Below are 141,458 nucleotides of genomic sequence, written 5' to 3'. Positions count from 1 at the left end.
GAAACACGTGTCTGCTGCACTAAATGACATCCACGATCTCGTATGCGGCGGGGTCTGGACGTGTTATGCCGTTTGCTTCTCACGCAGTCCCTTCAAACTACATATGGAAATCTCGCGGTCACAGCCAAGGACATTGAGTTCCAGAGAGGACACAGTCAGGCAGAGTCACAGAGCAGGTGACAATGCTGGGATTTTGAACTCACATGACTCGCTGGTATGCCCGATCCCCTCAAGAATCCCCTCTTTGGGGCTTAGCTTTGTGGAAGTTACAAGAGTGCTTAGGTGTTGGAATGTGTTTTTAAATTGTTAAAAAAAAGATATTGTTCATATTTACCCCCAAATTAAGAGGCAGCAGATTGTTAGCGACAGAGTTATCATGTTTCAGCAATTCATTCCTAGGTGTATACTTGAGAAGTGAAGACCTAAGTCCATATAGTGGTATTTATAGGAACATTATTCCTAAGAGCTAAAAATTAGTCACAAAACCATATATCTATTGATTAATGAAAAAACGAAATTCAGTGTAGACACACAATGGAATATTACTTGGCAATAAAAAGAAATACGGTCCTGACCCATGTCATAGCATCAATGGACCTTGAACAGATGATGAGAAGTGAAAGAAGCCAGTCACAAAAGGCCACAGATGGCAGGAGTCCACTTGTATGGAAAATGCAGACAAGTTCAATCAGAGGAAGTAGATTCATGATCGCCTAGAGCTGGCGGTGGGGAGGTAGGGATGGGGAGTGAGTGCTAAGGGATGCAAGGTTTCTTTTGGCATGATGAAAATATGCTAAAATTAGATAGCAGTAATAGTTACACAATTCTGGAGCTATGCTAAAAAGCACTGAATTGCACATTTTAAATGGATGAATTTTATGGCACAGGATTCTATCTCAGTAAAGCTGTTTTTTAAAAAAACTAAAAATTAGTATCTGAACATGAAACATGCTGGACAGGACACCTTCCAGAGGGCTTTCTGCAAGCTTGTTACTGCCCTCACCCCCCACAGCCTGCTTCTTGAGTTGGGCAACATGCCCCTTGCCACCCTGTCCTGCCAAATGTTTTGAGTGCATAACAAAGGGTCATCGGATTGAATTCGGTGCCCGGGCTTTGCTCCCTGTGGTCTCATTTGCAGGAAAAATTCTTGGCCATCGTCCTTGTTGTTTGTCTTTCTAGGCCCCCGAACCATTTTTTTTGGCTTCGTCATTCTTTTGTTTATTCATCAAGCATTTATTGAGCACCTACTGTGTACAAGGTTCTGGGATGGTCATGAGACAGATAAAATCCAGTTCCTGGCCTCTGGGAGTAAACATGCTGTCAGCGAAAGAGACCCAGAAAGAGAAATGGGGGATCCGATATACATCTGGCCATGTATTTGATGACTGTTTATTGAGTACCTACTAGATACTGAACATATGTTATGGGCTGGAGACTTCATGGTGCGAGAGAAGCAGCATGGCCATGACTTGGGTGCCCAGACCCCAGCTGCACTGCCCGGGTTCAAGTTCTGACTCTGCCACTCACCCGTTACATGACCCTCTCTGTAGAGTGGGGATGAAAATAACATCTATGTTTCAAGGATACAGTTAAAACGAAATGACTCCACATATGTTAAGTGCCTGGAAAGTGCCTTGTCCCGACTAAGGACCAGGCACACGCCGGCCATCATCACGACTGTCTTTGTAGTTCTGCTAGATGTGGGCTGTCTGGGGGAAGACTTTCAGGTAATGGTGGACAAAGGATGTCACAAGCAGAGGGGACAGCTTGGCCAGGGGCCTTAGGGAGGGCGATGGCAGGGGCGGGATGCACAGAAGATGTGGTAAGGATGAGAGATGAGATAGATTCTGTGGAGCCTGGGAAACCCCGGTTCTCTCTGTGCCCACCTTGCGTCTACTCTGACCCGGGGCAGGGGGCTCTCCCTCCAGGCCTCTAAGCAACCTCACAGCCTTGAAGCCAGGAAAGGCCTCTGGAGCCAGCCCAGGGGGAAGGGGCCAATGCACGTAGGTAGAGAGAGGCTGGGGACAGAGCTGGAAGCCAGCTGCCAAGGGTCCAAGTGGGCAATGGGCTTCATGGATTCCCTCCATCCATCATCACTATGAAGTGGCCCTATCATTATTCCCGCTTAACAAATGAGAAGTCTGAGGTTTGGGGAAAGAAAGCACCCGGCCAAGTTCACCCAGCCAGGGAGGGGAGGTGATGAGGCTTAAACCCAAATCTATCTCCCTGATCCCCACATCCTTAGCCCCCAAACCGGGGAGGAGGGCGGCGGCTGCCCAGGCTGGAGCCTTGCGTTAGGGTCAGACTTAAGCCTTGCATCAGACTGGGATTAGCCTTCCCATGAGTCCCAGGACGCCCCTGCCTCTCCCTGGGCCTCGGTTTCCTTCTCTGCAAAACGGAAGCAGCAACATTCTCACCTACCAGGTAGCCCAAGGAGCCTATAAAAATGCCAGGTGCCATCAAAGCATCCGGGACAGACACTCTGTCTATGTGACCTCAAACAAAGCCTTCTGCTCTCTGGGCCTTGGGTCACAGATGGGGAAATGTGATTCAGCTGTGAGAGCACTTAAGTTCGTTTCGTTGTTACTGTCTAGAGGGGAAGCATGCAGACTGAGCAGGAGTATGGTTGCCAGATTTAGCAAATAAAAATAAAGGATACCCAATTAAGTTTGAATTTCAGATAAACGTCACATACTTGTTTTGTAGAAGTATGTCCTCATGTAATCGTTGGGCTATACTTATCCTTAAAATATAGAATTGTTTTTCTGAAATTCACATTGAACTGGGCTTCCTGTGTTTGATCCTAAAGCCTTCATGGGGGTAGGTTGAATGTCTGTCCGAAAGACCCACATGTTGGTCTCTCCACACCAGAAAAACATGGCCATGAGAAGCCAGAGGCTTTGCAGTAGAGGGTAGGAAAGTCAGAAAGTCAGTGGGGGAAACAAATCTCCCCCTCCAGCACCCTCCCTTCCTCCGTTGTTGTTGTTCTGAAACTCACCCCTGCTGTTGGCTAAGCATTGGCTCCCTTGCTCCCTCACTCCCTCCGCTGCTGGGGGCCTGAAGAGATGTGATGTAAGACGAGCCTTTATCAGATGGGCAGGCTCAGAATGGCTGCTTGGGTGCTTGGGACCAGGGTACGGGTGGGCGGGGCCAGTAGCCCCAGGGACTTGGAAGGCTCCAGACCCCAAGTAATTCCTGCCACCCCCTCCTGCCTGCCACTCCTCCACTGACTGAAACACAATGAGCACCCTGGGTTCAAGGGTTTGAGGACACCCCGTGCCCTATGATCTGGGCTACAGCTTGGGTGGGGTCTCAGAGCACTCCCTTCTCTCTGAGCCCTGTTTCCCCCACCTGTGAAATAGGGTTTAATTTCTCTGAGCATTCCAGGCAGGGAGGGGTTGGTTTCCTAAGCCCCTCTAGCCTGTGCCTGGTGCACAGTGGTTTGCTCCCTGTCAGTGTCCCTCTGTCCAGCCACACCGCCTGCCCTGAGTTCCTCACACATGCTCTGTTCCTGGGCTGGTTGCATAATTCAGAGGCCCCCTAGTTCCCATTCAAAAGGCAGGAACAAAGTATCATTAAAGGGACTAAGAGAAAAACCTCTTTCGTTCTTCCATAATCTTTCTTTCTCTCTCTTCTTTCTATCCGTCTCTTTCTCATGGGGCTACTTAGTGTCACACCCCCTTGAGTGCAGAAACGCTCATGGGGAACCCACACCTGCACCTGGTGTTGCCCCACAACCCAGCATTCACATGCCCACAGACTTCCAGCTTGCCCTTCCCCCTGTGCCTGAACCCAGACAGGGGCGGCAGACCAAACCAGACATCTCACCTTCCTGGGCCTGCCACCGCAACCCACTGTGACAGGCAACCCACAGGGTACTGTACCTTCCCTGTTGGGGCAGTATCCTTCTGCACTAGGTACCCACCATGTGCCTTCTGCTGTTGTCAGCCTGGGGCCAGAAGACCTATTGCTCTGCCCTTCACTGAGATGCCGTGGGTGTGGGACCCTCACTCTCCCTCTGCCAGTACCCAAGCCCCTGGCAGAAGACACATCAGTGGGATGGGGTCTGGGGAGCCAGGGGGTGGGGTCCTGGCAGGACCTTGAGTGTCCTAGAGGGGTGGCAGGAGGCGGGACCACATGCCCGTGTGCCCGCCGAGCCTCCAAGTCCCCCAGTACACACTCCATGTTGCACTTCAGCAACACAGATTCAAAGATAAAAAATTGTGATGAATCTCAAGGCAGCAACTGGGAGCTTTAAACTCCAAGTATGGGGCTCTTCCGAGCAACTGCACTGGGCAGGTACCCATCGTGGCGGCCTGTGCTGCTCCCTCCTGCTTCCTGGCCTCTGCAGGGGCTGCTCTCTCTCTGCCTGGAATGCTCTTCCCTCCCTTCCTTCCCCAATTCACTCATACACACTCAGTGCTGGTTGAGGTAACCCCGCCCCTGCGGGGTCCTGCATCCATCCTCCTCCCAGATGGAGGCTTAGGAGAGCAGGAGACAGGTTTGAGCTGTTTGTCCCCAGAGTCCATAGCGCCTATCATCCAGAAGGCGCTCAGTAGTATGAAATGAGTGACCAGCTGATTGAGTGGCCAGGGGGAGGTGGAATGGGAGGTGTGTACCCCAGGCCCTGGAGACCCGCGAGGTGGCTGCCTGGGAGCCTGAGGAGCCTGGTGTGTCTGGGAGAATGTTACACCCTGGGTCAGAAGGCAGGTGAAGAAGGGCTGGTGGGAAAAGATGCGCAATGTCAAGTTGGGGTCAAACTGTCAAGAGCCTTGAAGGTTAGGCTAAGGATTCAGGCTGTGTCCTGGAGAGGGCAGAGTCCTCCCAGGGGAATCTAGCAGGGGCCTGCTAGGGTCACAGCTGTGCCGAGGGCAGGCTGATTGGAGAGGGTTAAGCCTGGGGGCAGGGAGCCTGGTGGAGGCTGGTACGATTGTCCAGACCCGAGGGACGTGAAGGAGGAGGGAGAGCAGAGCCCTTCAGCAGCTGCCCCAGGGCTGGGTCCCACACAGCCTAATCTGTTTCTCTGGCACATGTTAGAATGAGGTGCTTAAATGTCATGTGGCAGCCGAGCCCCATGCTATGGGATTATGGTACGCTGATGGATGACTCGGGCCCCAAGGAGCGTGCAGCCCCCTCTGAATCTCATGGCGGCCACGGAGCTTTTCTCATCCGATCTAGGGTCCAGATTTAGCTCTGAGTTTGAAAGCCCACTCCTAGAATGAGAACCCTGGAGATCTGGCTGGCCATCGGAAGAGGGAGCGTGGAGAGAGATGGGCAGAGGAGAGTAATGATCATTCCAGGAGCCTGGCAGGGGCAGAGTCTAATCTCAGTTTGAAGGGTTTGCCCTCTGAACAGAGTGGCACCCTAGACAGGCAGAGATGCTGGGGTTGGGGGAGCGAGTCAATAGAAGGGGTATGAACACCAGGCGAGGGCAGTAGGTGGGGAATCCAAGATCTCTGAGTTTACTGGGTCCCATTCAGTTCTGAGTGACGTCCCGGTTTGGGGAAAGACTGTGGGCTAGCCCGTCCCCATGTCCATGCCAGGACACAGCTGACTGGCACCCAAAAGGAAGTGGGGAGCGACTTGCCAGATCCTGGTGGAAGTGCGAGGTAGTCAGTATATCAAGAGTATAACGGAGAACTTCTTAAATGAGTTAATTGACTAAATGGTGTTTCAGAACTGCCCAGCACCATGGTAAGGCCCTGGGAAGAACAAGACAATCAGATGCTGCTTCTGCCCTCAAGGAGCTTCTGGTACCTTCAAGACAAAAGAGGCCATTGACTTTATCACTGGGATGCTGGAGGAGGGAAGCTTGAAGCTAGAAGATGCTTTGCCTTGAGCAAGGGGACAACTGGGGCCTCAGTGTCCTCTCTCACCCTGGACAGAAGCAGGGGTTCTTAGCCCCGCTGGAGCCTAGGATCTCGGGGGGCTTGTGACCCACCCCCAGAGCATCTGATTCTGTAGGTCTGAGGAGGGGCCAGGAAGGGGCATTTCTAACAGGTTCCAGAAGCTGCTGCTGGTGGTCCTGGGACCCCGCCTTGAGAACCAGCATACTCGAGGAAGGGTTTTCCGACATTGCTTCAACCCCATAACCTGTCTTCATGAAACCCTACTCCTACAAGCAGCTCTAAAAGAGAGGTGCAGGGGTGTGGGGGAGAGCGTGGACACCTTCCCCCATTTGGGTGACAGTGAACCGCTGTTGTGTGTTCTCAGCAGCCCGGAGGGAGGGCCCCAGGGGCATCACAGGCTTCAGACAAGGTCAGCTGCCGACAAGATGACCTTGGGTAAAGAGCCTGTACCCTCCCTGGCCCTCCATTTCCCCCTCTGTGGAATGGGTCGCGGAGGGGAGCGCGAGAGCCATGGAGCTGTGGGGCGTCCTGTCGGCAGTTGGGCTGTCGGCTTTCTCCCTCCATCCTTGGGCGGCTGCGTTGGCTTCTGGGGCTCATGGCCAAGAATCCAGCTGGATTCGGCCCCCAACACCCCAAACCACAGGCATGTGCCGCCCCCACCGGGGAGGAGCAGACCCCTGGCTGCTGGCTTTGGGACAGGGTGGATATTTCCAGTTACAGAACCTCCCAGAGCAGCGGCTGTCTGGGGTATGCTTATCCGTCTGCCCACCCCTTGCAAAGCCCCTCAGGCAGAGGCTGTCACGGGGGTGTTGTTTGGTGTTTTGTTACCGAATTCTTGTTCTTGAAGAAAGGACCCACTGTGTCAGGCGGCAGCGCCTGGAGGCTGGCGGGGCAAGAGGGTCAGCCTCCTCCCCCCTCCTTCCAGGGCATGTTGCTGAGGCTAGAGAGAGTTCCAGGCGCTCAGTTTGCCTCTCCCAAGCTCTCCTTCCTCTAAGGGGCATTTTCCAAAAAGTCACAATACTTCCCGATGCCCTTGTCTTGTGCTTGGCATTCGAGGTCCCTAGAACCCAATCCCTCCTCTTTCTTCCCACTCCTCTCTGCTCCCCAGACCCAGAAGGGCTTCCACAAGCCAAGTAGCCAGATCTGCCACTCACACACTTTCATTCCCACCTTCCAGCCTTTGCTGGGGCTGGGCCTCCCACCTGCTTTGCTCTCCCTTCACTTGAGAGGGACCAACAGGCCCAAGGAGTCCAGGGCTAAGGTTTCCAGTATTCATGGCTTCCAGGGTTCGGGCTGGGACTGTCCCCGACAAATGGGATGAGTTAGTTACCCTACTTCTCTCTACCTGTACCACAGCAAGACCCTACTCACCCATAGCAGGACGGGGGCCCAGACCCAGAATGGAACGCAATTGAGAGTCCAGTGATCCAAGTAGACCCTGGTCCAGGTGATGCAGCATCCTCCCAGGTACAAGGCTCTGCCCATCCTCTCCCACCCCACGCTTTGCTTCCTGGGGTCTGGGATTTGTTTTACAGAGAGAGAAGCAGATGTTAGGGAAGTCATGGGGGGCAGAGACAGAGCCAGGAGGGGAAGCCAAGGGTGTGGACTTAGACGTGGATTTGAAGTCTCCATCCGTTGATGCTGCTGTGTGGAGTTGGGCAGGCCACTTCCCTTTCTGAGCCCAGTTTCCCCAACTGGAAAATCAGCCTTTGATACTATACCTGTAGGGGCATTAATAAATAGCAGATCATATTATAATGAAGTTTAACCAGTAGCCCACAGCAGAGAGAGGATCTGGAATCCTGTAGGCCAATGACGTATGTTCCCTGCATATTTAGGACGTGAAACTCTGGGCCCAATAGAAGAGACGTCCCCTCCCAGGCCCTGATACCACTCAGGTGATAAATGCACAGCAAGACTGGGCTGACCTCATGCCTCCTGGGATGCTCAGGAAAGGCCTCTTTGAGAAAGTGACATTTAGGCTGAGACTGAAAGAAAGGGAGTAACAAAAATCTGGGGGAAGGACATTCCAGGTAGAAGAAACAGCCCGTGCAAAGGCCCTGAGGTTAGAACTAGCTGGATGTGGCTGAGGTCAATGGGGTCAGAGTGGGAGACAAGATCAGGAAGCTCAGGGTGGGTCAGGTCACGCAAATGAATGAGTGCAACAGATGTGAGCCTAGAGAAATCCTGGGACCCACCTGGGGTCACACACATCCAGCTCAGGAGTACGAGGCTGAGGTGGGAGTCATGCAAGATTGGGGATGGGCCCTCAGAGCCTCCCTCAGAGCCCGGCTAGCCTGGGCCCAGCAGAGGATGATGCTTTTCTAATGCTCATGTGCCAAAGAATGCCAGGGTACAAGGTGTTATCCCCCAACACTCCACTCGGCTAGGGTAGGGCACCTAGATCTGACTCAGATACAGCCTCAGGATGGTGGCCTAAGCAAGGAGCAGATCCCAGATCCCCTGGAGATACAGGACAGAAGGCAGAGAAGGGCCAGCCACACTTTTTGGTCCAGGAGACTGGATTCCAGGTGTTTCCGGATAGCATGTGATATGTCAGCAAGATATGAGAGTGAGGGTACTCGCCTACTCATTCCTTCATTCATTCATTTATCCTTTTACTCACTTGATTCACTCACTCACTCATTCATTCACTCAAAAAACTTTAATGAAGTGCCAGGCTCTGAATCAGAACTTTATTTTTAGCCACAGTGCCTCAGCTCCCAATAAGACTCTTCCAAAAAAAAAAAAAAAAAAAAAAAAAAATCCTAAGATGGACTTATCCCTGCGAAAGGATCCCCAGAGGTGAGGACATGTGCACAAAGGCTGCAGGCGGTACTGGGCTTCAGGTACAGACTGCAAGGGCACAGTGAACTGTCAAAGCCTCTAGTGGCTGGGAACAGGACGGCCCAGGCATGATTGCATCACAGGGTACAGGGAATTGTGGGAGAGTAGGAGGGGACAAGGAGGTGTGAACAAGACTGGGGGACTTGATGTCATGGATGCTGGGGAGCCACCAAGGGAACGCTACTACTGGCTCCACAACTCCAGGCCGCGTCTGAGCTGAGCCCAGGACCCCGGCACCCTGGCTCCCTTTGACGCTCAACCACTTCTGCTTCTCCCTTCCTCCAAACCTGGGCTCACACTTATCTTTTTCCCCCCAACGGCCAGTCCCAATAAATCAAACCTGCTCATCCCTGAGTTATTTTTTTCACTGTGGAGACATAACCTTGCACATGCTTGGCCTAGAGCCACCCATTTGCTGGAAGGAGATATCAAGGCTCATGTTGCTCAAAGCTCTACTGGCCTCTCCTGCCCCAGCAAAGCTGGGAAGGGCAACTAAGCTGAGAACATTCCTATACCTTAGTCATTAAACATGTACAGAACAAGGGGCAGGCCCATTGAGGGGCTCAGTGCCCACTGGTGGCGTCAAGAGAACAAGATGAGGCTCATTCTCCACCCCAATATACAATCAAGTGAGGTAAGGAAGGTCCTCAGAGGACCTCCCTCATTTACATAGAGGTGGAGCCTTTAACGTCTTCACATTTCCGTCTTAAGCCCCCCACTTTCCTTTCTCAGTTCAGCAGGGTCTTGTCCTGGTTGAAGTAACAAGGGTATTAATGTCCACTAAAGCATTAGCCGAACAAGAGGATGGTAGGTGATAAGCAAAGTGTTAACTGAGAGGTAAGGTGTTTTGCTGAAAGCAAAGACGTAAGTTTGCTAATTAAGACATTAGCTACAAAACAAGAAGTTAGCTCATCCCTAAGGTGTGAGCCCATGTTTTAAGATCTTGGCTGAAAGTCAGGGCTGGTGAATAACTTGAGTGTTAGTTGATAACCAAGATGTTGGCTGAAACACTGAGCTGTCAACCATAACTAAGGTTGAAGCTCAGATGTTAATGAAAAAGACAGGTTTTTGGGGAGCCTGGGTGGCGCAGTTGGTTAAGGGACAGCCTTCAGCTTGGGTCATTTCCCAGGATGGAGTCCCGCATCGGGCTCCCTGCTCAGCGGGGAGTCTGCTTCTCCCTCTGCCCCTCCCCCTTCTCGCACTTGCTCTCTATCACTCTCTCTCTCTCAAATAAATAAATAAAAACTTGAAAAAAAAAAAAAAGGTCAGGTTTTCATAACTCAGTCATGAATGACTGCCCAATTATTGAGGCAGAAACTCTAAGAGATAGTTGTACACCAATATTCATCTCAGCATGATTCACAAGAGTTAAAACCCGACATCGATGGATGCCTGGCGAAACACAATGTGGTCTAGCCGTCCCATGGAGTATTCTTCAACCATAGGAAGGAAGGGAATTGTGACCCTGCTACAACATGTAACCTCAAGGACATTGCGCTCAGTGAAATAAGCCAGTCACAAAAGGACAAACACTAAGGTAGTCAAATTCATATGCACAGAAAGTAGGATGGTGGCTGCCAGGGGTTGGAGGAGGGGAATGGGCGGTTAGCGTTCAGTAGGGACAGAGTTTCAGTTTGGGAAGACGAAAATGTTCTGGAGACAGATAGTGGGGATTGCTGCACAACACTGGGGATGTACTTAATGACCCTGAACGAAACACCTAAAATGGCAAATTTTATGTTACTTCTCTTTTCCACAGTGAAAAAAAAAAGACAACCCACTTGGCAAAAGGAAAGAAATATGGTAGCCAATAAGCACATGGAAAAGATGCTCAACGTTACTAGGCAATGGGGAAATGTGAGTTGAGCCACAATGCCATCCCAGCACACATAGCCTTTGGAGCTAGAGTCAGAAAGACTGGCCACATCAAGGGTTGATGCGGAGATGGAGCCCTCCGAACTCTCATGCACAGCTGGTGGGGTTGTGAAATGGCACAATCACTGTGGAGAACATTTGAAGGGTAAACATCTGCTCACCATTCAACCCAGTGATCCAGCCCCTTGGTAGGGATACCTAAGAGAAATGGAAACAGGTGGCCACACAAAGACCTAGGCCCAAATGTTTCTAGAACTTTTATCTTATTAACCCCCAACCTGGAAACCACCTAAACGTCCCTCACAAGGATCACTACTGACAACAAAAGGGAACAAACGGCTCATGGGCACAACACGGAAGAACCCTGAAATCATTTTGTTGAGCGGGGGAGGCTAGACCCCAAATAGTACACACTGAGTTATTCCATTTATGTGGAAGTCTAGAAAGGACTAATCGAATTGATAGTGACATGAGGGGTAGAGGTAGGAATGGTCCACAAAGAGACATGAGGGTAATGTTTTTGGAGTGATGACTTGCATCTTGATTGTGCCATTTGCTCCTCTGGTGTATACCTTTGTCAAAACTCAGCAGAGCGTAGATGTGAAAGGGTTATGTACTATGTCTCCACCCGACTGAATTCATATGTTGCAGTCCTAAACCTCAGCCCCTTAGAATGTGACTCTGTCTGGAGGTAGGGACTTTAAAGAAGTGATTAAGAGATGCCTGGGTGGTTCAGTCCATTAAGCATCTGACTTTGGCTCAGGTCATGATCCTAAGGTCCTGGGTTCAAGTCCTACATTGGGCTACTTGCTCAGCAGGGAGCCTGCTTCTCCCTCTGCCTGATGCTCCCCCTGCTTGTACTCTCTCTTTCTCTCTGACAAGTAAATAAAATATTAAAAAGAAGGGGAAAAAAGGTGATTAAGTTAAAATGAGTTCTGTATCGACATTCTTCCAAAGAAGACATACAGATGGCCCACGGGGACATGATAAGTTGCTCATCTTCCCTACTCATCAGGGAAAAGCAAATTACTACCACAATGGGATATTACCTCACACCTGTTAGAATGGCTAGTATCAAAAACAAAACAAAACAAACAAACAAACAAACAAAGAAACAAGTTTTGGCAAGGATGTATAGAAAAGGGAACCATTGTGCACCATAGGTGGGAATACAGATTGGTGCAGCCACTATGGAAAATGGTATGGCAGTCCCTCAAAAAGTTAAAAATAGAATTATCATATGAGCCAGCAACCCCACTTCTGGGTATATATCCAAAGGAAATGAAATCACTATCTCCAAGAGACATCTGCGTCCTAGGGCTCACTGCAGCATTATTCACAATAGCACAAAAACAGTCAAAGTTTCCTTAGATTTGAGGCACAAAACAATCTACGTTTCCTTCAGTGGATGAATGGACCAAAAAATGTCCACTGTGCATAAATACAGTGGAATATTATTGAGCCATAAAAAAGGAAATCCTGCCCTTTGCCATACTGTGGATGGACCTGGAGGGCATGATGTTAAGTGAAATAAATCAGAGAAAGGCAAATACCATATGATCTCACTTACCTGTGCTGTTTTAAGAAGTCAGACTCACAGCACTGGAGAGTCGAAGAGGGGTTGTGGGGGGCCAGAAGGTCAGGGAAAGGGGAAATGTTAGTCGAGGTCACAAACTTTCCATCGTAACATGAGTCCGGCTGAGGATCCAACGTAGAGCGTGGTGACTATAATTAACAATCCTGTATCGTGTACCTGAAATTTGCTGAGACGGTAGATCTTAAATGTTCTCACCACAAAAAAGAGGTAAGTATGCGAGGTGATGGATGTGTTGACTGATTTTATTGTGGTGATCATTGCACAACATATACATATATCAAATCATTATGTTGTATACCTTCAACTTCTACAGTTTTATTCGTCAGTTATAACTCAATAAAGCCGCAGAGGGAGAGAAGTTAAAATGAGGTCGAGTGGGTGTGCCCTGATCTAACAGGACTGCGTCTTTATGAAAAGAGGAGATTGGGACCCAGAGGCATGGATGGGAGGGATGGATGACCACAGGAGGACACAAGGAGAAGGACATAGGCCTGAGAAGAAACCAACCCTGCAAACACCTTGGTCTTTGAACTTGCCAGCCTCCAGAACAGTGAGAAAATAAATTTCAGAAGCTGAAGCCCCCCTAATCTATGGTATTTGTTATGGCAGCTCTAGTAAGCTAATCCAGGGTTATATACATTTTAATGTATATAAGTTACAGCTCTATAAAATAAAATTGAAGGAAAAGAAAAAGAAGAGCAAGGTTGGGAGATAGCTGGATTGATTATATGGTAACTCTTCAGGGCTGGGACACCCTGGCACTCAGCTCCATTCCTAGCAAGCCTTCCGTAAATGCAAAAAATGCTAACTTCAAGTCCCCAAGGTGCCTGAAGTATTAAGTGATCATGGAGGTGCTCCCTTCCCTTCTCCAAAAGATTCTGGGATTTTTAAAAATCCTCCCCAGTAGGAACAGGAAGCAGAATTGTGGTTGGCGGGGGTGGGGGGTGGTGTTGGAGGGGCTGGAGGGGCGGGGGAGTAAGGACTTGGCATCTAGGGGGTGCGGAGTTTCAGTTTGGCAAGAGGGAAAGAATTATGGAGACGGATGGTGGGGACGGCTGCAAACAACATGATGAATGTGTTTAATACCACCAAACTGTACCCTTAAAAATGGCTAAGACGGCACCTTATATGTTATGTGTATTTTACCGTGATCTTCAATATTGAAGGAAAAAAAGCTTCTCCAGTCCAGAGCAATACTTATTACATGCCAGATTAATGTGCAATAATGGTCAAAGGACACAGTGGTTTGCAAACCCCATGAGGCAGTTGTTTTCTTTATTTGAAGATTTTATTTATTTATTTATTTATTTATTTATTTATTTGAGAAAGAGCATGAGTGGGGGGTGCAGATGGGGAGGAAGAGGTTTAGTAACTGGAAGCCCAGGGGATGCATCCTGGTTGTTGTGGGGGAGGGTGGTCACAGCCCTGAGACCCATGGAGACGTGGCCGCCCGGGAGAAGGCTGTGACCTTGGGCATTCCTCTCAGGCCTCCTTTTCCTTACTTCATGTCATGTCTTCTGGGCAGCTGGCCCTGACCCCAGCAGGTCGGAGGGGGTCCCCCTGGGCTGCTTATGGGCTGCTCACCACTGAACCTCCTGCTTTCAACTATGTGTAGACCTTTCTTGTCCCCGCAGACCGTGAGCTCTGAGCCAGCTCCGGCCTTCCCAGGGAGCGCCCCCATGACAGCCACAGTTACAGGGAGGCTGGACAGGGAGGGGGACAAACACAAGAGCTAGAGTCAGACCTGTCATCAGCTCTCAGCTCACGTACCTACTCACCGTGGGACCCCAACAAGTCACCACATCGCTTGGAGGCCTCAGTTTCCACTTCTGTCAAATGGGGCCACCCAGGATGGTCCTGCCTCTCTGACTGCAGATGACTGGACGTGGATTACAGAGGCCCCGTGGATGGAGATGGTGGACCAGGAAGGCCTGGGGACTCTCTCCAGCAGAGTCTCAGTGGGCTTCAGGGAGGAGGACACTCCCTGAGCAGGTCTTTGAAGACCACCACTGGGAGGAGTCGTACTAAGAATCATCCTAATGATCATAATGGCAGGCATTTCTTGAGGCCACGCTCTGTGCAAGGAACTGTTCTAAGTGCTTTTCACAGATGCACTTATTTGAAACTCAAAATACCCTTGAATTTCGTCCCTCTCATGAGCCCAATTTACAGGAAGGCCAAAGCCCAAAGAAGCTACATAATTTGCCTAAGTAGGAGTTCACCAAAGTAGGGCTTTGCAAGCTAAGGGGACAGCCTAGAGGAAGGTGCAGAGATAAGACACAGACCAGTGCATGGAGTGCTGGTGGTAGGTTGACATAGCATTGTTTCCCCACAGATCACACCTTCCTGTATTTTTGCCCTGGTATAGCCCCCTCCCCCACAGACTCCCGGCTCAGCCTGGTGACTTGCCTTGGTCAGTGGAACATCAGCAAATGGGATGTCCACACATGTTTGGAAAGAGGGATGCCCAAGGCCCATGAAGACTTGCGCTGGGAAATGCCGGATCCAATGGAGAAGCTCAGGTTAGCCTGTTGGAGACGTGTGACTCAGCCGCCAGTCCCACCGCCAGACCTAAGGGATGACATCTTTTACCCTCTGGCCCCAAGGTGTCTACAGCTGCCTGAGTGAGCCCAAACAAAGCCGCAGAAGTGTCCAGCTGCACCCAGATCAGATGGCGGGGCTAGTAAGTGGTTGCTATTTTAAGTTACTAAGTTTAGGGACAGTTTTAATGCATCCATAGATCATTAAGACAAACTTCTAAGTGTTTGGTGTTTCAATGGCAAGAGACAGGCAATGTGGTACAAGGTGACATAGCAGATGACTATAAGGTGTCCTGTCCTGGGGAGCATCATGGGAAGAAAAGGCTTAACTGGGGAATTCTGGGGCTCTGGTTCGCTGACATCTGTAGCCCCCTAAGGAGGTATCAAGGATTTGCCCCCTCCTCCAAACTCCGGACCGCAAAAAGAAGCCTAGCCTCCCGCATCACTATTTCCAAAGTACCTTGGTATCCTCAAAGGCTGTTGGCTCCCCTATTTATCTAGCACCCAGCATGAGTCCAGGCATATAGTAGTTGCTCTAGAAATAGTCAAATGATAGAGGATGCGCAGGTCCTCATGTCCCCATTCTGTTCTCTGAGTCACTGTGGTAACACTACATTTCTGCTGCCTTGGGATTCAGGGTGTGTCCTCCCCAAGAATGTATGGATTTGTTTGTCTCTCTCATTAGACCAAATCGGGGGTCTCTTCTGGCCCCCCTCCCAGAGGCCCCCCCTCTGATCCCCCTTGGATCTTCCTGGGGAATGAATGGGGGTGTCTGTATCCATCCCCCAGAATGGATAAGGTAATCTGCCTTCCTCCTTAGATGTTATGGAATGTCTACCTAGTCCCTTACACTGGGCAGGATTAGCCAACCTCCCCTTTGGGACTGGGAGATCCTTGAGGGCAGGGTGCCCACTTCATCCAGCCCTGTGGCGCCACACACAGCACAGGACGTGGCCCTGAGGCTCTGCACCGTTATTTTATTTGTGATATTAGTGACTGCACACTCCCAACAACACAGCAGTCAAGGAAGGGACAGCATTTATTAAGTGCCAACTGTATACTTATCCTCATTTGCAGCAGTGGGATGGAGAGGGTTCGTTTTTATTTTGTAGTATGGTTGACATACAACATTATATTAATTTCAGGTGCACAGCATAGCAAGTCAACAATTCTATATGTTACACAAAACTCACCACCTTGTGTCACCATCTGTCACCATTCATTATTGCAATATTATTGATAATACTCCCAACGTTGTATTTTTCATCTCTGTGACTTATTTGTTTTAAACTGGAAGTTCGTACTTCTTTTTTTTTTTTTTTAAGATTTTATTTATTTATTTGACACAGACAGAGCACAAGTAGGCAGAGAGGCAGGCAGAAAGAGAGGGGGAAGCAGGCCCCCCACTGAGCAGAAAGCCCGCTGCGGGGCTCCATCCCAGGACCCTGAGACCATGACCCGAGCTGAAGGCAGAGGCTTAACCCACTGAATCACCCAGGCGCCCCAAGTTTGTACTTCTTAATACCCTTCACCTATTTCCCCCAGCCCTGGCAACCACCAGTTTGTTCTCTGTATTTATGAGTCTGTTTCCATTTTCTTGCTTGTTTATTGTTCTTCTAGATTCCACATATAAATGAAATCACATGGTATTTGTCTTTCTCTTATTTCACTTAGCATAATACCCTCTGGGTCCATATATGTTGTTGTAAATGGCAAGAGCTCATTCTTTTTTATGGCTGAGTAATATTCCTATGTGTATATTTAGAAATTATATATATATATATATAAACAAGATATGAGATATATATATACATATTATATATATAACATATATATGTTCTATAACATATAACATATGTATATGTATATCTCACATCATGTTTATCCATTCATCTATCTGCAGACACTTGGGCTTCTTCCATACCTTGACTGTTATAAATGATGCTGCAATGAACTTTGGGGTGCATATGTCTTTTTCAATTAGAGTCTTCATTTTCTTTGGGTAAATACCCAGTAGTGGAATTACTGGATTGTAGGGCATTTCTATTTTTAAAATTTGAGGCACCTCCATACTGTTTCCCACAGTGACTTCACCAATTTTTCTTCCCACCAGCAGTGCACAAGCGTTCCTTTCTCTCTACATCCCCACCAACGCTTATTTCTTGTCTTTTTGATACTAGCCATTCTGACTGGTATATAGGTAAGTTCTCAACAGTCATCTCCTTCACTCTGCACAAGTGCCCATCTGGCAGAAGGGGAAATTGAGCTCTGAGAGGGAAAGTGACTTGCCACCTCTGCCTGACTCTAAGATTCATTTCCCAATGCCATAAGAACTCACAAGAGGAGTGGTGGTGGGAGGAAGGGGGGGGGGCAGTCTATAACCTGGATGGGTGGATGGATGGGTGGGTGGGTGTGTGGGTGGGTGGATGATTGTCAAGAGGATTCGTTAAAGGCTCCTAGCTTCTGACCTTAGACAGGAGGCCTGGAGCAGTCTGCTTCCCTGCCCCCAGCACCATGTGTTCTCTCTTTCCCTTCTTATTTCTCTGGCAGAGCCACCTGCCCACCTCTGTTTCTGCTTTGGCAGTTATTGTTTCTGCCTCCCTCTGTCCCTTGCCTCTCAAAGCTAGTTCCATGATCCATTCCTTCAAGGACATTTCTTGACTGAGGAAGGAGCATAGATGGGCTATCTTGGTTCCTTTCTAGAGGGTAGGTTCACACTTCAAAGGGGGCAGTCTTGAGACACCTGAATCTGAGGACTTGGTGTATGGTCTGGCAGCATCCAGGATTGGGGCTCAGTCTGGGGCTGGGCTTAAAGCTCATTGTGTAACCAGGGAAAAGGCTCAGCTGAATCTAGAATAATGTGTCATCCAGGGATGAAGTTAGTGCTCAGTCTTTAACCAGGAACAAGGCTCAGTTTTTTACCAGAGTTGGGGCTCATTTAGGAGCTGAGATTAGAGGTCATCTAGGGATCATGATCAGAGCTGAAGATAGTCTATAACCTGCATTAGGCTTCAGCTGGGTTAATGTTTGGGATCAGATGAGGAAAAAGATCAGGTTTGAGTATACAGTTGTGATCAGGGCTCAGTTCATTCCATGAACCATGATTAAGGATTAGTCTAAAGTTAACATCAGAGCTCTGTGTAAGACCAAGGTCAGGCCTAATTCTATGGCCAGAACTAGGGCTCAGTCTGCGACCTCAAACCCAAGTCCTTCTATGACCAAAGTCAAGGCCCAGGTTATGATCAGAAACAGGGCTCATCCCTAAAGGTCAGGACACAGTCTATTTTTAGGGTGAGGGCCCAGGCCATGACTAGGGTCAGGCTTCAGTCTGTGATGAGGATCAATGGCAAAACTATGAACAAAATAGGCCTTATCGGAGGGAAAAATTCAGGCCTTAGGCCTATTATAGCTAGGACTGGGGTTCAGTGTGGAACCAGGGCCAGAGCCAGAGCTCAATCTGTGACCAGGATCAAGGCCCAAGTTATATCCGGATCAGGGCTCAGTTTGTATCTGAGGCTATGTTTATAACCAAGCTATGATTGGCACAACAAGTCTGTCTGAAACCGTGATCAGGACTCAGCCTACATCAGTGTTTAGAAAGAAGCTCCTCGATGGATTTCTAATGACATCAAAGAGTGAATGCAGCTTCCAGAACAACTTAGCTCTCTCCCAAAATGTGGACCCCTCAGGAGCCAACTGAAAGTTTCTTCTATTCCTTAGAAACCTAGCTTCTTTCTAGCAGGCACTGTCCTGGTACTCCCCATGCCACGAGGGGAGCTGTCTCAATGTCCCCGCCCAGACCCTGTCTCCCCCATCCCTGCCAGGGAGCCTCCTGGCTCCAGGGTTATTAAGGAAGGAATCTGTGGGAAGAAGAGGGTAAACAAAATCCGTCACGCGGGGCTGGGGCAGGCGCCCGTTCTTCCTGTGGCTCCACCAGCTGACTCCGAGGGAAAGCAGCAGCCCTGAGCTGGTCATGTTGACAGGAGACTTAAAGAAATCCAGAGGGAGGGGCCCTGGCAGGGCCCACCTGGAAGGAAGCCCAAGATGGCAATTAAATTAATTCTGGTATATGTCCCAACAAGCGCAGAAGCAAGGGCCGGGGCCAGGGTCCATTCGCCGAAGGCTCCAGGAGTTTGTCATAATTATAGGGAAAAATAAGTTTCAGAACTTACGTAACCCCACTGCTTGGGCCCCAAGGGTGAGGCCCAAATTGTTTTTCTTTTCCAGGAAATGCACACACTGCAAAGCTGCACCTGCACACCAGGGTCAGCTCTGTGGTCACAGGACGCGAAAGAGCACAGAGCAAGAACTTAGTTCTTCTCCCCATTTCTCAGATGAGGCAAAATGAGGCTCAGGGAGCAAAAGCTCTTTTCAGAGTTATGTGATGGGGACCATCAAGCCCCAGAACTCTGTTGTGTTGCCTTAAAGCCTCTCCACTGTGGAACTTGGGCAACCAGGGGAAGGGGAGACTCATTCCAAGGAGCGGAGCTCTGGAAGGCTTCCTTTAAAGTGGAGTTACAGCTGGTCAGGCTTAGAAGAGGAGTGGCATACCAGGCAGAGGAAACAGCAAATGCAAAGGCATGGTGGCTGGAAAGAACACGTCATGATGAGAGGAAGGGGTCATCCCATCAGACTGGTGCTTGCTCAAGGGCAGGGCTGGAGGAGGAAGCCAAGGCGGGGTGGCAAAGAGCCGCACACACAGCCACAGAAAGTTCTCTTATTTAATCTCACCACAGCCCCATGAGCTACATGCTTTCATTGGTCCCATCTGACAGATGAGTAAACTGAAGCTCAAGTGATTTGAGACATTTGTACAAAGCAACACAGCCAGAAAGTGGTGTAGTTGGGATTTGAACCCACATCTATTGAATGCGTTCAAAATTGCTTCCTTAAACACGTTTATTTCCTGCTTTCCTGCACCCCTCCTCCTCCAGCACTTTCCCAAGCTTCCCAATTCTGCTCAGCCTGGGTGCCAAGGCACAAGATGCCTTTGGCCCTGGGTGGAAAGCCATCAGGATAGCCAGGAAAAGAGGAGGAACAATGGGACCAACAGCGCAGGAGCAGGGTAGTAGCAGGGAGCTGGTTGTGGAACCCAAGCCTCTGCAGGGCTGTCTGCAGGGTGAGGAAGCAGAGAAGTCTGGGGGCACAAGACCCAGGGCGGTGGGTGCGGGGTGGGGGTGGGGCAGTCCAGTTCAACTATGGGCTCCTCAGCCAGGAAGTCAGCATCCCACCCAAGAAGCTATCTAGGCCAGGCATGGACAGAGAAGCAGGAGAAGGCACTTCTGGGTGGGTCCCTCTGCATCTGCATATCAGGTTCTCAGGAGCCCCTGCTTCTCGTGGGGAAAGCCATCCCTGGTGTTCGGCAATTGAAGGATGTCATCAAACGAAGCTCTTGGAAGGAGCAAGGCCTGCCCGAGGGATCTGTTGGCTTTCAGAGGGTTTCCCTCCTTGAAAACAGCACCCGAGTAGAACCTGAAAAAAAAAAGTCCTTAGCTTATGGAGCCCTCTCTGTGGGTTCAGTCTCCTCGCTGAGCTGGAGGCACTCAGTAGCACAGAGAAGGGCAGCGACTGACCAGGCATCTCGTAGCACAGTCCAGGTGGGTCTCCTGGAGAAGGGGTGTGTCCGGGCTCAACCCCCCAGTCCAGGCCCTTTCATGTGGGTCAGAGGATCCTTGATGTTGCCCTTAATCAGGAATGAGAGTGTTTGTTTTCAGCTAAATATTTCCCCCAACCACAGACAAGATGGGACTGCACATTCCAGATTCCTGGCAGCTTGGGAAACTGTACTGTGGGTCCTGCCTGGTCACTTCTCCTCCTCCTGGTGGCCTCATGCCCACCCCCAGGGCCCTGGGGTTTGGCTGCCAGCTCGGATGGGGTTTGGCTACTTGGGGCAAAAGGTGCTGGCAATTTCCAACTGCCTGTCCTTTACCTGTCCTTCCAGATGCCACTATTCCCTCCCCTCAGATCTCATCTCCATAGATGCTAACTTCGGTCATTGGAGTTTCACCAGACACAGTGAGAATAAGCATTCCAGGCAGGGGAACAGCATGTGCTGCAGCCCAGAGGTGTGACGAGGCTGCAAGGGTGCAGCCTCCTTGGAGAAGGCACGTGAGCTCTGTAGCTAAAGTAAGAGGCTCCTGGCCAGCGAGGAGGTGTGGGTGATGAGACCGGGCAGGCGTGGGCTGGCTTGCTGAAGGCCCAGAGCACTGAGGACCTGTGTTTTATCTTACAGCGTCAGGGAGCCATAGAAGTTAAGCAGGGAGTGCCAAGGTCAGAAATGTGTCCCTGAGAGCACCCTTGGGCGGGGGGCCACGGGGGTGGATTACACAGGTGGGAGTGCAGCATCCAGGAAATCAGGGAGGAAAGTCGAGTGAGGGCCCAAACCAAGCCAGGTGAGGGCCCCTCCAAAAGATGAGATCGGCAGCATGGTGCCATCAGCTGGTCATGAGACTGGCAGACATGTGTATTAGGGCCCTGGTTTTACAGAACAGAACACGGAGGCTTAGAAAAAAGAGACTTGCCCAAGGTCACTTGTCCAGGGAGTGATGGAGCACTGTAGACTCCAAGTCCAGCATGGTTTGTCTCTCAAGCAGCCTCCTTTACCACCTGTGCCTGGGATTTCGGAGGTGATTCACATCTCCAGCCAGGGCCCTGGTCAGAGGGGGCACATCTGTACCCCCGTTCCCTCCCAAGGCCCTGGCTCCCACCACCCCTGAAGTGAGCCCCATTCTCCTGCATGGTCTGTTTCTCCGCTTCTACTCTTTGGTGGGGTCCATTTTGAGAAGTTCAGGGGTCAGCCTCCTTGCTTTCAACCAACTTAAATTTGCCCTTCCCTCTCCAGCCCCGTCCTAATTTAGGCCCCCATCATTACTCACCTGAACAACAGAGCAACTTTCTCCCAAGCAATGCACCATTGACTCCCCTGCACTCTACCACCTTAGTGACACCAAACTGTTGCCCAACAGCATGAAGAGCATGCACTTCAATATGGCCATGACTTTGTACTTGCTGTTCTCTCTCGCTAGTTCATGTTTCCTGGTGAACTCCTATTCATCCCTTGATACCCAGCTAAAAACCACCTCCTCCGTCTGCCTTCTCACACTGCTACAGACAGAATCCTCTCTCTCTGGTCCAGATCCTAGGGAGGTTGCTTGTTCATCTGCCCCACCACCAGGAAGGCCTTAGGGACCTGTCTCATCTCTGCCTCCTTAGCATCCAGAACAAGACCAGGTATAGAGCAAGTACTCAATAAATGCCTACTGTGGCTGATTAGAGAGAGATGAATGAAGGCACGAGTAAGTAGATGAAGGAATGTCTCAGTGCTTACACTCCAAAAGCACAGATGGTCAAATACAGGTTTTGAAGCCAGATCCCCACTCTGCCTTTGGCCCTCTGAGCCTTAGTTTCCCCTCCCATACATTGAGGGCAATCAACCTCACTGTGCAGCCTAAAGAACACATTAAGTCACACACCAGCACAGCCGGGCCCTGGAAAGCATGCTCCATGATGTCAGCCGCCCTATTTGCCTCCGCCACTTACCAGCTGTGTGAGCTTGAACAAATTACTTGACTGCCTCGGTTTCCCCTACCGGAGAATAACAGTGCTGACCTCCTAGGGTTATCTGGAGGATCAAAAGAGGAAATGCATGTAACATGCTTACAACAGAATGAGGCCAGTGTTGAGAGCCAGGCACACACTTGTTTCCTAAGCTTGTCCGTGAAGCACCTGACACAGGCTGTGGGCTTGACACGGGTGAGTGTGCTGGCTCTCTCACCCCCCACCTCTTCCCTGTGCTGCAGGGGAGAGGGGCTTCTCATGAATCGTCATAGCCTCATAGCTACAGCCCCAGCCTACAGAAACATCAGGGAGCTAAACGCAGAGGGATCTGCTGTTTTTCCAAACAGAGATCACACGCAGACATGGAGCAAGCCCCCCATAGCAACAGTAATGGTGCTCGGTTCCCAGGTTTCCGCGGAGAAGGGAGGTACAGGTCATGCTCAGAGGGAACTCCGGCTTAATGGGTTTCTGCCTTAATGGGTTTGAGCTCCGAAAGCTCTCTTCAATGTGCTCCTTTTGAATTCCAGATCCAAGTGCTCCCTTCTACTCTGCAAGGCTGATACTGCTGCAAGCACGACGGCTTTGTTGTGTGCTGTTGTTTGTGCTCTAAATACCGGATCATTTGCTCCAATTATGACTTAATCCCTTTAGTCCATGACAAGAGTATCATTCCCAGTGGGCACAGGAGGAGATCGAGGCTCAGAAAGGTTGCCCAGCTAGCGCAGTGGTAGGAATTGAACCTGAGAGTGAGTGTCTGACTCCGAAGGCAGTGCTTTCAGCACTGGTTCTCAGCACTGGCTACACACTGGCATCAGCTGGGGAGCTTTGCAAATGCTGGCTGTGGGGTACGGCCTGGACAGCTGGTTTTAGAAAGCTCTCCAGGAGATCCACCAGGTAGCCAGGCTGGCAGGAGAGGTCCAGGGGACAGAGGAGCATGGCCAGGGGAAACGCATCCAACACAAGATGCAAAATCTACAGGGCACATGAGTGGTTCAGTCAGTTAAGTGTCTGCCTTCGGCTCGGGTCATGATCCCAGAGTCCTGGGATCGAGTCCCACATCAGGATCCCTGCTCAGTGGGGAGCCTGCTTCTCCGTCTCCCTGTTTCCCCCACTTGCGTTCTCCTCCCTCTCTCTCAAATAAACAAATAAAATCTTTAAAAAGGTGGGGGGAGAAGATACACAATCCACGCGGCTCTAATCCCTCCCCCAGCAAAGATGGGATGACCCCCCTGTGCCTTGGTGAGACAGCTCGACCCAGCCTGCCAGTGACAATTTCATCATTAAAGACCAGACCCCATCCAGACACAGGTCTAGAACTTCCAGAAAGCTGCAACTCTGCAAAGAGTCAGCAAGAAGGAAGCATGTCTTGGGGCAGAATTTGTTCTAGGAGCCCCTACTGACCCCCCACTCTCCCCTGGGCTGGAGGCTTAGCGTGTGGTCCCCTGATCTGGCCTGGGCATCTGTCCACTCTCATGGTTCAGCTTGGGCACAGCTTTATCACCTTTTAGTCCTTTATTAGCATGGGATCATCGCTTCAAAGGAAATCTCAGCAATTTGGTTTCTCCAGACTTTGACTGGAGCCCATTCATTTTGACGTTCCAATGAAATGCAGTCCACAGCCCCTCGAAGAATTTAAGTTCTAATCCTGGTTCTGCCACTTTTGAACTGAGTGGCCATGGGCTGGTTGCTTAACTTCTCTGCATCTCAGTTTCATCATCTGTAAAATGGGCACTTACCTCATACTCAGACAAAGATGACCAGGATTCAATGAGATAGTAATGTAACGTTCTTAGCCAGTGGCCGGCATGCAGGAAGCGCTCAATAAAGACAACTGTTACTAGCTTGATTGTAATAAGAGAGGGATAGCAAACCCCGAGTCCCACAGGTCTGCAATGGTCCTGGGGATTCCTAGCCTATGTGGCCCACAGCTGTGAGGCTGTGTCATTGTCCTGCTGCTGGAGATGGATCCCTGGTGGTCATTGTCTGGGTCAGAGGCTGGCCGGCTCCTCCGGATACACTGCCCACCTTCTCTCTGCACTGGCTATAATAATGAATAGAATGAACCTGAGTCCTGAGAAACCCACCAGGAGCCACCAGCCCTCACAAGACTGCTATGGCTTTCTTGTTCCATTCCCCACTGCCACTACCCTAGTTCTTATTCCCACCCTGCCTCGAGCCTCAGGCCCACGAGTGCTTTCTCGACCCAGCTGAAGCCACATAAATCATTTTAAAACCCTGTGATCATCTGGTTACAATTTTCCATGGTTCCCCAGTCCTTCCATCTCAGCCAGCCTCTAGAGGCTTCTTGTGACCCGACCTCTCCATGGTCCCTGGCCTCTGCTATGTGTTCCGTGCATCCCACACCTCTTGGAGCTGCCCAAATGTGTCAAGCTTTCTCTTGCCCCTGAGCCTTTGTATATGCTGTTTCTTCTGTCTCCTGGAATCCCTGTTCCCTCTCTCCTCCGCTGACCAACTCCTGCCCATCCTTCAGCTCAGAAGGCTGGGGCCTCAAATCTTTCCTTTATGGGCCTCCACAGATCACCTGGGCTTCCTCACAGCATAGTGGTTGAATTCCAAGTGCGAGTCCCCCCAGCAAACCAGAGAGAGGATATACTGCCCTTATGGCCTTGAAGTCACATGGCATCACTGTCTTTATCACAGGCCCACCCAGACTTAAGGGGAGAGAATATGTGGCCCTCACCTGTCCAAGTGAGGAGGGTCAATAAGTCCCATCACAAGACGAGACTGTGCAATGGGGAGCTGGTGGTGGCCATTTTTGGAAAATACAAAATGGCACAGGGGGGAAGGTAAATGTCACAACCGCATAAGCACAGCAACTGGGGACCCTCCGTGTGGGGACAAATGTCTGGGACCCTCACTATCTTACAACTAATGCCTTGGTGGATGGTGTGGCCTGGCTCTGTTGGGGAAACTTGGCTGTTAGGCTTGTCTGCAAAATGGAGGACGTGTGGGGGAACATTTGCAATGTAGCAGGTTTTGAGTTGGAAAACATTAGTGATCTTAAAAGCTCCCCTGTGGTGCTGACAGCGGGACGTGGGCCACAAGTGACTGCAAAGAGGCAGGAAAGATGGGAAACTTTGCAATTATGCCGCAACTACACCAGGCCATCTAAGGATTGCGTCCTCTGAGGTTATCAGGAGAAAAGGGTCCGCCTGGCATCTACCCTTCGGAACACGGAAGGGGCCTGGGTTCTGGGGCTGCTGCTCCAGTGGGTTTGGGTGTGCACACATTCCATGCAGAGCTTACAGAAGGGAATTACAGGCTTGGCAGGGTAGGGTGCCGGCAGGGGCGGGACGAGCCCAGATGTCCTATCTTCTTTCTCACCATGGGCCTCGCCTCTTTTTTCCTCCTCCGGGTTGAGCCCAAAGCATCCAGATTTCCAGACTGTGAGGAATTCTTCAGGACCCCATGGTTTGGTCCCTGACACAGATTGTGGCTGTTTTCTATGGAGAACCCCCACTCACCCTCAGGCGTTTGGTTGCCCATGTGGGTCTCCTAGGCCTCCAGCATTGATCTGTTGTCTCCTTGCCCAGGAAAGGCAAAGCTATGTTACTCAGAGCATGTCCTCTCACCTCTCGGAACCACTCCTTAACAGCAGCCCCTGAGCCGCTAGTCTTACCAGGCAGTTAGGGACTAACAACACAAAAGTGCTTCGCATCGGAACCGGAACCAGCTGTGTGGTCAGTGCTCAGTGTCAGTAATGCAGCCCCAGTGCCAAGACCAGAGCAGGAGTGTGGAAAAACAAAGGGTTTCAGGATCAGAAAGCATGAGCTCTTCTGCTTCCAAGAGTGAGCAAACCTTTCACTGAGCACTTATCGAGTACCCATGGTATGCTGTGCCCCAGGCAGTAGAGTGGGCACAATGACACACACAATGGGTGCGGCCCCCGCACTTGAGGGCTCACAATCTGGATGGTTCCAGAAACAGGGGGTGTCTAAGTAGACACCTGCAAGATGAAGAATTAGCCAGAGAATGGGGAGATATGGTCTTCCATGTAGAGGGAACAGAATGCACGAGGGCCCTGGAATCAGGGATACAGAGATTTCTGGAGCACAGAGCTTGAGCCCAGAGGCAGAGCTAGACAGGGAATAAATAATAACAAAAACAAAGAAAATATGCAAAAATGTTAAGAAGTGGTAATTGTTGAAAAGAAAACTAAAGCAGGAAAGGGACTGAGTGTGTTGGGGTAGGGATGAGCACTGCTATCTTAAATAGGGGAAAGGCTGTACTAACAAGAGGACATTTGAGTACAGGCCAAAGAAGTGAGATGGATTCATGTGTATTTGGGGAAGAGTATTCCAGGCCAGGGGAAGTAAGTGCAAAGGTCCTGAGGCAGGGGTTCCTATACCTGGGAGGAATAACCAGGAGGCCAGTGCAGTGGGAGCGCAGAGGAGGGGAGGGAGTCTCCGGCATAATGGGGCACAGACTGTCCATGCTGTGTGGGCCACTGAGAGGACTTCGGCCTTTTCCCCATGGGAATGGTGGGACTGTTGAGCAGAGGAAGGCAAGAGTTGACTAGGTTTGAACTGGATCCCTCTGGTCCTGTGAGAAGAGGCCGAAGGGCAAGAGAGGAAGCAAGAGAGATTCTGGTAGCTCAACCACATGGTACCAGTGGGTATGGTAAGAGGGGATTGGGTTCTGGGTATGCTGGGAAAGTGAAGTCATTAGAAATCGGAGAGAGAGAGAGGGGTGCCTGGGTGGCTCAGTTGGTTAAGCATCTGCCTTTGGCTCAGGTCATGTTCCCAGGGTCCTGGGATCAAGCCCTGCATCAGTCTCCTTGCTCTGCGGGGAACCTGCTTCCCCCTCTCCTTCTACCTACTACTCTGCTTGCTTGTGCTCTCTCTGTCAAATAAATACATAAAAATTCTTAAAAGAAAAAAAAAAAAAGCCAGAGAGAGAGAGAAGACAAGATGGAGAGGAGGGGGGAGGGGAGAGGAGGAGAGAGCGGCAAAGCCATGGTACACATACCTGTTCACTCCTGGATTCCTGACAGGCCTCATTAACTGTAACCTTTTCCCCCTTGATCCCAGACTGATCTTCAGACTCCTCCTCAGCCCAAACCTACAGGCTATCACTCCCACCAATCAGAGTCGAAGACCCAGTGAGGTTGGAAGGCAGTCTCAGCTCACACAGGGATGGAAACCATTATTTGTGGGTATCTCCCACGTGCCCAGCACAGGCTAGTTGCCTTTTCCGAAATTAATTTATTATTATTATTTATTAATATTCAGCTTTACTGAGGTTGTAACTGACATGTGGTAGTTGCTTTTTCAAATTCTCTCATTTTAAGCTCCACATCAGAAACTGGGGTGTTGGTGTTAGTATCCCCATTTCACAGATGAGGAAATGGAGGCTCCAGGAGGTCCAGAGACTGGCCCCAGAACTCTCCTGTTAGGAAGTTTAGCATCAGAACCCAAACACGGCTGTCATTGATCCCCGTGCCAGCCTCAGGTCCCCACCAGAGACACCCTTCCCCACCCCACTCAGGCCTCACTCCCATGCCTGGGCTTCCTAGCCCTGCCAGGACTCTATGTTCCAACAGGTTGGTAGAGGCAGGTGTGGGCAAAGCACACCTGGAGGCTGAGAATGCCTCCTGCCAACCCTCAGGCCAGGCAGGATGGCACGAAGGGGTGCACGCTCCAGTGTCAGGAGCCAGGCGCTGACTGGGGTCTGGCCCAGCCCAGCCCAGGGGCTGAGGGCTAAGTGAGGCCAAGGTCCTTGGTTTCTTCTCCCCTCTGACGCACATACAAGTTCAGAGTCAAAAGTTATTATGTAAAAAGTAGAGCTGAGGACATGGCATCATTGGTGCCTGGCAATGGGGTCGTTCCCTGTCACCTGGGCCACACTCCTTCTGCTGGGGCATCTTCCACATAATTAGAAAGTCGATATGTCTGTCTGTCCCGATGGACAGTGGGGTCTCTAAGAGGCTGTGATGACTTAGGAGGACAAAGAGGCTCAGGATTTCACAGGGGCCTCCAGAGCCTGAACTGGGCTACTGCTCTGTCACTTACCTGCTGTGCAGCCTTGGGCTAGTTACTTTCCCTCTCTGGGACTCTTTCTATGTAAAAAGGAGACAGTAATAGTATCTACCTGATAAGAATTTTGTGAGTGTGGTGAGCGGCCATGCACACGAAACATTAACACATTATTATTATTATTATTATTATTACTATTATTATCATTATCATTATCATTATCATTATTATTATTACTCAATCCTGACTCTTCAAGGTTCATATGGCTCTGGGCAGGCACCCAGTCAGTCTGTGGAGAAAAAGTGCAGCCAGCCTCCCTGAGGTGGTACTCAGCTAGAGGGTCACGAAGAAGAGAAGGGAAGGAGGAGGGAGCTAGGTAAAAAGCCCATGTCAGCAACGGCCTTGCTGTATGACCTTGGGCAAGTCTAGTGCCCCTTCTAGATTCATACATGACAGCCCTCCTGGCTTGGCTACTCTGTGACTAGACTTTTTTTTGGCACCTACTGTAGGCCCAGCCCAGGGCCAGGCACTTGGTAAGGCCTTGATATCAGAGTTAGAGGGAGGCTTGGGATGCCTGCGCCTCCCAGTCTCAGAGGGGTGCTTGTTTTCCAAGGAGGAGGACAGGGTCTCGTCATTGGGTTTCTGCCACCCCATGCATGTGCTTCCTACCTCCCACTGGTCTGTAAGTTCCAAGGCTGAACCATGCTCTCTCTCAGTGCCTGGCAAGGCCCAAGCCTCAGTACCAGGCCTGCTCCTCCTCCACCTTCTAGTCTCAGGTTGGGTTTCTCTTCCTCCAGGAAGCCTTCCTTGACTCAGGCTCAGTTAGCTGCCTTCCTGGGCCTCCTCAGGGCCCATTCTTCTCCCTTCCACAAGCTGGTCAGGTTTGGGGTCCATCTCCCTCACAGACAGCTATCTTGGTAGGTGGGGGCCGTGGCTGGCCCATTGCCACAACCTGGGTCCTCGCAGAGGACTGGCCACAGCAGGGTTGGGGAACCCTTGACGAATGGTGGATGAATGAGCAGAGGCCGCCTAAGGCTCCCACCTCAGAAGGAAGGGATCTTTGACACCACCTTATGGGGTGGGACGGTGCTGAGAAATGGGCCGAAAATGAGGAGGCCCAAGGATCCAGATCGAAACCCTGGCTCTGCCTTGTGCCATCTGGGCAGACTCCCACACTGAGTCTCTGTTTCCTTATCTGCCCAAAGAGGCCAATTCTTACTGCCTCTCACGCAGGCCCACGCCAAAGTCTGGTCCCCCGCGGTCCTGGAGACAGCGTGGGTGTGGTACTGAAGGCTCTGTGCTGAGTGAGTTTCCATGTGCTCCCCCTCAGTCATGGGCTCCCCCCAACCCACGCTGCCTCACGGGCTAAGCTTCCTGTTGTCAGGCTAGCTCCGCACCTGTCCAGCCTCCTGTGCTAAGCGAGGGTTAAGAGCCCTGCAGTGGCCTGTGGAACCAGCGGGTTCCAGTGAAGTGTCTGCAAGAGTCCGAGCAGAAATCCAGGCAGGCTGGGTAGCCCCTGCCTCTCCCACCCTGGCTGGGCAACCGCAGCAAGTGACCAACACCTCAGAGCCTCCGTTCTGTCACCTGTTACAAGGGGACGCTCAGCATCATCTCAGGGATGGACAGAGTTACAGAGAGCCTTGCACGGCTCTAAGGAGAGGGAGCTCTTCCCTTTGCTAATGTCTTTGGTCCCCTGGAACTCGGAGCAGGGCTGGGTGTCCTGGATGCCTCTCAGCCACTTGGTACTCTGTCCTGTAGCAGACCAGAGGCAAGTCTCTGGCCTGGAAATCTCCCAACGTATCAGCATCTAGAGAAAAGGATAAAATCACAGTCTGTCTTGTATCGTAGTTGTCTTTCTGGTACCTTCTGTTTATAGCAGCCATTTCTCACATGTGACAGAGTTTTTTCTTTTTAAATCTGCTGACCTAAGCAATGGTGTCAAGTAGCAGCTGGGAGTTCAAGCCCAGGGAGTGTGGGGCCAGGGGGTCCCGGTTCAAATCCCAGCTCTGCGTGTTCATTGCCACATGCTCCCAGACAGTTCTCGCCTCTGCCCCCTCGCCTGTACAGCACAAGGACAGCCCTGGGACCCCTGTCTGGCCTGAGGGCTGTTCTGAGGGTTGATGCGTGCAAAGTGCTTATTAGAGCTGGGCCCGGGGCAGTCAGGTTACCTTCTGCCACAGAAAACACTTTACCAAGGGAGTTGACACAGAACGAATGTGTTGGGTAAAGCTGGTGACTTGCAGAAATCACGGCCTGGGAAGCACTGGCCCAGGCCACCCGCTCTGCTTGCTCTGCCTGCTGTTACCTGCCTCCCTGGTAAGCCCCCTGGCAGCAGCGTCACCTTTAATCCCTAGGCTGGTAAACATGCGATCAGATTTCCCAGGCTTTGTCCTGTTACTTGGAGCGCTTCTCAGGCCCTGCGCCCTCCTCCCAACGGTCCTCCCCACCAGCCTGACTCCAAAAGCCCCAGATTCCCTCAGCCACGGACCTCTGCCTCAGTTTTCTCATCTGTGAAATGGGCAGTGAGACCTACCTCTCACCCACTCAATGGGCACAACACTGCTCCGACCTTGTAAGCGGTGATGAGAGATGGAGCTGCCATTCTCTCATGCGTTGTTGCCGTGCTTTGGCTGCCTTAGACACCCGCTGCGGGGCCCCATGCCCTGTGCCCTCTACTGCACATACTCACCTCTCAGCCTGTTCCTGAGCTGGGACCCTCACCCAGAAGGCTCTTCCCATTCTTCGTCCGCTCAGCTTCCCCAGCACTGTGAACATACCATGGTGTGGGGACCAAGGGCACGACCTGCCCCCTGACAGGTGGGCTGCGCAGAGACCAGTCAGACCCTGTTACCGACTGCCGGGGGGCTGGGGAAGGGCACTCCACACCTGCACCGACCACATGGGTAACCATCGCCTCCTCGTGAGGTTATCCGGGTAACCTCATTTGCCATGTGCCTGGCAGACACACTCAGCCTCTCGCTGTGTTCACTGGTCTCATGCATCTATGTGAGTCCGAAACGGGGAGGAAATCCTGCCTTCTGTGGGGTGGTTTCTGGCACTGTCTTTGCTCTTAGCACACACGGAAAAATTGACCCTACCACATCGTCTCCGCACACAGCTCCCTTGGCAGGGTGGCTGGTGCTCCTCACCCAACCATCTCCACGGCCCCCACCTGTCCCCATAGCTTCCGGACCCTACATCTGACCTGCTCCCCCCACCCCGCTCCTGCCCTCTCACTGCACCTCACTGTCCTCACCTCTCCCGGCCACTCACCCGCTGCCCCCACCGGAGCCAGGGCCAGGCCCCATGACGTCTGATTCCCCACATATGCCTCGTGCTTTCCCAGCTGGGCCTCCGGCCCAGAAGCCTCTTGGGCCAGCCCTGTCCTGTCACCTGCTGAATTCTTACTTATACTTCAAGGCCTTGGGCTCGCCACCTTCCTGGACAGAGCTAGGGGCCCCAGGTCAGCCAGGCCTGCCCCTGAATCATGGTTTCCACCTCTGATGTGCTGCCTGATCTTGGCTAAGTCACCTTTCTTCCTAGAGCCTCAGTTTCTCCAGCTGGAGATTAAGGATAACACAATTTATCAAGTGGTTCTGATGCTCCAGGCACCCAGCCAAACATTTCACCAGCATGATTTCATTTTCTCTTTCCAGCTGCACCCTGACGTGGGTGACGACTGTCATTTAAGAGCAATGACTCTGTGTCAAGCCCTGGTCCAAGCGTTTCATATCTATTCATTCATGTAATCTGTAAAACAAAGCCAGAGTCTCTCTCTCTCTCTCTCTCTCTCTCTCTCCATTTTACATAGCAGAAATTAAGTCATGGGATGGTGAAGTGACCAGCCCAAGGTCACATCCCAACAAATAACAGAATGGGGCAGTCTGGTACATCTGGTTAGATGTACTAACCACTTAGTGATGTGATATCTACATATACCCATTTCAAATAAGGAAACTGAGACCCAGAGAGGGAAAGTGATTTGTCCAAGTCCAATGGCTAGGGCATAACAGAACTGAGTCCCAGGCTGGATTGTTCCAAAACGCACACCCACTGCCTTATTCTGTGCCTGGCACAAGGCCAGCCAGGTACTTAGCAGAGCCTCTGCAGGGAGGGTTGAATGGGGCTGCCACTGACTAAGGGAAGATCGCTCTCCCTAGGAATCTATGGGCTCCACTTTGGGACCTCTAAGCCTTTCTGCCTAAGCAGGAAATGAGGTAACTCTCCTAACCTACATGGAGTCTCCTCGATGAAAGGGGCTTTGCTTCATTCATCCATCCACCTACCCACCCATCCATCCTTCTACCCATCGGCACACCCCCCCCTCATCCATCCATACCCACCCACCCCTCCATCCATTCACACACCCCCACCCACCCATCCACCCATCTCCACCCAAATATCCATCCACCTAGCCATCACTCTACTTTCTATCCATATGCCCATCTATCCATGCACTCATCTACTCTCCCTTCCTTCCCCTACCCTTCTTACTTTCCTACCTTTCTTCAATCCTGCATCCATCCATCCATCCATCCATCCGTCCACCTTTCCATCTATCCAGTCAGCCAGCATCTTTCCCATGCTAGGCTCTGTGCTGGACTGTGCTGAAGACTCAGTTCAATTGTCCCCCATCCCTAATGTCTAGAACTTATTCCCCAGTAAGGGAGACCAACTTATAATTTAGTGGGACATGATGTGACAAATGCTATGTAACTGAGGCAGCGTGAAGGGCTGTAATAGACCAGAGAAAGTGGAGGACTCCACCTAGGAGTCAAAGAAGGAGGTGCCCTTTGAAGGACATCAGTACTGGTCAGGGCTCTCCAGAGAAGCAGAACCAATAGAAAGTACATATAAAAGAGATTTAGTTTAAGGAATTGTCTCTTGTGATTATGGAAGCTGGCAAGTCCAAAATCTGCAGAGTGGGCCAGCAGCCTGGAGACCCAGGGTCTGGATCCTGCTGATGAAGAGCTGATGCTGTGGTTCAAGTCTGAAAAGCATCTGCTTTGGGAGGTCACTTTTTTGTTCTATTCAGGCCTTCAACTGATTAAATAAGACCCACCCCCATTTGGGGGACAATCTACTCAAAGTCCACCTTTTCAAATGTTAATCTCATCCCAAAACCCTCTCACAGAAACATCTAGAATAATATCTGGCCATATACTGGGGCACTGTGACCCAGCCAAGCTGACACATAAAATTAACCGTGATGGCAGCTTATGTGAGAAGAGGAACAGGGGTTCAGACCTTTCTAGGCAGTGGAAACATTCCTTGCCTTGGTCCAGGGGTGGGACGTGGCTGTGGGACAGTGAGCAGTCCACCAAGGACAGAGAATGTGGACAGGAAGAGGGGCCGGCAAGAGCCGTGAGTGGGTGACTCTGTCTGACACACAGCAGGGGCATATGCTGAATTCTCACTTCTCAGACAGATTTGGGGGAAATGGGCTGGTTCACAGCTGACATTGCCTATCCCTTCCCCTTCCCCCTCTTTGGGGGCCCTGCCAGGCCCAAGCCGGATGTGGTGGGCAGGGAAGAGGGCCTGGCAGGCCCAGGCCGCTTCAGCTGCTGCCTCCAGCTGCCCCAGGGTTAGGGACCTTGTCCCAGCTATCAGGGAGGGGCAGGCTGGGCTGGCTTCCCTTGTGCTCCCCACCCCCTCACTCTGATTCTTCTCACCCCACCCCCATGTCTCTGTTTGCCTTCTCTGTTCTCTGCCCTTCTGTCTCCGGCTGTAGCTGCTTCTCCCCCTGCCCCCCACAACACCTCTCTCTTTTTTGTTCTCTCTCTCTGCCTTTGTGGTACCAGTTCTCCATGTGGGTCACTCTCTCTCTCTTTTCATCTCCCAGATAAATGAGGCACACATCAATGGCTTTTTGCCACCCAGACATTCAAGTATCCCAAACACAAAGACCATCCAGCTGGAAACATCTCAGAAACCACCTTGTCCAACAGCCGGGATCACTGAGGCCTTTGAGTTTTTCTTTTTAAAAAGGTTTTATTTATTTATTTATTTAATTTGTCAGAGAGACAGAGAGAGAGCGAGAGCGAGAGCACAAGTAGGGGGAGCAGCAGGCAGAGGGAGAAGCAGACTCCCTGCCAAGCAGGGAGCCCGATGCGGGACTTGAACCCAGGAGCTTGGGATCATGACCTGAGCGGAAGGCAGACACTTCACTAACTGAGCCACCCAGGCGCCCTGAGGCCCTTGAGTCTTGCCCAAGATGGCTCAGCAGGTGGAAGGGGGTAAGGAGTGCTGTCCACCTCCACGGACTCCGTGCAGGCCATCCCTGGAGCTCCCAGTGTCCAGGACCCTACTTTCTCTGCAGCTCCCACAACTAAACCCTCAGAATAGCAGCAGAAGCTTGAAGCCGCAGTAAAACCCTAGGCTCGCAGGAGGGGCCCGTGGCTGAGGGCCGAGAACACTACTTGGTGAAGAATGAGCTCCTTGGAAGTTTCAGGGCAACTGAATGTCATGGGGCATCCAGGATGAGGTGGCTGGGGGGGGGGGGCAGATGGCACCTGCGTGCCTCAGTTTCTCCACCTCTGTCTCTGCCTCAGTGATGCCTTCAGTCCTCGGAGGCTGGGGCCTGGTTCCGGGATTTCACCCCTGGCTTTAGCCTCTTGTTTCTCTGACTGATTCTGTTGCATTCACTCCGGAGAAAGAGCTTAAGAAGTTCTGACCAGCTGATGTTGTGATCTTGCTAACAATGCCATCCAGAGGATGGGAGGTCTAGACCCTCACCCACCATTGCTGGGGGATCCCAGGCAAGTCCCTGACTTTCCCTGTGCCTCGGTTTCCCTAGGAAAATAATTTCCCTGGGAAATTATTTTACCCCAGAGCCCTTCCAGCTCTGACATGATTCAAATGTGGGAAATTTTGGCAAAAATCTCAGCCTAGCTATCTAAGTGCAAAATGCCCTCCCTTACCCCCACCAGTGGAGACAAAGAGAAAAGGAAAAGCAGCCTGAGCTCTTGGGGACGAATTAGTGGGCCCAGATGCCAGAGCCCTCCTGAAGTGGCCTGCTTGCTGACACTGAGGGACACCAGCTGATGGGACTCCTCACCTCTGTATTCTTGGTTGGAGCAACCTCTCACTGGCCCTCTCCAGGCGCCCAAGTCTAACTCTTTTGCAGGCACCCTCCAGGCTCAGCTCAAATGCCTCTTCTTCCAGAAGACTTCTCCTTCCAGGAAGGTTCCTCACCCAAAGGCTGTCATCCTTTCTCCTTGTCCCTCCCTCCTCCTTCTCTCTCTCTCTGGTTCTCTGGCTGATTCCTTCTTTCTCATTCCTTGTCTGTCTGTCTGTCTCTCTCTGTCTCTCTCTCCTCTCTCTTTGTTCCCATACCTCTCTGGCTCCCTGTCTTTGCAGCTCCCTCAAGCACTTACCAGCCAGACCAAACTCAGCACACAATCCCCCTGGCTCTCTCTTCTCTGGCTTTCAGCATTTGCCTTGAAGTCATGGGTGTGAGCCCCCCGGCAATGGGCTAGGACTCACTCACCTCCTCTTTCCAGACCTCAGCGCCAGCCCCTCTACAAGCCTTGCTCCTCCGCACCACCCTCCCACCAATTGAATCCCACATCAGGGCTCTGACAGGGCACACGGCCTGCCTGGGGGTCACACAGCCTGAGAGTGGCAGTGCCAAGATCAGACCCAGGCCGTCTGACCCACCTTCCCAGCTCCTGAATCATCCCACCATATCTCCATATAGAGTGGGACCCTTGTTCGGCCAGAATCCACTCATATCGGGTCTCTCCAAAGGCAGTGGGGGCCATGGGAGGCAGAGAAAGATGAAGACTGAGACAGAGAAACCATTGGGGGTAGGGAAGGGAGGGACCAACAGGGCCCTTGGTACTTGGCAACACCGAGATAAGATTTCCCTGCGGGGCCTGCCCTGAGCTCTCTCTGAGGGTGACCTGAATTGGCTCTTCCTACAGGGTTCACAGCTGTGTCAAGCCAGTGCCTCGTGCCTGAGTGAAGACGTGCCTGGGGGAAGGAGCCGCCCCTGGCAGGATGGGCGGGGGCCTGTGCCAGTGCCCAGGGCCGAGGATCCCTGGTGGGTAGGCAGGCAGGGGTGGTGTGGAAACTCTGAGGGAAGCAGCTGCCTCTCGCCCGGGAAGGGGAGGGAGGAGGTGAGAAGAGAAGGGTGGAGGAGACGGGGGAGGGGAGGGGATGGCTTCCTCAAGCCCTTGTCCTTGGGGAGGACGCGCCTGCCTGTCTGGGGCACGATCTGACCCACTGATTGCGTCCACACCCACATCCCAAAGCCTACCCAGCCCCTGCTCAGGGCTCCAGGATGCTCCCTAGTGGCCCTGGGTCAGCTGGCCTCCGTCTGGGGGTTGTGCTCTGCTCTGACCAGGGAGGGAAGACACGACTTACCTCCCTGTAGCCAAGTGAGATTCCCAGCACCTCACAAAGCCCAATTCCCATCGGTCATTAGACCTCACCTGCCACAGCTGCCGCCACGCCCTCTGTTTCACCCCGATTCTTCATTCTTCATCACTGTGGGATCCTTAGGGCCCCATTCAGACCTTGGCATGGCATGTATCCAGCACGTGCTTGCCAAATGAATGAATGAATGAATGAATCCAAACAAAACCAGAATTAAATCTCAGATGCTCTGGAACAGTAGTCAATCCTGCCTCTGAGCAGGTATAATGGTTACCTCCGAATTCCAGATAAGAAAACTGAAGTCTAGAGACGAGTCTGGCCCTCTTATTCAGCATTGCTTGTCTCACGGCCAGGAGCTGCCTCACGGAACCACAGTCTGCCCTGTGACTTGTGCGTGGTGTTTCCACGCTACCCATGCAGTGGAGAGAGGCCACCGATGGATTTGGGGCTGGAGTGGTTTGTCCCCACTGGACCACCTTCCCACTCAGTGTCATTTCAGGGTCCCTCTCTGGGCCACCCGTGAGAGCTGAGACAGCCCGGGGGGCTAGCCCAGCTGCATGGTCTCTTTCCTTCTCTGCTCACACCAGAGATAAAGGAGCTCGGGAGCCACCGCCTTCAGTGCTCAATAGGGGTTTTTTTGTTTTTTGTTGGTTTTTTTTTGCCACTTAGGAGGTGTCTAATCCCACATGAGCTCTTTAACCTCTGGGAGTCTGTCCATCTGTCTTCCATCTGTAGTATGGGAACCCAAATCACACCCACCTGCACCGGTGGAAGTAGTATTAGCAACGTAAGTTTGAGCTGGAGCCTTTTCTGGGAGTACTGTATAGCAGGGAAACATGAGTGAGCAGGAGCTACTCATACCAGCTTGGTGAACCTCAGAAACCCACTTCAGAGGGAGGAAAGCCAAGTTCTAAGAGGAAGTATTCAGCGTTGAACTTATCCAGGGTACAGTTGTGTTAAGGTGTCATGTTTCTGCTCATCGTATGTCCCATCTGTGCCTTGTCTGTGAGGGTGATCAAGGTGGACAAGACCCATACGGTGGCCCAGGAGGCGCAGATCTGACTTGAAGGGGTATTTTCATAGTCTTGCCCTGGGGTTGCATCTGCCTTTGGGCAACTGACTTGATCTCACTGAACTCAGTTGCCTCATCTGCGAAATGGGGAACCCGTCTGTTATACAGGGCTATGAGGACTCGGGGCGCTAATGTCCACGAAGTGCTCAGCACATGCCTGGCTCACTCAGGTTCTCCTCCAGAGATAAAGGGCCTTGACCACTAATGTGAGGGGGGGCACAAAAGAGGGGAGAAGCTGTGTGGGGGCTCTGGGGCTCAAGGCCCCTAAGCTAGGGCACCCCTAACCCCATACTAGTGCATCAGCAGTTCGGGGCCTCTGCAGCTCCCTCCAGGCAGGAGGTCAGGCCCAGAGACGCTTCGCTCCCCAGCAATCCCTGAAAATCCCTCCCCATGTAACTCACGGGCCTCACTAATCGGTCATATGGTTGAATTTGAGCATAGAGACTGAGACACACAACTCAGTACCGACCTCCTCTTACTGTCATAAAGCCCTAGGCTGGAAGGGGGGTCTCCTCCCAGTGGGAAAGACTCCAGAAGTCCAGAGCATTCTAGAGAGCCACGTTGAAGGCTGGTGCATTGTGTCTGTCTGGTCTCCCAGCACCCACTTACAAGGCCTGGGATTAGGTTTGGCTCTGTGACCATGGCCAGTGCTTCCAGCTGTGAGCCTTGGTTTTCTCGTCTGTCAAATGGGGACACAATGGTGCCCACTGTAATCAGATGTCACATGGACATTGTTTGGCTGGGATGGAGGTAACTTTGCCCTTAGTATCAATCAAAAAGGTCATCTCTAGACCCTCCTTGAAACAGGACCATAGTTTTAAGCACCATAAGGTCTATTTCATCCACCGCTGAATCCCATGGCCAGCATAGGCTGTGGCACACAATATAGTGTGTGATCAATTGCTTTGTGTCAAGTAAATGTGGAAGGATTATCTCAGGAGGTCTCTGTCATGGGCCTGAGTCCCATATCGGAACTAATCTTGGGTGGATACTATCCCCCACCTTCTTCTTCTCTTGGCCATCAAAACCGGCTCAAATGCCACCTCCTTATGGCCCTCCGTGATTGCTTCCAGGCCAAGGAACTATTTTTCTCCTTCTAGGAACTGTTGTCCTCCACCTCAGTGCCCCTGGCATGTTTGGCCATGTATCATTTGAGGCTCTGGGTGATGTGTGATACCCTTGCTAAGGAGGCTCCCCCAGGGTTCAGTGACAGGGCTTTGGAGCTCCCCAAACGACCTATTGCATGGATGGAGTTCTTTCTCTGCTTACCTGCGACGGTGCCTGCTTACTGCCCCCACCCCACCCCCGGCCCCCCTCCCCGCCGCACAGCCGAGGTCAGGCATCCTATGTCCCATAAGGACTAGCATGTGGGCAAGTAACCCCCAGGTCGGTGGTATTCTTCCCTGTTCACTGCCTGTGTGCCTCCAAATGGGCCCCGGTGATTCTCTTTCCCGGTAAGCACACACTTGCATAGTCCCCCTAACTCATGCCAAACAGGGCTGACCTGTGTAACCGATAGGATATTGCAGAAACGATGGCGTGTGACTTCCGAGGTTAAGTCATACAGTATTACAGCTTCCACCCTGCTCTGGGACCACTTCCTCTGAGGGAAGCCCGCCACCACGGAGGCAGCAGCCTGTACAGAAGGACCATGGTTTCCCACCAACAGCCAGCACTGACTAGCCAGCCTTGCGAGGGGGCCACCTCGAAAACCAAGCATCTGCCCCGGGCCAGACTCCTGATGAGAAGCACCCAGCAAAGCCTCTCTGGGATTCCAGAGTCACAGAAAACATGAGATGTAACCAACATCTATTGTTCTTTGGGGTGATTTGTTACACAGTGATGGATAACGATACAGATAGCCAAGGCCCCCACCACATTCCTTGGAGTAAGTGGAATTTCAGGGGGGAGCTGCCTCTGGGTTGCTGCCAGACAGCTTGCAGCAGGTGCAGGGGCCTGACCCTCACCCCCAGACCCAAGCCTTGGGGAGGAAGAGAGACCTCACTGACCTAGGCTCCAGGCTGGTAACTTTCTGTCCTTTGGAGGCAGATCTTGCTGTTCTCAACATGGTCGCTCTGGGGCAATGTGAATGGTGCTCCCCAAAAGCAGAAGGGCTTCCCTGGTGATTCACAGTGTTCGCGGAGGAAGGTTGAGTGAGCGTGTGATTAATCAGAAGCTGCCGCAGGGACTGCTGGGAAACCAGATCAGACTGTTGTTCTGTTTTTTGTTTTTGTTGCAGCATCAAACCCCAAAAGTCTGAGCCTCTCTGAGTTCAGGCACGCCCAGGTATGACTGGGACACTCTCTCTGCCAGGTCCCAGGCCGGGCACTCAGAAGTGAACCAGCCATGCTTTCTGGTTTCTCGAAGCTCAGCGTAGGCAACTAACCTTGATCAAGTGCCTCCACCTATAGGTGCTAAGGCCAGTACGATTCTCCTCAGAACCCACTTCTCGCCACCTCCACCACTCACCTGGACCACTTCAAGGGCCCCCTCCCTGGCTGCCCCAATGCTGCCCTTGACCCCCTGTGGGCTGTTCTCGGATAGAACTCAACGTGGTCTTGACAAACAGTAAATCCCATCATCTGTCACTTTCCTGCTCAAAACCCTGCACGGACCCCGCCATAAAAACTGAAACTTACTTTAATAATGGAAGGATCTGGGGTCACCACGTGACCACTCCAAAATCATGGACAGTGAGACTACCCGAAATTTGGGCCTTTGGAGCTTCACAGCTCCGCCTGTGAAGTCTTGCCTCGACTTCTCCAAGGTGTTTGAGTTCACGTCCTATCAGGGGAGAGAAGTACGGGTTAGCCATACCACACAAACCAGCAGTCACCACAACGGTCCCAGAGTCTTCACGCAAGCCCATATCTTGTCCACTGTAGCCAATATACCCCAAACACCCCTCAAAGGGACAGCTGAATGTGCGGTTCATCCACAGCAACGCAGGGACTCTCTCAGACGTCAAGCAGGTGACAGAAGGCTTACCTGAAAGAATGGCCTCTAGGGTTCCATCTACAGCAAGTTCTAAGACCGCCTTAACCGATCTGCAGTGATGGCAGCTAGAACTGTTCTTGCCTCAGGCAGGGACAGGGGTCCCCTGGAAAGAGCTGGAAATATTCTGTATATTCTGAGTGTGATTATATATGCTCATATTCACCAAGCTGCAGACTTAAGACTTGTTCACTGTGGGCGTGAAATGCCTCCATTTAATAAACTAATCAAATGATTAAACTTTTTAAAAAGTCAGTGTCAGGGGAGGGCCGCCTGGGTGGCTTAGCAGGTTAAGCGTCTGCCTTCCACTCAGGTCGTGATCTCAGGACTCTAGGATCTAGTCCTGTGTAGTGCTTCCTGCTCACCAGGGGAATCTGCTTCTCCCTTTCCTTCTGCTCCTCCTCCCCCTGCTCATGCTCTCTTTCTCAAATAAATAAATAAAATTTGGGGCATCTGGGTGGCTCAGTGGGTTAAGCATCTGCCTTTCGCTCAGGTCATGATCCCAGGGTCCTGGGATGGAGCCCCGTGTCAGGCTCCCTGCTCAGTGGGAAATCTACCTCTCCTTCTGCCCTCTGCTCCTCCCCCTGCCACCATTCTTCTATTTCTCTCTCACTTTCAAAAAATAAAAATCTTTAATAAATAAACAGAAAAAATCTTAAGAAAGAGAAGAAGGCAAATATGCCAAAATATGCACAGAGGCTGAACTGGGATGGACTGTATTCTTCTAATTGTTCTATGTTCTAGGACATTTTTATAATAGAAAGTTGGGGGTACAGTGAATAAAATCTAGAGTTCTGGGAGATGAATTCTTGCCATTTGCGTCAATGTGGATGGAATTAGAGTGCATTATGCTAAACGAAATAAGTCAGTCAGAGAAACACAAATACCATATGATTTCACTCATCTGTGGAATTTCAGAAACGAAACAGAGGAACATAGGGGAAGGGGAGGGAAAATAAAGTAAGATAAAAACAGAGAGGAAGGCAAACCATAAGAGGCTCTTAACTACAGGACACAAACTGAGGGTTGGTGGAGGGGAGGGGGATGGGGGGCTGGGGTCACTGGGTGATGGGCATTAAGGTGAGCACGTGATGGAATGAGCACTGGGTGTTCTATGCAGCTGATGAATCACTAATTTCTATCCCTGAAACTAATCATACACTCTCTGTTAACTAACTAGAATTTAAATAAAAAATTAAATTTAAAAAACAGACGCAAGACAAAAATAAAAAATAAAGTTCTGTGAGGTTCTATGTCACCCAGACCCTGCCACCCCGATCTTATCTTCTGCACACTCCCCCCTTCCTACAAGCATATGTGCTCACACACGCACGCACGCGCGCACACACACACACACACAGCTTCCTCCCTTGGGACCTGAGCACACCAAGCTCCCTCCTGCCTGCAGTCATTGCCCTCACTAGTCCCTCTGCCTGGAGCACCCTTTCCCTAGACTGCCACACGGCTGGCTCTTGCCACTCAGCTCTCAGTTCTGCTCCCAGGGGACTCAGGAGCACAGTGCCATCCCGGGAAACCACAGCACTTTGTGACTTTCTGCAAGGCCGTCCTCAGCGTGTCAGTGATACCTTCCCTCGGGGACCCGGATGGTGGACATGCTATCCAGCGCCCAGAGCTGGGAGAACGAGCCAACAGCTGCCTCGCTGAACAACGGCGTGTCCCTTTCTTTTCTCCAGAAGGAAAACCTTCTCATAAAGCCCCTAGTAGCCTTTCTCCTATGCCTCATTGACCAGAACCTGGTTCCATGGCCACTCCAGGCCTGTCACAGGGTATGCATAATGGGATGGCTGGGGTTGCGTATTCCACTACATTTTGTCCCCTGGGGGGGGGGGGTAGGAGCATGTTATTCCGTCCCCCAAAAGCAGAGTTCTCTCAGCCAGGGGGAAGGCCAATGCCCATTGGGGAGACAATGCCAGAGAAGGTCCTTTGCCTGTTTCTGGAACTTGGAGATGAGAAGGCTCGTTATCTGTGCCTTCTTTTAGTGGGCAAATGCTGGATTAGAGAGGCAGGACGTACCCAGCCCTGGCTGGTCCAACACCAAATCCTAAGTGGAGAGGCTACAAGGGCAGCATGGGCAAAATGTCATAGAGCTCCAGGAAGGGAGCAGTTCCATCATACCGGGAAGTACAGCAAGGCTTCAAGGAGAGTGAAGCCCTCGGTGGTGTCCGGAGAGTGCAGGGGATTTCCACCAAGGCTGGACAGAGCGTCAAGAGTGAGGGAAAATGTGTGAGCATAGGGCCAGGAGGGGTGGGGTATACGATACACTTGGGCCGTGAGAATGGAGGAGAGCAATGCAAAGAGAGGCTGTCCAGATTTCAAGGTCACCTAGAAGGTCAAAGGAGGGCCTGTTCTTTGACCTACAAGCAGGTGGGAGCCACTGAAGGTTCTAGGGGGCAGGAGCATTGCAGAATGAACTGAGAAAGATCTGGAGAGGCAAGGAAATCACATCCCACCTGTTCATAAGGGCTCCCCTTCCCTCCTGCCTTTTGGGGTACTGCCATTTACTGCCTGTGTCAGAACACTCCCTGGGTAGTGGCCTCATGCTGAGAACCACACTTACTTCACATCATACCAAATTCCCGCAGCCCCCTGGGAGGATGGCATTTTTGAAGAGCCTTGTCCACGACAAACAGCTAGGGAAGGCTCTGGCCACAGTGTCCTGGAAATCGAGGGCCTGGGCCCCAGCCGCCCTATGTCTTCCTGACCTAAAGCCTCACATGTCAGGCCAGCCTGGCTCAAGGGCTCCCGGGACCCACAGTGGCCTACCTCAGATGACTCCATCTCATGTCCGGCCTATTCCCAAGGCACCGCCTACATTCCCCGTCCCTGCCTTGGCCCCAGCACTGGCTCTATCCCTCGGACCCCCACCTCCCTCAGATTCCCACTTTCCTCTGACGGTGCCGCAGGCTGGGCAGAGGGAGCAGAGCCTCAGAGAGGCCAAGAGAACAGGCCCAACACCAGGCACCTCCAGCCACGCCCAGGGCACAGCCGAGATGTGGGCACAGTTTTGGTCTCCAGGAACCCTCACACTAGGAAGAAGCACTCAGAGTCCTCCTGAGGAGCCCCAGGGAGGTCTGTGGTAAGCAGAGGTTCTCCTCTACTGTGGACGGAAGTGATTCTGGGCATCACTGGGATGGACACAGGGAGGCAGCTCGCAATAGCAGAATGGACAACAACTCTGGGCATGCTGGGTTTCAAAAGCCTCCCAGCTGATGTCTTCTGGGCTATTCTCCGTGTGGGAGAGGGAAGACTCACTGCCTCTCAAATTTGTTCAGATGTGGAGGCCTAAGGGGCCTAGATCTTGAGTCTCCACTGCCTGATGTCCCCCCATTAGGACATGGGGCTTCCTCCGACTTTCATCTGCTGTCACTTCTTGGACTGAGGGTTCCTCCTGCCTTGGGATGCTCCCCTTAAGGCTGGGGAGGTGGTAGGAGGCTTGGGTACAGAGAGGGCTAGCCCCTGGTTCAAGGAGCTCAGGAGTAATCACACAAAACCCATGGTGTCCAGATGGTTTAAAGAGCTCTGCTCCCTAGGTAAGGAGGAGCCGTTAGCTCTGCCTGGGGGACAGGAATGTGGCCCCCCAGAAGGACTATTTACACAGACACACAGTGGGAAAATCCAAAGGGAAAAGTCTCCTTACCTATGGCCAGTCAGATGAATTTACGGGAGGTGGAAGGGAGCCGAGCTGGAAAGAAAGCATTAGGAGCCTCTGAAGGCTGGGCTGAGGGGCTTGATTGCTTGGAAGACAATAGGGAGCCACCAAAGATTCTTTAGCAGGAGTGACATGTGAATTGGCTTTTCCCCAGGGACTCAAGTGGTGGCAGAGGAGGGTTCTGTCAGGGGTGGGGCAGAGGGGCAGAGCCCAAGTCAGGGACAGGGCCTTGGGCTCCCCTTTTTAGGTGAGAGTCTCCTTGAGTACCCTGGACCTTCTGGCAGTGACTGACTTACGGCTGACCAGGTGGGATATTTAAGCCCCAGTGAAGGGCAGGAAGAAGCAGGAGAGAGCAGCTTCTGGGTGAACCAAGAGAGCAGGACTCAGCCCTTTTCTGTGCAGATGGGGCAACTAAGGCCCAAAGAGGAAAGACCCACACACAAGTCTGTGGCGGTGCTGGGCCCCAACCCAAGGCTGGGGGCTCCTGACCTTGGGCTCTGTCTACCTGGATGGACACCCCCTTCCCAGCCCGCTCTGGAGTCAGGCTGCCAGGATTAGGATTCCAATCTTGCTTCTTCTCCCCAGGTTCTGTCACAAGTAGGGAGATCACTCCATTTCTCTGTTGGCAAAGTGAGGATGAGCAGAGCTTCATTGAGCTGCCGTGAAGATCCAGTGAATTGATGGGGTAAAAGAGCAAAGGGTCGGGGCTGGCACACAGCAAGTGTTCAGGGACATTCCAGCCACTGTCATCCTACCTCTTCCCCCCTCCCCTTCTCTTCCTTCCTACCCTCACTCCCACATGCAACCCTTTCCCCAATTGTGGTTTTCCCTTCCGTAAAAAAATAGGTGTCCACCTAGTCAGGTGTGTTTTATGAAAACAGAAAAGATGAAACTCACAGCTCCCTGGGAGATCTGCCAGCTGAGGGGAGCCTCTCACACCCCCACTGCTGTCCACCAAGGTCCCTCTCCACAGGATCTCGCTGCTCTTTCTCACTGAACAGCCAGGTGTGAAGGCAGCTATCAGAGCTCCATGGTCCAGGTGAAGATCCCAAAGCCCAGAGAGATGAGGTTACTTGCCCAAGGTCACACAGCTTGCATTAAGAGTGCTGGGGGTGTCCTACACAGAGCCTTTGTGCTGGCTCCCAGTGCTGTGCTGAGGGGCATTTACAAGGCATTATCTCCATGGCAGCCACTGTCCAGAGTGTAATCTTATTTACTCACCAGCCCAGAGATGGTTGCAGCGGAAGGTGTTAGTTAGCCTCAGCTGTATAACAAACATCCCCAAACTAAGGGGCTTAAACAATCATGACATATTTGGCTCACAGTTCTGTGGGTTGGAGATTTGGACTTCCCTCACCAAGAGGTTCTTCTCCTGGCTCGGCAGGGCTCCCTCATGAGTCCTTATGGTGTCTTGTCCCCCGGTGGGCCACCTGACTTTTGCACATGACAACAAAAACAAAACCTGCAAGGCCTCTTCAGGCCCAGGCTTATAGCTCGCACAGGGTCACTTCCGCCATATTTGATTAGCCCAAGCAAGTCCCCGGGCCGGCCTCAAAGCAAGGGCAGCGGGAACAGACTCCACCTCTTGTAAGGATTGCTGTAAAGTGTCATGGCCATTTTCCCAAGCTATCACATGGACGATGTCTGTTTTACAAAGGGGATGGCTGGACTGCAGGTCCAGCGTCCCCTCCTACCAGTCCAGGCCTGTGCACCTCGGAGCACAGAGAGGGGGGCCTCACCAAAGAGGCTGCTTTGAGGGGTCCCAGGCTGGCCGGTGACAAGCAGGGGCTTGACTCAAGAGGAGGATTAAGGACACTAAATCCATCCCTCAGGCTTGAAGCCTGGCCAAAGTAGCAGGGCACTGTTCCAAGGGCAGGCCTCTGAGGGAGATGAACCCAGGCGCCCCCACCACCCGCCACCAGGCTGCCTGGCTCTAGCTTCACCAGCCTGTCCTGCGGGGACACCCGGCCCACCCGGGGCTCTGATGGCTGACCACAGTCCTTGCCCAAGCTGTCAGGACACAGGGGTACCACACACTCACACCCTCAATAATGTTTTCCGTGGTTGTCATAGGGCTGGGGCTCCTGAGCCCGCCTGGACGGAAAGCCATCCTTCCCATGTGCCAGGTTGGTTTTGAGACCTTGGGTAGGTTACTGCACTCCCTTGCTGAGCCTCAGTTTCCTCCTCTGTAAAACAGGATTGAAGAGTATGCTTTCCTCACGGGGACGTGATGCGGATTGGAGAAAACAAGCATGTAAAGGACTTCTCTCCAGACCGGATAAATGTGACATTGTCTGGAGAGGGCAGCCATCCTCAATTATGGTCTCGGGTCTGTGGTCCTGTCCACAAATCCTGGAGTGCAAATGTGATGGGGGCTACGAGAACAACACAGCACCTAATCCACATAGTACCTATCAGCCCGGACTCACGGGGAGCCGCCGCTCTAGCCCACCCAATTGCCAATTCTACTGGGAAGCCTATGCCTGTGAGGGGTATACGGGCGAAACAAAGTTACCAGGTAGCTTTGTGGAGGCTCTAGTTTTGCCACCAAATTCATTTTCTGATTTTTGTTTTTCAAAAAATTGCTGGCTATGGGAATTAAGGATTATTTGGATCGTTATAATTATTAGTTGCGATTCTCAACCACAGCCACATATTACAATGAGCTGGTTAAAATGCAGGTTCTTGGCCTCACGCCAGACCAAAGGAATCAGAAGCACCGGAGGTAGGCTCCAGGGAACGGGCATATATATTTTTTTTAATTTTTTTTTTTAAGTAATATCTACACCCATTGTGGGGATCATATACACAATCCTAAGATCCTGAGTTGCATGCTCCAACAACTGAGCCAGCCAGGTGCGCCAGAATGGGTACCTTTTCTTTTCTTTTTTTCTTTTTCTTTTTTTTTTTTTAAAGATGTATTTATTTATCTTGGGGGAAGGAGGGGCAGAGGGAAAGGGAGAAAGAATTTTAGGCAGACTCTGCGATGAGCTTGGATCCCAATGCAGGGCTTGATCTCACAACCCTGACATCACAACCTGAGCAGAAACCAAGAGTTGGACGCTCAGCCCACGACCAGGCGCCCCCAGAATGAGTATTTTTTTTAAAAGTTGCCAAGGTGAGTCTGATGCCGAGCCAGGGATGAAATGTATCCTAGAGATTGTAAAACAGCATGGTGGGGAGAGTGGGGCTTTACTGGTTTAGGAAGATCAGGGGAGACTCCCCTAAGGGTGGGACCAAGCTTGAGCAGAGTAGACAGACGAAAGGGAGGAAGAACTTCCCCAGCAGAGGGACTAGCGTGCACAGATGTCCCTGCCTCCAACCCATGACAGGGTGACCCTTAGCAACCAATCAAACCATGGGAACTGCAAGGTGCCTAAGGCGGCTGGAGCCTGTGAGGGAAGGTCCCCAAGGCTGAGCTGTCTCCCCCGCTTCCTTTCTGGTGGGGTTCTGAGGGGAGCTTCCAGACCAGGGTCTTTCCTGAGGCTGAAATCTGAGCATATGGACGCTCTATTCCCAGAGGAAAGCGAGCAGCAACTGTTCTTCCCTTCTCAGCCCAGGGAGGGGATAAAGTTAAAATCAGAGTGGGTGCAAGGAGCTGCTCAGACCCATCAACACAGCGGTTTTCAAATGTTTTTATTTTGTAAGTTATTTCGGTACCTTTTTGTCAAACAAAATATTTTCCCACTGTCCCAGTAATGGATGGAGCAAAGAGCTGGTAATACTGGGAGGTCTGGAGTCCTGTCCTCCCTCAACCTTCCCCAAGTCTCTCCACATTCCCTTGGGACTCTGTGGGACCCAGCTCAAAAACTCCAGGGAATCAAGGCTCCGAGAGGGGGACAGCAAGGTAGCCCAGGGAGTTCCCGTCATGAGGGCAAGGCTGGGGCAGGATCCCAATCCCCGACTCTCTTTTCTGTGCTCTTCTGGCCTGGATGGAGTTCCCCAAAACTTTGTCCCTTAGATCTCCCTGTACAAGTGTTTCTTTGGCCACATCTCACCTGTTAGGTATGGGTTGAACTGCACCCCCCGTTCCCCACCAAAGGGATACGATTCAAGTCCCACCTCCCAGAACCTGTGAATGTGACTTTATTTAGAAATAGGGTCTGTGCAGATGTAACCAAGTCAAGATGAGGTCATTAGGGTGGCCCTAATCCAATATGACTGGTATTTTTAAAAAAGAGGGAATTTAGGTTCTTGGTGACTGGTCCCCGAGGACATGGGGTCCCGCAGAGTGAAGATTTAAGTCCTAAGTTTTAAGTTTTGATGGCAAAACATAAGAAGTTTGCGGCCAGGATTGTGATGGTATGGGAGAGAAATGCAGAAGGTGTAACCAGGACCCTAAACAGAGTTCTCCCATGGACGTCTCCCTGAGACATTATGCTACTATATGAAAAGCCTTGCTGTCGCTGACAGGGAACTATGAATGCTCCCAGTGGACCTATAACCGGAGACAGCGCGCAGGGCCAACTTGATGGGAAGGAAGTGGGCAGATCCATGACAGAACTGCTGAGGCCTGTGGACAGCAGTTCCGGTATGAAATCCCTGTGCAGCTATCTCCTTCCTTTCTCCAGCCCCATTTTCTTTTACATCTTATAATAAACCAAGCACAGATATGCAAGCAGGGCTGCATATACAGAAGCAACCTCACAGCTAGCCATGGACCCTCTCTTTTACTACGCGAAAGAGAAACTGAGTCTCAGAGTAGTCTAGGAGTGGAAGGGTGGTTGCCAGAGGCTGGTTGGGAGTGGGGAAGGGGCAATTATTGTTTAATGGGTACAGAGTTCCAGTGGGGGAAGAGAGAGAGAGAGAGAATCCTAAGCAGACCCCATGTGCAGAGCATAGCACTGGGGCCTGATGTGAGGCTCGATCTCACAACCCTGTGATCATGACCTGAGCCAAAATCAAGAATCAGACACTTAACCAACTGAGTCACCCAGGTGCTCCAACTACAATAAATGTTTTTTAAGTAAAAGAAGAAGCCGCAGCAGCGGAAGAAATTTAGGACACAGGGTAATGGCCATGGGAAATCAGGGACACGCAGGGAGAAGGCTTTGTGACAGCAGAGATAGAGATTGGAATGATGCAGACACAAACCCACAATTGGTGGAAACCACCAGAAGCTAGAAAGGGGCAGGGAAGGACAGATACTATCTACCCAGAGCCTCAGAGGGAGCAGGACCCTGCTGACACCTTTATCTTGAACCTCTGGCCTCCAGAACTGTGACAGAGCAGGCTTCTGCTGTTTTAAGCCAGCAGAGTATGGTACTTTGTGAAGGCAACCCTAGGAAACTGAGACGCCCTGTAAGTCATTCCTCGTTTAATTTCTTTCCCTTCGAAAGGGCTCATTTTTAAACAACGTGCATACGTTTTGCTCAAAAGTAAATCTCCCATCACTGCTATAAATGGAAGGCCACAATCCTTTCCATAAATAGAAGGCGCCTTAAAAATAAAGACAATGAAAACCAGGCAATGGGGACTCTGATCTGGGGATGCCTTTGTGGAAAAAGGATATGAGAAAGTGGCAAAGGGTGTTGAAGACACACAGGTGCCTACCTCACTGAGACTTCTTGATTTATCAGAGAGAGAAAAAGGAGAATTGAAAAAAGAAAACCTGCCTGTTACCTGAAAATGTCACATTCTGAGACACCTCTAAGGATAAAGAATTCTGACATCTTCCGTTTATGTTTGCGGCCACAGAGCCCAGGAAGGCTCAGTAACTTGCCTAAGGTCACACAGCATCGGTGGCCAAGTCTGGATTTGTGCTGCATCCCTATGTGCTTTTCTAGGAAATGACTTCTTGTTCCCACCCAGCAACCCCAGGTCGTGTCTGGGTGGCTAAGAGTTGAGCACATGGAGCAGAGTGGGGGCAGGAAACTCTGAAGGCCAAGCACATAGACACAGCCTATGTGTTCTAATCCCATAGAAGTTATAACCAAGTGAAGGGTATGCTTCGAGTGCCTGGACCTGGATAAACATTGGCTCACACCAAGGGTTAACCCAACAGATAAATATAAATCAGATTTTTCTCTTCTTGCGCCATTGGATCACCTATACTGAAAATCAGGGTCCATGCAGGTAGCTGTCCCACATCCTGTCACATATGGTCACATGCTAAGCAACTGAGGTCATGGGGCATATCTCCCAAATCAGGTATCTCCTTCACCATTGTTCTGACCCTGAGATCATTTTCTTCCTTCTCCCTTTGCCTCTCCCTCTTCTCTTAACTAACTTCCATTGCCTGCTCGGGCCTATGAGAAGGAGCAGGGCTCAAAACTTAAGAGTCTGATATGGTCAGATTCGAATCCCAGCTCTGCTGTGTGGCCTGGAGTCAGTGGCTTATCATCTCTGAGCGTCAGTTTCCTCATCTGTGAAATGGGTTCCCTCTGCCCAGGTTACTGGGAAGAGTCAAGAAGACAGTGCTTGTGAGCTTAGGAGCTTAGAAAATGCTCATTCCCTCCCCCTGCCAAGACTGCAAGAGATGAGAGAGGTCTTCTCGGCACTGCTGTGTGCCCTGGGACCAGTCACTCACCCTTTCTGAGCCTCCACTTCCCTGGGGAGCCTCAGAGGGCGCCTAGGGCCACTCAGAGCTGAGGGATTCTGGGATTCCAGGAGTGGAGCTGGGGTGGCCTGTGAGCCGGGGCCCACCCTGGCTGGCTCAGATGACCAGTCCCGAGGGCCCAATCAGGCCAGCCTTGGATCAGGCCATAAGTGGGAACAAAACAGTCAGGGAGCTCGCCTCTCTGGCTTTGTTTATTGTCTGGGAGCTGGGAATATTTTGAATTGTTGTGTTTGGGGAGGGAGGGAAAAATAACCAAATATAAGAAGGCAGCCAGTGAGAGGCCCGGGCAGGAATGCAGAGGAATTAGGCCTGCCTGGGTATGTCTGGGAGATGGTGATGCCCCCAGAGGCCCCCACACCCACTAGGTCAAGGATTCTCATCTCTGATGAACCATTCACAGTGCCTGGAGAACTTAATTTTTTTAAAAGCTTCATGCCCAGTTACATTAGGGTTTCTAAGGATGGGGCTCAGACAGCAGGGTTTTGTAAGCTTTCTGAGTGACCATAACCAGCATCCCCAAGTTTAAGGGCGAGTGCTCCCCACAGCAGCACATCGGAAGCCTCTGAAGGGCTTAAGGACCGTGATTGCTGGGCCTCCAGCCGGGAGTTCCTGAATCAGGACATCTGGGCCTAGCCTAGGACTGTGCCTTTCTCACTAGTTCCCAGGTGCTGCTGCTACTGACCTGCTGGCCCCACTTTGAGACCCTCTCCTCCACACTCTCAAGACTCAAGATGTTGTCAGTGGCCTGGGGGCATCTGCCTGGAGCTAGTCAGACATTCAGGATCTTGGGCCCCACCCCAGCCCGTGCTGTGCTGTGCTGTGGAATCAGTCTGCAGGTGAACGACAGACCCAGGTGACTCCAAGCACTTTGCCGCTGGAGGAGGGCCAGGCAAGGTCAGCTGTGCTGTGGAATCAGTCTGCAGGTGAACGACAGACCCAGGTGACTCCAAGCACTTTGCCGCTGGAGGAGGGCCAGGCAAGGTCACCTCGGCTAACCTTTCCAACTATAGATGGAGAGACTGAGGCACTCAAAAGTGAAGGCCTCTGGGGGGTTGTAGAACCATTAAGGATGTCCTAGGACTTGGATCCAGGTGTCTCCAGGGCAAAAGGGGAGGGAAGGGAGCTCCTGTGGGTGGAACTAAATTCAGTTTCGTGGGCTGGCCCCATTAGCCCCAGCTACACAAACGGTTCGTTTTGCAGGCTGCATGCGTGTGTGTGTGTGTGTGTGTGTGTGTGTGTGTGTGTGTGTGTGTGTGCGTGCGTGCGTAGGAGGGGTTGATCCCTTCTGTGGATGTGTCCAACAACTGTAGATAGCTACAGCTCCATTCATTCGTTCAGCAGACTTTTCTTGGGCACCTACTGCAGGCCAGGCTTCACTCTGGGTCCTGGGAATATGGCAATGGACCTGGCCGACAGCCCTGCCCGTGTGAAGTGGGCAGCCTCGATGTGGAAAAGAGCTAAACAAGCCAACATAGAAATGATCAAGGTACATTCACAGCTTATGATGGAAATAAAACCAGGCCACGGCATCATGCCCGGAGGGAGGCGCCGGTGGCTGTATGAGGCCCAGTGGTCAGGGAAGGTCTTGAGGGAAGAGACACTGACGTTAAGGCCTGAAGAATGGGAAGGAGGCAGCCCTGGGAAGGTTTGAGGGGAAAGTATTCTGGGAGGCGGGGGGCAGGCAAAGCCAAGGCCCAGCAGCAGAAGGAGCTTAGGTTTGAGGAAAAGCCTGGGAAACCAGGGTGGTAAGAGCAGGCAGTGGGGGTGGGGAGGAGTGTGGGGAGTTGGGATGGGCAGGTCTCAGAGGCTGTGAGGAGTGTGGGCTTGGTGTCAGCTTGGTGGGGGTTGTGGAGTGTCGAGTGGTTTGAAGCGGGAAAGAGAAGGGAGTGAGTCTGAGGATCTTTCTTCTGATTTTTTTTACTGAGGTATACACTGCATTGAGTGGAATGCACCTGGCAAAAGGACACAGCTCTGGGGTGTGCGTTCACACCAGGGCTCAGGATAAAGCCATCTGGCCAGCCCCTCCCTCACCCCCAGGGGTAATCCCAGCGCCCTTGTCCAAGACTAGAGACACACTTGGCCTGAGGAGTCATCCATGTGGTCTGTGAAGTTCTCTCACCAGGCCTGGAGTTTTCGAGAACCCCTTATGGTTTTACACATCTCAGGAGTCCTTCATCTGTGTGTCTGTTTTTCCATTCTCCTGTGGGTGTTATGCAACCAAGACTGTTTCCTTTTTGTTGTTGTTGTTAATTATGAATGGTGCTGCCATTCACAATCTTCCCCAAATCTTGGTACAGACGTAAGTTTTCATTTCTCTTCGGTCAATGCCTAGGCATAGAACTGGTGGCTGTAGGCGAAGTGGATTTTAACCTTATAAGAAATCGCTGAACTGTTTTCCCTGGTGGCAGCTGGGCCATTCCACTCCCCCACCAGCCATGGAGGACAGATCCAGCATCCCTCTGGCCCCTGCATGGAGATGGGCCCAGGTCAGGGGCGGCAGGGGGTGGGGGTGGGCAGGAGAGGAAGCCAGGAAGCCAGGAAGGAGGCCCTTGCAGTTCCCAGAGGGGAGACCACGGTAACCTGGCTTGGGGTGGAGCCGAAGCATTGCATTGGTGACTGAATAAACACGCACGTGGGACCCCCTACCCTGAATGGCTGTGCCCTGCCCTCACAAGTCCCTTGTCCCTGGGAACAGATTTGCCTTTCCTGTCAAGGGAGAGGAGGAAGTGAGTCCTTGGAGGCTTGCCACCTACAGGCCACATCTGGCAAGCATTTCCTGGGATCTTCCGTGCTCTAGGCCCTGTGCTCGGTGCTGCTGGGGATGCCTGGCTTATTATGGGTGCTACCGGTTCAGGGCTCCAAGTGTGGCTGAAGCCCGGCGTGCAGGAGGGCAACGAGCAAAGGGCTCTGGGGAAGGGAACAGCGTGGAGGAAGGCTGGAAGGTGGGAATGCTCGGAGCACACGCGGGGGGGAAAGTCTGTGAGCATTCTGGTTATCCCAGTGTCAGGCACCAGGCTCAGCGGTTCATATGAGTCTTCTCCACTTCATTCTCACAACCCTCTAGGACATAGAGATGAGGGTTAGCCTAGCTTAACAAATTAGGAAACTGAGGCACAGAGAGATTTCCCCACCATGATTCAATCTAGGTCACACAGCCCGTGAGAGATGAAACTGGGGAGTGCAAATGGGCAAGAAGAGGATAGGTAGGGGGAAGCAGATTCCTGAAGGTTTGAATGCTCTGATAAAGCCTCCATGGTACACGGGTCCATATGTATGCATTCAGCAGTGTAGGCAAATGGGTGTGCCTAGAAGGTGCCCAGGAAGGGGACTGCTCAACAGTCCCATCGTGGTCCTTTGTCTCTCTAGGGAATGACATTCTGAAATGCTGAGCGGATGACCCTCGACAGGGCTGGGTGTGGAGGGGCTGCCCTGGGCTGGCCTGACTTGCAGCAAGCATCTGGACAACTCTTGTTGGTCGCCTGATAGATGAAACAAATGATTCTCTGGCAAGGGACTAAAGGTTTTTGTCCAAAGTCCTGGATCGATTTTATTTTATTATTGCCAGTGGCTGAAAAAACAGCATTATCAGGAACTCAAAATCACATTCACTGCCTTTAAGTTAAGGACGGCGGAATGCAGCCTGAAACTTGGCTGTCTTTCCTCACATGCCCTCCGTGATCTCTTCCGGCCATCGATTTTCATTCTTGAAATGGCAGGAGTTAGTCCCAACGGGATTTCAGGCTAGTGTGTGGCTTCTGAAGGAGATCTCTGCCCGGGTTTCCTTGAAGTTCCCTTCTGGCCGCCAGCACTTTCCGCTACTTGGTGCTCACAATCTCTTCCCAGAGCTGCCAGCTACAGGGGCAGGACCAGCGCACGAAGTACACCCCGGGTGTGTGGCCTAAATGAAAGAACGATCCAGGTGGGGACTCTGGCACCCTGGGGGTCTCATATCCCCATGTGAGGGCCGGGCTGATGTCCCTCAGCTCCAAGGGACGGTGGACAGGTAGATAAAGGGCCCAAGGGGGCTCCATCTTGCCATTATCTAAATGGGGAATCTCCCAGCCAGACCTTCAGATTTCTTTTGAAGATTTTATTTATTTATTTGACAGACAGAGATCACAAGCAGGCAGAGAGGCAGGCAGAGAGAGAGAGAGGAGGAAGCAGGCTCCCTGCTGAGCAGAGAGTCTGATGTGGGGCTTGATCCCAGAACCCCGGGATCACGACTAGAGCTAAAGGCGGAGGCTCTAACTCACTGAGCCACCCAGGCGCCCCCAGACCTTCAGATTTCTAAATCGTGAAAGCTTCCAAGGTTTTCTTCATGAATATTAAAATGTTTAAAAAATATTTTAAAGCCAAAAAAAGCACATCTGGGTTCAGTGAAGGGCCCCGAAGTTTGAGACCATTCCTCACGATGGCTTAGCAAAGCAAGACTCACTGTCGCATGTCGGTTATAGGGAAGCTGACCCCCAGAGAGTGGACACACAGGCCCAAGTCACACAACTGGGCAGCAGCAGAGGGGGAAATGCAGACTGGGGGGGGGTCTCTGACCTCCACGGGCAGCTCTCTCCATTCCACCCTATACTGCCCCAGGTCCCCCCATCCCCCAGCCCTTCTCCACCTCTTGGACCAGCCAGCTTTCCTTGGGGTTGAGGTTGGAGCCCTTCCTGGCTTCTCTTCCCCTTCCCCTCTTCCTTCCCCTTTCCCCTGCTTGTTCTCCTTCTTGGCTTGGGTTTAAATTCTAGCTCTATGACTCACCCGCTGAAGGACTTTGGACAAGTTATTTAATTTCTCTGTGGCTCAGTTTTCCCTTCTGTAAATGGGGGAGATTAATAGTACAACCCTCCTAGGGTTGCTGTAAGGAGTCAGTGAGTTGAAATACACAAGGGCCTTGGGCCATGCCTGGCATGCAACTAAGTTCTCTCTCTCTAGGGGTCTGCTAAATAGAATAAGTGTGATAAACATTTCTTGAGTGTCTACTGTGTTCCAGGCCCTCTGATGAAACCCAAGACTCAATGGGGCACCAAGGACAAGGCCCCACCCCTCACAGAACTTACACTCTAGAGGAGGAAGACACAGGGCTTGATGAGCCTCATCTGCACATCCCATGCCGGCACAATCTGCAATGGGCCTTTCCAGATTGCTGCCCTGGATGGGCCACTCCCCCTCACTGCTCCTGTGGCGTCTACTGCCTTTGCTCACTCTCTGTGACCCTCAGCTGACCCATATCACCTCTGCCTAGGGCCTAGCCACTCTTGCCAACAAGCTTTGGCACAGTGGCTTCCTCTGCTTTTCCCTCCCTTCCCCTCAACCCCTTGGCTTAGGCAAAGCTGCCTCTCCAGAGTCACTTAACCGCATTACGACCTGCCACTTTGCACTGCGTGCAGTGACACACGCAGGGAGGCTGGGGGAGTTGTTGCTTGCCATCTGCTCCTCCAGCTCATGGAAGAGCCTCAGTCTTATCAGGAAGGAAGGGAGAGAAATGTGAGAACAAGTTTGCTTCTCTCCAGCTTTGCTTTTCTCACCCATAAAAGAGGAGCAGTCACTATGAACTCGAAGGACTGAATTGAGCAGCCTAGAGATGGCTGTCACCTGGGGTGGCTGGGTGCTTCCTAGAGGAAGGGGCAGCAGAGGACAGCGGAGAAGGGCAGGGGGACCCCCTGGAGGAAGGTAAGAGAGGGCATGTACCAAGAGGGGCCGACATCTGGCTCAGCTGCAGCTAGGGGTGAGGGTAGCCTGCTGGAAGGTCAAGATGGAGGTGGACAGCAGGGGGCTTCAATGAGGAAACCAGGCAGAGAATAAGTGTCACCTCTCCACTCCTTAGCATCCCTAGTGCTCCGTCTGGGGCTGTTAGGAATCTCCTTCAGGCAGTGGATCCAGGCTGGGCCAGGTACAATGTGCGGGATGGCTCTCTGTGGAGCCCGTATTTCTTCCTTGACTTTCAGTCTAAACCGTGGAAGGAGGCATGTGTTCTCCACACAGGCTTCCAGGTGCAGAGAGGGAGGGAGTGAGAGGAGAAACTGGAGAGTTTTCAGAGAGGGGACAAGCGTTGCCAGAGGTCACAAGGCACTCTTCCTCCTGCCCAGACAGGGCATGAGTGTGGAAAATGGTTTCAGAGGAGCCGCTCATGCAAATAACAAGAATAATGGCACATTCCCCATTTTCATTTAAAAATAGTCACGCTAGTGACTTGGCTCTTCCTAAGTGCTGGGTGCTGTTCTGAGCTTTTTACACTGTTAACCTGGGATCTTCAGAACAACCAGAGGAGATAGGTTCTATTACATTTATTTCCATTTTACAAATGAGGAAACTGAGGCACAGAGAGCCTGAGTAACCCAGCAGGAGCAAAGCCAAGAATCGGGGGTGGGGGGTGGGGGCTGTTGACCGCTTCACATCACAGTCTCAGGTCACCCTTAGTTCCTCCGGGAAGGCAGCGGGGGCGGGGTTACTGTGCCCATTTTTCAGAGGAGCAAACCGAGCTTCCGGGGAACCTGGATGATCGCCCGAGAGGAAGCGGCGGAGCAGTTTGGCCCTGACCACTCGCGGAGCCGCAGGCCCCTCCCATGAGCCAGGTGGATGGGCGAGTGGTGGGGGCTGGCGGCTGCTGTTAGGGGAGGGGGTGAATCGAGGCCGGGGTCTCCCCTGCTCTTCATCCGGAGTCAGGAGGAGGCTGAGGACCGGCTGTACCACTTGGCACCAGCGTTTGCAGGGAAAGGGTTTCCTCGAAAAGTGCAATCTAATGGGGGAAAAGCAGTGGGCCGAGTGTTGGCCGCGCGGCACGAGGGTGTGTGCGCGCGCGCTCGGCGAGCCCGGGCTCTTTGTCCGAGCCCGTGCGCGCGTGCGTGTGCGGTGTGTGCGAGTGTATGTGTGCGCGCGTGTGTGTATGTGTGTGTCCGCATGGGGGGCGGGGCTGGGCGTCCGGCCCCGCCCCGGCCCCGCCCCCGGCCCGGCCAAGCTGGTATTTTTCCACCCAGCAGGATGGGTGATGCTGAGAGCTGCCTGCTCAGACAACAGACACGCGAGGTCAGGAAGAAGCCGCTTATAAATTACCGCTTCCTCCGCGCCGCCGCCAGCGCCGAGCTCCGGGCCCTGGCCGCAGCCCCGCTCGCCTGCCAGCTCCGAGCCCCGAGGACCGCGAGCCCAGACACGCAGCCACGCGGAGAAGGAGCGAGGAGCGCGGACCCCGCGGGCCGGATTCCGAGCAGGAGGGCAGCCCCCGGCCGGTGGAACCGAGTGCAGCCGAGCGCAGCGCCGCGGCCGCCCCAGGTACCCGAGGGACAGGGAGCTGGGCGCGCGGAGCCCCCTCTCTCTCCCCGCGCTCCAGCCAGCCCCGACCTCCCTGCCGATTGACCCCCACTCCGGCGTCCCTCTCGCCACCGAAGGAGGGACGGAGGGTCGCCCTCTCAGACCCGCTGGCGGGGCTGTTATTGTTTCCCCAGCGAAAGGGCTTGGGCTTTTCGTGCAGGCGGCAGGTGTGTGTGTGTGTGTGTGTGTGTGTGCGCGCGCGCTGGTGCCGATGTCTCTGTCTCACTGGGTGTCTGTATGTATCTCCATGTCCATGTGTGTCTGTGTGTTTCCGAGGGTGGCTGTTCCTTCATTTCTCCAGCAATATGCACTCGTGTGTCCCAGTGTATGCCTGCTGTTCTGTGCCTTCTTGGGTTGTGCGTGTCTGTGTATTCTGGCGTGTCTGTGATACCTGAGTGTGGCTGTGACCGTGTGTCTTAGGATGTCTGTCCCGGTGTGTGTCTGGTGTGAACCTGTTTGTATGTGACTCTGTCACCCAGTACCTGGCTGTGCACGTGTGTGTCCCTGATTGTGGCTGTGTCTCCGGGCCCCTGGTTGCAGGCGCTTGTGTGTCCTCGGCGTACCTGAGGGAGTGTCCCCAGTGCCTAGAGGGCCGAACAGCCAGAGCTGATTCTCCAGGGCCGGCACTGATTCGGGTGAGGTGATAGGGGGGCATGGCTCCAAGGGTGCTGCCCGTGTGTGGCGTGCAGGTGGCAGTGCCAATGTCCAGCCGTCTTGAGTGGCAGGAAGGAGGCCCCGAGGGCCAGCTGGGGGCCAAATGGGCAGCAGGCAGGGACGGCAGGACACATCCTTCTCTGGCTTTTTCTCCTTCCTTCTGAGGGTTCCTCTTTTAAACAAGAGGTTCTCTCGTTCCCCCTCCCATCAGGGAAGCCAAGTAGAGAATCTTAGGAACCTTCTGCGATAGCCCCAAAGCTTTAGCCTAAACTGGAGGGGAGACCTGTGGGCCACCCCCTGCCCCGGCGTTCATAGGGAGGTGTGTGCTGGGCAGGGCCACCAGCCTGGCTATTTTGGTCACTGCGTGGCCCCTGCCAGATCCTGGCGTCCCCTAGGACCAGCCCCACAGCTTGGGAGTCAGCCTGGGCCCCCATTTCCTGCCTGGAGAAATAAATCAGCTCAGTAACTGCCCAGACACTTGAATGGGGGTCTTAGGGCTGAGGTTTAGTGGCTCGTGGCTGGCTTCGCGTGGCTGGCTTCGCGTGGCTCCACGAATTTGGACTTCGGTAAATTGGCCCACGCTTTAGCACTGCTGGCGTTTAAATAAATGTCATGGAGGAGATCTTTTTAAAATTTCTTTTTAATTTTTTCTTGGCTAGAAGGGAGGGGATCTCATCCAGAGTCTCCCAGCCAGAAGGAGTTTATTTTTGTGAGAAAGAGCGGGTGAGTGCTTAGCAACCGCCTGCCTCACTCTCGACCAGGGAGTCATCCTGGGAGTGTGGGGTGGGCATGAGAAGGTGCGGGGGTGGGTGGGGGAAGGAATTGCATCAGGATGGTGTTGGGGAGACTAGAGGGATGCCCGAGGGCCCTGGCTAAGAACCACCATAGGGTGGGATCGGCAGAGTGACTAGAGGTCTTAGGCCTGGCTCAGGCCCTACTTACTTGACCTTGTGCAGCCTTTTTTTTTTTTTTTTTGCCTCAGTTTCCTCATCTATAAAATGGGTGGAGTAGACTGGTTATGGGATAAATAGGCACTGAGAGGCAGGAGCCTCTCAGTCCCCAGGGAGCTCTGTTCAGTTACTGTGCCTCAATTACTGTGCCTTCATCAGTAGGTGACCTTGGGTGATTCTCTTGGCCTCTTTGAACCTCAGCTTGGCTGTCTGGGCAGCAAGGACGCCAGTGCCGGCCTCGCTGTGTCCTTGAGGGGATTGAGGGAGATGAGGATGAATAAGCCTGCGGTAAGCTGTAAAGCCGGCCTCGGCTTCGTAGCTGCCGATTAGAGGGTGTCACGAGGTCTCAGGTCACTGGTATATGGCAGGGCCAAGGTGCACTCTTGAGCTTTTGTCTTTCGGGGATACCCTTGTGCTGGCTCATAGTGCAGTGGCAGTAGACCTCTTCTGCCCAGTTCTTTCCTCTTGTCCTGCAGTGATCGGGTCACATCTGCTTCACAGAGTCAGGAGGCCTGGTGGAAGTGCCCATTTTAGAGATGCACAAACTGAGAGCTGCCCAGGGGGCTGTGCCTTGATCGTACTGTGGATGAAGTGGGCATCAAAGGTCTTTCCTCGGCCGGCTGTGAGTTTTGGCCCCAAGGAGCTTTAATCACTGATGTGCTGAGGAGTTGAACTTGGACAAATGCCGTTGAGACCGGGGGAAAACAAGAGACAAAAGATGCCCCAGTCCTCAGGATTGGAGAGAGAGTGCGTGGGATCCACTCACCTCACCCCGTGATTCTGTCCCTCGGTATTCATTCTCCCTTCTGTGTGCTTTCTGGGGGAGTTCTTCCACTCTTCCTACACAAGTGTCAGTCCACAGGAGGCTTTGGACACTGATGACGGTATTTTCTAACTCCCAGCTTGTTTGCCTATCAACCTGTCAGAGGACTTGGGAGCTGAACTTCTCTGAGAGTCTTTCCAAAGGTCCTGAAATGATAAGACACTTGTGAGTCATTAAACCCATTCGTGTGTATAGGAAAGAGCTGACAAATTAATTACAAGAAGCAGAATGCAGCTTAGAGGGGCAGGAATAGAGGGCTGGCCTTGGAAGTCCGGGGGCACCATGGCAGTGCAGGCTGATCGACTCACTTCTGCAGAAAGTCAGAAGCGAGAGTCAGATTCTTTGGGTCTTCTGTCCTCTGCAATGGTCAGCTTATCTTGGCCCAAGTGTGTGTTTGAATGTATGGGCTCTGGAGAGGAGTTGTGGCTGTGGAAATGCCCAGGGGGACCTTCGAGTGTGAAAGAGAGCTCTTCTTAAATGTCCCTCACTAGCTGTTTAACAAATCTTTTTTTTTTTTTAAGATTTTATTTATTTATTTGACAGATTACAAGTAGGCAGAGAGGCAGTCAGAGAGAATGAAGCAGGCTCTCTGCTCAGCAAGGAGCCTGATGCGGGGCTCCATCCCAGGACCCTGGGCTCATGACCTGAGCTGAAGGCAGAGGCTTTAACCCACTGAGCCACCCAGGTGCCCCGCTGTTTAATAAATCTTGCTAAGGTCAGCTCTGGCCTGGCCCTGGATTTGGGGTAGAATATTGGCTTTCCAGGTGCTCAAAGCCCAGAGGGAGATAGGACAGTGACCATGCCATCCAAGGCATGCTATGAGGACTCAAGTGACCAGGTATGTACTGATGGCAAGGTCATAGGCACGGGGCACTTCAGCCTCTTAAAAGAGGTGATGTCAGAGCTGGCATCTTCTGTGAGTGGATGGGTGGAGGAACAGTATGGGCTGGCGTTTTGGGCAGGAGCCATAGCAGGTGCAAAGGAACAGTGGCATGAAATAGCCAGGTGTTTTTGTAGAATAGGCCTTGCAGGGTTCCTGCCCAAGAAAACGGGGACCCAGGGGTGGAAGGGTCTGAGCATTGGGTAAATGGGCTTGAACTTGATTCTGAGGGCAGCAGGGATAGAATGGCACCAGACTGTGTTTGGGGACAGCCGTGGAAAAGCTAGTTAAACCCAGGAGCCCAGGAGACCCCCTGATGATGAGTGGGGAACTAGGCTAGGGTCCAGGAAACCGAGGGTGGCCAGGCCACCGCTGGTCAGGGCACAAAGCATTTTCCGTGCCAGTGAATCTTGCCCCTGAGCTCTTTTTGTAAACACAGGGTGAAGGCCTGGACATGCTGTTTAATAGGTACACAGGCCATTAACTTACTGGGTTTGACCTCCCTGGGAGCATGAAGCCCAGGAGTCTTTAGGGTGAATTATGTCTGCCCTGGACAGGGCTTTGGGGTTTCCCCTCCCACCTTACCTAGTCAGAGGCTTCATTTGGAAAACCTGAGCTGAGGCGCAGGGGTTATGGGTGGCTGAGAGAAAGAGCAGAGAGAATGGAAATTGCTGTGCTGTTTCTGAAGCTCTGTGAGTCAACCAACTCCCTTGTAAAAATCAATGTACAAACAACAAATCACCCAAAACAATAAAAGGGAAGGGGAGTGTAGGGGGCCAGGCAAAGAATGACTCGAGTTGTTACTATTATTTTTTTTTCCCAAATTAAAATTTCCAGGTCTAGCATGGACACACGGACTCAGTCCCTACGGAGTGGAACCTGGGAATCTGTATTTTTAAATTTTGTCTTTCTTTTTTAATTAAAAGAATTTTTTTTAATTGTGATACAATTTATGTGTCATGAAATGCAAAGATTCTGTTACAGTTTGATGAATTTTGACAAATATATATACACTTGTGTAACTGCCGCCCAGATCAAGATAGAGAATATTTCCAGCTGTGAGGTTAGTTCCCCTCCTGAAGGTGACGAGTTTCTGATTTTTGTCACCCTAAATTAGTTTTGGCAAGCCTAGAACTTCATGTAAATGGACTTGTGTGTGGTGGATAGCTCTTTAGTGTCTGGCTTCTTTTCTGTTTATGTTTTTGAGATCCATCTGTGCTATGGATTTTATCATGGAATTTATCATGAGGTGATTCCTTTTATTGCTAAATAGTATTCCATTGTATGGATTCACCTATTGATGGCTATTGGGGTGGTTCCAGTTTGCAGTGATTATGAATAAACCTGCTCTGAGCATTCCTGTACAAGTCTTTCAGTGAGCTTATATTGTCCATTTTTCTAGGAGTGGGACTGCTGTATCCTAGGGTCCACAGATGTTAACTTCATGAGAGATTGTCAGAGAATTCTTTTAGTTACAAAAATATACACCTCGGGGCACCTGGGTGGCTCAGGTGATTAAGCATCTGCCTTTGGCTCAGATCATGATCCCAGAGTACTGGGATCGAACCCTGCATTGGGCTCCCAGCTTAGGGGGGAGCCTACTTCTCCCTCTCCCTCTCCCTGGCTCATGATTGCTTCCTCTCTCTCTCTCAAATAAATAAATAAAATCTTTTTTTCTTTTTAAAAAGATTTTATATATCTATTTGACAGAGACAGCGAGAGAGGGAATACAAGCAGGGGCAGAGGGAGAGGGAGAAGCCGACTCCCCACCAAGCTAGCAGCCCAATGCAGGGCTCTATCCCTGGACCCTGGGATCATGACCTGAGCTGAAGGCAGATGCTTAATGACTAAGTCCCCCGGGTGCCCCAAAATCTTTAAAAAATAATAATAATAATACACCTCAAGCAATACAAAACTGTTTAAACTAAAAGTGATCCTCAGAGATGATTAAAAAAAAGTGCACTCTAATCTTCATTCTGTCTTTTTCTCTAATAACAGTAAAGGCCCGTAAGATTATACATTTTCCTCTGCATACAGCTTTAACCGTGTACCTCAGCTGCCTACAGGAACATAGATGATCCTTTTTTATTACTTGCTAGATCAGTTTTCATTTCAGTTTTGATTTCCTTGTTGATCTAGGGCTGTTAAAGATGTGTTGAGCAAGCTAGCTGTAGTTTTGTTTTGGTGTTATCAAAAATGGCATCATAGTGTTCTTGCTTTGTCACTCAGTCTTCAAACAACGGGCCATTGTGGAACTGCTGCTTGTCGGAACGTACAAATAAATCTGCTAGGCCACCCTGAATGGCTGGTCTGCATTTGGGAGTCACTGACCCATTCCGGCCCGTGTTAAATCACAGCAAGCGCTGCCAGCCCAGTGAATGCAAAGCACCCCCCCCAACCCCCGCCGCCCCTGCCCTGTGACTTTGAACTTCCCTGAAGGTGGGCAAAGAAACAGGCCAGGGCTGCTGGGCATTCTGAGTTGGGAGGGAAGTGGTGCTCATCGAGCACCATAGATGCCGAATCTCCTTACTGCATTTAAGGCCTGTGCCTGACTTCAGGGTTCTTATGCCCATCTTCTGGATGAGTTCGCCCAGTCTCACAAAAGTGACTTGCTGCTGCTCACATGGCTGGGTTTGAATGGGAAGGGGAACTAGAACCTGTCCTTATCCCCTGGCAGCACAGCAGGGGCACGCTGAGCACCTCCGGGGTGTCAGGCAGGAGGCCAAGGCCAGGAGGGCAAGGATAAGTAAGACAGCCCCCGTGCTCAGGTGGCTCAGTCTCAGGGGAAGGAAGAAGAGCTGTATCAGGAAGAGGTTAGTGAACAATTGCAGGCGTCTTAGCTAAGGGCAGGCAGTGGTCCGGGCAGGGAGAAGTGGGGAAGGTCTGAGGAAGAGTGGTCCTCTGGCCAGGGAGTATGGAGACTTCAGGACCTGCGAGAGAAGGCTCACCGCCATCCACTTTATGGACCTGGAGACTGAGGTCCACGCGAGGCTGATAAGCTATCAAAAGGGCCATTGTTCCCAAACTTGCCTCCAGTCAGAGATTCTGTTAAACCGGTAAATTAGAGGCAGTGTTTTTACTTGTGCCTCAACTCCTGATGACCACGTTCACAATTCACATCCTAATTTTAACACAGCTAATGGGAAGGTGGAGTGGGATTCCTTAGGACTGGACTGCCCGGGAGACACCTGCAGACACTGGGGTGGAGGGGTCTTGGGCAGCTGGACCTCCTGGCTCCTGTGGGCAGCTCTGGCTCGTGGCCATGGTGTGGGATAACACCCAGGCAATTTGTAAGAGGGCTGGAGGGCAGGAGAGTTGAGTTCTTCTGGTTTTGCTCACTTGGGTCCTCCCCATTAAGCAGAAGCTTGGACCACATCTCTGAGGGGTTCCTAGGGTGGACATTTGGAGAGACCTGCCCTTCCCCCACTGCTCTTCTTTGCACACAGTAGAAATGCTAATCACTTGCTGCCAGGTCCCACCATCCCCTTTCCAGCAGAAAGTGTTTAACCCAAGCCAGGTTGCCTGCCTGTTGCCGGGTGCAGGGTGGAGGGGTGAAGTGGATTTCAGCAAAGTCATGCTTGGTGGGTGAAGAGCACCGGAAGTGGGCGGTCCTGAGGGCTCTGCCCTCTTGCCCCATAGCCAATTGGCACCTGGAGGTGATGGCTGCTGAGATCTCAGGGAAGACCCAGGCCACGATTTCAAGGACATTCATGCTTTCACCAGATGGCACTTGGTTTCTCCTCTCTAGGGGTAATATCCCTACAGCTTGAGACAATAGGCTCCTTGCCAGCCTCCATGCCTTCTAGGTCCCTCTCCGTACAGTCCGTGTGCATGCTACTCGAGTGCTCAGAGGTCTTCAGTGGCTCCCTAGTGCTTTGTGAAATCAGATTCACACTCCTTGGCCTGACATGAGAAGCCCTGCGGGATTTGGCCTCTGGCCAGTGTTCATCCTCATCTGCTACCACTTCTCCCCACCTCCTCGTGATTTGGCTGGTTTCTGCTCCAAAACCGAGCCTCGGGCTCCCTTGGTTCTGCCCGTACTCATGCCAGAAGGCCCTTCCTCCTCCTCTTTCTTCTTTTTCTTTTTTTCAATTACTATTATTTTTTTTTAAGTAGGCTCCATGCCACCATGGGGCTCAAACTCAAGACCCTGAGATCAAGAGGCTCATGCTCTACTGACTGAGCCAGCCAGGCACCCCTCTCCCTTCTCTTCTTATTCCCCCTCTTCAGGTCGGCTTGAAGTTACCTGCTTCATGAAGCTTTCCTTCAGCCCCTTAACTGTGCCTAGCACATAGTAAGGACTCAGAAAGGAGCAGATGAGATGAAGTATTATGTCCATCACCCCACCTTGCTCAGAGCCTCTGTAGCACACAGTTAGGTCTTTGTGGTCTTGCCTTTTATTTGTTCACCTGACTGAGTTCACATCAGGAGGGATAGATGCTTCAGTGTCCAGCCTGGCACACAGTAGGTGCTCAGAACGCAAAGGCTCTCTGATCTCCTCTTACCCTGAAATAAGAGCCTGTAGTTTAAACATCCGAATGGGTACGGGCTTGGAAATTACGTTCACCCATCTCCATCCATATGTATTGGTTCTAGGGCCTGGGCATGTGGCACGTGAACCAGACAAGACCAAATCCTGGCCATACCCTCATGGAGCTGATCATAAAATAGTTGAATGAATTATCCCAGCAGCCTGGGGCACCAGGGTTTCAGTGTAGGATCAAGTTCCAGGTTTGAAAAAAGAATACCAGTTGCTGCAAAATGGTCTTCCGGGGCAGTTCTGGACCACAGACATGTTTTGTGTTGCCCACATAGACCAGAGTTCTAGAATTTTCTAATTCAAGCCAGTGTTTTTCAGTGTGGTTTTTCTTTTTCTTTTCTTTCTTTTTTTTTTTTTTTGCATCTGCTTCTGGTCATTGTCTGGTGTTTCTGAACATCTGGACATAACCACCTGGCAGCCCCCCTCGGACTCTCTGGCATGCCCCAGTGCTCCCCACACCAGTCCCCCCACCGGCTGTTTCCTCTGTGGGGCTCCGGAGGCATAAGAAATGTGTTGCCAGTGGCTCCTGGGCAGGTGGAGGCATTCTGCTCCGTTCATTCACCAGGGCTGGCAGCTGGAGGTGTAGCAGAGGGCTCTCTGTTTCTAGCCCTCCAGGGGGGACCCTTATTGCTTTCCTGGGTAAGGGATGGAGTCCCAGGCTGGAGCTGGGGAAGTCCAGGCGGCCCCCACAGTGCTCCATGTAGGTCTCAGTGCACCCCCACATCAGGCTGAGACCCACACCTTCCGGGGCAGCCCCTCCACTGCCAGCCTCTGCTGTGAGTTCTGGGTTGTGGGCTCCGGGCGGAGAGGGTAGTTTGCCCCCTTGAATGCTAAACATCACCAGCCTTGGGCCGAGAAGCTCAGTGGCAGGCATACTCTGCCAGAAAGAAGCCCCAAATCTGAGACCTGGGATGTTTTCAGTGTATCTTGTTTCCTTGGCTGAGCCCGAGAATGAATTCCGGGGATCAGTACCTATTCTCTAAGTCTCACTGCGGGATCTCGGAGGGGTCCTCCGTAGTTGCAGGGCTCAGAGGCACGGGAGAAGCTTTCTGCCCTTTCCCACATTTTATTGCCTCTGACCCCTGCTTGCGGTTCCCCCAGCCTGGGGGTGGTTGCTATACCTTGGCTCAGTGCTGGGGTATGGGGACAATAGCAGTGATAAAGACATGTACCTGTGCTCCTCAGACTTGAAAGCCATAAATATGCTGAGAGAGCTTGTTAAGATGCCCCTTTCTATGTGGGACGACGGAACGGAGCCCGGAGATTCTGTACTTTCCCAGGTAGTTGTCAAGGCTGCTAGTCTGGGGACCACACTTTGAATAAAGGAAGTCCATCCCAGCTCTTGGACGCCTATGGCCCTTCCCTAAACCAGGCCAGGTGCCCGGTCTAGATATTCTCCCCACCCATCCCAAGAGATACCATTATTCCCATGTTGTATGTGAAAAGTTGAAACCCCAGAGACTGCGGGTAACTTGCCTAAGGCCACACACCTGGGAGGCCGCTGAGCCCGGGCCCTCTGGGCCAGTACCACTTTGGAAAGGATGCTGGTGGGGAAGCCGTTTTCTACTGAAAAGTATCCACGGTCCAAAAGCCACAGGAAGCATTTTAGGGCAGCCAAGTCGGATGTAAATCAGGGAGAGTCCAGGGCCAGCCCTGCTGAGCTGACAGCAGGGCAGCCCGAGGCCATGTCAGGATCAGGTCTAAAGTGGGACTTACTGGGTACTGGCATTGCTGCCTGGTGTGGGGAGCCATTGAGGGATGCTCAGAGCTCCTAGAACATAATTGTGGATCTGCTGGAACCCAGGAAGGCTCCTTCTCACTCTTAAACAGAATCCCAGGGCAGAGGGCTGCCTGGAAGCATCGGCAGTGGGATGGGTAGAAGCTGGGACCTGGTACGGGAGTTCTTTAAATGCTGGCACATTCTTGCAGCCCGGATCTCATTGAGGACTGAGGTTGCTGAGATCTTCTGCTTGGCTAGGACTTTGTTTTTACACAGGGCATCTCCACCAAGCAACTGGAAAGAGCAGAACAGATTTAGAGTCTAGGTTCTGGAAATGTGGTCACGGGATGTGAGGTCCGGTAATCACCTAGGAGCTTGTTAGAATGTAGAATCAGGAGCCCCACCCCAGACCTGCTGACTCAGACCCTGGGGGTGGGACTCCGCAAGTTTTAAGAAGCCCTCCAGGCTTATCTTTAAGAAGGGCTGATTTTTACATCTGCTCCCAGGTGCCCAGGGGCCCAGGAGGGTCATTCCTAACCTTTGCTTTAGGCTGAGGGTTCCTGGGCTGCAGGGGGACCTCAGGTGTCATTTCATCTATGCTCCACTTTTCTGGTGGCCTGAATATCAGTTAATGGGGCATGCATGAAGTTAACACAGCATATCTGAGGTAGAGCATAGGTTTGGATTCTTAGAGCTGCAAGTGGTAGAAGTTGGTTCAAACTAAAAAAAGAAGGGAGGGAGAGAGGAAGGAAGGAAGCGGGGAAGGAAGGGAAGGAAGGAAGGAAAGAAAAAAGAAAAAGAACATTTACTGACTCTTAATTGAAAAGCCCCAGGGTCATACTTCAGGCATGGTTGGATACAGGTGCTGAGATATGTCATCAGGACTTTATCTTTCTGTCCATTCCTGGACTCCTGTGTTGGTTTTATTCTCCTCGGGGTACTTTCAGCTGCATAGGATGCATCCCCACCCAGCATAGCCATCTCAGCCTAGAATGAGCGTTCTTTTTTCCCAGTATTCTTAGAATGAGCCCATGTTAATCACTCTCATTGCCCATGCTTGGCCAGGTGCTTGTCCTTGCGCCAATGGTCACAGCCCCTCTGATTGGCTAGGCCAAGCTCGCATGCCCACCCAGAACCCCATGGGCTGAGAGTGGGTGTGAATGGATGTCCAGCTGGATAGGAGGCTGGGAATATGAGGCTCCTCCCAGAAGAAGGAGCATGGGTGCCAGCAGGTCGTACACACGGGGACTTAGTGCCGTTTTTACCCTCCTCTTTGAGCTGGGTCGCCCTCATGCAACTGCTAAGGTCTCGCACCAGATAGAATTACCCTCCTTTTCCTGGGTCCTTCAACATTTTGCTTATAAATGTGCATTAGACACGCTGCCTTCATCTTTTCCCTTTGTCCCTCTTCCCTTGATGTAGTCAGGGATAGCAAGTTACACGGTCCCCTGGCACCCACACCTGTTGTGGACATTACTAATCCACACCTGCCTTCACAGCGCCATGTGTTCCCCCAGAAAACGAAGCCTCTATGACGTCCGTGTTACATGTTGGCCTTTACCATGGGGTTCTGGGCTCCGTGAAAGCAGGGCCCTCAGCTGTCTTGTTCATTGCTGGGTTCCCAGGGCCTAAAACAGTGCCTGGCACATAGAAGGTGCTCAAGAAATTAAAATATATATATATATTTTTTATTTTTAAGTAATCTGTCCCCCCAACATGGGGCTCGGACTTAGAACCGCAAGACCAATAGCTGCCTGCTCTCCTGACAGGCAGCCAGGTGCCCCTTACCGAATTACTGACTGAATATTCCTACCCTACGGTGCCTTGAACGCTGGGCATCGAGGTGAGACCGTTGAATGTGGGGGCGCTGCCATTGCAATGAGGCTGTCTGATTTGGGGGACCAGGAGCTCTGCAGACTGCTAGGGCCATGTTTCTGAGTCTGAGGAAGGGGCTCCAAGGGAGGGCAGGGTCTCATGTACATTAAGGAAAGACTTGTCCACCCTTCAGGCATCTTTCTGCCCTCCCACTGGGGGATAATGGCCTTCCCTGCTCTGCTGATCCATATACCTGTTCATTGAAATGTGTGATCTTAGTTGATAAGAAGCCATTTCCTGGTTTTCTGAATTTTTATATTCTAGGAAACCAGGGGAGCCTTCCAGCACAGCTCTGCTCTTGGAGGTTGAAGCAGCTGGGATCTTCCCCAACTCACATTTTTTTCCCAAACCGAGTGCAAAGAACAGGAGGTGTTCTATTTAAAAAAAAAGAAAAAAAGAAAAAAAAAAGCAACAACAACAACAGGAAAAACAAGGCTTCTGGGGTCATTCACATTTGGGGACTGCTTGGCTCAGCAGAGTTCAACAGATTTCCTTTGGCATGGTGATCTTGGAGCCTTTAACCAGTCAATGAGTTATCATCTTTTCCAAGAATCTGGGGCCCTCAGGTCCTCCATCAGCCCCTCTGTCTGGCTATCGTGTATCCTTGTGCTCACAGGGAATAGTCTTTCACAGTCCTGGGCCCATGGCTAGGCTTCTCTGGGGTTCCCGGGAGTGCACGCTTCTGGGGCAGGACAGGGCGGGGCAGGGGCTTAACGGTTGCTGCCACTAGTTCTTAACTGCTGACAGTTTGAGGAGCTGGGTGTGTGAGTGTGTGTGCGCAGTGTCTGCAGTTGTGCATGTGAGCATGTATGTGTGCAGGGACGCGGGGACACCCCAGTGTTGACTTGGCCCCTCCCGGTGTGCAGTCGCACTTGAAAATGACTCTGGGTCCTGCATACAGTCCCAAGCTGACCAGATCTTGTCTTTCCTCCTTTGCTTCCTCTCGTTGTTTTAGGTCCAGACCAACAGCCCTTGCTGAGGAGCCTCCAAAAGTAAGTGACATTTGACCTCTCCATGGTGTTGGTGTCTCACCGTGTGGGGTCCTCAGGCCCCAGTGTTCCCTCCAGGCTTGAAGAGGAAGCAGAACCCCCAGGGCTCCAGGACCTCATCCACGGGTCACCTCTGGGTGGTGGATTCATGGCCCAAGTTGGCCCCCTCTGCCTGCCTGTGCCAGGGAGACAGCCCTACTGATGCTGAGCACTGATGTCGGAGTCTAGCCCAGACCCTATCCTGGCTCTGCCACTGAACAGTGATGGAGAGAGCCCTTGCACAGGCGCACGCGCGTGCACGAGGGGCGGGACAGGGAGAAAAACTTTAAGCAGACTCCCTGCTGAATGCAGAGCCCCTCCCTGCCGGCTGATCCCACTCCCACCACCCAAGGGATCAGCACCAAGAGTGGGTGACTCAATCAGCTGAGCTACCCAGGCGCTCCTAAACTTTTTCTTTTTAAAAAATTGAAAACCTTTGGAAAAGTAGAAAGGAGGATACAGTGAACTCCTATATAACTTGCACTGAGATTTTCCTTCCCCTTGTTAACATTTGCTACATTTGCTTCATTTCTCTGTGTACGTTATAAAAATACCACATTAAAACTCCTTTTTTTCTGTTGACTCATTGGTGAGTAAATTACAGGCAGTGCCCCTTTACCCTCCTAATCCTTCGTATGTGTTTCGTAAGAGCAAGGCCCTTCATTCTCTTATATAAGCACATGCAGTTATCAACCCCAGAACGTTTAACATTGACACAATTCTGTTACCTAATCTACAGACCTAAATGACGTTTTGCTGATTTGTCTCATATTTACAGAAGCTCCCTGCCCCCTGCCCTCCAGGTTCAGGATCACAGTGTTTTTAAAAGGGGTTTAATGGGGGCGGGAACCTGACTTTTCTGCAGATGACTTCTTCACCTTGATCTAAAACATCCTTACTAGCGGGGTTTTTGGAATTCTTTTCTTTATGACTTTGGTAAGAAATAGATTTTACGACAGGATGCCTGCCACCCATGCTTACCCATACACACATGCTTGAAAGTGAAACCAATCCCACAAAATGATAACTCACATTTTCAGCATCTTTTCTATTCTCTTTTATAAAAATGATAGTTCTGACCCATTGAGTTGATTCCATGACCCACCATAGACTCTGCTCTGGAATGGGAAAACCATAGCTTCTTGGGCAGAAATTTCTCTCAGGAGGGAAGGTAGTGCCCTGACCAAGCTCCTCCTGGTCCAAACTCAAGAGTTCGGTTGATTGGGGGGTCACCTAACAAGCCAGGACTAGGAGAAAGGCCATGAAGACCCTGGCCCATTGCAACCCATGGTGGACCTGACCCCATCCCTAAAATCAAGCATCCCTCCTCTCCAGGCCCCGTGACCCTGTGGGGACCTCCTGTTCTTTATGCTATGACATGAGGCAGGTGTATCAGTGGTGGCTCAGGACACCTCCCCGGCTAGCTGCTAAGGGGACATGGAGTTCTCGTCCATGGCAGGCTCCAGAGGCATTGCCATACTGGTCACAAATGTCACTAAGAATAATCCCAAACACTTAACTAAACTCTCTAGCAGCACCCTCGATTCTCTGTCAGAGAGATTTACTGTGTAGTGGCTCATTTTCGCCCACAACAATCTTAGGATGGGTGCTGGTTCTTCTTGTAAAAACGGCAGGTACATATATTGAGCACCTATTGTGTATCAGGTACTGCTAGGTACTTCACAGACCTATGTCCTCAGAGTAGTCCTAGGAGTTAGACACTGACATTATCTCCATTGTACAGATGGGGAAACTGAGGCACAGAGAGGTGAATTAACTCTCCCCCCCCCACCCCCACCAAAGTCACAGCAAGGAAGGATTTGAACCCGCCCCTGTTCTGACCCTGGTGTGCATACCAGCCAGTACTGCTCTCCCTTCCCCCAGACTGGGAGCAGACTCCTGGGCAGGCCTATTCCCAAGGCCTTGTACTTGTTAATGAGTAGCCTGGGCAGTCCAGGAAGCCAGATGCCGGCTACTGTGAAGCTGGAGTGTAGGTTCTACTTCCAGATAAAGTCTTTTGCAAGGTACCCAGCCCCCATCGGGGTGGGAGCTTTAGAGGCTATGCCCAGATAGAAGCCAGCCACTGTTCCTCTTCTCTGAGGTCTGCTGATCCATCCACACTTCACAGGGGATCCCTGGAGGCTGAGAAGTGGGTTTGCTCTCAGGCCTGTGTGATGCCTCCTCCACATGGCCCTCGTGGCTAACTCTTTCTGAAAGGGCACTGTGGCCATTCGGTATGGCAGGCAGCAGGATTTGGAGGAGGTGGTCTTTAGGGAACCCAAGCTGTCCCCTCTGAAGCTGGAGCACTACCAGGCATGTCGCTGTGTGGCCATCCTCACTGAGGCCTCCAGGTTTCCTATCTGAAAAAAGGGATGGCAGTCAGTCACTCTAGCCCCTCCCAGGGCGTGCATAGCTGGAAGGTAGCTGAGACAAGGCTGTTGCTCGGTTGTTAGCCATCTCTGAGTTACTAAGGAATCAGCCAAAAGACGAATTCCTGGTGGGGACAGCCCATGTTGTGGAAAGTACGTGGAACTGGAGAGTCAGTCCTGGATTCAAATCCTGTCTCCATCCTGTGCCAACTCTGTGACCTGAAGAGGAGAGTCCCTGAACTCCTCCAAGCCTCAGCTTTCCCACCTGTAAGATGGAGCAGTGAGAGCACCCAGGAGTCTTAGACAGCGAGTATGGGATCAGGGGTAATGGTCTCTGTCGCGATGGAGTTTTGAAGCGTTTAACAGGCCTAACAAAATCTGTACCCAGCACCCGAGTACATGTTCTAATTTCACCTCCCTGGCTGGGATCCCCTAGAGCAACCCACCTTACTCACCTCACCTGAAGATCACATCCACCCTTTGGTGTCTGTGGTCCTTTTAGCTGGAGGGGAGCCTCTCTGGGCTTGTTACAAGAATGCCCACGTGGTTTCTAAGCCCCGCCCACTCCTGGACCCAGGGTTGTAAACTCCAGCAGGGGAGGGGGGCGTTCATAGGACAGATCTGTGACCCCTCCAGCGCAAGCATCACCCTCTTTGCTCGCTCCCTGGAGGGGCCAAGGCAGTGAGAAAATGGTATTTACTGTTGGTCTGCCCTGATCATTAAAGTGATGCATTTTAAAAAACTGAGATGTATTTGACCTACAACATTTTGTAAGTTTAAGGTGTTAAAAAAACATTGAGATTTGATACATTTATACCCACATGTGATTGTCACTGTAGCCTTAGCTAACATTTTTGTTGGACCACAGATTCTCATTTCTTGTAGTGTTGGGAAGTAATGTATTTTTAATACAGAAAATTTGGAGAGCACAGAAAAGTCAAAAGAAGAAAATAAAATTCATCTCTGTTCCTGCCATGCAGACATAACCATCTCACAGTGAATTTATAAACACGTGGGTAAATACACATTTCCTTTTAAAGTTGAGGGGCGCTTGCCTGGAGGGGCTCAGGTGGTTAAGTGTCCGCCCTCCGCTCAGGTCAGGATCTCAGGGTCTTGGGACCAAGCCCTGCATCAGGCTCCCTGCTCAGGAGGAAGTCTGCTGCTCTCTCTGCCTCTGTTTCTCCCCTCTGCTTGTTCTCTCTCTCTCTGTCCCTCAAATATATATCCAAAAAACTTCTAAAAAACTAAATAAAAATAAAGTTGAACTCACAGTGTGGCCATGTTGGGGGCCAACTTCCCACGCCACCCCCCAACATGTTTCTTAGTGTTTTTTCTGGGTCTTATGTCTTATAAGTCAGGGTCAGCAGATTCTTTTTTAAAGGCCTGGATAGGATGTATTTTGGGCTTAGGGGCCTATGGTTTTGCCTCCACTGATCTCAGTATCACCTCTACTATTATAGCCAGAATGTGGCCACAGACAAAATGCAAATGAGTGGCTGTCGTTTCATGCCATTAAAAAAACTTCATTTACAAAAACAACCTGCCAGATTTGGTTCAGGGGCCGAAGTTTGCTGAGCCTCCGCCCCCACCCCCCCACCCCCCACTCCCGTTCTTAATTAGTTTTGATTTGTTTGGGTAGACCATCATTTATTTAATTAATCCCTAGTGATGAGAGATTGGCCACTGGTAGTTTCTTTCATGTAAACCACTGTGCTGTGAACATTCTTTTTTCCTTTCTGTTTTTAATTGTGGTAAAATACACATAACACAAAATTAACCATCTCGGCCATTTTTAGGTCTGTAGTATAAGAGTGTTAAGTATATTCACATTGTCATGCAGCCAATCTCCAGAACTTTCTCATGTTGCAAAACCAAATGCAGTGACTATCTTGGGGTATCTTTATGCATCGGTCTGGTTCAGAAAATTGGAATTGCTAGCCTGGAGGGAGTGTGCATTTTGAAGGTGCTGGGCGCCTGTTGCCAAATCACTGACCCTCAGAAATTGCCCTAATTGAAGCCTCTGCTGATCTTCGGTGACAGCCCGTAGGCCACAAGAGGGAGTGGAGCTGGCCACTTCCCTGGGGAGCCCCTGCCTTCAGGGCTTCAGGGAGCAGCAGATTTAAAACAACCCATGCCAGAGAAGCAGTAGCCAGTCTGCCAACCTTCCTCTTTTGGGGAAGAAACTAAAAAGTCAATAAACAAAATGTGTTAGGAATACTGGACCGTTCTTGGAGGTTGATCATCTAGATAGACCCTTTAGAGAGAGGAGAGATGTTGTTAAGACCAACTCAGCTGTCCAATGAGTCTGGGTGTCAGTGGTGTTTGGCCTCTACCTTGCTGTGTGACCCAGGCAGGTGACTTAACCTCTCTGGGCCCTCAAGTTCTCTCTAAAAATAGACATGAGGTAGAATCTCTCCTCTCTGGTTGAGGATCAGGAAATAAGGTCTACAAAATTTCCTCACACAGTGGCCAGCACGTTGCCCGTACCAGTACCCGGTGACTGTGATAGCTGTTCTTACTGCTGCTGTTAGGATTACTTTTAACACCTGTTAGGGTGGTCTGAACATAGAGACAGTACTAGCATGTGCAGCCCTTTGCAGTTCTCAAGAGAGGTTTTCCATCTTAATACTTGCAATATTTTGTAGCATAGTTATTACTGTCCCTGTGTAACAGGTGAGAAATTTGAGGCTCACGAGGTCAGCGGCCAGCTCGAGGTCAGCTATGTGTCAGGACAGGGAGCCCGGGCTTTAGTCCACACCTTTGGCTTATCGTCCGTTCCACACAGCAGCTGCTGGATGCTGGGACTTCTGGACGACCAGGGCTAGTGGGAGCTGCCTCTTCTGGCCTCACCTGTGGTGGGAAAGCTTGGGCCTTCGGTGGAGAGAAGATTTCTTTGGTTTATTTTCCTGTCTTGGTTCTTAGCCCCAACAGTGGGCACATGGGTTTGCTTTTCCCCCCACTCCCCAAGGAGAGAGGTTACAATACTAATGGGTGTCCCCCACCCCACCCCTGACACACACACCACCATGCGTTTGTCCCGGGGTGGGACAATAGCTGGATGTCCTACCTTTTAACTCACTTCTGACACTTTTTGGATCTGCGGGTTAATGATTCAGCCCTCCAAGGCTGACCCCAACTCCCACTACCTGTTGTTAAGTTTCAGATTGCCACGTGTGCTTTTCGGCCCACTGGCTAGAAATCAGAACCTGATTCACACGACTTTCACACGACCTTCTCCTTGGGTTTGATTAATTTCCTAGAGCAGCTCGCAGAACTCAGAGAAACGTTTTATTGACTAGATCAGTGGTCTGTTAGTAAAGGCCTTAACTCAGTACCGCCACAAGAAGAGATATACAGGGCAAGGAATGTGGGGAAGGGGCGTGGGGCTTCTCTGCCCTCTCCAAGTGTTACTCTCTTCAAATCTCCTTGTGTTCCCCAGTCTGGAAGCTCTCCTTTAAATTTTTACGGAGGCTTCATTACTTGAGCACCATTGATGAAATCATTGGCCTTTGGTGATGGAACTCCATCTCCAGCCCCCCTCTTTTCCATGAAGGTCAGGGGGTGGGACTGCACGTTCCAGCCTTCTAATCACAGGGTTGCTTCTCCTAGCAACTAGCCCCTAGCCTTAGGTGCCTTCTAAAAGTCATCGTTAACATAACAAAAGACACCTTTCTCACTCTCACCACTTAGGAATTTTTTTTTTTTTTTTTTTTTTTTTTTTTTAAAGATCACACCGAAGAGTGCAGGCTCTAGCAGGATTTGGGGGAAGGGAGAGGGAGAATAGGGCTCCATCCCAGGACTCCAGGATCGTGACCTGAGCCAAAGGCAGGCGCTTGACCATCTGACCCACCCAGGCGCCCTTCTCATCACCTAGGAAATTTGTAAGAGTTTCAGGAGCTCTGCCAGCAACTGGGACAAAGACCACATACGTAGTTACATTGATTCTAAATCACCATATCGAAGTTTGTTGTTGTTGTTGTTGTTGTTGCTGTTTCCAGAAACCGGCAGGGCATTTCAAAGACGAGAGCTGCCTGCCCAGGTGAAACCTGAGAGGGGTTTCAGGGAAGTCTGTTCTCAGCCAGCAGATAGTATTAAGTCCAGAAACCCACGTTCCCCAAAACAGGAGCCTCCTGGGTCCTAAGGCTAGAGATACCTCTGGGTTTGGAGGGACTGGCTGCCCCAGGGAGGGTGCCCTGGGTCAGTATTCAGACCCAGCTGCCCCCAGCACCACCAGCAGCACTGCCTTTATCTACCCACTTCCCACCAACTTGCTGGGGGACCTTGGATGAGTCATTTCCCTTTTCTGGGCCCTCATTTTCCTCACGCATAGAACAAGGGTCTGGAATCATTTCCCCAGGGGAGTTTCTGGGGTCTCAGCTTTGGACATGAACCTCAGGTCTGCCTACAGTGATGGTCTTCCCTCTCTGGGTTGGGTGTCTCTGTGGGGCTGTATACTTGGACACGTCTTCCCATAATGGAGTCTCACCCCTCAACCTATGGCCTTCATCCCTAGGAGTAGCGGAGGCACTTTCCAGTCACTGGCGCCTCTGACCCTCATCCCCAGCCTGACCCCAATCCCGCGTTGCCTCGCATCCCCAGATTCCCCCATCCTTGTTCCTGTCATCACCCCTGAACTCTTGCTCTGTGGGTCCCATCAAGGTTGCCAGGTTGTGGAGGGTGCATGCCTCCCTCCCTCTGTCCTGCCTCAGTGAGGGGGACATGGTTCTCATTTCTGTTTTCAGGTTGAGTGGTGCTCTGGCCTTCTGTCTGATTGCTTCCCAGCCTTCTCTGGGACTCCTGCCTGCCCCCACTGTGTCCCTGACCTGAGAGCTTTCTCTGACCCATTAAGTTATTAAGTTAGAGGCCTCCCATCTAAGTACTAAACAGGCCCGTCCCTGCTTGGCTTCTGACATTGGACGAGGTCAGGCCCAGAAAGAGACCGACCATGTTTTGATAGGGACTCATGATCTATGGGAAGGATGCCACGATTGATGAGCAGTGTCTGTCAGGGAAGCAGGATGGGTGAAGGCAGCAATCCGGGACGGGAGGAGGTGAGGACTTCAGGACGGCCTTGGGAGTGGACATCTGCTCTGCAAAAATTGGAAACGGAGGAGCTCAGAGGACCTCAAAAGATCTGTGCAGCTACAGGGCAAGCAGCTTAGAGCATGCTTGTGGGAGAGTGTGACCCCAAAGTCCCAGGATCTTTAATTTGTACTCAAGTTGAAGTTTTCAGACCAGGAGGCCAGAGCTACTTGATGCCTCTCATGGCATGGATGTCATACTTTGTGCTGGCTACATACTTAGTCCTTGTGTGTGTATAACAAGCATCCTTCCAGACGCTCTGAATAAGGTTGCTAGGTGAAATACAGAGCATTCCAGTTCAATTAGAATTTCAGATAAACTGAGTCATGTTTTGAGTTTTAAGGATGTCCTTCGCAGGTATGCGTATCTGCGATAAGCTTACCTCCTCCATGTCACTTACCCAGCTGCCTCGGAGGCCGTGCCCGCAGGCCACTTGAGGTTGTGGCGGGTCCCCGTGAACCTGTTGCGGCAGCGCCTTTCCCAGCCCAGGTCCTCCTCGATGGGAGTCCTGGAGGTGTTGTCTCCTTGGGCATCTGTGTTCTCCTCCAGGCAACCAGAAGGGTCAGCCTAGTTGACTTAGTATGAGGTATGATTTTGACCTGGAGATGTCTATTGAGCACCTGTGATGCCCGAGAACTTGAGGGTCCTATCCTCATCTCTGCCGTGTGCTGGGCCTGGGACAAACAAAGTTGTGATGTTCTCTGCCTCATGGTTGAAGAAGCCAGGCTCAGGAAGGTGCCCTGTGACACTGCTGCGGCCACGCAGACCAGGAGACAGATGCGCTTCTAGGCCCAGGCTCCCCACCCTGTCATCCTTCCATGGTGGGGGGGGCTGCTCCGTGGGGCCCTGCTGCTCTTTTTGGATTATTCCCTCCAGACTTCTGTCCTGTGAGGGGCTCACAGCTGAGTGAAATGAGGCATTTACTCAGCATTCAATGTGTCCATTCCCTCAGGTGGTGAGTACTTGCAGAGCGCCTGCGTATAGAGGCCCACTGCTGAGCCGTGGGGATAGAGTGAGGAACGAGGCAGGAAGGGAAAGATGACACAAACCATTATTCGGTTGCAAAATGGAACCAGACCCCCCCCCCCCCCCGACCCACACCCCCAAGTACAATTGATGTGAACAACCAGGAAGTCAGGGCTTGTCTCAGGGTAGAGGAGGGAAGCAGTCTGGGAACATGAGCCGCTTCTCATGAGCCTGTCTGCCTCCACCATGCTGTCATCTCCATCCTTCATCCTGAGGAGCATTCTGAGGCTCAGAGACGTGCATTGACATGCCCAAGGTCACACATCACCTTAAGACACCGTAAGCCTCCACTCCTCCCATAACCTCCCTTTTTGTCCTGTTGCTTACATATTAGGGGTGATTTAGTCACATTAAAAAGTCCAGATATCGAGTAAACTCTTCAGCCTAAAAGAAATTAACTAGAACAGCCCCTGCTCTGGAAGGTTCCCTGGGGGTAGGAGCTGCTTCGAGGCAACCGATTCCTGTCCAAGTCTCTGGCCTTGCCTGGGGTCAGCTGGGTCCCCTGTGGCCAGGCCTCAAAGCTTCGTGGCTGAGGGGGAGAAGGGCCACCCCCACCTTTTTAAAAGAAATTAATTTTATTTTACATTCGTAAACATGATGACAGGTACTGGTGATAGAAAGGACACAGTGTCAATTTTTAAGAATCATACTGCCTAGTGAGGGAGACATAGGTGAACGTACAAGTTATACTACAGTTTAGTGTGAGCCTTTTTTTTTCCTGTCTTAATGAGAAACGATGGTCATACATCACTGTGTGAGCTTAAGGTATGTGGCGTGATGGTTTGTTGTAGTACCTCGTGGAGTGATGACCACAACAGATTGTGTTCACATCTGTCTTCTCATAGACAGACACTCCCACCTCCGTAAGGTCGTGGGGGTGGGGAGGGCAGACCTTTTGTTTTCCCTCTGGCTTTTATGTTTCATTTGAGAATCATCTGTATTTTCAAACCCCTTCCAGCCCTGCTGAGTGGGGGAAGGCCCAGGCAAGAAACTCTGATGCCTGGGGAAGTTTGGGGAAAACCTGTAAGCATCTGAAAACCGAGAATTGAAAGTCTGTTCATTCAGTCAGCAGAGACTTGAGGACTTTTCCTGTGGCCCAGACTCCAGGCCACGCCCTGGGGACCCAGAGTTGAGCCTTTCTCTGTCTGGCCAGTGAGGGGACAGAGTAGCTGTGCATTGGTGAGGTCGCTTGAAGGAGCTTTGGGCACATAGAGTTCACAGAATGTTCTCAGAGGCCTTGAATGACAAAAGTCTGCCAGGCAGACCCAAGCAGGGGAGGGCATTTACGGGTAGAGGGAAGCACCCCGGAAAAGGGAAGGCAGAGAGTGTAGTGCAGCTGGGCTATAGTGTCTCGCTCTGGGGGGAGCAGGGGGAGGAGAGGAGGTAGGTGGGAGGTCTTGGCTGGTGACCCCAAACGCCTTGGTGAGTGCTGGGGTCTTGATTCACTTCGAGGAGCTAGTCTGGAACCCGAAGTCCTGAAGTCCTTAGTGCGTGCTGCAGGTGCCCCCTTAAAGGTAGTGACTGTTGTTTGGTTGTCTTGACAACTGGCTTCTGCTCAGGAGGAGAAACAGCCCAGCCCAGCCCTCACCCCAACAGGCTTGCAGGAGCTTTGCAGGCGCTGCCAGAGGTCCTGGGAGGAAACCCACTCTAATGAGATGTCTAACCTAGTTTTGATGACTCACGTGGTTTGAGGAGCATGTGAAATGCCTTGGGAGGGGGTGGCAGTGCCAGCAGACCGGGCCACTTGTGTGTCACGGAACCCCGGATACAGGAACTGTTCATTTGACATTTCCCTGTGGGACTGAAGAGCCCCGGGTGCTTGTTCTGCCCCCAGTCATTGTTGTCGTTGATTAAGTGCGTGAAATGAAAGGAGGCTGTCCACGGGTGCCCTGTTTCTCCTGAGAGCAGATCCACGCCTGTACTGAGGCACTTCCTTCTACCTTCCCTTGTGTAATTTGGGGTGGCCCATTTTACAGATGATGCAACTGAGGCCCCAAGGGGAAGTGACATTCGTGAGGTCACTGCTTGCCACGGACAAGTGACAGAGTCAGGCTCCAGCTGAAACCTTTTAATGTGACGCAGCAGAGGCAAAAGTGGAACTCAGCAAAGGGGATTTGGGGAACAGTGTCTCACAGGGGGTGTGGAATTCAGACAACAAGGCTGGAGAGGACAGGAGGGCCCCTCCTCTCCACTGATCACGCTGGGGAGGAATTATGTAGAATTCCACCATAGGGGGGTCAGCGGGAACCAACTGACCAAATAAATAGATGAGTCAGTTTAAAAGGACGGATTTCTTGACTATTTATAGTTGTGGCCTGAATCTCAGGTATCCTTGTCCCCAAGGAGTAAAAGGAGACTTTTCTGATCTGCTGGGCTGTCTAGAGGGTGAATAAGCTGATTAAGTCCCCGGGCTGCCCCTGAGGATGGGACAATGCAGGAGGGTCAGTCAGGCTGAGAGGAGCTCAGAGGAGGTCTGGGCGGGGAATGTGCCCAGGGCTCAGTCTCTTCCCCTCACGAATTCGTTATTAGCTTCTTAATTGCTCTAGGTAGCCTGAATTGAAATGGTTAACATTCTTTGTAGCCTGAGAGGCCAGTATTTAGTAATCCCTGCAGGTATACAAAATGAAATAGGAAGGTCCTTGTACAAAGCTGCCTCCCAGAGGTGAATTTTTTTGTCCAGCGGTTGTGAAGTCTAGGCTGGCGTGGGACCTGTGATCTGGGCCTGCTCAAGAGACCTGGATTCCGATCCTATCTGGTTAACATGCAAAATGACACCCTACTGCTGGCCTCAGTTTCCTCCTGTGTTAAGTCAAGTGAAGAGGGGGACTTCCTGGTGTCAAAGGCCAGAGACAAGAGATGCCCCAGAGCCCAGTGGTTGAGGACCCAGGGTTCTGGAACCCTGCTTCTTCCTGGCTGTGGGCTGTGCACCTTCGGTCAAGTCACTCAACCCCTCTGAGCCTCATACAGGGTAAGATTCCTCATCTCACGGGAGAGTTGGTAAGGACTGGGTAAATATTCGGCACCCAAGTGTCAGGCACTGAGCTGGGCACACAGAGTCGCTCAAACCAGGGAGCTCTCCAGAACTGGCTCTGCCATGCTCGCATTTAGAGTGGTTTTTTGTTCTGTGAGAGTCTCTGAAAAATGTCATGAAGTCTCATTACTTTTGGATTGATAATAGGAGAAAAGCAATCAGGTAGAATCAGTGAAAAGTGGTTTAAAATGCAGTAAGAAAAATATTTAGCATGATTAAAAAATTACTACCAGCTAGAATATTATCAAATGCCCAACAGAGTGCCAGGCACATAATGTTAGCTGTAACTATTTTTGTTTCCAGGATGTAAGAACAGTTGGAATTGGAACAGAAGGTTGCTATGACGATGGTACACTAGGGTCCTTCTCATTCGCTGTCTCTAGGGAGGAGGCCCACCCTCTGCCCTGGAGCATTCCCTGGGCGTAGGAGGAAGAAACTAGGACTACAGCTGAGGAATGAGCAACTTGTTCTTTGGGGAGATGGATGGGGGATGGTCAGGGAAGGCTTCCTGGAGGAGGTGTCATTTGAGAATGGAGAGGAGCAAGGATGTGCATTCTGGGGGCCTGAAATGGCCTGTAAGAATGCACCAAGCTGTGAAAGTACAGGGTCTCCCAGGCAATGATGTATAGAGACAGTAAGTTCTATGACCAAAGAACCTCCCCTCGCTTTAGTTCTGCTAAAGGACCCTCCTTATTGCTGGCGTTTTTCTGGAGTACTCCATCTCTGGGCACGTGGGCTGTGTTGGAAGGGACATTGTGACCTCGTGAGCAGATATTCTGAGGCCCATAACCAACGTGCTGGGCATCTTTTATACTCTCTAGGGCTTCCGATGTCCCCAGTTTCCCAGTGCCTGGGGTAAGTCATGTTTGCATGTCCACCTGTGTCCCATCTGCTCACAGAGCCTCCATCCCCTTACAGAACCTTAACTGGGCTGCCTTTCTGTGATTTCAAGCTTGGGAGGTCCCCAACAGCTTCAGTTACCTAGGAAACAGTGTCCAGGGAGTCCACTCAGGAGAGAGGGAGCAGAGGGCAAATGTGAGAGCCCTTCACTGCTCCAATCTGAGTGGTCTAGCTGGAGGCCTGGTGGGAACAAGGTCTTTCCCGAGGGCGTCCAGCTTGGAGTGGGCCATGGCTCCCCTTGCCAAGAACTGTTCACCCAGGCCGCCCACCCCAGACCACCAGTGGGGTCCTCTGTTTACCCACTGCCTCCGACCAAATCCTGGCTTGGTAGAGCCTCTCAGCCCTTGAGCTGACCCGAGGTAGGTTGCCGGGTAAATAGGCAAGGCCATTCCCTTGGGGTCAAAGACCTCTGTGTGGCGTGGGCCTGGGAAGGAGCTCCCCAAATAAATAAGGAGTTGAGCTGGCCCTAGGCATCCAAAACAGTAGGAGCAGGCAGGGGAACTGGAGGCCTAGAACCTGAGTTGAAACACTGGAGACCAAAGCTTTGACACCTAGGCCTCAATTTTCCCACCTGTAAAACGGGCCCATGAGATCCCGATCACGGTGTCTAATTTTCTGAATTCGTACACTTCCACAGAAGAAATTGGGGTTTAATATGGGTCTAGTCCACCCTTGGGCTGGCAGACCTTTTACCATAATTGCTTTTGTCTTGCCTTTCTGCTAGCTGGCAGTTCCCTGAGAGTGGCTCCCTCATGAACCGTGTTTGCCTTCACGCGAGACATCTTAGCATGACCCATCTGTGCGCCTGGCCCAGTACTGGGTGGTTTACATGCATCAGCTTGTGTAATCACCCCTGCGCCCTGAGGGGGTGGTGCCGTTATCAGCCATAGTTTAGGGATGGGGAAACAGGCACAGTAGGCTGCCCAGAGCCCCACAGCAGGGCCCAACTCGGGTCTTCCTGGAAAGCCCCCTCCCTCCTCTTTTCAAGCCTCAGCCTGCTTATCTCTAAATTCTGGGCATTGGGGGTTTGGGGCTGATTTGTCATTCGTTAATGATGGCCAGTTGAGGGGTCTCAGGCACCCAGGGACCTCCAACTAGGACCTTTGTGGTTTTGAGGCTGCTGCGAGTTGAGGGGTCCCAGAATCTGATTTCCGTAGCTGCAGCCAATCTGGGGGATACCACCAGGCTGCTGCTCCTCCCAGAGGTCATTTTCACAGCCATGCAAGGAAGCAGGGAGGCTGCTGGGCCACTCTGCTCCAAGTGGCCTGTCGGCACACCCCCCCATGGGGACGCTCTGCAGCGCACTTCCCAGCAGTGTTTGTGGCATGAACTTGGCACGAACCAGGCCCCAGGCCTTGTAACTTCCGCCTCTCCTGCTTGGCCAGCACCACGGCCACGGTGTATGGACAGGTGGTCTGGGGCTGCAGGCCTTGGTCTAGCTCCCCGACTGGGGGCAGCTGCCTGAGCTCTTCTCCCGACCTCGCGCCGAGGCAAGCCAGGGGAGGAGATAGGAGGGCCCACATCCGTGCCCAGATCCCCCAGGGCGCCACCAGCCCATAGGACCTACATAGTCCCATAGTCAGTAGGTATTCTGGGAGGGTACCCCACCGTGGAAGAGGAGGCTGGATAGAAGGGAAGGGGCAGCTGGGAAGAGGCAGGAGTGTTTGGGGTGGTGGGGGCTGCCCCATGTCTCAGAACCAGCTGACCGGCATTCGAACCGTGGTCGAATGGTTCTGGTTCTAGAGGGGATCTGGAAGGTGCCCAGTAGGGCACCCAAGCTGTCACTGGTCTCAGGGTCCTCATGCTGATAGCTCACACTTTGTTCAGGTACTAAGTAGTCTGTTAGCTCATTCACCCCTCAGCAACCCTAAGAAGTAGGTGCTACTTCTGTCCTCATTCTGTATTTGAGGAAACTAAGTCACAGACAGGTGTATCTGTGGTGTGCGTTTTCTTCTGCTGGAGAGTAGCCTTTGTACAGAGACGTGTGTGCACATGTACACCTATGTGCACGTGTGTGTGGGAGGGATGGTTATGGGATCCTGTAGGTGTGTGCTGCCGGTCAGCTGGTTGAAACCATGGCCCAGGGAAGGCCTGGTGCTGCCTCGGTCAAGCAGTGGTCACTGGCAGAGTTGGGGCCTCACCTGGGCCTCCTGGGTCCTTCCTGCTATTGTCCTTGGGTTTGGGGAGCTGACACTTCAGCGACAGGTACCTGCTTCTCCGTTTCAGAAGGCCCCACCTGTTGCCTCTACTTCAGGGAAAAAAGGACTTCCACTGTGCTGGGGTAACAGCTAGGGGCCCCCAAGTCCAGGCAATTTGCCCAGTACTTCGTGTCTCTTTGGACATGCTGCCCAAGGTCTGCTTTGCTGGGTTTGCCCCCTGGGTGGGGTGGGGAGTCTCTGATGCTTGTCCCCCCAGGATCACATACCCCACTCAGCTCCCTGCCCCAGAAGTCACAGGTCATCCATCTGCCAGCCCCAACCTTGATTTCTCAAATTCTTTTTAATTTCAGCCAGCATAGAGGAAGCATTGCCTTGTCCCTGGGTTCAGATTCTGTCGCTTGCTCACTGGGTGACTTTGGCCAGGTCCTGTTTCCTCTCTGAGCCTCGGTTTTCTTACCTGTAAAATGGGCTACTGTAAAGGTGCAGTGGCGAAAGGGAATAGGGGAGCCTCTGGCGGATTGTCAAGTCTGGGCACATGGTTCTGGGGTCGTCCTGGGACTCAGACTTGGGGCTGGCAGAAATGAACCCCAGCCGGCCCAGCCCCAGCTGTTCCCAGTCCTGGCAGGGGCTACGCAGAAAGTGTGTGCACACAGTCATTGCCTGTTTGCGTGTCTTACCATCAGGCAGTGAGAGTCTCCTTCACTGGTTGGTTTTGTTGTACATGTTACCAATCATCTCCCAGTTCAATAGCACCACTCTCCCAGCCTCACCTGATTCTAGGGCTTAATGAGGGTTTAATGACCTTGAAGATTCAGAGTCAGGAGGTCTGGGGCAGGTCCAGGCATCTGGATTTTCAGCCAGAGTCACGGGCAATGGCGATGTTCAGGCAGCTGGGTTTATCCAGCAGCTCAGCCCAGAGACTTCGGCAAGGAAGTCTTTCACAGGTTATGGGGACCACTTTACAGATGAAGAAACTGAGCTTTCCCAAGGAGAACTTTGACCTTTGTCCATGGTTGAAGTCTGAGCAAGAGCCCAGCCCCCAGTGAATGGTGAGGTGACAAGGCCAGAGGCGGCAAGGGGGAAAAAATGGGACGGGCGGGAATGGTTTCGTGGAGGGGTGACACTTGGGCCAGGTCTTAAAGGTGGGTGGGATCCTCCTAAACATAAGGGAACCCACAAAGAACAGTACTGAATGGGCTAGTGAGAAAAAACAAGGAGGTCCCGAGACTGGGGCAGGACCGGAGGGATAGGTAAGGTGGCAGAGATTGGGGCCAGTGACAGTGTCAAAGGATCACGAGCTTTGGATTCCAGGTGAGGAAATAGATGATTCTCCAAGCAGCTGGGAGCCACCGATAATTCTTGAGGGGAAGGTGACATGGTAGGCAGTGGGATGAGCTAAAAAGAAGCTTGGCTGAGCTAGGGGGCATGCCTCTGGGGAATTCCCAGTGGTTGAGGTGGCCTCATTTTGTGTCGCCGCATGGGTGACTGGCCATAGGGAGGCACCATGCTCATTGCAAACATAATCGGGCCACAGGTGGAATTACAGTGGGAGGTGAAGGAAGTGGAGGCCGTCTGAGGGTTGTCCTGGGAGATGGTCTGCACCATGTAGAAAGTCCTTCCCTTGAGCCCACCCCACCCCCGATACGGATTTTAATGCTGAATTTTCATCTAGCCGGGCAGTAGCTGCTGTTAGGCACTGTCTTGTAGCCTGGGTGTTGCCCCTGCGGCCACACCACTATCCGCCAACCCGACGGGTCCAGCCAGGTTGGGTTTGCCTTCAGCTTTGCCTTCAGTCTCTGGCACCCACTGTGTTCCGCTGGTGGGGGATGCTGGGAGCCTCCCTGCCCTCCCTCATCTCCTTCCAACCTTGCTTTTTCCTCTGAAATGAGTTTTCTTCAGCTCCAATGGCCCAGCTCTGAAAGAGGCTGGTGGCTCTTGTTCATTGGCTATGGGTCTGGGGCCTCGGTTTGCTTATCTGGAAAGTGGGCTTGCATGTGCACCTGCCAGTATCCTAAGGCCTCCATTTTTGCACCTTGCAGTTTTTGTGTGGGATCCACAAGAAGTCTCCAGTGGATCCACAAGGAGCCTGCCAGTAGGATTTGGCAAACCTTTAGGAAACCAAGGAGAATTCACTTCAAAGTCAGTTTGGGAACATGCTTGGGGAACATGTTGTTTCATAAAAAGTGATTTCCTGAAGATTGAGAACTCATCTATCAAAAGAGGGCAAAGCAGGGCGCCTGGGTGGCTCAGTGGGTTAAGCCTCTACCTTCAGCTCAGGTCATGATCTCAGGGTCCTGAGATCGAGTTAGCATCAGGCTCTCTGCTTGGCGGAGAGCCTGCTTCCCCCCCTACACTCTCCCTGCCTGCCTCTCTGCCTACTTGTGATCTCTCTCTCTCTGTGTCAAATAAAAAAAAGAAAGGGCAAAGCTTTGTACAGATTTGACTGTTTCAGGGGAACTGTGCTCAGATGCGGGGGACACATCTCCTCTCTGTCTGGCTCACGCTTAATTCTATTGGCAGCCCTGCCCAGTCCTTAGGCATCACGTGCTGCTGCTGTCCTGTGTGCTCTCCACCGAGCTGAGGAACCTTTGCAGCTCTGAGGTATTACATATTTACTCCTATGTTGAGTGTGCCGAGGTTGTGAGCCCTGAAGGTCTGACAAATACTGATAGTGCTGGGCCTTCTACCAGGTGTCAGGAAGCTGGCCCTGGGTGACAGTAAGCAAACAATTACAAGATGGGCTGGTGAGCCTGGGGACAGAGGTGATGTGAACCACAGAGCCCAAGGAAGGCACGGGGGCATCCTCAGGGCCATTGTCCTGGGAAATCGCTTGAGGATTGCCTATGCATTACTTGGGGAACAGTGTGCCAGGCTAGGGGAACAGAATGAGCCAAGGCATGGAGGCATGAGAAAGCCTGGGGGGGGGGGTGGTTCCCTAGCCCCAGGGGATCTCAGGTGGGCTTTGGGTGGTGGAGGACACTTGAGACTTGACTGCCAGGTAAATGGAGGAAATTCAGGCAACACACCCCTTTGCTCTTAAACGGAGCACTGGCAGCAGACATGACGAGCTGAAGACCACCATTGTTCCACAGGCACCAGACTACCCCTGAGCTAAATTTCTAAGTGGATGTGAGGTATGAGTGCAGCCAGGAAGGAAGAAGGTCCTTCCTCATTGAGTAGAGACATGTTTAAAAGAGGAACCATAATAGGGACCTTGTTTTTTATATACATTTAATGAGCAAGGAGCCTTCACACACTGTAGATGGGAGATTGTGCCCATCTTACAGACGGTAACACTGAGGCTGAGAGAGGTGCCTTCTCTAGGCCGTTTAGCAAAGAGTGCTTTGGCTGTTCCTATGGAGATGTGACTTCCGGCAGAACCCTGGTGACAGAGTTGGAGGTGACTGACTCTGAGTGGGTGTTGGGCCACAGGCGTGCCCTTCTCTGGCCTTGTCACTGAGGGCCTATCTTTCTCCAGTTTCTATAGAGCCAGGGAGGGGCTGCCCTGTTTGCTTTTCACCTCCAGTGAGAGGAGGGCGGCTTTAGGGTTCTTAACAGCTTAAAAGGGGAAGTCTGAGGAAATGGAAACTGAGCTTTTCTTTTCTTTTTTTTTTTTTTTTCTCATGTCTTTTTTTGTGACCTCCAGAAATAATCCTGGGTTCTACAGAGCCTGCCCCAGGACCATGGTAGACCCTACCCCACCCCCACTTCCGGCCAAACCAGGCTGAGGGCTGGGGTGATGGGGACACAGACGGGAGGAGAGTGACAGGCTGTGGCTGGTGAGTCAGTGCCAGGAGACCGTTGCCTGCTGACTCACTGCCCCGTGCACCAACACAGGCCCCTGAGCGCCCCCGTTAGCCATCATGGCGGCCCTGCCCGCTCTCCTTAACTTCCTCTCCTTTTGTGAAGCTTTTGGTGTGGCGGCATAGGCTGGAAATCTACTATGCAGCACTTGGGTCCTGAGCCTGCTCAAACAGAATCCATGAGGCCGGTCTGTTCCTGAACTCCGGCGTCCTCCCGGAGTCCAGATCCAGCCAGGCGGTGAGGCCCAGCCTGGAGAGTGTCAGGGCCCTGCTCCTCAAAGCTCCTCTCCTTCGCCCTTGACCAGATGTATAATTCCTGTTCTCCTCCTGAACTTGTAGAATAATTTCTGTGTTACTTGGACAGAACAAGCCCCTCCCCTCTGTCTCTGGACGTTAGTACCTTGGGGGTGGGAAGGTGACCTCAGATCCCCCTGCGGTGGCCCTGGGCCACCAGGGTAGTAAGTGTGCGGTTACCACGGGATGGTTGGGGCCTTTCCTACCCACTCCCCGAGGTGAGTGAACCCCTGAGATCCTGTAATAGCAGACGCGCTCACCCTGTTGTTCTTTCCAAACCCATGGGCTTCCCCCATGGAGAGATGAGGGGCCCGACTCGGTGCACGAGGGTATTTTTTTCCTTTGTGGCACCGGTGTTGTGGCCCTTAGCCAAGAGGAAGGAGGTCCCGCCACCATCCTTGGCTTTTCCCTCTTGATTCAGCCAGTCCTACAGGTAGTCAGCTCATGACGAGGGAGCTGGGTGGCTCTGGGGTGTTGGGAGTAAGGACTCAGTTTCCCCAGTCCCCCCACTAACGAGTCCCCATGAGCAGCAGCTTACAGGGAAGAGCCAAGCATGGGTCCTTAAATCCCCTTCCAGGGTGGAAGGGAGAAGTTGGCCAGACAGTCAGGAAAAATCAGGGGCTGTAGCCACATGGTGGAGTCCTTACTGAGCACAGAACTCTCCAGGGGCTCCCACTAGCCTCTGGCTAAACCCAGCTTTTAATCCTGGCCTCCAGACCTGGCCTCCTCTCTGCGTCACCCCATGCCCTGTTTCATTTTGCTCTATGTCCGACGCTGGCCACCTCTCCCCGTTCCTTTACCGTGTCCATTGTGGCCCTTTTGGTACACACTATTCCCTGCTCTGGGAACCCAGATGGTTGCCACACAGACCTCAGTTCCAGTGTGGTTGAGAGCACGGGCCCTGAAGCCCCTTGCCTGGGCTCAGATCCCAGCTGTGTGACTTTGGGCAAAGGACTTCCCTTCTCTGGACCTTATTCCTTCATGCAGGCTGCTGAGAAGAATAAATGAATTGCTGCCCCAGGGCCAGGCCTGCCTCCTCCATGAAACCTTACCTCCTCAGAGGGGCCTCACTGACTCCTGGGTCCCTGTCACCTACATCTCATCCTTCGTTGTCTTCTGCATGCTGGTCCTGTCTCGTAAACATTTACCTCCCCTTCTAGAACATCAGCTCCTGGGGGCTCACCTCCATGCCCCCGGTTCCTAGACCGGTTCCTGGCACCTCATCGGGTAAGCTTCTCGGTAAATGTTTATTCAGTAGTCCCTGCTTGCCAGAGCTACCCTTGCTCTGTTTTCGACCCTGGACATCCGACATGCTAAGGGGCAGTACTAGGCCCACGTGACCCAGTGGAACCAGAACTAGGCATACATAGCCTTTTGACCCCTAGTCCATTGCCCTTTCCCCTGACTCAGTGTCCTGCTTGGCCAGTGCCCGGGTCTCCTCTATGGTACGCATGGTGGGTGCCCTGCTCACCTTCACCCCCGGGGGCCACACCCCGCTCTCCTGTCCTCTCTGCTCTGCCCCTTCCCCAGCCCAGCCTGGTGCTTGCTTCCTCCCCACCCCCATGCTATTTGCATGTCCTCTTTTTTTTTGTTTCATCTGTTGACTGCCTGTGGTTCTCTGGGCTTTGGGTCAGTGCCTGCCAGCTCCAAGGAGATAAGAGAAATATTTGGACCCAGTCCCCAAGACCTTTTACCTGTAAATGTTTTTGTGAGAAGAGGATAAAGTGGCAGCACATTGGGCCCACATCCTGCCCGCCACCAGTTTGTCCCAGAGGCCAGTTCTATGCAAAACCTCTTCACTTTCCCCCACCTTTTCCTCTGTAAACCGCAGACTGAGGAGTAGGACTCGTTCTGGTAGGTCCCTGTCCAGAGGTTACATTCCTTCCGGGGACATGGAGGCAGGATCTGGGTGCAAATCCTGACCTATGGCCTCGTGGCTATGTGACCTGGGCCAGACCTTCCCCTTCTATACACTTAAGCATCTTGACCTATGGAAAGGGGGGCTCTGTGAGGCTTGGGGAGAAGTAGACACTTAGACGGGGTTCAGGGCCGATCATGTGACAGGTAAGGTGTTACATGAGAGGTCTCTGAGGATAGACCTGAGTTTTTGTGAGGTGGGGGCTTTGCAGTTAGATGAGGGAAGGGGAAGGCCTTACCCACATATGCTGAACCCCAGGTAGCTCACAAGCTCTGTCCCCAGAGATGACATGCTAAAAACAATTCCCCAAACAGATTTCACTTTCACTAGGACCAGAATGTGGTTGCTCATTGTTTGGCTTTGTTCCGGACAAAACAATGCCAGGCTTCCTGGATGACCTCACTGGGGCGAGCTCTTAGGCCCGTGAGGCTGGGCTGTTCAGCATCTCCAGGCAAGCCTGCCCTGCCCTTTGCTGTGGCCACCTTGGGTGACCTGGGGTGTTGGTGTGACCAAAGAAGGCACACCATTTGTGTCTGGGCCATGCAGTGTGTTAGAAAACTTAGGTAAGGCAATGGGAGCTGAGGAGAGCCACCGGTGGCTGGAACCTAGGCTCCTATTTGCCACAGACCCTACTCTTCCCCAAGGCCTCCCCGCTGTACCTGTCTTTCACCTGCCAAGCCCTTAGGGCCGTTGAGATTTTCAGACATGAGTGATCCCGAGATACAAACAGATAAACAAGACAGAAGGTTACAGACCCCACGATTCAAGCCAGTGATTAAATCTTTTGAAGGTATACCTTTTTATGAAAAAGACAGAAAGCCTTTTTTGGATTCATTTCTACTTTCTCTTCAAAAATAGCTCCCTCGGCACAGGCTAAAATACCGCTCTTACCCATGCCTCGTGTTTTTGGTTGGTTGGTTGAGTTTTTTGGCGCTTACATATTTATTCTTGTATTCAGTTCTAAATGAGCCCTTCCTAGGGCCAGGATAGTACCTAAGGAGCCTTCGGCAGACGTTACTAATTGATCCCAGCCCTCCTACTCACTGAGCCTGTCCCTTGCCTGGAGTCTGTGGTCATAGGACTGGAAGGAGCCCCTTTGGATCTATCAGAGAAGTCTGGAGGCTCTCCTTGTCTGCTGAAGGAAGCCTCTGGTCCAGAGCGCCCTGCGTCCCGGCTATGGATTGATGCCACTTCCTCAGCCTACCCAGTCCATCCCTAAGGCCCCGGGTCCTGTCCCCTCTGTGTCTCATGGCTCCTCACTTCCCTGTCCACCATCACCTTCTTTTCTGATGTGTCCAGTCCAGCAGCTTGAAGCTGAGTTAAAAGCTTCACTCTTAGTGACCAGGCCTGATGTCACTCTGTCAGCTTGCTAAATCCAAACCAGCCGAGTGCTTGAGAACGTGGGATTGAGGCTGAAACAAACCTGGGAGCCATTTGAAACTTCACAGGACTTGCACTTGCTGTGTGATTCTGGCCAAGTGACTTCACCTCTCCAGGCCTTGTCAGCAGTACAGGGATGGTAATGGCCCCCAGAGAGGTGGTTAACTGAGAAAATGCTTGCAAAGCACTTAGCCCAGTGCTAAATAAACGTGCCTGTAGTCGTCGCTTAACCGATAGAGCTTGTCTTTTTCTTCCTTTTCAAAACACTGAGGATATGATGTCTGCCACACAGTATTATAAAATTCCCATGTGGTCAGCTGTTTTCTTCAATAATTGCTAATATTTATTAATCACTTCGTATGTATCGGGCTCTGTGCAGGACGTTTTATAGGCAGCCCCCTGTTTAATCCCTATGAGGTGAGTTTTAACCAGTGAGGCCCAGAGAGGTGGTTACTTGCTCCGGGTCACATGGCTGGGTCGTGGCCTCAGTAAGCCCAGGCCTCTAGCTCTGGAGTGGACAGAGAAACGAGGAAAGGCGAGGATAAAGACCTGCTCTGGAATGCTTGATTGCATAGAGAACCCAACAGGACAGGGCTGTCGGGGCCTGTGGTTTCCCCAGCTGTAAAGTGGCTGGATCCTCCAGATCTCCCCTGGGGATTCTAGGAGCCACTTGCCTAACCCCCAGAGTTTTACGGAGAAATGCTGGCTAGGGAGGCCCAGAGGTGGATCTCAGAGGCTGACTGTGTGCTGGGCACTTAATGGGATGGCAGGTATTCTAAAGAGGAAATAGCAGAGTACCTACCGCCTTCTTTTGAAAACCTTGTAGAAGGTCCTGAGTGGTAAGTCAGTGACCATGAGAGATTGAAATCCTCATTCTTTTCCAGAGAGAGCCTTGTGGGAAGCCGATTGTTTTTACTCAAGAAGGTTTGAGTTCTGCAGGGGAGGGTGAGAAGTTCTCAGCTTCTTGGGCAGCTCCTTCAGGAAAAGAGACGCAAGGGCTTGGCTAACCCCCCCCGCCCCACCACCACCCTGGTCTGGGACTGAGGGGAAGACAGCCACAGCAGGGTCTACAGCTTGGTTCAGAATGCAACTGGCTGTGGTGGTGTGGGCACCTGGGGCCTGAGGGCTTGGGAAGGCGTGGGATGTGGGCAGGGTGCCCAGTCTCTGGCTCTACCCTCCACCTCTGCGTCCTTTTCCCTCTGGCCTTAGCATCCCCACCTGCAAATAGTGCAGAGGGCTCCTCCTTTCTAAACTTTGCTCCCGTGCCCCAGGCATTGGGCATATCATGATGGGAGTTCTGACTTCAGCCTTCCTGGGTCCCTAGCCTCAGGCAGGCCTCCCGCTTCTCTGCCTGAGCGTCAACTTCCTTCATCGGTGAAACAGTACCAAAAAAAATCCTTTCCACAAGAAGGCTGCTTGAGGAGTAAATAGAAGACTATTGACAGCTCCGCACAAAGTCAATAACCAAAAAATCCGGTGGTTGTAGATCGGGGCAGAGCAAAGGAACATCCGATAGATCCACGGTGGTGTTGGCTCACATCGCAGGCACAAGGTGAGATCTGTGCCCAGACGTGCCAGAGCTGATCAGGTGACCTGCAGGTTGGTCCTCAGGCACAGCCAGTTCTGGCCGTGACCCCTGGAGCAGAGAGACAAGGAGAGAATTTCAGCTGGGCAAGGAGGGAGCCTTTATCCTGGAGCCTCTGTGTCAGAGCGGATTCTAATGCCGATTCTAATCGCTTCTCGCTGTAATAACCAAAGAGGAAGCTCTTAAAATGGGGAATTATGTATCACGGTCGCTACAAAATAGCCCTGGGACTGGCGCCAAGGAAAACAGCCCTTGGCGGCGGCCGACAAGGCAGCGGGCTGCTGGAACGCCGTGGGGGAAGGGGGGTCTTGTTCCTAAGCACTTACTGCGTAGTGGGGTGGGGTGACGGGGGATTCGGGGGGCTTCTTCGTCAGTTCATGGAGATGGATGGAATTACTCCAGGGAAGGTGGCGTCTGAGATGGGGACGCGCTGGCAGAGAGGTAGGTGACAGAGCTGCAGGTTCAGGCACATGACCGTTACTGTCACTACCAGCTGTATGACCTCAGGACTGTCGCTGGCCTTCCTGGGCCTTGCTGATCTCACCCTGAGTAGAACTGAGGCCTCATGCACCCCAAGGTCAAGGTGGGCCCCAGTAATTACAGCAATAACAACAGCAATACAGCAGCTACCGTTTTTTAAAAGTTTTTTTTTATAAACATATAATGTATTATAAGCCCCAAGGGTACAGGTCTGTGAATCACCAGGTTTACACACTTCACAGCAACAGCAGCTACCATTTAAGGAGTGCTTGTTGCTTGCCAGATGCTGTTCTAAGTACTTTCCATACATTCCGGGCCCCCACTCAGTCCCATGAGATGGGCATGATTATGCCCAATTTATAGACACTAAGGACCAGAGAGGTTGGGTAACTTGCTTGAGGACACCTAGCCAGGAAGTGGCTGTCAGCTTCTAGCCCAGGGCTCACACTCTTATTTCTACAGGGGTCAGGCTGCCACCAGAGGGCCTGGAGCACTGTGTAGGGAGCCTAAGGTGTGGGATGAACGGAAGCAGTTCTGTGGAGCCGGTGTCCCAAGGAGAAGGGAGAATGGGGAGCTTGGGGGCTAGGTTGCATGGAGGAGTTTGTGTTTCCTTCCAGAGTGGTGGAAGGTTGGGGGTGGGGTGCATTCTGGTCTGATTATGCTCTAGATATTGCCCTCAGCTGCTGTGCTGAGAACAGTGTTGGGGGGGGTGCGCGGGTGGTAACAGTGTAGCAGTGGGGAGACTAGGAGGAGGCTGCTATGGATGCCCAGGCAGGAGCCGTCAGGGACCCCTTGATGGTTCCCCTGGCGACAGAGAGACACAGGTGGATGCTGGGAATGTACAGGAAGCAAGAGACAGAAGCCAAGGGGCTTTCTGCAGTGGGCTTACACCGGCATGAGGCTGGGTAGACAGCCCAGAAAGGCTTGGAGTAAGTTCTCCTTGAGAGGGAGGTGGGATGCCTGCGCCTGGATCTGGCCTCATCAAGGCATGAGTGAGTCTTGGGTAAGGAAGGAGCCAGAGGCAGGGCTGCTGCCAGCTGTGTGTTCCCCGAAGACGTGGGGGGGGGGGTGAATTTATGGCAGAGATGGATGAGACCGGTGATATGACAGAAGGACCCATCCCTGGATGCACACCTGCATGTGACACCCCCATAATGCCAGACATGCGACAGGCCCCAGTTCTGCCCCATTTGAGTCCTGTCCCACATCCCGTCCTGGCTCAGCCACAGACATGGGGAAGATGGGGTCCCGAGTGGAGAGGGGGCTGGAGGTGTCTCCTCATGGGAAACCAGAGCCCAGAGCAGAGGGTCTCAGGGAACTTGCTAGCCCCATTCCCGGGCTTCTGCAGGGTTTTCTGAGCACCAGTCAGGCTGAGGGCTTTCAGGGTAGCCTCAGGGAAGCAGACCCCAGCTCCTCGTGTCCTATCGGGGAAGGATTTTCGCCATTCCCAGCTGCCTGTGTGAGCAGAAGCCGGCCACTTCCCCCCTCCTCCTGGCTGACCTTGTGAAGTGCCTTGTAGCCCCAAGATCCAAGGGGAGCCTGAAAGAGCGGAACCGACCCTCTTGGTGAGGAGGTTCAGGGGTCATTCCCTGAAAAACATCTTCATCAGGAGGGACTTGAGTCCCACATCCTCCAATTATGCTCCCATCCAGCCGGCCCACAATGGGCCGCTCAGATAACCATCGGGGGCTGCACAGATTAATGCTGGAACAATGCTGGCCGCTGGGGCTATTTTTACAGTAGCCCTACGCCTGGCCGAACCCCCACGTCGCCTCGAGGGAGCAGGGCAAAGAAAGGCTATGCGGATGCCGCCGCCAGTCTGAGCTCCAGGAGACAGAGGAAGGGCTCAGCGAGCACCCGGCGGCTCCAGGAAGCCTTTTCTTGGTCTGCTCATGGCCAGATAGCAAAACAATCGGGGTCCCCCACCCCGAGCCACGGAGAGGAAGGAGGCGTGGGGGAAATGGGGATTCTGTTGAGCTTTTGTGCGTCTGCTCCTCCGAGCAAGGCCCCCATGGGCCCGGCTGCTGGGGCCAGGCCAGCCCATCCTCCCTCTGCACACCCCAGGTCCGCAGGCAGCCCCCGCTGCGCCCTGCCCCAGCCGCCACCTCCGCAGGGCAGGGCGCGGAGGCTGGCGCATTGGAGTTTGTGCTTAGCCGCTGCTGCTTGTGGACCCCACGCTGGGCACCATCCGCACCCCCCACATCGGTTTTCCTCCTGTGCCTCAGGTTCTGGGCGCAGCAGTAGATAAGACAGGTCCTTGTCCCACAGAGCCTCTGTTCTTGTCGGGCCTGGGAGACTGTTAGCAAGGAAGCAAGGATTCGAACAAGACATGATTGGGTGGTGCTAAGCCTTTGATAAGGCAGACTCAGATCCCCACTGGAGTTGTCCTGTGAGCTGGGTGGTAAGCTGGCCCGGGTGTGCCTGGGTGATGGGTCCAGCTGATGGTTTCCTGTAAGGAGTGTGAACCTAGGGTGTCCCAATGCCCATCGCATGTTTTGAGACAACCTAGGAATTTCCACTTTGCTCATCAGTGTCGGCCTCTAGTGTGGGTCATGAAGACAAGTGGGACCCCAGGCTGTTTGGCTACGAGTTGGTCACCTTTGTTTGCAGGCTTTTTATTCTGCAGATGAAGAAGCTGAGGCTCAGAGAGAGGTGGGTAGGCCCACTAGCTGTGGCTCCACAGTTCAGCTGTCTCCCATGGCCCTCTGCCATGTGGGGGTAAAGCCCCAAAGGGCAGCCTTTTCCCCAGGGCTGGGACTCACCGTGCTCAGGGGTGGGCTAAGGGCCTGAACAGCTCTTGGGGGCTGAACCCAACAGGGAGTTAGAGGGCAAGGGTGCCTGGATGGTATAGGAGTTAGAGCAAGCTCCAGAGAATGGGTAGAGAGGGATGGACAGACAGACTGACCTGCATTTTCCCATAAATGTGGAGATGTCACTGGTTAATGAATTGCAAATATATTTCAGAAATACCCATTTTCCATACTTTGATGGAAGCCTCCTTTTCAAATATGGTTCCCATTCCAGCCTGAAACCCCATCCCTTACTCGTTTCATGTTTATCCATTCTTTAGAAGCTCAGAACCAACGCCTCCCGTGGCCAGGCACTGTGCTGAGTCTGGAGTGAAATGGGAGCCATCATTTTCTAGGCAAATGTGAGATGCAGAGACAGTATCTGCTCATTGCTAGAAAATTCAGGCAGGCTGTTTTGGGGAAGTTACCTTAGAATTGCCCGGAGTGTGTCATACTTCGTAGAGAAGATGCCAGGGTTCGGGGGGTGGGGGAGGTGTCACACTTCTCTGCCTTCAGGTGTGGAATGAGGTGTGACATTTGGAGATGACCAGCATTGGGTCCCTGTGCTTCTATTGAGCAGGTGCCTGGGGAATGGAACCTGTCAATTCTGACTCTTGAGGTCCCTGGTCACCCAGAGGGGTCTGAATCACGTTGTTGTCAGAGCAGTGGACAGACAGGACCAGGACCCTTGCCACAGGCCTGGGCTGGTCAGAGCCCACCAGCCCGTGGGCGGGTGAAGAGATGCGCCAGAGATGAGCAGGCCGTCCCTTACTGAGTGCACGTTGGTCTCTGTTCTGTCCCCCACAGAAAGCGAGGAGGACATGGCCACCAAGGAGAAGCTGCAGTGTCTGAAAGACTTTCACAAAGACATCCTGAAGCCTTCCCCGGGGAAGAGCCCAGGCACGCGGCCAGAAGATGAGGCTGAGGGGAAGCCGCCTCAGAGGGAGAAGTGGTCCAGCAAGATCGACTTTGTGCTCTCCGTGGCTGGCGGCTTCGTCGGCTTGGGCAACGTCTGGCGTTTCCCGTACCTCTGCTACAAAAATGGTGGAGGTAAGGCTGGACTGGGCAGAGAGTGGCCATCGAGGAGAGGGAGGGGCCAGACCACAGGGGCCTCTCCGTGCCCCGCTTTCCCAGGCCCCCACCTGGACCTCTGCATGCCCACCCTATCCCACACCACCTAAGAGGCCAGACGTGAGCACGATTGAGAATCAGGTGACATTCTCCTCAAGGTCTTACTGTGCAACCTTGGTTTGGTCCCTGATTCTCCCTGACCAGCTGGTTGATCCCCTCGGACAGGAGGCAGAGAGGCCAGAACCATGTTTCCCACAGATTGCCCCAGATCCATGTGCCTTTGCTTGGGCTTTTTCTAACTTAATCTGAAGGTGCTTCAAAAGCAAGCTTTGTTCCCCCAGCCCCCCCACCACCCGGTAAATGGAAAACCAGTATCATTTGCCATGATAGAAAGATACCCAGGGGAAAAAAAAATACAGTCGAGATATTTTTAGTTCTTTTTAATTTAAAATTTTCTCCCCTTGGACTGAGATATAATTGACGTGTAACACACGCTAGTTGAAGGTGTACAGTGTAACGGGTAGATAGACAATGTATATTGCTAAATGATCACCACAGTTATTAGTTACCACCCATCACCTCACATACTTCTGACATTTTTTTCTTGTGATGAGAGCTTGAGGTTTACACCCATAGCAGCTTTCAGACACGTAGTAACAGCACTATGAGCTATGGTCGCCATGCTGTACGTCATGTCCCCAGAACTTACACCTTGAAGTTTGTCTCTTTTTGACCACCTTTGAAGATGATTGTTAAAAAACGTAAGGACTCTGTCTGGGTGTTCAGTGAGTTGGCCAGTTTGGGTTTGGGTTTTGTTTTGTTGCTTTTTACGCGTGCTGAGGGTTGTGATCTAGAATCTTCTTCCTTTTGGAGGCATCAGAGTCCAGCAGCACGTGACTGGGCGAGACCTTCTCCCTGGTGCAGGAGAGGGCTCCAAGAGACCCGGGTAGGGAGGAATGGCTCAGTGCTCATGATGGCCGCAGTCAGAGGGTCGAACGGCCGCAGGTGGCGTGCTGCAGTAGCCCAAGTTAGGAGAACCAGCTTTTGGGAAATTCTGCCTTAGAGCCTGATTTCTTTCTTTCCTTTTTTTAATTTTAAAAGATGTTTTTTATTTATTAGAGACATAGCGAGAGAGGGAACACAAGCAGGGGGAAGGGGAGAGGGAGAGGGAGAAGCTGGCCTCCTGCCAAGCCGGGAGCCCAATACAGGGCTTGATCTGAGACCCTGGGATCATGACCTGAGCCAAAGGCAGACACTTAATGACTCAGGCACCCCATAGAGCCTGATTTCTTAACCTTTCGTAGGTCTCAGTCACCTTTGGGACTCTGATGAGTCCCATAGCTCCCCAGAACAAAGCACATAGCCATAGACCCAAGTTGCCCACAGTTTCAAAGGGTTTATGGACCCGCCAAAGCCATTAGCGGACATTAGGTAGGTGCGCTCACCCCAGTTCTTGGCCCTCACTCCTCCCCCTGGCTCCCACCCTAAGCTGGAGATGCCCCCCTCGTGCTTCTCATCACTGCACCCTTCCTCACTAGTTCTTCTCTTCCTGCCCTGGGCGGGCCTGGGAAGGACAGGTGAAGGCTTCAATGAGGAAGCCGTATTTGAGATGGATGGATGCGGGGAAGGCAGGCAGGTAGTTGGAACAGCATAAGCAAAGGCTCAGAGGCTTAAAAATCACCTGGTGCATCTGAGGGAGGTTGAGAAGACCCACTGGAAGGGTGATGTCAGCTAGACAGATGGGCAAGGCCTGGAGAATTTTCCAGCGGGTCCAAGACTTTGGCCTCCATCCCTCCTGTCCCTCGCTCATTCTCTTGGATCTCATTGGCCAAGAGGGCTTGGGAGTGGCCCCCGTAATAGACACAACCTGACCTTCACCCCACTCTGCTCTCTCTACAGGTGCATTTCTTATACCATATTTTATTTTCCTGTTTGGCGGCGGCTTGCCTGTGTTTTTCCTAGAGGTAATCATAGGCCAGTACACCTCTGAAGGCGGCATCACCTGCTGGGAAAAGATCTGCCCCTTGTTCTCTGGTGAGTATGGGACAGAGGTCACTTGGGGCCTGGTGTTCATCCAGCACATTTTTATTGAGCACCTACTCTTTGGTACATTGGAGCTTCATGCAAGTCCACTTTTTTATTTCCATGATGCAGCTGCCCACAGGAGCTGCTCAGTCTCTCTTGGCTGTTCCCACCTCTCTGTTGGTTTGATGAGCTTGCAGCTGCTCAGCCGTGTAGTGTAGAAGAGAAGGGCTCATAATCAGGAGTCTGGACGGTTTTAAGTCCCACTTAATCCCCTTGTGTGCTTATTACTTCATAGGGTTGCTATGAAGACAAAATGACAGAGCTACGTAAAAGTAGCTTCATACACGCTGTAAGCTCCAAACGAATTGGTAGCTTTATTATTACAACATTTAGTCCTGTGCCTGATATCTAGTATGCACCCATAAAATAATCACTATTATGCTTATAATTGGCAAGGATGGGAGGATGTGTGGTTTGTTCATTCATTCATCTGTATAAATCCATCCATCCATCCAGTACACTTTTTCCCATTAGTCATTAGATAGACCAGCCATCGGTCTTTCCAGCTATACCCATCTACTCATTCATCCATACATTCATCTACCTAACCTTTCAACCAACCAACATCCATACATCCATCAACAAATTAGATATCCATCCATCCATCCAGCATCCATCCATTTGGCTGTCTCTCCAACCAACCAACCAGAAACCATCCATCTACTCATCTGTGCACCTGGCCATCCAGTCATTGAGCTCCTCTTCCTCTATACATCCTTCCACTCACCCCGCTTATCGGACCATCCATTTTTTCACCCATCCATCCATCCATCCATGCATCCATCCATCCATCCATCCGTCCAGTCATCCATTCATCTACCGATACTTGCTCGTCCTTCCGGCCCTCTGGCCCCTTCTAGCCCCAGGCCTAGGGATACTGGGGTTGTCTATGTGGCCACAGTGGGTCTGGCCTCCCTCCTGATGCTCCTTTTTCTTGCCCATACCCACAGGCATCGGCTATGCCTCCATTGTGATCGTGTCCCTCCTGAACATCTACTATGTCATCATCCTGGCCTGGGCCACTTACTACTTGTTCCAGTCCTTCCAGTCGGAGCTGCCCTGGGCACACTGCAACCACAGCTGGAACACACCCCAGTGTATGGAAGACACTATGCGCAAGAACAAGAGCCTGTGGGTCACGCTGAGCGCCAGCAACTTCACCTCGCCTGTCACCGAGTTCTGGGAGTAAGGCCAGCCTCATGGAAGGAAGGGGGGAGGATGTGGGGGGGGGCAGAGAAGACAGCCCACTCCCTCAGCTTCTCCCCAGGAATGTGTTTGTCACTATCTTGGCATGGGTGGTGGGGTGGGGGAAGGAGGGTGCGGATCTGGAGATAAATCCATGCCTTTGGTCTCAGACAGGCCTGGAACCAAATCCCAGTGCCACCATTTTACTGGCTGTTTGACCTTTAGCAAGTCACTGCCCCTTTCTGAGCCTCAGTTTCTTTAACTGTTAGATGAGGGGAATGAATCATTTCTACACCTGTATGCAGGTATATGTACTTCTGTTGCTGCATATGATAGAGTTTTCTTAGTGTATTTTAGAAAAAATACAGTTAACCCATCAAACCTATTGCCCAGAGGAAAAATGGGTATATGAAGCTGACGTAGTTACTTAAGTGAAAAGGTGAGTCAATAGAATGAAAAATACGTATCAGTTAGCTTTTGCTGTGTAACAGTAGCCCCCAAACTTGGCTTTCAACAACGACCATTTATTTGGTTCCTGGTTCTGCTGATTGGCAGTTTAGGCTGAGCTCCACTAAGCAGTTCTTTCCTTCTTTGTGGGGCTCCTGTGTGGGTCGGGCAGCTGTAGGACATCAGGATAGCTCTTCTGGGGATTAGCTGGCTGTTGGCTGGAGGGCCAGGGGCAAACTGGTCCATGGGGCCCATCACCCAGCAGGCTAGCCTGGCTTGTTCACAGGCGGCTCAGCATTCCACACACCACAAATGGGGGAGCCTCTGTGCAGTAAAGATTCTTTTCAAACCTTTGTTAGCATCATTTTCGCTCATGTCTCATCAGCCAAAGAAAGCCACAGACTAACCCAGATTTAGGAGGTTGGGGGGAGAGGCTCTGTCTCTTAGGAGAGGAATGGAGAACTGTAGGTCTTTCTACAGTTGACCATGATGATGTCAGCGTCTGTGGGAGTATAGATGTAGGACAGACATCAGGAAGGCGGAATGTGGAAACGGGATGTTTGGGTAACTCTTAGCTGACATACGGGGGAGTCCATCGAACATAGTGCGTAGAGGCCAATCGAAAAGTATTCGTGCGTTACTTTTCCTTGCTCGTCATGAGCTGAACTTGGGGTTCAGCACCTGGGTATGGCCCCGATGATCCCAGTGATGAGGTCGAGAGCCAGGGACAGGAAACAGTATTAAGGTTGGGAGGGAGTGGTCCCCTCATCGTCATTTGGGTCAGCTTTGCAGCTCCCGAGGTTCTTCCCCACCTCCAAGAACCCGGCCCGGAAATGGACCCACGGAGAGGGGGTGGCCTGCCCCCTGGTCCTAGCCATGCTTGAGGGCCCAGGGCCGGGAAATTGTAGGCAAGCAAGGGTCAGGTGGGGGTTCAATCTAGGGGGTTTCTGTCCCTGTCATTAAGCCTGAGGTCAATGCTCACAAGTCCCTGGGTCTGCTTGAACAGGGGCTTATTCTTGGTGTGTACATATTTTCCACCCGCAGACAAAGAGCACGTACAAGAACATTCATTACCCTCTCCGTGCCACACCCTCTGGAGAGCTGAGTTTACAGACAAAGAAGTGTGGGCACCTCATTCTTCTCACTTGAATGGGTCCTGAAACCACAGCCCTGTCTGTCCTAGGCTGTTCCTGGCACGGCCTGATCACCCTCGGCCCACCCCGCCCAGGACACGGCACCCAGCCAGCCACTTGGGTCCTTCCTGAGGCCTTACTGCCTCGGGCCTGGGTGGGCTTGCCTGGGCTTGAAACCTTGGGCCCTCACTTGTAACTTCACCGGGCGCTGTTGCCCCTCTGGGCCCTGGTGACCTCACCTGTGCTTGGGGAGATCTTCACACTGCCCACCTGGCCTTGTGGTGCTGCCCTACCTGAACGAGACTGAGCATGGCCAACCCCAAGAAGCTGCTTGAGAAATGTGGGCCATTGTTACTGTTAAGTGCCCTCATAGTGGATCCAACTGCCCTCTAGGGACATTTAATTCAGGTCGTCTGACCTTCAGAGAGACTAAGGAGTGGCCCATTGTAAATGCCCTTGCCCACCCGCTCCACCCCCGCCATTGCAAATGGGGCTGTCCTGGCTCATCTCTGGTCTCACAGGCCTGAGGGCTCTAGGGAAGGGGTTCCCATGAACCACGAGATCCTCAGGCGATCCGGTTTTTCTCCCTGCCTTCTCACCTACCTGTCCCCTACATTCAGCCCTCCTGGGGATCCTCCAGCTCCTGCCTTCCAGAATCCCCATTCTGAGCTCCCAGGCTACCATTCCTGGCCTGAATGCCCTGAAGACAGGATTTATCTTTGAAAACATCCTGGGCCTACAGGCAGCTTCCCAGGGCCCACAGGATCCGGATGGGCTTCTCAGCCCACAGAATGCTGGCCGCCTGCCTGCTTCCTACTCCAGCCTTTGGGTCTTAGCCAAGTTTTGTAAGCCCACCTGAACATCCACAAATAACTTGCCATCTTTTTGGAACCCTGAGGAAGACCAGGGTCCACAGAGTAAGAGCCTGGAATGCAGGCTTAGTTGAGGAGACCAGGCGCGTCACCTGCATGAGCAGAGGCTGAGGCCGGCCAGTGAGTGGGCCAGGGTCTTCAATGTGGGGCAGCCCTGGGCCAGGTGCTGCAGGTGAGAAGGGCCTGGTCCCTGGCCTTCCAGAGCCTTCCCTTCTCTTAGACATGAAAAAGGGAGAAGGAAAGAGAACTAACATGGAATAACCAGCTCCCATGAGCGTTGTGCCTGGGACTGATGCTTCTCATTGGCATTTCATCTTTCCAGGGGCCCTTCAAGTAGGGAAGTACATGGGAATCCTCCCAAACTCCTGCCCACCTCAAATCTCACATCCAGTTCCCAGATGCTCTGGGCTCTCCCTTTCAAGTACACCCAAAGTCTGGCTCCTCTCCCCACTTACACTACAGCCCCCCCCCCCCCCCCGCATCACTCCCCCAGGCCCCAGCACTGGACTCCTCTCCCCTGCCTTGCCCTTGCAGCTGAATCCAAACATGGCATTTTTCAGCTCAGAACCCTCTTGTGGCTTTCCCAATACTATGATCTCACTCAGCCAGTGGGGATTCAGTGAGAGTGTTTCAGCACAGTGAGTGCTCACTGGATGCTGATTCTTCTTATGAATTCTGTGTCCACATCCACATGGCTGTGTAGCCTGGTGCAGCAAGTTAACTACCCTCTGTGGCCTACTTTCCTCATCTGCAAATGGAAGGGCCATAGGAGCTGGGCTTGAGGCATTACTAGGAGCTCACTAGGCTGAAAAGGAGAGCAAAAAGACATTGTGGGAGGAAGAACAGCCCACACAGAGGTATGGCATTCTGAACACATGCAAGTGTTTGGGGACCGTAAGGCATGAGTCTGGCCAGAGGATAAGACACATGGGGCCAGGAGAAGGTTTGAGGCCTTGAATGTTAGCCTGGTAAGTTTGAGCTTTGTTCTCCAGAGGGGGAGCCATGGAAGGTAGACAGGAAGGTGAGTGACATGACAATCTGCTTTCTTGCTACTGCTCAAGGAACACACTAGTGGGAGAGAGAATAGGACATACATTAAGCACCAGCAGTATACAGGGCCTCAGAGGGTTCAACCATCAATGGGTCTGGGTTCCCTTTGAGGTGAAACAGCTTACAGGATTTCCACCCAGAGTAGCCACTGACCCTCTAGTGCCTAGCTCTGGGGTTTCCATTAGGAGAGGCTTGCCAGAACATTATTGAGGTGTCATTGACTAGTACCAGGTTAGGCAGCAGAGCAGTGAGGATACTTGCAAAAGGCTGCTCTCTACATCCCTCAAGCCAGAGCCCAGCCCCAGCCATTGTTTCTGTCCACTTCTCACCTGTAGCAGACGTGTAAGTCCTTAAGGTGGACCAATGACCGACGGGTGTTTGGGAACTCCTTGGGAATCAGAATAACAAGGTGCTGTGAAAGCTGAGACTTCCTTATTGCCCCGTGGACAGGGAAGAAATTTGCTGATCATCCCTGCCAGCTGCCCTCCCCCTCTCTCATTTTACTAGCTGAGAGAGAGTATGGGTGATGTCCAGTTCCCTTAGAGCAGGGACACTGCCTCTGTCTGGCCCCCACAAGTCCCCGCTGCATGGCCTCAGGGCAGTCACCTCCTCTCTGAACCTTGAGGTCACAGTCTGGCACAAGTTAAAGAGTGACATGCTAAGGATAGGGCCTCCAGTCATGGCTTATTGGGTATGACGCTGAGGGCCAGAGAGGTTAAGTGACTTGCCCAAGGTTACACAAGCAGCGGCTGCCAGCCTTCATCTCTGACATTGGGGTCTGTGTCCCCACCAGCCACAGGTCCACGGTCACAGGTAACACTGTGCCATGTGTGTGTGACCTACTCTCAGGTCACAGGGGGTCCCCTCTTGGCATGGTCCCCCCCCCACAACACCCACCCCATCTGTAATGCTAAAGCACCATTGTCAGCAGGAGCCAGTGAGATGACCTCTTCCAGAGCCCTGTGAAAGCCACCGGGGCCCCCGGAGATAGTCATTTCACACTGGCTTTATAATTCGACTCAGAGTTGCTCTGATGGAAAACAGAGCTTGTGCCCCTGGTTAACCTCATCCTGCTGGTCCCTCCTCTGGGGTCCTCACTCTATCCTAAGGGTCCTGCTTCACCCCAGCCCTGGAAGGCAGGCGGGGCCAAATCTGGCCCCATGCCCTCCATCAGGCCGGAGCCATTCCTTCCTCCCTGGTTCCTCCCGAGCCCCCCCGGGAGCTCAGCACGTATCATTAGACTTTATTAGAATCAAAGAAATGAGTCATATTTGCAAACAAGCCGTGCTCAGCCAATCTTCCCCTGCAGCTGTCGGAAGGAGGAGGCGGTGGAGAAAGCCTTGTGTGGCCCCATGCTCAGGGCGGACGGGCTCTTTTATAATTGTTGCCTCCGCCAGTCTCCAGGGAAGAGCCAGGGCCAATAAATGGCTGGCCGGCAGTCAAAAGGAAACGATTTGGCCCACTCGGAGGACGTATTTACATCTCTGAGTGCTGGCTGGACGGCAGCGGGGCGGCCGACTCACAACAGACGTCCAGGCGACTCTTTTGGATCCCACCCTGGAATGAATCATTACTATTCTTGGACAAGAATGCAGCTCACCTCTGGGTCTCCTCCCTCTGGATGAGCAGTGTCAGGAAGCCTGGGATGCTGGGGGCCCTCGTGAAGGGCAGCATAGGACCAGGCACACGGGTGGCTGGTCCCCAGGGTGGCATCAGAAAAAGGGATTCAGGCCCAGGGTTGTTGTTTGTTTTTTGTTTTTGTTTTTTTTTAGTCTGGGTCATTTCAGGTGAATTCCTGAACCTCTCTGGCCTCAGTTTCCCCATCAACCAAATGGGTATGATTCATTTACTCCGTTAATGTCTGTTGAACAACTCCTCTGCGCCAGCCACTGTTCTGGATCCAGCAGTGATCAGACACGGGCCCAGCCTCCAAAGGAGATGGCATTCTAGTAAGACCAATGGACATTAAATGGATGGCCCAAATAAAATTGTAATAGAAAAGCAGTGATAAATAATGAAAAGCAAAGCCAGGGCAGGGGAAGGAGAGTGACTATACGATGGCCAGGAAAGGCTGCCCTGGCGAAGTAACATTTGAACAGGGACCTGAAATGACGCAGGGAGGTGGTCGTCATGTCATACAACAAGTGACTGACAAACTTTTCAAAGGTCCTGAGGCAGGAATGTGCTCAGTCTCTTCAGAAGACACTGTGGCTGAAGGGGCCGTATGGGGGATGAGGTTGGAGATGGGACCAGCACCCATGAACTTGTCCCTTTGATAACTTGTGGTCCCAGTGTCATTAATAGGTCTGAATGGTAAGAGTATTTGGTCGCCTTATTCAAGGAGGCCAGAAGGGATAGGGCAGGTTAGGAGGGCCTCTTAGCCAGGTAGGTAGGAGCCATGGGAGGATGTGGAATGGTGGAGTGGTGTCCACCTGACTTGGGTCTGGACAGATTCTCTCTTGATGAGAACAGACCTGGGGGGAGGGTGACCGTGGAGGCAGGAAGACAAGTGGGAAGGCCACTGAAAAAGCTCTGGGAAGCAGAAGGGTCCATAGAGGATGGTGGCAGTGCTGGGGACATGTGGCTGAATTTGGGGTACCATGCAATCTCCTGGGGTGGTTAAGAGACCGCTGAGGGGCAGTGCACTATGGCTGTTCTCTGGGACACAGCACTCTACAGTTTATTGAGCCCTCTCACCACCACGGGAAGGCCCAGCAGATCCCTCTCCGCCACTCTGTGGCTGAGGCCCTGGGAGTCCCACCGGGAGGGACCTGTGGAGGGTCTTTCATGCGGGGTCCTTTCAAAAAAGGATTCGGATGGCCCCCACACTCTCCAACCTCCACGGCTACCCAGAGCTATCTTTGGAAAGGATGTCCGTCATTTTGGCCCCAAGCCCACGTTGGGCTCTATTTTGACAACCCCTGACTGATGAGACACATTCATTCCATTCCTAGAACGTCTGTATGGCCCATTACAAACATTTTCAAGACTTTTAAATAATTTTTATAAAGGTGCTATTAAAAACATTGAATCATTCATCTAAAAACATCAAACATCCAAAGAGAAAAACATTCAAGTACAAAAAAAACGATACCCAAGGCCAAGTGCATTCCCCTCCCCCGCGTCCCCACCACCAAGTCCCCCGCCCCATGGGCAGCAGCGTCTAGTGTGTCCTGCCAAAAATAGTCTGTGCGCATTCAAGCACAAATGTACATCCACCCCCTTCCCTTTTTAACACAATAGGGCACATGCCATAAGCCCCGTTCACCTTGCTTTCTTCACTTTATCTGCAGGATATATCGTTTCTTATCTGCTCCCTGGGAGCTTTCCCACTGTCTCGCAGGCCCTGCGGCATTGGAGTTCACCTTGTGTCTTCTCTGTGCTGCTGAGCCCCTACTGATGGCCACTGGGGTGGTTTCCAATCTGTTGCTCCTATAGACAGTGCTGTATTGAATAGCTTGGGGTGGTCCCTGTCGTTGGCCACAGGTGCAAGAGTAATTATGGGAGAGAGGCTCGGGCATGGAGTATGGCTGGGTCAAAGAGAACATTCCTTATGGTGCCACCAAGAGGCATCATGAACTCCTACAAGAAGATGACCACCGGCCTTGGAGACTTGGTTTCCCAGCTTCCGGAGCTGGTTGGCTGCCCAGAGCCAGCCTGCCATCTGTCATAGGCACCACTGGTTTACCCTGCACAGGGGTAGGAGGAGGCTTTAGAAAGGGTGTCCGTGAACCGACCTTGCTTGGTGTGGTCACACAGGGAAGGGAAGAGCTCAGGCTCTGGGGTTTCAAGCTTCTCAGCTGACTTGCCCAGAGGAGACAAGAAAAGGCTGGGGACCTTCTCAGCATGAGCTGAGCATCTACTGTGTGCCTGTCTGTGAGATCCTTGTTCTCAGGCTGTCTGGAGGCTGGTAGGCAGGCCAGACGTTTTCACCTGAAGGTGACATCTGGTGGGAGGGGACGGCTGGGGAGACAGACGGGGACTCCAGTCAGTTGTGTGCAGAGCAGCGGGAAAGGCTTCCCTGGCAGCATGAGGACCGTGTAGCTGGCATTGCAGCGGGCCCAAAGGTGTGGAGGTGGAAAGGACTCTCCCTGACGCTGCCCATTCATAAGGAAGCCTTGGGCCGCTGCCCAGCATGCCCTGGGCCTTCATTGAAGGCGCTGAGCTCGGTAGACTGCGCAGGGAAGGGCTTTTTGTTCTAAAGCAGCTGCAGCCGCCAGATCCACGTGCTTGGCAGGGCCCCAGCCGGGATGCGGTTGGCTGACAGCCTGCCTCAGGGGATGCCCCCTGGCTTGAGGCTTCAGGGGACCCTGGCCCATAGCAGGGGCCTGGGCAGATTCTTTTTAAGGTTTCAGTGTTATTCTGTCTGCTTATTGGAGGAGCAGTGCGGGGCAGTCTGCAGAGCACAGGCTTTCGGAGTCTGACAGGCTTGGGTGTAGGGTGGCAGCCTTGCCACCCGCTGGCTGCGTGTCTGTGGGCAGTTGAAGCTTTCTTGCCTCGGTTTTCCCCATCTGTAACATGGGGCAAATGACCTCTAGTCCTTGGATCAGATGATAAGTTGGAAAGGCCTTGTGGACCTTCTGAGCACACACCATTAGAGGTGTCCAAGGGGAGCTCCTTAATGTCCGGGTTCTCACCAAAAACAAGGACAGGAATACTGGCCCTTTTTGAGGTGAACGGAAATACTTCATGACTTGGTTCTGAGTGCTGTGTGAACTTGCTGGTATCCTCAGTTGAGTCCTTGGTTCATTCACTCAGCAGGTATCTTTTGAGACCCTACTGTGTGCTGTGCGCTGTTCTAGGTGCTGAGAGCGCAACAGTGGCCCAAAGAAATGGCCTCGCTTTGGATGCCACTTGAGATGGGGATCTTGGATTTTTTCGAAGTCCTTATGTTGAAGCTTCTGCGGGGTGGGGCTGGGGTGGAGTGGGGAAAGGCAAAACAATGAAGTATCCTCACCCAGCAGACCTTCTGACATCCAGAGCCCTGACCACAACTGGCTGGAAGCTAGGGAATGGTCTGGAATGCATTCCTAGGCAGTGGCCTGGGGGCAGGAACTGTTATCTGTGTTTTACAGGGCGTACAAAGTCACGCCCCCTCTCTGCCTCTCTTGCTGGTGTGTGGCCTCCAAACCAGGAGCTGACTTTGGTTAGAAGGAATCCCGGCTTTTCATACACAGGGAGCACAAGCTCCCTGTCTCCCATGATCAGCAGCCTGGGGAGCCAGGGGAACGGGGCACCCTGATGTCCCTGCGGCTGGATGCCTCTGTCCTTAGTCACTGCTGCAGTATCCGCTCTGGGACAATGGGGGCAGTGTCTTGGCACCGAGTTTTGCGGCTTCTGGCTATTAGCACCCGGTGCAACCCCACCCCGACTTCAGATGGCATCAGCCCCTCAGGGACGTGTGTGAGTAGGTGCTCTCACACATCTTCTGCAGGTCAGTGAGGTTCTCGGACTCCACAGACCCAGCCTCTGCTGTGTGATGCTGGGCCAGGCCAGCGAGCCTTCTCACCTGTCTCCCTGCCTCTTCTCAAGACCTTTATAACCCTGCAGAGTTGGGGCGAGGAGCCTCACTGCTCAGGTGCTAGATGCTGATCTGGGCATCTCGAGGCCAGGACGGGAGTGAGTGCTAAGGGTTACCCAATGCTGGCTGCATCCCAGACCTTGTCGTTGGTACTTCGTGTGGGTTTTCTCTTAACAGCGATCCCTGTAAAGAGGTGGGTAGGTGCTCTGCAGCCACGTACAGAACAAACACTTTGCCCTCTTGAGGCTTACATTTTTATGGATATTCAGATATGAAACAGGGGTGAATAATAACAAAAGAGGGGTGGGACAGAGAGTCGGGTAGTTATCCCCATTTCACAAACAAGGAGATTCAGGTCCAGGAAGTCGGGTAACTAACCCAAAGTCATAGACTTTCACATGGTAGCGCTAAGCTTGGACCCGGTGTTTGGCCCACAGTGGACACTGAAGAAGGGTCTGCTGAGAATCGATCACATGGGAATTAGTACGCATTTAACAGATGAGGAAACTGAGGCATAGAGATGTGCTTAACTTGCCCGAGGTCCGACTGGGTTGAACCCAGGTTCACCTGACATAGGACTCTCAATCTGTCCCCTTTGTTGACTTCTCCATACCCCTGTGACCTGGGTGATTGCTGTTTCAGAGACCCCTGGGGATTCCAGGGCTTGGAAAGGCGAGGGGGCTTGTGGAAACACACCCAAGCCAGGGTTTCAACCCTAGCCTGTTGGGAGCCCTGGCCTCAGCTCTCTGTGTCCCTGGGCCCAACCTGACTTGTGGCTCTGTTTGCTTGAAGGCGCAACGTGCTGAGCTTGTCTTCTGGAATCGACGACCCTGGCTCCTTAAAGTGGGACCTTGCTCTCTGCCTCCTCCTGGTCTGGCTGGTCTGCTTCTTCTGCATCTGGAAGGGCGTCAAGTCCACAGGGAAAGTGAGTTGTGCGTCCATCCCTCCCCTGCCTCAGCAGAGAGTCTCCCCACCCCCCAGACCCTCCTGCTTGAAACCAGCCCAGCCCAAAGAGCCCAAGTATGTTGCTAAAGCAGTCCTCTGAAAGAAAGTAAGGCCCTGATCTGTGGCTTTGCCCACATCCTGGTGTATATACTCCCACCATGTCTGATTTCACATTCCCGGTAGTTTAACTAGTTCACAGAATTCCTGAAAGTCAGATGGTGGGCTCTCTGGGGCCTGCGTAAGCTCCCTACACTCCTGGTTCCCATATCCAGGTGTTGCCAGTGCAGATTTAGCAAATAACAAACAGGGGTGTTGATAAGTTAGCAGGTAGCAAGGTGAGTTTATTGTTAATTACCAGCAGTTCACCCCAAACACAGACCCTTGCTTTGCAAAGTGTGCCCTGACTGGCAGCTTCAGCGTCCCCCACAGACTTGTTAGAAATGCAGACCCATGGGCTTGCCCCACACTTGGAGAATCAAAACCCACGTCCGAACGGTATCCCCAGATAATCCAAATGCACGTGGAGGTTTGAGAAGCACAGAGTTGGAGTTTGGTTGCAAAGTCTGGTTAACCAAATTATCGTACAACTAACACTTCGGCTGGAAATGAAGATGACAGTTATTAAGGAAAACTTCTCACTGCTGATTAAGTTACTTGCTCAAAACCAAGATGTTAGTTGTTAACCAGACCGTTAGCCATTGCTGAAACATTTGCAGCTGATTTAATAGGTTACATGAAGACCAGAACGTTAGCTATTAACCCGGGTGGTAGCTGATTATTAAAATGTTAGCTTACAGTTGAGGTTGTAAGTGTAACTGGTATATTTCCAATAAGGAAAGGGCAGCCTGTAACTAAAAGACTGGCAAGTTAGAGCTGAACAATTACCCGATAACCAGGACGCTAGCCAGTATCGTGGTCATGGTCACTGTGATGACAAGGCGGTGCGGAGGGGTCTGGGGGGATCACTGCAGTGGGGCTCTAGGCCAGAGAAGGAGTTGGCTTACCTGCCTTTATATGAACCCCACCTATCATTTCCCTCCTATCACTTGCATCTTGACAGGGGAACATCCCTTTAAGGTCTAGAAGCCCCCAAAGGTCTAAAGAGTAAGTTAAGGTGGCATTTGAGTACTGTGGTGGGCAGGGGGTGACATCTCCCGGAGAAGGGGCCTTTTTGCTGCCCTGGAATTTACATTAAGGACCGTGCTCTCCCCAGATGAAGAGCCCCTTGAAGTGAAGTTGTAGATCAGAACAAATCCCAGCATTTACTTAAGGGCAAGATCTGGGTCCCCAGGAGAGCAGAAGCAGAATGGGGACAATTCTGGAGCAGGGCCCTAAAACCCAGTCTGGAAAGGAATCAGGTCAGGGTGACGTTATTGCACTGGTTCAGGCAGGAACATGGCCCCTCGAGCAATCCCCACAGGCGCCTTGGGGTGCTCCTTCACCCCTTTACCCCCTTCACTCCTCCTCCGTCTTATGTGCAAAGCATTTCCTTACCACCTTTGTTCAAATGAGGAGGGACCTGATCTGGGAGAGGTGAAGTGACTTGTTCAAGGGCACTCCCTCCCCTCAAAGCCCTGGCTTTCTCTTGTGCAGAATGGGTGGAGGTGAAGGCTCTAATAAGGTATGTGGTGCCCCCAACACCAGTGCTTGGCACAAACAGTGCTGTAAACACCCATCGTGTCTTCACTGTGCTCTCCTATTTCCCCACATGGAGGTGAGTTTTTCTGGAAGTTTCTATGGAGCACTTATCCCCAGCCGTGCTGGAGACATGATCGTTTCCTGATGTACTCATACATTTTGAGCCTCTACTTCCTGTCAGGTACTGTTGTAGGAATAGAGCCAGGGGATACACTGGGTGTCCACAGACAGACAGAAGTCTCTGTGATCCGGGAGCTGAGAGATTTGTTGGTTGCGACAAGATGAATGTGTAAAATACATGGGAGTCAGTGGGGACTGAAGAGTAACGTGGTGAGGGAGAACAGAAAGTTCTGGGGTACGCTTTTTTTTTAAATTTTTTAAAAGATTTTACTTATTTATTTGACAGAGAGAGATCACAAATAGGCAGAGAGACAGGCAGAGAGAGAGGGAGGAGGAAGCAGGCTCCCTGCCAAGCAGAGAGCCGGATGTGGGACTTGATCCCAGGACCCTGAGATCATGACCTGAGCCGAAGGCAGAGGCTTAACCCACTGAGCCACCCAGGTGCCCTGGGATGCACTTTTAAATGGGGTGGCCAGGCAGGCTCACCAAGGAGGGTAACTTTGGGACACAGAGTTGAAGGAAGTAAAGGGTAAGCCATGTGGCTATCTGGAGGAGAAAATATTCCAGGGAGAACCGCCAATGCAAAGGCCCTGAGGTATATCAGACCCAGACCTATGGGGGAGCCCCCAGTCTGATGGAGGAAGCTGCGGTTTCCGAGAAAGAGCGGACAACCTTTGAGATACAATGGTGTGAGGGGGTGGGGCAGGAGTTTAGAATCAAATGAAAATGTAGAGGGTACTGGGCTGCATCTGTGGCCAGTTGAAGACGTGACTTGACAGAGGTCCCCCTACCCAACCCCGCCCCTGGAGACAATCTCCTCCTCACGCTCCAGGCCCCTGAGGGGCAGGCATGGCTCCCAGAACAATAGCAGAGCGCGGGCCAGCCCAGAGAAGCCAAGACAAACACAGTAAGGCTCTGTGGACTTCCTTGAGCTCCATGGCCGGCCTGCCCGCCCGCCTGCCGCCCGCTGCCAGCCATGGCTTTCAGCCCTGGCCGCAGACCAGGTTCACGGCCGCCGTGGGGGCTGGGTCCACGGGCAGCAGGACAGACCTCATCCTGGCCCTGGCCCTGGCCCCGCTTCAGTGGCTGATGCTGGTCCAGCGGGGGGTGGATGGAGGAAGAGTCTGGGCAGCTCGGGACCCAAGTTCAAGTCACTTGGCCTTTCTGAGCCTCGGTTCCCTTTTTTTGTAATTGTTATCATTCCAAGGGTCTGAATATGCCAGGGCTTCATTCATTCAACAAAGAGCGAGAATGGCGGCAAAGGCTGTGTTGCGCATGCGTGCTATGCCCCGTTCTTGGGGCTGTCGATCACCGCTCGTTCCATCAGCCTCACATCCAGAGGTGTCCGTGGCCAGGCTGGGATTTGAACCCAGGCAGACCCAACTCCCCACCTGGGTGTCCTGCATCCTGCATTCTTTCCCCTCCTAATCATCCCTTGCTGCCTGCCCTCTCCCTCATCTAGCCGGACGGTAGGGCATGAAGCCAGGAAGGTGCCAAGTCCAGACCATCACATGGGAAGTTAAGTGCTGGGGACCCAAAGGGGAGTACCCTTGCTGATGTGACCACAGACGTGCCCTGAGGCTGCACCCCCAACTCTTCTGCCCCATATGTGAAAACAAACCCGGGGTGGGGGTGGCCAGTCAGAGTCGGACCTGGTTTGGGATCTCAGTTTTGCTCCCACAAGCTGCATGAGTTTGGGAATGTATCCTTCCTTCTCTGAGCCGTGGTTTCCCCTTATGTGAAAGGAGTTGGATCCCCCCTCTGACACACACAGGGCTGCCATGAAGACCCTTGGGCCCTGCCTAGATGCTGGGCACAGATACGTGGCCCCACCTCTAGGAGCCTCCATCTCTGGGATAAGTGACCCCTACTGCCCAGGCCTTTATCCCCAAAAGGAAGTTCAGGGCAGCGGAAGACTAACCCGTCTCCCTCCTGCCTTGTGGGCCACTCTCCCCGCCATCCTGAGGGGAACGAGGAAGAATTGTCCTTGCAAGTTTCCAGGGCAGTTGGGCCACAGGGCTTTTGGGTCATGGGCTCAGAGGAACCACAGAGGCTTGCCAGTAAGAATGGAAAAATACCACGTCCCGTGGCAAGGCCTGCTGGGCCACCACCAGAGGCCCACTGGCGGCGGCTGGCACCAGCCTCTCCCAGGAGGATCCCGGGGGAGTCACGGAAAAGTTGAGAATGGCTCTCAGGGGCTTGTCCTCAGAGCAGCAGAGTTTGCAAAACAAGGGTGTCTTTCCAAAGAGGCGGATGAGGTGGTGTGACTAGGCAAGGCTGTGTGACCAGGAGGGGCTGTCCTGTCCTGGATCAGGGGATGGACTGCGGTAACACACACACACACACACACACACACACACACACACCAAAGACACAGGACTCCGAAGCCAGCTGGCCGAGGTCATATCCCACTTCGGCCACCTATTCGCTCTGTGACCCCAGGGCCCCTGATGTCACCTCTGGGGGCCTGTTTTCTCCTCTGGAAAATGCAGTTAATCCTTTTCCCTACCTCATCAGGTTGCTGTGTGGGTTAAATGAGTTACTACACCTAAAGCTCTTAGCCTGTACCTGGCACACAGCAAGTGCTCCTTAAGTGCTTGTTAAACAGATTTGATACATAAAAACAAGGGAAGCCACCCCCATCCCGGGTGGTTTCCTGTGTCCCTGACACAAAGCCCTCTGGCCAGAGCCCGGTTGCCCAGCCCAGTGGGGCCTGGCTGGCTTTGAAGTGGCCGCCCTCTGGGGACAGCCTGCTGTCAGCAGTTAATTGTTTGTGGGCCTCTGGGTGTGGTTTGCAGCAGGGCCCAGAGGTGGGAACCGGTGGGGGGCCTGTCTGCAGGAAGGGAGGAGCAGCTTGTGGGGGGGCATGCTGATTTTTCTTTCTTTCACCCTTTCTGTGGCTTCCTGACCTGTTCCCACCCTCCACGCCTGCCAGCTTGCCCTTGGGAAGTTGGGAGGGTTCTCTGCCTCAGGAGAAGATTGGGGGGCTGGGGAAACTGAGGCCCAGATGGAGAAAAGTCGTCAGGGCTAGGGGAGGAGCAGCAGAGGCAGACGTAGGGACCGCCCTTTAGCCTAATGGGAGCACAGGAGAATCCTCCCTGCTGAGGTGTCTTGAGGCTGGCAGGTGAGGGTAGGTGAGGCCAAACCGCCAATTGGGAGGTGGCAGAGGTGGGATCCAAACCCCAGCCTGGGGCACGCCTAGCGGGTCTTCCCTGACACTCTCTCTCCCCCTGGAGTGGCAGAGCTGATGGAACGTCAGACCTCATCTGGTCTGAGCCTCCTGCTTCACGGGAGGGGAAATGAAGCCCAGAGAGAGACAGTAGCTTGCTCAAGGTCTCACAGCAAGCCAGTCACAGAGCTGGAATTCCAACCTGTGCCCTTGGGGAGTCCAGGCTTCCTCTGGTCATTGGGAAGGTTGAGTGGAATAAAGCACCAGACATGAAAGGGGTTTTCCTGCTCTGCCACAGTTGTCTGCGGGCAGCAAGGCCTGGGGCACTTTAGTGCTGTGTGACTTGAGGGCAAGCAGTGGACACTCAGGGCTTTGGTGTCCTCACCTTCAAGATGAGGTTCTTAATGAAACTTGCCTCAGAGGGTTAGGATGGGACCAACCAAGGACAACAAAGTAACTACTACACCTAGAATAGTGCCAGGCATACAGTAAGCACTCAGTAAATGCTGCTTGGTGGTGGCTGGCCAAGGGCAGCTGAGCCAGGGAGGCCATGAGAGCTTTCCTCCTGCCCTCTTCCAAAGGCCCTTTCTGGTTGTTTCTACTCACAGGGATGTCGGCTGTCCCAAGAATTGTGCTCCATCAAGGATTCCTGTGCCAGATAGGTGGGGTTCAAGGCTCGGTCACCCTCCATAGGTGTCTGGGCCCCAGAAGTGCCCAGCTCTGCCCCCAGCTCCCCACACCATTGACATGTTCACCCGCTCTCTGGGTGTCAGTTTCCTCACCTACAAAATGGGTACACTTGCTGTGTAGTCATCACTTTCTGGTCCCCTGGTCCCCTAAGACCCTGAGGGAGTCAGGGTCTCTGCGACCCAGCCTTAGCATTTCAGTTGGTCAACAGGAACTTACTGTATGTGCTGCATTGGTGAAGTCAAATGCCTCATGCCTTTTGCTCAGAGTGAGGTGGTCCACCTCCACGGGCTCTGGCTGCGGCTCCTGTGCTCTGGGCATGACCCAGGCGAGTCTTCAAGCCCTGCTGAGCTCCCCGTCCCTCCTCTGTCAGCACAGTGGCTGGCACGCCAGTTTGTGGGGAAGGGCAGAGCGAGCATCAAGGGTCCTTGTGCCCGGGGAGCCCTTGCTCTGCTGGCACCCTGCTGGAAACACCAGGATCTCACCATCAGTTCGGAGCCACGCATCTCTGAGTCCCTCCCAAGCGTGAACCCTGCCTGGAAACGCCTCCGTTGAAGGAACAGATAGGGAAGGATCCATCCAAGAGAACTGAGGGCATAGGGTGTTTGGAGACCAGGTGGAGGAGAGGAAGTAGGGCAGGACCTTGGCAATGGAATAGTCCAGGCTTGGTCATCTCTGGTGTTCATCTCCAGTTGACCTTGGGCAGCCTGGGATGTGCTGTGTTATCTGGGGAAGGCTGTGGGGCCTCTCGCGGCTCCAAAGAAGTCGGGGGGTCTTCCAGGTTTCCTGGCCAAGGGGCGTTAGAGCTTCATTTCCTCCCAGAAGTTCCCTGTGCTGCTTGCAAAGTCACTGTCGACAATAAGCCCCATTTCTTGAGCACCTACATGTCAGGTGGTGGTACAGACAGCTCCTTGAACCCTTGCCTCACCTCTGGATGGAGGTCTTCTATTACTGTAGTCTCCATTTATACATAAGGGAACTGGCCCAGAGAGGTGAAGCATCATGCCCAAGGTCACACAGCAAGCAAGGGGACAGAGCTGGGGTTTGAACCCTCCCCTAACTGGTTCTTCACTCAAAGAGTCCTACTGACAGTTCTAATGTTAGCTGATACATCCTGGCAGAGGCTGATCACTGGGCTAAGCCTTTTACATAGACTAGACAGTTTCATTTTGCATTTTTTTCTTTTTTTAAGATTTTATTTATTTGTCAGAGAGAGAGGAGCAAGAGCAAGCACAGACAGACAGAGTGGCAGGCAGAGGGAGAAGCAGGCTCCCTGCCAAGCAAGGAGCCCGATGTGGGACTCGATCCCAGGATGCTGGGATCAGGTCATGCCTGAGCTGAAGGCAGCTGTTTAACCAACTGAGCCACCCAGGCGACCCTGCATTTTTTTCTTAATTTGCATTAAGAAAATTCTTTCTTCATGTCTATTGCATGAGGGCAGAGAGTCTGTTTTGGCCACCACTCTTACTTCCAGGGCCTAGATACTCAGTATTGTTTTCACTGATTCTCAGTACATCTATGAGGTAGGTGACTGGTATTATACACAAGTTCCAGGGGAGGCAGCTGAGGCCCAGAGAGGCTAAGCAGCACACACAGGATCAAACAGCAAGCTTCGGTTCCAGACCCCTGGCCTCGGAGAGGATGCTTGAATTCGACAGCAGTGGTTGATGCCACGGGCACCCCTGAATTACTCTCTCCCGCCCACCCCCACAGGTTGTCTACTTCACAGCCACTTTCCCGTTCGCTATGCTCCTGGTGCTGCTGGTCCGTGGACTGACGCTGCCTGGTGCAGGCGCAGGCATCAAGTTCTATCTGTACCCTGACATCAGCCGTCTCGAGGACCCGCAGGTACCGCAGGGCGGCCTGTCCTCCCACCCAGGGCCGGGCAGGGTGTGGGAAAGCTAAGCTGACGCGCAGTTTCCTCCAGTCTTGGGGGCGCAGTTCGAGTTGGGCCATCAGCCCCCAGTACTTTTCCGGCTGTGCTGTGGCATGTTGTCCACCATGCTCACAGGCCTTTCCAGCTGTGTGTGTATCTTTTCATGTGGAGAACTGCTGAGGCCGGCCAAGTATGGTCTCCTTCCAGCCCTGTGCCAGGGAAGGGGGCGGGGTGGGGGGGTCTTTTGATGAGCTCGTCTCTTCCTTGGCCCTGGCCTCTGCCCTCAATGGCCTAGAGGGCGGCATTGTGGGGAGAGCTGGCCCACGAGCGCTGCTGGCTTCCTTGGCTGAGGTTGGAATTCAGAGTTGGTGCTGAGCTCTGGGAAGGTCTAGGGGCAGATACTGAGTGTCCACCTCTTGGCGCTCAGCTGCGTGACCACAGGGGGTTGGAGAAAGCCCTGGGATGTCTGATTGGCCCATTTGAGGGCCTTTTGCCACCAGGATCCTCAGCCTGCAGGTGGCCTTTGAGGTCCTGTGCTGCTTTGGCTCACTTCCCACTGCCCTCTTGCCCTGGGCAGAATAGGGGCGGGCAGGGGATGGTTTGGCCAATATCAGAGGACAGTTGGGAAGGCAGCTTTGTGGCCATCAAGAGCTGCTGGATGAAGGTTCTGGAGAGCGGCTTTGCCTGCATAATCCATTAGGGAGTTCCTCCCCGCTCCAACTTGTGGGTTCCCAGACGATAGGAATTACAGTAATAATAGCAGCCTTGACTTAACAGTCTTAGCATGTATTTGCACTGGGCTTAATCTTTATTCTTAGAACCTGTGTAGTAGTGCAGCAGAGCCCATTTTACGGATGTGAAAACTGAGGCTCCAGGCGGGAGCCCTCTTGCTTGCATTCATTTCGTAGTTGGAATTCCTGTCCATCTGCTCCAAAAGCCCTTCCTCGTAGTCCTGATGCTGAGTGACTGGGTTTTTCTTCGACTTCTGGGCTTCCTTGCAGCTCAATATTGCCTTGAAAGACACCTTACATTCTAGCATAAATGCTTTGACTGCAGTCAAGAATCTGCACATTTTGAGGTGCAGTCCTTCAGGTGTCCGGGAACCTGTACCGTCTCCTCCAGGAAGCTGGCTCTAACAGCCCCTTCTCTCTCTTCTTGGCCACCCCCACCCAAACCCTCACAGGTATGGATTGATGCTGGGACCCAAATATTCTTCTCCTATGCCATCTGCCTGGGGGCCATGACCTCTCTGGGGAGCTACAACAAGTACAAGTACAACTCGTACAGGCAAGTGTCGCGCCAGCGGGCCTGGTGGACCTTAGAAATAATGATGTTTAAAGAAAAAAAGAGAAGAAGTAGGGAGCGTGGCTTCCTTGTGTTGTGAATTAACTTGCTCCCTGACATATGTGTAACTTAGGGACTGTATGCTGCTGGGATGCCTGAACAGTGGTACCAGTTTTGTGTCTGGCTTCGCAATTTTTTCCATCCTGGGCTTCATGGCACAAGAGCAAGGGGTGGACATTGCTGATGTGGCTGAGTCAGGTATGGTGGTATTGGTGGCAGTGGTGGTGGGCACTGCCACCTAGTGTGTAAGCCGAGTACTGCAGGCATGAAGCCAGACCCCAGGGGGCTTGGGGGGGGGACGAGCCTGGTTTCCGAAACGGACCCCCCCCACCAAGATGTCCCCCAAGTATCAAAGAGTTATTTTAAGCTAAATTTTAAGCACTTGCGTTGCAATTCGGCTCAAGGGTTAGCAGAAACGCGGGGGTTGGGTAAGTTGGGGAATATTTAGCTACTTTTGTGTGGTCTTCCCTCCCTCTCCTTCCCCAGCAAACTCCTGGTTTCAGCAGCAGAAACCACTTTCCTAACTCAGGCCCAAGCCAGCCACCAGCCGGCATTCCATCACCACCTTCTCAGCTTTGGTTTCTGTATTTTGCACTTTGCTCCCAGCACATTCCCTCTAGCAAACCCGTTCATTCATTCCACGATGTTACTGGCAGAGTCTGCCCTGTGTCAGGCACCACCGTAGGCAGCGGGAGAGGGAGAGACAGTGGGTCTGCTGGCCACCCTCTGGGACGGTGACAGATCCAAGTTGGGCGTAGGTTGGGGGGACAGTGTCACCCCCTCAGGGTGTGGGATCTGTTGGTGGGGTGCTCCTTCCGGAAGTAGAGGAAAGAATCTTAGAATTATGGACTCTGCCGAGCCTGGGATCCTAGGCTGGGATCCTGGAGCTCCAACAGGGTGGGTCTGGAACCTGAAAATGGTGAGGTCTTCAGTTGCTAGAATCCTAGAGCCTCAGTACCACAGTATTCTAGGACTTGCCCCTGGATATTCTAAGTCCTAGAATCGCAGCTATAAACTGCAGTGGTTTGGATATGGGATTAAGAACCATAGGCTCCCAGGATCCCCACAGTCTACCCTTGCCCCTTTTCCACCTCACTCCTATCCTGCCCATTCATTTGGCGCGTGATCATCAGCTGCCTGGAAGGTTTTGGTTATTTTGTACACGTTCTGTGCTGCACCTGACCTTCCGATTTCTCAGGACCTCTCTGGGACTACACGGAAGCAAGTGAGGGTCTGGGGTAGAGGCTTCTCTCAGGCCCAGAGAAGAGACTAATGTCCTAACTCCAGGGACCAGTGTGGACCAGAGTCAGGCACAGCTGGAGCCCTTGCCTTGGCATTGCCCTTGCCCTCATGGGAAACTGGGTGGTGTCCTTCTCCTTCAGCCATAGAACCCTAGCACTGGGGCTCAGGGATACCTCAGCCTTGTGCATTTAGACATCTAGATGCTGTGCAGTTGAGGAGACCCATGGCTTGAGAGCAGGAGGCTTGCTTGGGCTGGTGAGGATCAGGCCCCTGTGCCTTGAGGACTGCCCCCACCTCCTGCCTCCCCACCAACCCTGGATGCTCATGACAGCTCTGGTCTTAACCTATGTGAGAATGCATCTGAGCTCCTCTGACCTTCTCTGCCATCCTTACACGTACCCCAGTGTTGCAGGACAAGGGGGCCAAGTCCCCAGCTCAGCCCCACACATCTCTCCATTGCCCCCAGTCCCAGACAGCAGCTTTCCAACCCCAGGAGCCCCCAAGAAGCAGGCCGGAGACTGAGGACACAAGAGTAATTCTAGAAAGATCCACACCTACTTGGGAGTGTGGCTGTTCCAGTGATGAGGGGGAGACAATTTGCAGCTCCTTTGCATGGCTTTTTCCAGTCGAGGGCCGACAAACCAGTTGCAATTGCCAGGAGCATGGAGTGAATCTGGTGGTGGGATATTTATATCTCTCTCTCGATATATAAAATAGATCTTTTTCTGTGGACAACTAGGTATTTTTATATATGTCTACATCATCACCCTAAGTTGTTTGCTTCCTCCTGTCCACTTCAAAGACCTTGTCGTTTATTCCCCACGGTGATGTCTGAGCAGCTGACACATCAAGGGTGATTATTTTCTCTAATAAGCTTTTTAACGAGCACCATATTGAGCGAAGTGCATTTGAACCAGATCCTTATTTAGCCGAACAAAGTGCACGCGGCGCGGGCAGGGGCGCGTTCTCTGCTCGCCGAGAGGCATGCGTTGGTGCTCGGAGCGGCTGCGTTCCTTCAATGGACTTCTCTCTCTATAGTTCACCGTGCGCTTTTAGAGAAAGATGCTCAGACCCTCTCCCAGAGGCTGGCTTGACAAAGGCAAAACTGAAATACAGAAACGAGCGCGTTGAGAAAACCTCCACCAGGCCCCGGCGGGCGGCAAGGGGGTGGGTGGTGGGGCCCCATTTTACATCTGTCTCGCAGTCGGCTGGACAAGAATCCCCACGCACTGAAGCCTGCCGGTGGGCCAGAGCTGCCCTATAGGGGCCCCCGAGGTACCCATGCGGCTCCTGCCAACTGGGGCTTTGGGGTTGGTACTGGCGCCCCTTCCCTCACTTCTCAAGGGATTTTCTACGGCCGCAGCCTGCGGACGCCAGGTCATGATCGGGTTTTCCGGAGTCGGCTAGACTCTGGCCGGTAGGGAGGGCTAGCCCCTGCTGCCACAGTTGTGGTTGACGCCCGACGGTGTGGTCTCTGGGTCCAGTTTATTTTCAAGTTTTTGTTTTTGTTTTTGTTGTTTCCATTCTTAAGCCAGTCCTTGGGTTTCTGATGTCTGCTCTAAATATCCTGCCCTCCAGCCCTTTTTTGTCTTCACGTTTCTTGACTTCTTAAAATTATTATTGCTTTTATTTATTTATTTTTTTAAAGTTGTGGATTTTACTTTATTTTTTCAGCCCAGGCCCTTTTAGGCCTCCTTTCTTTTGCTGCTTCCTACTGTCTTTTGCGCCTGCAGGCCTCAGTTGTGGTCCCTCCCCTTGGCTTCTCCCCTCAGGCCCGCTGGAGACAGGAGGAGACCTTTCCCTATGACTCTGGAATGTTTCCAGTCAGAAAGGTGCCCCCTGAGCTGCCGGGGCTCCTGTCTCCCACACCCTGCCTTCAGATCTTCCAGAGGCCCCTCTTTAGAAACCAGAAGCCCTTTCCTAGGGTAGTGGTCTTAGCATCTGAGAATCTGAGCACAAGAAGGCACCTTGGGGAGGCATTTCTGGGGTCCTGTCCCTCACTTCCCAGGTGGGGAAACTGAGGGCCCTGCAGGGGCACGTGGTGATGTAAAGAGGAGGTGGCGGAGGGTCTCCCGAGCCCGGGGCCTGGCCCCATGCACACCTCCCTTCAGTTTTGGGCCTTGGCTCTACTCAGGTGGGGTGCTCACATGCACCCCTGAGGAGATTTTGGCTCTTCTACAGTGTTTTATCCATTAACTCAGAAATCGAAACCGTCTATTTGCAAACGGGGGCTTCAGTAGTTCAGATAACCAGGTCTTTCCCCCTTGGCTTCCTTCCAGCAAATGTTGGTGTGGTTGCTCTGGTGGGGTGGGGGATGGCGGGGCTCCTTTTTCAAGCCAGTAGACTGAGTTCCAGGCTCAGTCCCGTTTCTCGCCTGCAAATGACCAGTGTCTGCCAGATTCTTTGAAGCCATTGGTGCTGCTGCCTAGGAGACAGATGATAAAACGGGGCCCCACCTGAGCCCCAGTGCACCCCATCTGAAAGAGAGGCAGGCCTGGGCTCTTCCCCTCCCAGGCAGAATTCAGACCCGGCTCCTCCCTGCATTTGGGGTTTGGGACATCGCCTCAATCCCGAGTGTCTGTGTGTGAGCTCTGGCACCAGGGTGGCTCGGTCACTGATGTTCCTCCCCCTCTGCCCCTCCCATTTTCTCTTCCCTCTAGGTCCTGGCCTGGCCTTCATTGCATACCCCAAAGCTGTGACCATGATGCCGCTGCCCACGTTTTGGTCCATTCTCTTTTTTATTATGCTTCTCTTGCTTGGACTGGATAGCCAGGTGGGTACGGGTCGAGGGGACGCCCTGTGGAGGGCTGGCCCATGGGGACCGGTGTTCTGGGAAAGCCCCTTCCCCTTCCAGCCTTCACATCAGACTTAAACCAGCTGAAGCCCACGAGGCTTCCTCTAGGACCACGGTTGCGGGGGCTGGAGGGGCTGCCGGGGAAGAGCTTCAGGGCAGCAGGAGGAGGACCTCTGGCCCAGAGCTCGAGTGTCTGACCCCAGCCAGGGGGAAAAGGACACTTGAAGGGTGTGGTTAAAATGAAGCCCTGGATGGGAAGGAGAAGGACAAGACCGCATGGTGATAATGTGTTCCCACAGAGGGTCCCACGGGGGGCTGTGAGTGACGCTGCAGACAGGCAGTCCGGGGCAGGGACAATAGTTAGGGCCCAGGCCATCCCTGGCTCTCCCAGTGCAGCCAGAGCACCTACTGTTCGGTGAGGCCTGGAGCCCACGAGTTGTTCCCCACGTGGGGAAACCGTGATCCTCCAGGGCTTAGTGAACAACTAAATACTGGGGAGCCTCGCTCAGACCCACACTCTCCTCTGGCCACCCGGCTTCTACCCTCCCATGGGAGGAATCCATCTATACCAACTACCCCACATGTGTCTGTTCCCTGCGTGTCTTATCTCCTCCATCCCATCCGTCTGGGGCTCAGGCCTCGTGGGAATGTCAGGGAGAGCCAGCCAGAGGCCAAGTCTGGCTTTGGAGTCACAGTCGTAAACCCCCATGCTGCTGTGTGGCATTGGGCACCTTTCCTCCCCTCTCTGAGACTCGGTTTCTCATCTGGTAAATAGACGTGATTGTATCTCCACTGTCTTGTATGAAGTGTGAGGCACAGACAGAGTGAACTCCTGGATACCTTCCCTTGGAGATACGTGTGTTCTCCTTGGGGTTGTCCCAAGAGGACAGTTCAGAGCACAGGCATGGCTCCAGGATGGGGGAGTTAGAATGTGCAGGGCGGGCTGGTAATATGCCCAGACCAGAACCCTGCAAGCGGTGGGCCAGCATCTGAAAAGCAGGCCTTTTTTAGTCTCCTGGGTGGTCTGGGTCTCTGGCCACTGCCTGGGAAATCACTGGTTCACTGGGACCACGTGAGAGGTGAGGCCCGCTGCCAGGTCAGGAGAGGGCGTCACTGCCCACCCCTGGGCAGCAGCCTCTGCACCGGGGCCCAGGGATGGGTCCCTGTGGACTCAGAACCAGGTAGGAGGACCATCTTAGAAGGTCAGACTGAGGAGAGGAGGCAGTCTGCCAGCAAGGTCAAGAACAGAGCGAAGGCTTTGGCAGGAAGGGGACTCAGGATTAGCAGAGAGAACAGAGGGGAAACATTCGGGAGCCTGAAAACAAAATACTTGTGCAGTTGGTGGTAGGCCTGAGCTGTATGAACAGCGGGAGGACTCCATTAATCATCGCTCGTTAATGAGTTTGGCCTTCAGAGGCCCCAAGCAAATGGCTTTTGTAACTTCTTCCAAAGCTCTTAGCGAGAAAACAAAAAGCAAAAACAGAGGTTAATAAGTGACAAAGCATGACATCTCCATGGGCCCCCAGTGGGCCTCTGGGTCTGTGGGAGTTGCTTCCTGAGTGTGAGAGGCAGTTTATTCATTAGGTTTTCTCCTTGGGAGGCAGGGGGAGCCTGGCTGGGGATCTGCACCTCTCAGTTAGGCCTCATGGTGGCCAGCAGGCTCGGGGCATCAAGGCCAGCTCTCAAAGCCAGCCACGGTGGGGGGTGGCTGGGACGTTTTCCACTCAGAACGCCTTCCCGAGCCAAAGCTCTGTCCTGTAGCTGGACACAGCTGTTGCCCTGTTGAGCCCAGAAAACCGAGTCTGAGGAAAGAAGAGCTTGGTCAAAGCCACACAGAGCTGGTTTAAGGAATGGGCTTGCCCATTGGGCTTCCCTGGTCTCATTCAGCCCCCTGCCACCGGCCTTCCTTGGAGATCCCCCAGAATAGCTTCCTCCATGGAAGTGCAGAGATCCCCAGGCGCCCTCAGGTAGGGGCCTCTTGCTGATGGAGTGGGACCCTTGCACGTGAAGGAAACACCCTCCCAGATGCCTAGCATCTTAGGGGAGCCCTCTTGGGCTTAGCATCCATCGTGCGTTGTGTTCTTTGTGCGTTGTGTTCTTTCTCTGTGAGATGGAGGAGGGTTGTTGTGAGCCTGGAGGCAGACGTTTGCACAAGAGAGCAACCAGCACAGCGGGGGAGGAGAAAGCTGGTCCATCTTCCCCGGAGCTCACTCAGCCCCTGACTTGGGTTCACAGCAATCATGCAATTGGCAGTTTCTCCTCTCTTGATTTCAGATCTTTCTCAACTTCCCTGCTGAGTAGGCAAGATTCCCCCGATTATACAGGGGAGACGACTGATGCTTGGAGAAATCGGGGTCCCATGACTGTTAAGTGAGGGAGGTCTGAAGAAGCCGGCGGAGCAGGGCTGAGGGTTGGGCACGGCCTTCTCCAGAAAGGCAGGGAACTTGGAAATGAGGGGCTTCTGCTGGTCTTGACCCTGACTCACAGTTGACACTGCACCTTCCGGTCTTTAATTTCCCCAACTCAAAAAGGAAGGAACCTTTGTTTCGAGACTCCTTTTGAAGATGGATCTTGGAGCTGGCTCGCTGTAATTTGGTGGCAGTATAGAGTCAAAACCCCGTTGGCTGACACATCAATCACAGAGGTCAAACCATCAGCCACTTCTCTTTGGGCCCCTTTCAAGAGCCTCTTGCTCATCTTTTCCCTGAATTCCTGGCAACAAAGAATCCTTTTTCCAGCCCCTTTCAGCCATGAAAGGGATTTGCTCCCTGTTTGTAGTCCTTGATCCTCCTGTGATACATCCCAGAGGAGTTAAGTGGTTGGATTTTTCTTGTTGGAATGCTGGGGAAACATCCTTCCTTCCCAGATTCCTCGTGCAGATGAAAGAACAGAAGGGTCAAGGTTTTAGCTTGCAGCTTTTAAAGAAATCCAAGGGACAGGCCTGGGAGGGTATGTTGGTTGGCAGGGAGTTTCGGTTCTAGTCACCAAAACGTAAAGTGTTTCTGTGCACCCTTCAGCCCTGAAGCTTCCCCAAAGATAGAGGGAAAGGAAGAGTACTTGCCCAGGTCAGCAGCCGTAGAAGCCCGGAACCCATCCACCAGGCATCGGTCAGACCCATGGCGATAAGGGACTGCAGGACCATTTCATGTTGCGGTTTAAAACAGACAGCTTTCCGTGTAATGAATGATACAGATCAGTCTCCAGGTTACATTTTTAGTTGCAAAGATGGAAAGATTTAGAGAGATTCAGAACATCCTAGCACATACCCAAGGAAAGTCCCCTTCAAATGGGCTGCTTCCCCTTTGGGAACGCAGGGTTGGGTTCCTGGCGGGGGGCACAGTGAGCACTTGGCTCGCACAGGTGGGCACTGGGATTCTTGGATGGATCCGCAGTCCCCGTGGAGCTAAAACCACTGTGTGAATGTTGGGGAAGGTGGGACCAGCAGGCGGAACTCCCCAGGCAGAGCCCACCAGATCAGGTTACTACATTTGGACTTGACCCCCCAACCTCCAGGCTACTCTGTGTGTGCTGGGGACTCTGCTGAGCACAGGGAAGGTGCTGGGCACCCGGGGCTCAACCACTGTCTTCTCTTCTGCAGTTTGTTGAAGTCGAAGGACAGGTCACGTCCTTGGTCGATCTTTACCCATCCTTCCTAAGGAAGGGTTTCCGTCGGGAAATCTTCATCGCCTTCGTGTGCAGCATCAGCTACTTGCTGGGGCTGGCGATGGTGACGGAGGTAGGTGGCTTTCTCACTGGCACAAGGGACCTCCTCATTGTGGGGCTCTTGGCGACCTACATGCACTTCAAAGACCAGGTCAGGGCTGGGCTGAAGCCTGTCAGTAGAGGCAGTGGCTGGGTGTGAGCTCGGGGGCAGAGGATCTCCTGGCCCCACCCTGCTCAGGGATCCCACTCTGCTGGCAGGAGCGGGCTTGGGGGGGTGCACCTTGGCCTACTTTGTGGGCAGCAGGAGGCAGCTCAGGATCTAGCAATTGACCCAAACTCCCTAGCTCTTTCTCTTGTTTCCATGGCAACACCATGCCCACCCCCTGCCCTCTGTCCCTCCCTCCCACCCAGGAGGCCTGGGGGAGGGGTACTTGAGCTGAAATCTATTTTAATAGCAGCTTTTTTATCCATGACCGTGCAGTGGCCCTTCTCAGGCTTGGAGGGAGGTGGAGACATTAGGGGAGGTAAATGAAGATCTGGTAAAAACTTCGGGCAGTACCCGGGCCTATCTGGGTGAATGGGAGGGTGCTCTGTGCAGAGGGTGGGCCCGGGCCACGAGGAGGATCCATCCAAATGGGAAAAAAGAAGCTGCATGGAAGGAAGCAGGGAGTGTCCAAGGCAATAGTGGCTCACCTAAGAAGAGGCAGGCCAGAAAGATTCTTGTGCTGAATAACAGAAGCATGAAGGCCTGGCCTAGCCGGCTGGCCCACACACCCTTCCCTACCAACCTCCCCCCAGTCTCCAGCAAATCACTGCATTTGCACCATAACTCAATTTGGGTTTCACATCACCACTTTTTCCTACCTGAAATACAAATAATTTTTTTCTGAAAGTGCCTTTAAGAAACACACACACACACACACACACACACACACACACACACACGCCAAAAGCAGATCACAGGTCACACTGAGCAGCTGGATATCACCAAAGTATTCTTTGCTGGCCCCTGTTTTCAGCACCTTTGGAAGCAGGCTTTAGGAAACCTGTCATTTTTGCAAAGGAAAACATGTTTGCTTCTATGTGTGTGTGTGTATTTTAAAGATCTTAGCTTTCTTAAGGAATCCCTGTGCCCAGTGTGGGGCTTGAACTTCTAACCCTGAGATCAAAAGTCACATATTCTACCGACTGAGCCAGCCGGGTGCCCCTGAGTGTGTGTGTGTGTGTGTGTGTGTGTGTGTGTTTAAATAAATAATTTTCTTTCTTTCTTTTTTTTTTTTAAGATTTTATTTATTTATTTGGCGCAGAGAGAGATCTCAGGTAGGCAGAGAGGCAGGCAGAGGGAGAAGCAGGCTCCCTGCTGAGCAGAGAGCCCGATGTGGGGCCCTGAGATCATGACCTTAGCTGAAGGCAGAGGCTTAACCCACTGAGCCAGCCGGGCACCTCTGAGTATGTGTTTTTAATTAACTTGTCAAACATGAAGTTGAGCATCTTTGTACATATGTATCTGGTCATTGTGGTCTGTGCCCATTTTTCTCTTGGGTTTTTTATTTCTTAATGATATGCCAAAGCTCTCTATATATTAAGAGAGTTGGATACCAAGTAGCAAAACAACATTCTCTGGTTGTTTTCTTTGCAGGGTGGCATGTATGTGTTTCAACTCTTTGACTACTATGCAGCTAGCGGTGTATGCCTTCTGTGGGTTGCATTCTTTGAATGTTTTGTTATTGCCTGGATATATGGTGAGTACAGATTGCTGTGTATCCTTTCTCAAGTCTCTGCTTTGGGTCTCTGTATTTAGAAGCTGCCAAAACAGAGACTTCTCAGGGGAATTCATTTGGAGTTGAACAGGAAGGCCCTGTCTGGACCTTTCCCCTCCAGGCTGCCCCTTTCCTGCAGAAATAAAACCATTGTAGCCGCATACGTATTCTCCCCATGCCGGAGATGCAGGCTGTGACTGTATGTTTTGACAAGCACAGAATTTGGCTTAGCAAGGGTCTCCCTATGATTTACTGCTCTGGGATCCAGGCGTGGTCCACTTGAATTGGCCTTGAATTGGCCACACCAGGATTTGGGGTTTGTCTAGGTTTGCCAGAAAAATAGAGGATGCCTGGTTACATTTGAATTTCAGATAATTTTAGATAAACGTCTGTCTGCCACTCTTGGGTCTTCATGGCATCGAGTAGCAGGGACCTAGAGCAGACCCCAGGGACAGCCCCCCTCCCCTCAATGGCCCTTGAGCCCTTGCTGTGCAATTCAGATGCTAGTATTGGACTTGATGTCATCATTTGTCTACGTCTGTCTCTCCTAGGCAGCGATAACCTTTATGACGGTATTGAGGATATGATTGGCTATCGGCCTGGTCCCTGGATGAAGTACAGCTGGGCCGTGGTCACTCCAGTTCTCTGTGTTGTGAGTTCTGCCCTGCCCGGCTGTGGGTGCTAGCCTTTTCTCCTTGGGGCTTGCCGTTCTCACCTGCTAACCCATCTCAGCACCTGCTAAGTGCTGGCCTAGGACAAGCCCAGCGATGCCTCTGCCTGGGAGAGGTGGGGCCGCAGGCTGTTCCCAAAAGCTACGCTGAGATGAGTTTTGAAGGATAAGTAAGACTTGGTGAGGAAGAGAAGGAAAGGAAGGGCATTCCTGGCAGAGGAACCAGCACATGCAAAGGCAAGGCATTCTGAAGGAGGAAGGTGTATGGGCTCGTGTTGAGAAATTCAGGGGGTCCACAAGAGAGCACATAACCTTTGCCCAAGCCCTTCTGGAACTCAGCGCAGTTTGGGTCACTGATTAAGTCAAGGGGCCTTTGGGGGTATCATATGGGGACAGGTCATAGATGTTGAAAATGGGGTATTTCCACAGTGGGGTGGGGGTCAGAGGAAGTTCCATCCGAGAGATGCTGTGGTCTATCCCAAGAACAAGGAAGCTTCGTACTGGCCCCGGACCCAAAGGCAGTGATATGCCGCGTTCCTCTTCCCACCAGGGTTCTGTCGCCCGCCGTCTTGGAATGTAGCTTAGAGCTTATGCAGGCACCCCGCTTCAAACTCCCACTCGGGCTCTGGCCAAAGAGAAGCCCTCTACTTCCCAGTCATTATTTGAAACTAGTCATGAGCTTTGGAGCAAACCTCAGGGGAAGACCTCTCCCATGCCATTCTTGGCTCATACCGTGGGGAGTGCAAATGGCAGAAATGGTCCTTGCATTTAGGAACTAGGTGCTGAGAGGTGAATGGATCCTCCTCTCAGTGACCCCACTCCCAGGCCAGAATAAATCCACACTGCCCTTAACTCACCGTGTGGACCTTAAGCAAGTCCCTTACTTCTCAGGGCCCCGGTTTACCATGTCATAAAGCAAGGACTCTGCAGTGGGAGGTAAGTGGCTGCTGTGGTCTTCTTATCCGAGGTGTGTATCTTCCCCACGAAATTCAGGAAACCGTAGCAGCCAGGAACCACAATGGGCGAGTTACTGATACAGATGAGTTGAGTTCAAAGCCTGTGTTCTTTTCTTTTTTTTTTTTTAAGATTTTATTTATTCATTTGATATCAATCACAAGTAGGCAGAGAGACAGACAGAGAGAGAAGAGGAAGCAGGCTCCCGGCCGAGCAGAGAGCCAGACGTGGGGCTCGATCCCAGGACCCTGGGGATCATGACCTGGGCCGAAGGCAAAGGCTTTAACCCACTGAGCCACCCAGGCGCCCCCAAAGCCTGTGTTCTTATCCTCACTTGACACTGATTTGTGAGAAACTCCTCTCAACCACTCTGACCATGAGTTTCTTCTCTTTTCCTCCCCAAGGACTTGGATAGATCAGAGGTAGCCTGCATCCCCAGGTGGTAGGATAAGGTCACCCTGGTGGAAAGAGGAATATGAATGGGCAGGTACCAAGCTTCCTGGTGCTGGGAAAGCCTAGAGCAGGCTTTTCTGACCCTGTTCCTTGTCTAACCTACACCTTACCCTTAGGGACAGGAACAACAGGGCCAGGCATACAGTAGAGGCCTAGTGGAAGACATCTGCAGTCTAATGCTCTCCCTTCCCGGCTGGCTAATTCTGATTTCTCTAGATTGTTTTCCCGCTAACCCATAGATACTAGATACTAGTATCTAACCCATAGATAATAGATACTAGTAAAGATTCAAGTCGTGTTTACACTGTGGATAACTCTAAGACAACCCTGGGTTATGCATGGAGATGCTGGAATTCTGACTAGAAGCAGAAGTCCTGGGCCTTCCCAGCCAGCCTTATGTGCTCTTGTCAGGGAAATGTGGACTTGGCTTTTGGGCTCAGAGCTCACTCTACCCCACCATTCATGGATGCTGAGAGCCATCGGCCTTTGGCATGGGCTTGGGGCTCGACACCCAACTAGGCAAGGCCCAGATCCCCACCTGGTCCTAGGAGGCTAGGTCTGGAGGTCAGGGATGGAGATGGGTGGGTGGTGGGTGGTGGCAGGGGAGGGAAGGAAAGACTCAGAGCCATGCAGCTAGCATTTATTGAGCGCCTAGAGCTGCCCCAGGTGTAAGAGAAGACGACTGACTCAGTTGGGTGGGGGAGTGTGTGCTGAAGAGGTAATAACCACATCCTTCCTGGGAAGGGAGAGAGTGGGCACCTGACTACTTCTGGGCAGGGCCTCGGCAAGTAAGGCAGGACCACGAGAGCTAAATTAGGATGAGAGGGGGACGGGTGAAGGCATCTAGTCCGAGAACAGCCTGTTCTAAGGCCCTGGCTTAAGGAGCTGGAAGGATTTCAGGGCAGTTGGAGTATGGATACGGGAGGAAGGGGCAGTGGGTAGGTAAGGGGTGAAGGGACACGGCTCTTGGCTGATGTTGCTGGCCAGGCTGAGGCGTTTGGACAGCATCCTGAAGGCACTGGGAAGTCCCAGAAGGGTCCTGAGCAGGGAAGCGACTTGATCAGATTTGCCCTGGGTGGGGGTGGGGGGAGGGTCCTCAGCAGAGTAGAGAAGGCTGTGAGGCCCCTCTGGTGGAGCCTGCCCTGGTTCCCGACGCTCCCTGCCCCGGGATCCCTCCTGACTGTGCTCTCTCTCCACAGGGATGTTTCATCTTCTCCCTCGTCAAGTACATCCCCCTGACCTACAACAAAGTCTATGTGTACCCAACCTGGGCCATCGGGCTAGGCTGGAGTCTGGCTCTGTCCTCCATGATGTGTGTCCCCTTGGTCATGGTCATCCGCCTCTGCCAGACGGAAGGGCCATTTCTTGTGGTGAGCCCCAAGGGCCGAGGCCGGATGTGGGAGGTGTGGGAGGGCAGGGCGGTTGGGAGGGTGAAAGCCAGCTAATGGCTGTTGGCTGTCGGTTTGCTGTGTGACCTTGGGCACATTGCTGCCCTCTCTGGGTCCTGCACCCCTTGCCTGCCCCATGGAGCGATTGAGATTGGTGGTCAGGCCTATGGTGGAACGGGACAAAGAACAGTTCACGGGGACAGAGGCTCTGCGGTGATGTTCAGAGCAGGGCTGTGGGCAGGAGGAGGAATTTGCCAGGCAGAGAATGAGATGTGGAAGGCCGCGATGCCACTTAACAGCCTTGGGCCGCAGTGACGTGTTCTGGGGGTGGGGGTGGGCGATGGCGCTGGACAGGTGACCATGGGTTTGCGTGCCAGGCTTGGAGCTCAGGCTTCATCCTAGGGCCATGTCACTAAAGCCATGGTAGGAGACAAGGAGCCAGGAAGGAACCTCCACCCAGAGGCCTTCTCTTACCCTGAAGCCAACTCATGCTGGTATCCCCTTCCCCCAATCTGTGGCCCTGTCTGCTGCCAGAGATGGAGCCTCAGGACCCCAGGTCCCTGTGCCTGCCAGTCTCCCACCCCGAGTTCCCCTCGTTACCACCAACCCCTCAGAAGTGTCTCCCAACAATACTGCAGATTCCAGCCTATGGCAAAAGCTGGGGCTCTTTCCAAGAAATCCTTTTCTTAGAATCTCCCTTAACCTTTGGGTTTGGGCCAGCTCCAAGACTACACTGTTTTGCTCTGGGCTGTTTTTATTGTTATTCTCTTAAAAATCTGGAGCCAGGATGTCCTGGGGCCCTGGCTCCCCTTGGGCTGGGCCAGTTTCCTTGTGGGCAGGGGAATGGCCAGGAGGTGGTGGTGGGGGGGGGAGAGGGGTGGCCCGGGCAGACCGCGAGCTGCTGGCCCTAGACAGAGGAAGTAGGCGGGGGTGTGCCTGGGAGGAAAACAGGCCATGAAGCTGGGATCTGTCTGAGCCAGGATAGCTCTGGGGCCCTTGGGGGGTTCCTGCAGCATCCACCCGTTGTAATTTCTCAGAGGACACAGGAAAGGACCACAGTGTTCAGCCAGAATACTGGTAGGCCCTGTGATTTGTTAAAATCCTGAACTACCTGGGTCTGTGGGATGGCCCTGAGCCCTCCACTCGGTGGGAATTTCCAGAATGTCCCTACTACCCAGAAACTAAAGAGGTGATGGGGCAGAGCAGAGGGTCTTGGATGTCTGTTCTGATTGATCAGTGCCCGCAGCAGTCGCATTATTTCAACCGTGGGGTGATGAGGGGGACACCTGACGCTTACTTGTGTCCCTTCAAAGCCTAGTTTTAAAATAGTGTTCCATCCCAAGTTTAGAGGTTTGATGAGAGTGGGGTTTGTGCAGGGGAAGGAGGAGGGTGAGGGTGAGGGTGAGGCCGCCACCCAAACTTGCACCTACAAACCAGGTGGACAACCCTAGCCCCCTGCCCTAAAGGCATAGGAGCCACCGTCAATCTGTTTGTGATGGGCCACTCGACCTGTCTCCCATCTGTGCTTCCCGCCATGAGCGTCTCTCTGGGCTGGGGGTGCAAACCCACAGCTCTGTCCTGGGATGACTCCAGGTCCATCTGCTTCTTGTCCCGTCTTCTGGGCATGCACCTGTGCAGAGAGGCGGTGTGATGGAAGGAAGCCGAACCGGCTCTCTGGCTGCCCTTGCCACCCTTTGCCCTTTTTCTGGGCGACCTCCAGGCCGGTTCCCCAACGACCAGGCAGGGAACCCAGGCGAGGGAAGCCCTCAGGCAGGGCTGGGAGGGACCTGGAGAAGGTGATTCCAGAGCTGCGGCAGACAGCCAGGCCTCCACTGTGGCCTGTTGTTATGAAGAGGGAATGTGTGACCCTGGGCTTTCCAGATCTTCCAAGTTTTTAAGAGCAGATGGCAATCTGGATTTTCCAAGTAGATAACAGTAGCTTTTAATAAGCAGCTTAAAAAATGGTAATATACTTAAATGGAATGTAAATGCCTAGTAGGAAGTAAGGCGGCTCCTCCTTCACAACTGCTTCCAGCTGAAAGTCTCTGAATGGACACTTGCCTGGAGAGGAGCTGGGAGTCAGGAGTTCTGAGTTCCAGTCCCGACTCCACTGTTGGCTTCCTGAGTATCCTGGGAAGGTCTTGGCCTCCCTGAGTCCATGATCAGGCAATGAGCCGAGGAGGACAAAATTCACCATGCCCAGAAGTGATGGGATGATTGTCACACAGTCTGATCTCTGGCTCCTTCGTCTTTGTCAGAAGATGCAGCTCTGACATGGGCAGTGGTCTCCCAGCTCCCAGTAGGGAGAACCGGGTACCCACGGGGGTGGCAGCGGGGGGAACCCTAGTGAAAGAAGGCAGGAAATGCAGTTGGCAGGCGGCCAAGGAGTTTAGAGTTTCTCCTTGGGGAAGGTGGGAGCCATATGAGGCTCAAAACAGCTATCCAGCCTCTGGCCTACGAATGGCAAAAACTCGGGCTGCCTTGCAAGTCAGAGAAGTTGGGGGATGGGAATTACAAGGAGGCATATTTCAACTTCATGGGAGAAAGAAGTCAGAGCTGGGAGGTGTGAGGTCTCTGTCCCTGAGGTGTGCAAGCAGGGGGTTGGCCAAGGAAACTGCTGACAGGAATTCTGCCCTGATTCAAGGCCCGGAGGGACCTTAGAAGCACCTTAGTTCAACTCCTTCATTTGCCGGTGGATGTTGTGGGGGGTCCAGAGAGGGTTTGTCTACTAGTTTGTCCAAGGCCAAACAACCCACAGGTGGGACCCAGAGGCGGGAGGGGGCAGAGAGGGGAAGCCGGCTGCCTGACTTTCCTCTCTGCTTCTGTCTCCTTCCTTCTCCAGAGACTCAAGTACCTGCTGACCCCAAGGGAACCCAACCGCTGGGCCGTGGAGCGCGAGGGGGCTACGCCCTACAGCTCCCGCCTGGCCGTGAATGGCGCTCTCATGAAGCCCACCCACATCATAGTAGAGACCATGATGTGAGCTATTGGGCGGCCGGGCTGCTTCCCTGCTGTTTACTAACATTAGATTCTCATAGGACCAGGTTTACAGAGCTTTCTATTTGCACTAGGATTGTTTTTTTTAATTGTCACAGAAAATGTTACTCTGTGTGTGTGTATGTGTGCGCGCGCGTGTGTGCATATGGGTGTGGGTGTGGGTGTGGTATTGTGCGTGTGCGTATTTTTGTTTTGATTTGGAGATATTTTGTACAAAAAGAAAACCCACCGGCAGATGTCCGGGGCGAGGCAGAGCTTTCATACTGAATTAGATGTATTTTATGGGAACTTGGTAAATTTTTCTTTGTATTTTTTTTTAACATATAATTATATATACATTTAGAGATTGTCACACTCTTTTACCACTTGAATTGATCTTCTTGCCAGCAATAGATCTCGTTTTCAAAAGCAATTCTTCGGTGCTTGCGTAGCTGGCAGAAAGTTCTGCCCCCAGAAACACAGGGTGGAATTTTCCTGGACAGTAGCCCCATTTTTAAAGGTGTAGTACCTTCCCGACCTGGTTCAAATAGAAGCATACAGCTGGGGAGGGGGAGGCCCCTTGAGCTGGCCAGACCCAGAGGGGCTAGAGGAAGAAGGGCCACAAGAAGATGCTTCATTACGTTTGTCTTAGCGAAGAAGAGAGATGCTAAAATAATGAATCAACCCCTCAGATGAAGGGACTGACTTAAAGCAGACAGATGGGGCCATACAGAGAGTCAGATTCTCTAGAAACCGCTGCACCAGAAGCAAAATCCCACCTAATACGTTGAGATCGAGAGTGGATACTCAGAAGGACTGTCAGAGGGAGTGTCAGGACCATTTGTCCAATGGGGAGCGGCCAGAGCCCCCAAGAGGGCTGGTGAGGCTGACACCCGGACATTCAGGAGCCTTCAGGAGGCTGACCGCTCGGCTACTGCCCAGAGCATCCTGGTAGAGGTCTAAGACCAGCCCAGCGGGAGCCAGCGGTCTCGGGGCTCCAGACCTCACACTGATGGGTCTGTTGCATTTTAATGGGGTTCTTTCAGGTTCTGGCCGTTCCCCAGCTGACACCTTTCGCAGCTGCGTGTAGGAGAGAAGCATGATATATTCGGTGAGGGACGAGGGGTGAGCCAGTGGACCAAAGGGTGTGGACCCAGGCATTCAGAGAGGCCTGGTGTCAGGGAGGGCTGCTTTTCTTTCCTCATCTCTCCCCCCTCAGCTCTGTCCTCATCTCCCAGAGGCTGGGAGACTCCTGACAAGCAGCCCTGGTGCCCCATCTCCTAGCTGGGAGTGCCAAGAGTGCTTTTGGAGACTCCCTGAATCTTGGATCCGGGCAAAGTGCTCCCAAACCCTCCTCAGGCACAAGAGCGGCCCTTGGTGTTGACTTGGGAGATGGCACAGCTCTTCACATCATGACTCCTGCAGTAGCCAGTGTTAGAAGCGCACTCTGGAGGGAGCGAGGAGAGGAGGTGAGGGAGCATTTTCTAGAAAGACGGGATTGTTCGGGGGGCCGGCACCCCAGATCTGGTTTGACCAAGAGCCCTATTGAGAGTGGCATCCCTCTCTGAACCAGGAGAGGAGGTACTGCACCTTTAAAATGCTGAGACGGACACGTCTCCCCTGAAGCCCCCATTTGGACCTAAACTGTGCCATTTGAACTGTCACTTTCAAGTTCAGAGTCTAAACTTAAACCGAAACATTGTCACGCACAAACGACGGTGACTGCCTCATGGAGTATGGGGAGTGAAGTCCAGCTCGGGTTTGGGTTCTCTGAGTCCCGGAACCCTCTCCCCAGATTCGGGAGGGGAGGAGCCTCCAGTGTCCCCCGTCCCAAGGGGCAGAGGCAGTCCTGAACCTTTTCTCTTTGGCAAGCATTCACATTTCACTGTTTCCAAAGCATATACTCTGCCAAACAACACCCAGTTCTATTCCAAACTGTTAACAATTCTGTGTTCCTGTTTTTCTATGTATTTATGGTTGCCGCTGTGTCTGATTTGATTTTTGTTGTTGTTTCCTAATTTTACTGAGTAGCAATGTGACCTGTTTCCCTTTGTCTCATGGAACTTAGTAAACTAACCACTGTCGACGACTGGGGACAGGTGATGTGTGGGGATCTGGGGGGCTTGGCAAGCTCTGGCTGCCCAGGCATTTGTGGTCATTTCAGGCTACAACATCTCCCCTCCGGTGAAAAGCTCCAGTATTTTGGGTTGGTAGGCAAATTGCAACATTCTGGAAATGGCCTGAGAAAGGCCTCTTCCAAGATTCGAAGACCAAATTCTAGACCAAAGATACATGCAGACCAAGTCCCCAGGCCCCGCCTGGAAGGAAGGTCAGCCACTTTCCCCGAGCCCGTTCCTTGACAATCTCCCAGTGCACCTGTCTCCAATCGGCCCCTCTTGTCTACTCCCCTAGCCCTTGTGTATCTGCAGAACTTGGCTCTGTGAGTACAAGGTGTAATGATGCGTGACTTTTATATGTCTCCACATAAAGGAAACTTGTCATTGGAGCTCATGACTCTGGTCCTCCTGTCTCTGGAGAACAGGTGTTCCGCCCACTCTCTGCCTTGGGATGGGTCAGAAATTCCGGTGCCCCCACGTAGCGCAATCTTGGCCTGCTCTGAGAAGGCGATGCAAGGGAGATGGTTAAAGGACTTTTTGAGGATGCAGGAATGGGGAAGGGGCTCTGGATAAATCTCACCCAGGGAGATGGTTCATTGAGCCTGGCAGGGGCCGTGTCGGTCCCTCCAGTGGACCGCCCTGCGGGAGCAGTGTCACCCCAGTTGGCACCCTTGTAAAATGGGGGAAATGAGGCCCAGAGTGAGCAAGAGACAAGGCACAGCGAGTAGGGACTGGAACCAGACTGTCTCCAGTCAGTTCCAGTGGCAGGTTCTCCAAGGAGGGGGAGGTGTGGCGAGTGGTGAGTGCAGCTCCCCAGTGTTCTCCCTGAAGACCAAAGACGAGCCTTTATGAAAAAGGAAAGCGCTCCGTCCCCCAGCATTCAGGGGCGAGGAGAGCAGCGCCCCCCACCCTCTCACCATCCTCGGGCCACCCAGACCTCCCACTGTGGCTCTGTGGGAGAGGTGGCCGCCCACCATCCAGCAGGAGAGGCAGCACCCTTTCACCCTGGCTCTGCACCCAACAGCCCTTGAAGCTAGGAATTGAGATCCCGATTGCATGTGAGGAAACTGAGACCCAGTGAAGCCACCCAGTGGGTGTACAGGAGGCAGAATCCCTTAGGCAAGATTGAGCCTGAGGCCATGCATGACATTCCCAGGCAGCAAGAAGTGGTCCTGGAGGATTTCTGGGCGATACACAGTCCCCTCTGGACCACTGTGCCCTCATTCTCACTCCAGATGCCCAGTGTACCCCCCTCAGAGAAGGTGCTGAAGCACGAGGGGAGTTAGCCAACCTCAGCCTAGCACGGGGTGATCTGTGTTTCCCAGCTGCCACCACACAGAGGTCCAGAGCCCAACCAGCATCTCCCCAACACTGCTCTTCTGAATGGGGCAATGCTCTGGGCAGCCAGTGCTTAAGGCAGAGGTGCCTCCCTTCCCCCAAGCCTCAGACACAGGCCAGGAAGGATCCGAGAGAACCACCGAGGTCCCATGAGGTCGCATCTGCCCCTGAGACCCAGTGTCAGGCAGCCCCAGGCTGGGCTGTCCATGTGGATCCTGTAAATAGCACTGTGCACAAATTCAACAAGCATGAACCAAACCACATCCCAAATACCAAACTCAGAGAGGGGCGGGAACACCCTGGAAGCCAGAGAACCACATTTCCCTCACCCCCAGTACCCTGTTAATGCCTGGCCCTCAGAATGCTTTTGTTTTAATAGGAAGCTGTGCTTCATTGTTCTTCTGTGGGTGTCACTACAGACATGTTCTGACAGTTCCCCGAGGGATGGAGCATCTTATTATATACCCGGCTTCAAACTGAGATGTTGGCTCCATTTCTTTCTTTCTCCTCCTCCCCACCCCCAATTAATTTTCGAATCCCTAGCAACTGTGACTCTGTATTTAGCACAAGAGAAAGCTGAGAACGTGGGTCTTGCCTCCTTCCAGAAATACGTCTGGCTCATCAGGACTTTTTTTTAAAACTTCAAAATATTTTTAAGATATTTTAAACTTTTGTAAAAAAAAATAAAAAAAAAACAACCAACGAGACTCTTCTGAGGAGGAACATTTGTATCCGAATAAGATCCTTGATGTGTAATTCAGTCTTGCAGTATACAAGCTTTTGTGTATAAATGTTTTATGATATGAATCCCTGTATTTTGCAGGGCTTTCCTTTTTCCTCTTTTGCTTTTTAGATAAATATGTATATCGATATTTTAAATTCATCTTTGCTTTTTTTTAGAGGAGTTTGTAATCACCTTATAACATGAAAATAAACATTTCCTTTTTAAAATCCAACACGTGTGCGTTCCTTTTGATGAGGCTGTCAGGAGGGAGGACACTCAGGACCCCAGAAAATAAGTGGTTGGCTCAGATGCCCTCTGCTTTGGGAATCATGTACCCAGCCCATTGTTACAGACTAGGGCTCAGCCTCAAGGGGGTCAGAGGGCAGGTGATTTTACTGATGAGTGTGGGCACCTTCAGGGAAGCCTGCTGGGTCCTTTCCCCAACTTCCTGAATGACCAAAAAAAAGATCTCCCAGTAACTCATTATTTATAGACGGTGTTAGAATAATATACCCCTCCCCCAGCTCTTTTGCTGGCTGTTGGCCTTTCTGATGGACTCTGTCCACCTTCCTCCTCCTGATGTGCCTTGGCCATATAAATTTTGTCAAACTGTAGCTCCATCCTTGAGTCCCTGTGACTCAACGGCAAGTTACTTAACCTCTGTGCCTACTCTCATCACCTGGAACATTGGGATGATAACAGAGCCACCTCCA

General features: G+C 52.4%; 1 protein-coding gene across 4 annotated transcripts; it reads left to right on the top strand.

Annotated features, from left to right (window-relative positions):
• The first annotated feature begins 57,891 nt into the window (after positions 1-57,891).
• Positions 57,892-140,977, top strand: SLC6A6 (solute carrier family 6 member 6). Of its 4 annotated transcripts, none has more exons than XM_032316790.1 (15): positions 57,892-58,198; positions 70,635-70,671; positions 98,331-98,573; positions 100,494-100,628; positions 101,630-101,864; positions 111,680-111,812; positions 119,160-119,294; positions 120,506-120,609; positions 120,740-120,864; positions 124,569-124,681; positions 128,301-128,438; positions 130,005-130,107; positions 130,677-130,777; positions 133,402-133,572; positions 136,433-136,573. In XM_032316790.1, the coding sequence occupies exons 3-15, from the start codon at positions 98,345-98,347 to the stop codon at positions 136,571-136,573; spliced, it is 1,863 nt and encodes a 620-aa protein (XP_032172681.1). In that variant the 5' UTR covers positions 57,892-58,198; positions 70,635-70,671; positions 98,331-98,344. The 4 variants fall into 4 exon arrangements, with proteins under 4 accessions (XP_032172681.1, XP_032173339.1, XP_032174144.1 ...); XM_032318253.1 differs by lacking the exons at positions 57,892-58,198; positions 70,635-70,671 and adding exons at positions 80,879-80,882; positions 81,272-81,277; XM_032317448.1 differs by lacking the exon at positions 70,635-70,671.
• Positions 140,978-141,458: the final 481 nt, after the last annotated feature.

Source organism: Mustela erminea, chromosome 1, assembly GCF_009829155.1.
Source record: "Mustela erminea isolate mMusErm1 chromosome 1, mMusErm1.Pri, whole genome shotgun sequence".
Lineage (NCBI taxonomy): Eukaryota > Metazoa > Chordata > Mammalia > Carnivora > Mustelidae > Mustela > Mustela erminea.
Note: the sequence above shows the minus strand (reverse complement) of the source record. Positions and strands in the feature narration are given on the sequence as shown.

Bases quoted from the DNA above. Each gene is read 5' to 3' on its own strand.
- SLC6A6 (XM_032316063.1), top strand. From the start codon at position 98,345: ATGGCCACCAAGGAGAAGCTGCAGTGTCTGAAAGACTTTCACAAAGAC. The intron at 101,865-111,679 runs GTAAGGCCAGCC...GTTTGCTTGAAG, and splicing joins CCTGTCACCGAGTTCTGGGA to GCGCAACGTGCTGAGCTTGT. The intron at 124,682-128,300 runs GTGGGTACGGGT...TCTCTTCTGCAG, and splicing joins TGCTTGGACTGGATAGCCAG to TTTGTTGAAGTCGAAGGACA.